The 144,179-nt window shown below is 45.2% G+C and overlaps 2 protein-coding genes across 3 annotated transcripts; one reads left to right on the forward strand and one right to left on the reverse strand.

Annotated features, from left to right (window-relative positions):
- Window positions 1–13,542: 13,542 nt before the first annotated feature.
- LOC311238588 (uncharacterized protein) lies at window positions 13,543–75,978 on the reverse strand. 2 transcript variants are annotated; one of them, XM_084326697.1, is made up of 18 exons: window positions 75,949–75,978; window positions 73,858–73,946; window positions 73,736–73,772; window positions 71,042–71,112; window positions 67,256–70,666; window positions 65,117–65,190; window positions 51,163–51,283; window positions 49,029–49,089; window positions 47,969–48,063; window positions 32,875–33,242; window positions 32,695–32,782; window positions 26,781–26,858; window positions 24,164–24,204; window positions 23,356–23,439; window positions 19,725–19,782; window positions 15,326–15,399; window positions 14,659–14,719; window positions 13,543–13,919 (listed from the first exon to the last, which is right to left on the reverse strand). In XM_084326697.1, the coding sequence occupies exons 1-18, from the start codon at window positions 75,963–75,965 to the stop codon at window positions 13,825–13,827; spliced, it is 4,923 nt and encodes a 1,640-aa protein (XP_084182823.1). In that variant the 5' UTR covers window positions 75,966–75,978; the 3' UTR covers window positions 13,543–13,824. The 2 variants fall into 2 exon arrangements, 1 of the variants encoding a protein (XP_084182823.1); XR_014620383.1 differs by lacking the exons at window positions 13,543–13,919; window positions 14,659–14,719; window positions 15,326–15,399 and having other exon boundaries at window positions 19,728–19,782; window positions 26,794–26,858.
- Window positions 75,979–81,022: 5,044 nt separating this feature from the next.
- Window positions 81,023–117,486, forward strand: LOC311238415 (beclin-1-like). The gene is made up of 12 exons (XM_084326472.1): window positions 81,023–81,046; window positions 81,396–81,534; window positions 85,631–85,695; window positions 86,689–86,747; window positions 89,110–89,200; window positions 92,223–92,359; window positions 92,537–92,731; window positions 94,511–94,657; window positions 95,050–95,199; window positions 98,043–98,103; window positions 112,497–112,639; window positions 114,366–117,486. Exons 2-12 carry the CDS (start codon window positions 81,408–81,410, stop codon window positions 114,532–114,534), a joined length of 1,344 nt encoding a protein of 447 aa, XP_084182598.1. The 5' UTR covers window positions 81,023–81,046; window positions 81,396–81,407; the 3' UTR covers window positions 114,535–117,486.
- Window positions 117,487–144,179: the final 26,693 nt, after the last annotated feature.

The following is a 144,179-nucleotide window of genomic DNA, read 5'->3' on the forward strand; positions in this document are numbered from 1 at the left end:
TTTTTCCTATTGCTAGTTTTTAGTGAGTTTTTCCTTACTGTAACTGAGGGGTACAATTCCCTGACTGTATTGATAAGTATGGTATCATTAAACCACTACCGCTTTATGTACTTTAATTACTGGCCATACAGTACATGATATATAAATATGATGAACACTTCCCACAATGAATCGGTTCCACACAAAGTGGTAATTAAGTATTTATTGCAGCAAAAGGTACATAATATACTTCTCTATTTTACTTTGGATGCGCTTATAAGGCAAAGGAATGTGCGTAGGCAAATCAATAATGAATGTCCATTCTCTGGTTACGCAGGAGGTAATTATACAACCTGAATCTTAGGGAATTATATCTATGGTACACTAGTAATATATAGCGGGAGATACTGGAAGGGTCCCCCCGGTTGTAAGCCAGCAGGGGTGGAGGATCTGTCGGTAGTAGAGAGTCTGGTCAACGATGACTAAGGAGACTCCAAATACAGGAGACGGTGCAATAGTCTCTTGATCCACAGACGAATACAGCTGTTCTCCGTAGACTGTAGCTCCACAGTGAAGAAAGCTAGCCGGCCTCAGGCTCTCTGAGGCGCAGACTCGACGTGGCTCCTCACAGGGTAAATCCCACACGTGTAGGCGTCGGCGATTCTCCGCTCCATAAATCACAGGACCAAAACAAATATAATCCAGCCGCAAAGGGCTATGCAGTCGTCGGGTAGATTAATCCAGTGTACATGTCCACACGGTTCTCGTCTAGGTCTCCTCGGGTGAAAGCGCCATGAAAGCAGCCCAGCCTGGATAAGCACTCTAGCTGATACTGTTATGGTTTGTAACCGACCCCAATCGCACAACACAAGACAGGTATGATGGTTTGCCAAGAAACAGATATTTATTTAGAACAGGGAAAAAGGGGGACTGTCCCTTTAAGGGAGAAAACACAAAACACTGGAATAACACAAGAGGGGAAGGTAAAGTGCCTTTAAGAGGCGGGCAGGAAAAGGGAACACTATGGGAAGGTAAGGGAACGCCTAAGGGAAGGTTAAGGGAACGCCTTGGGAACAGAGGAACTAGAGAACAGGAGAACTAGGGAAAGAGGACTAGGGACTAGGAGAACTAGGGATAGAGGACTAGGGACTAGGTGGAACTAGAAGGGGAGAACTTGGGACAGAGGGGACTGAGGCCCGCGGAGGCGGGCTGGGGAACAGGGAGGAACTGGGGACAGAGAACCGCGGAGGCGGGCTGGGGACAGGGAGGAACTGGGGACTGGTGGGAAAACATCTGGGCCGCTCTGCAGAACAGAGGAGAGGGTTAATATTCAAAGGGAACAAACAGAGCAGATGCAGAACAGTCCAAATAACAAAGTAACAAAGTAAATACTATCTTCGTGTGAACAAACACACAGTGGGAGATGAAATGTCCAAAATAATATCCACGAGAGAACAAAACAGAGTGGAAGATGAAATGTCCAAAACTAATAACTAAGTGAGAACTAAAGGAGGCAATACGCTGGATGAGTGACATCACAATCAAAACTCACCCAGGCGTATGCGTAATGGTACAGGAACAGCAGCGGGAACGGGGGCAAGAGGCATTACGCTGAGTGAGTGACATCACAATCAAAACTCACCCAGGCGTATGCGTAAAGGTACAGGGACAGCAGCGGGAACGGGGGCAAAAGGCATTACGCTGAGTGAGTGACATCACAATCAAAACTCACCCAGGCGTATGCGTAAAGGTACAGGGACAGCAGCGGGAACGGGGGCAAAAGGCATTACGCTGAGTGAGTGACATCACAATCAAAACTCACCCAGGCGTATGCGTAAAGGTACAGGGACAGCAGCGGGAACGGGGGCAAGGGCACTACGCTGAGTGAGTGACATCACAATCAAAACTCACCCAGGCGTATGCGTAAAGGTACAGGGACAGGGTGCTGGAACAGTGGCGGTGGCGAGGGTGTCGTCCACCGGGTAGCCGCTGTCGGAGCCGAGGAACAGAGTGCGCGCCACACCTTGGTGTGCGCGTCGGAACAGTGGCGGTGGCGAGGGTGTCGTCCACCGGGTAGCCGCTGTCGGAGCCGAGGAACAGAGTGCGCGCCACACCTTGGTGTGCGCGTCGGAACAGTGGCGGTGGCGAGGGTGTCGTCCACCGGGTAGCCGCTGTCGGAGCCGAGGAACAGAGTGCGCGCCACACCTTGGTGTGCGCGTCGGAACAGTGGCGGTGGCGAGGGTGTCGTCCACCGGGTAGCCGCTGTCGGAGCCGAGGAACAGAGTGCGCGCCACACCCTGGTGTGCGCGTCGGAACCGAGAGACGCCTCGGGGTGCGTCTGCGAGGAGGAGTGTGCCAAGCACGAGGATCCTTGGAAGATGCGCGTTGCGCGCTGGAGACTGGAGAGCGTGCCAAGCCCTTGAAGATGCGCGTTGCGCGCTGGTGACTGGAGAGCGTGCCAAGCCCTTGCAGATGCGCGTTGCGCGCTGGTGACTGGAGAGCGTGCCAAGCCCTTGAAGATGCGCGTTGCGCGCTGGTGACTGGAGAGCGTGCCAAGCCCTTGCAGATGCGCGTTGCGCGCTGGTGACTGGAGAGCGTGCCAAGCCCTTGCAGATGCGCGTTGCGCGCTGGTGACTGGAGAGCGTGCCAAGCCCTTGAAGATGCGCGTTGCGCGCTGGTGACTGGAGAGCGTGCCAAGCCCGAGGGTCCGGAAGATGCGCGTTGGTCTAGATGTGCGTCAGGACGAACAGCTGCGCTGGGGTCTGCAGTGGAACGCTGGGGTGCCTCCCGTGGAAGTTACAGGGAGCGCAGAACAGTCTCCTCCACAGGCTACGGCGACAGCAGACGAAGGCTTGAGCGCATCTGGCGCGCTGGTCTGGATGTGCGTCAGGACGAACAGCTGCGCTGGGGTCTGCAGTGGAACGCTGGGGTGCCTCCCGTGGAAGTTACAGGGAGCGCAGAACAGTCTCCTCCACAGGCTACGGCGACAGCAGACGAAGGCTTGAGCGCATCTGGCGCGCTGGTCTGGAGTGGAACACTGGAATACCTCCCGTAGAGGATTAGAGAGCGCAGTACAATGTCTCCCTCCAGGCAAACGGCGACAGGTGGCCAAAGCTTGCACCTCGTCTCACGCCGGAGATAAAACAGCATAGGCAGACAGAGGATCTCCCGAAAGAGTCTAGATGTTTAGAGAATATGACTCGGCAAGTATACAACACGACCCCACCGAAACGAGGGGAAGAGCCCTGGTATTTAAAGCCCACAGGGGAACTAATTAGCCTGCCACCACAGGTGCGAGAGGTAATTGATAATAGTCCAGGTGTGGCCACTGAGAGTAAACGAGAGTAAAGAACGAGAGGGTGGGGGCTAGAGAGAGTGAGTGAGAAGGGAATTTCTAACAGTAGGCTCTAAGGAAACAGAGAAAAGGTGGTGAGCAGCGGGCAAAACCTCACAGTACCCCCCCCTCAACGGGAGCCACCCGGCGACCCAAAACAAATACAGACAGAGTGGCAGGGGGCAAAACAAGAGGTACTGGCCAAGCCAGCAGGGGAAGCCACCACAAGAGTGGGGCTAGCAAAAGAAACAGGGTCGCCGAGGGGTAGCAGAGGGGCAACTGGGGGAACTGGTCTAGAGGAACTGGTCTAGAGGAACTGGGTCTAGAGAACTAGTCTAGAGGAACTGGTCTAGAGAACTGGTCTAGGGAACTGGTCTAGAGAACTGGGCTAGAGAACCGGGCTAGAGAACTGGTCTAGGGAACTGGTTTAGAGAACTGGTCTAGAGAACCGAGGGGCAAGCAGGGTAGCAAAGGGGTAACCATGGTAGCACCGGGAAAGGGCTAGCAGAGGGAAGGTTAGCTGCCAGGGCACTGATAGCTACAGGGCCTATGCTAGCTGTACCGCTACATCAACATAGAGGCTGCGCAAGCTGCCGGAGCCAGGCTAGCAGAGGGAAAGGGTAGCTGCCAGGGCACTGATAGCTACAGGGCCTATGCTAGCTGTACTGCTACATCAACATAGAGGCTGCGCTAGCTGCCGGAGCTAGGCTGGCAGACAGGGCTGGACCAGCATGAGAGCACAAGCTAGCTGGAAGGACAGTCCTAGCTGTGTGAGAAAAACTGACCTTGCTAGCTGAAAGGGCAGTCCTAGCAGTGGGACAAACTACACAAAAAAGTGGAGGCCATGCAGAGGGACCGGGTTAGCTGCTTGGGCCTGGCTAGCTACAGGGCCTATGCCAGCTGCAAGGCTGCATTAACACAGAGGCTGTGCTAACAGCCGGGGCCAAGCTAGCAGACCGGGGCCATGCAGAGGGAAACTGGGTTAGCCGCCAGGGCATGGCTAGCTACAGGGGGGTCAAACAGGGCAAAACGGGAAGCAAACAGGGGAGCTAACCGGGGAGACTAACAAGCTAAACAGGGGAGTAACAGGCTAACAAGGGAGCTAAACAGGACTAACAGGGAAGCTAAACTGGGCAAACAGGGAAGCTAACAGGGCTAACAGGGGAGCTAGAGGGAACAAGAAAAAAAAAAGGCAAACTCAACATACACCGTCTGTGCTGGCTGGGGTCGTCGATTTGGTGGGGTCGTACTGTTATGGTTTGTAACCGACCCCAATCGCACAACACAAGACAGGTATGATGGTTTGCCAAGAAACAGATATTTATTTAGAACAGGGAAAAAAGGGGACTGTCCCTTTAAGGGAGAAAACACAAAACACTGGAATAACACAAGAGGGGAAGGTAAAGTGCCTTTAAGAGGCGGGCAGGAAAAGGGAACACTATGGGAAGGTAAGGGAACGCCTAAGGGAAGGTTAAGGGAACGCCTTGGGAACAGAGGAACTAGAGAACAGGAGAACTAGGGAAAGAGGACTAGGGACTAGGAGAACTAGGGATAGAGGACTAGGGACTAGGTGGAACTAGAAGGGGAGAACTTGGGACAGAGGGGACTGAGGCCCGCGGAGGCGGGCTGGGGAACAGGGAGGAACTGGGGACAGAGAACCGCGGAGGCGGGCTGGGGACAGGGAGGAACTGGGGACTGGTGGGAAAACATCTGGGCCGCTCTGCAGAACAGAGGAGAGGGTTAATATTCAAAGGGAACAAACAGAGCAGATGCAGAACAGTCCAAATAACAAAGTAACAAAGTAAATACTATCTTCGTGTGAACAAACACACAGTGGGAGATGAAATGTCCAAAATAATATCCACGAGAGAACAAAACAGAGTGGAAGATGAAATGTCCAAAACTAATAACTAAGTGAGAACTAAAGGAGGCAATACGCTGGATGAGTGACATCACAATCAAAACTCACCCAGGCGTATGCGTAATGGTACAGGAACAGCAGCGGGAACGGGGGCAAGAGGCATTACGCTGAGTGAGTGACATCACAATCAAAACTCACCCAGGCGTATGCGTAAAGGTACAGGGACAGCAGCGGGAACGGGGGCAAAAGGCATTACGCTGAGTGAGTGACATCACAATCAAAACTCACCCAGGCGTATGCGTAAAGGTACAGGGACAGCAGCGGGAACGGGGGCAAAAGGCATTACGCTGAGTGAGTGACATCACAATCAAAACTCACCCAGGCGTATGCGTAAAGGTACAGGGACAGCAGCGGGAACGGGGGCAAGGGCACTACGCTGAGTGAGTGACATCACAATCAAAACTCACCCAGGCGTATGCGTAAAGGTACAGGGACAGGGTGCTGGAACAGTGGCGGTGGCGAGGGTGTCGTCCACCGGGTAGCCGCTGTCGGAGCCGAGGAACAGAGTGCGCGCCACACCTTGGTGTGCGCGTCGGAACAGTGGCGGTGGCGAGGGTGTCGTCCACCGGGTAGCCGCTGTCGGAGCCGAGGAACAGAGTGCGCGCCACACCTTGGTGTGCGCGTCGGAACAGTGGCGGTGGCGAGGGTGTCGTCCACCGGGTAGCCGCTGTCGGAGCCGAGGAACAGAGTGCGCGCCACACCTTGGTGTGCGCGTCGGAACAGTGGCGGTGGCGAGGGTGTCGTCCACCGGGTAGCCGCTGTCGGAGCCGAGGAACAGAGTGCGCGCCACACCCTGGTGTGCGCGTCGGAACCGAGAGACGCCTCGGGGTGCGTCTGCGAGGAGGAGTGTGCCAAGCACGAGGATCCTTGGAAGATGCGCGTTGCGCGCTGGAGACTGGAGAGCGTGCCAAGCCCTTGAAGATGCGCGTTGCGCGCTGGTGACTGGAGAGCGTGCCAAGCCCTTGCAGATGCGCGTTGCGCGCTGGTGACTGGAGAGCGTGCCAAGCCCTTGAAGATGCGCGTTGCGCGCTGGTGACTGGAGAGCGTGCCAAGCCCTTGCAGATGCGCGTTGCGCGCTGGTGACTGGAGAGCGTGCCAAGCCCTTGCAGATGCGCGTTGCGCGCTGGTGACTGGAGAGCGTGCCAAGCCCTTGAAGATGCGCGTTGCGCGCTGGTGACTGGAGAGCGTGCCAAGCCCGAGGGTCCGGAAGATGCGCGTTGGTCTAGATGTGCGTCAGGACGAACAGCTGCGCTGGGGTCTGCAGTGGAACGCTGGGGTGCCTCCCGTGGAAGTTACAGGGAGCGCAGAACAGTCTCCTCCACAGGCTACGGCGACAGCAGACGAAGGCTTGAGCGCATCTGGCGCGCTGGTCTGGATGTGCGTCAGGACGAACAGCTGCGCTGGGGTCTGCAGTGGAACGCTGGGGTGCCTCCCGTGGAAGTTACAGGGAGCGCAGAACAGTCTCCTCCACAGGCTACGGCGACAGCAGACGAAGGCTTGAGCGCATCTGGCGCGCTGGTCTGGAGTGGAACACTGGAATACCTCCCGTAGAGGATTAGAGAGCGCAGTACAATGTCTCCCTCCAGGCAAACGGCGACAGGTGGCCAAAGCTTGCACCTCATCTCACGCCGGAGATAAAACAGCATAGGCAGACAGAGGATCTCCCGAAAGAGTCTAGATGTTTAGAGAATATGACTCGGCAAGTATACAACACGACCCCACCGAAACGAGGGGAAGAGCCCTGGTATTTAAAGCCCACAGGGGAACTAATTAGCCTGCCACCACAGGTGCGAGAGGTAATTGATAATAGTCCAGGTGTGGCCACTGAGAGTAAACGAGAGTAAAGAACGAGAGGGTGGGGGCTAGAGAGAGTGAGTGAGAAGGGAATTTCTAACAGTAGGCTCTAAGGAAACAGAGAAAAGGTGGTGAGCAGCGGGCAAAACCTCACAGATACGAGGAAGCGTTGGTGATGCTGGTCACTGTAGAACTTTAGCCGCACGATACACTATACACAAATAGACTATTACTGACTTAATAGAAATATGTCGCACTCGACGGTATAGCGCCAAACTCTGACAATTCAGTTATTAATTCGCACGCGGTCTCAATGCTCTTATTTGGGGCCAAACAGGCCATACTTCACCGCACGGAGTATCGTGGGTGAGGCTTCAACTTATTGGGTAACTCTACTTCTGTATTCACCTGCGCCATATTTATATGCACGGCGAACAATCTAGTGCCAACCTCATTTCTGTCTCGTATCCCTGGGCAAGGCCGGGCATGTACAGACATGTCTTGACGGTGGCCTTGAACCTGACTCTGGAGGCATGGCCCTGGCGCCTGTGGACCGCTGTCCAATAGGAGAATGAAATATTATGGTCTGTACTAGGCTAAAGGGATATTCCGTGTATATGTACAAGGAATATACAAGGGATATCAAACGATATACAAATACTATGCAATATATATCAATCAATAAATATATATATTCGGTTTAATCTGATCCTTTGTAACACTTACCTTCACGTGGGGTATGTCTGGGAGTGTTGCATTTATTTTAAATTGTTTGGCCTTTATGGTGTCCTTGTTTTGTTCTTGACTTATTGTGATGTTTCTTCTTGACTTGTTTAAAGAAGACGTGTTCGGCCCATGGGGACATTAACTTGTGTTGCCAGGCCTTACAAATAAATTTGATTTGTATTTGCACCTTGCCCTAAAAGTTTTTCTACCTCATTGTCTGCATTTTTACTTCAATTGTACTTAGGTTGCATCTTAGTTTATATATTGTATTGTATATTGTTATTCCTCTTTAACTTACCTTTTTACTGTATGAAGCACATTCTCAGGGGCTCATACAGAAGCAAGCATTTCACTGTAATGTACATGTACCTTATAGAAATTGAATACATACACACAACAGTACAATACATACACAACACAGTACAATACATACACAACACTGTACAATACACACACACAGTACAATACACACAACACATTAGTCTACCTTATTGTGATGACTTGCACTGAATGGAGTCAGCCAGGGTTGTATAATCCTGACAGTAGCTGCTCATAGCTGGTCTCAAGCCTCCAGGTGACCATCAGTTATGCTGCAATGGTGTTTGGACTCAATGATCTTCATGGGGGAAAAGGCTGACTCACATGAATAAGTCGCACAGCTCATGCTGGACAGTTTGGGAAATTACTCTGCTAAATATCCAGTATCCAGACATGAGGACATGTTTTCTAACTGTTACCTCACTGCATGTTCTGACTTTACTGATGTAAACTCTACTGTAACTGATGATGGAGAAGTCGTCTGACAACTTCTGTAGGTGGCACCTGCTTGAGTTGTGGCTGAAGTCAGAGGTGTAGAGGGTGAACAGGAAGGGCGACAGCACGGTTCCTTGGGGGGCACCAGTGTTGCTCACCAGCATATCTGACTGACTGCCCTGCAGTCTGATGTACTGTGGTCTGTTGGTGAGGTAGTCAAGTGATCCAGGCCACCAGGCCATGCTCCACCCGCATCACCATGAGCTTCTCCGCTAGCCGCAGAGGCTGGATGGTGTTAAAGGTGCTGGAGAAATCGAAGAACATGATTTTCACTGTGCTGTGTGCCCTCTCCAGGTGTGTGTAGGCTCTGTTGAGCATGTAGATGATGGCCTCTCCAGCTGTGTGTAGGCTCTGTGGAGCATGTTGTAGATCAGGGGTCGGGAACCTATGGCTCGCGAGCCATATATGGCTCTTCTGGTGACAGCATATGGCTCCCAGAAATTTTTGAGTAAATTTTTTTTTTTTCCGTTTTTTTTTATACTTGTGATATTTCTTAATAATACTGTGTCATTTTAAAGTAAACAGAAATTAGTTTTGAAGATACAGCTAATAGTATCTGTAGCTGAAGATATAGCGAGCAGAGCTGGCGAGGGAACACAAGTGGACAAAAATTAAAAATCTTCAACCTGAAGACCAGCTGATTCTTAAAACTTGGAACGAGCTTCCTGTGACATACCACACAATGCAGCGTGAGTATTGCCGTATTGACCATGTTTGGCTCTACATATGCATATGGGCAGTCATTCTCGCATATGAGGAACATTAAGACCAACCTACGCTCACGTTTAACTGATGGAAGCCTCAACGCCTGCATGAAGCTCAACCTCAGCACGTATGAACCAGATTACAAGGCCATCAGCAAAACCATGCAGCACCAGAAGTCGCATTAAAAGTAAGACATATTTAATTTATTATACGTTAAAAATACTATATGGCTCTCAATGAAATATATTTAGAAATATTTTGCTTTTATGGCTCTCCCAGTCAAAAAGGTTCCTGACCCCTGTTGTAGATGATGACATCCTCCACTCCGATGTTTGCTGGTATGCAAACTGCAGGGGGTCCAGGGAGTCACTGACTTGGCGCTGCGCTACGCTAGTAGCTATTCAAATAAATAATGCAACTTGTGTTCTTCCCTATGACAGTGATTTGATTACGCTGCTATTAGACTATACATAGAAAGGAATTACATCTCCAAGCAAGTAGCGTGTTTAGCTCCTGTCTGTTTCCTCTACTACTGCTCTGGTCAAATGCTCCTGAAAATTGTCTAACATCCTCTACATACCGCTCGTCTACAGGTAGGAATTGTCATCGCGCTGGACGTTCGTTGCATACAATATCGGCACAACTCAGTCAAAGGAGGCAACAGGTTGTGAAAAGAAAACCGCGTTCCCTCTCAGCTCGTCCTCCTGTCCCACTCTCTTGATCAGCTCCTCGTCCTCCTCCTGTCCCATCCACTCTCCTGATCAGCTCCTCCTCCTCCTGTCCCTCTCTCCTGATCAGCTCCTCCTCCTCCTGTCCCACTCTCCTGATCAGCTCCTCGTCCTCCTCCTGTCCCACTCTCCTGATCAGCTCCTCGTCCTCCTCCTGTCCCTCTCTCCTGATCAGCTCCTTGTCCTCCTCCTGTCCCATCCACTCTCCTGATCAGCTCCTCCTCCTCCTGTCCCTCTCTCCTGATCAGCTCCTCCTCCTCCTGTCCCACTCTCCTGATCAGCTCCTTGTCCTCCTCCTGTCCCACTCTCCTGATCAGCTCCTCGTCCTCCTCCTGTCCCACTCTCCTGATCAGCTCCTCGTCCTCCTCCTGTCCCTCTCTCCTGATCAGCTCTACGTTGCGGTTTTATCAATGGCTTCCTAAACGCTCGCACAAATGAAGGGGGCGTTACCTAATCTCCCAGCTGACAAGGTATCAATTAGTTAATTGAGGGGAATTGATTGGAGAAAGAGAGGTAGACAGAAAAACACACAGCATGCAAGAAAAAATTACTCATTCATCTAGTTGCTCCATCAATCAACAGTTCACTATTTACACATCATCAGTCCTTAAGTTCATCAGTGACATGAGCTTATTGCTTTATAGGCTGACCTCAGGGGACCTGGAGCAAGCAGGCCGCCAAGACATGCAAATACTCCCCAGACAATGATTTACAAGAGCTCTCATTTAGAACTAGAGCAGTAATTTAGAACTAGAGCTCTCCTTTAGAGCTAGACCTCTTATACAAGAGCTCTCATTTAGAACTAGAGCGCTCATTTAGAACTAGAGCACTCATTTAGAACTAGAGCTCTTGTTAGAACTAGAGCTGTCATTTAGAACTAGAGCTCTCATTTAGAGCTAGACCTCTTATACAAGAGCTATCCTTTAGAACTAGTTCTGTTATAACTAGAGCTCTTATTTCAAGCTAGACCTCTTGTACAAGAGATCTCATTTAGAACTAGAGCTCTCATTTAGAACTAGAGCACTCATTTAGAACTAGAGCACTCATTTAGAACTAGAGCACTAATTTAGAACAAGAGCTCTCATTTAGAACTAGAGTTAATTTTATAATTAGTTTGTGTTCTTTAGTCGGGTTAAGGTTCATTTGATAATTAGTTTGTGTTCTTTAGTCGGGTTAAGGTTAATTTGGTAATTAGTTTGCTCCATAATTACGTATTATCAGGGTTCCCACGCTTGCCTTGAATTTTTTTTCCATACTACCACCTGATTTTCCAGGTACCATATTAAGTGATGATCTATAGGCTCCTGAAGTTTTCCGCCCCCCATCCGCGCCCCCCCTCCCCTCACACACACAACCCCCTAGGACACCTGACTACTTACTTGATTTAAAAGATGTACCAGTCAAGTCTACATTGTAAATGCTTAGAGATTATGTCTTATTGATAATATCAATGCATGAAATAATGCAACAAGCTGTAGATGAACAACAATTTATTGAACTGGAACACATGAGCACTGGGATTGATATATGTTCTCTCTTCCACTCCTCTCCTATCTCATCCTGTCCTCCTCTCCACACCTCCCCTCGTGTCCGCTCCTGTCTTCTTTTCCTACTCTTCTCAACTCCTCGTAATCATAATCGAAATAAATCGTTGTTGTGAGGTTGCATCGTTTCACCCCTACTACTCTTACTCTGTAAAAGCGTTTGTAAAAGCTTTTGTAAATCAAACTGGTTATCGTTATGAGAGCTAACCAGGGGCGGATTTAGGATTATAGGAGATCCGGGGCTTAGCCCAGATAGGTGCCCGCCTTTTAATTTTTTTTTCTATTTTTTTTTTTGTTTTTGCAGGCAAGGGGTGATTTTTTTTTAATTTAATTAACCTGTACGTGCAATTTCCTGCAATATAGAGCCTTCAATCTTGACCAATAAAGCTGCTCTTTTCACTATAAAACTCAGTTAACCATAACGTAGTTATGGTTAGATTTATATATTGGGGGGGATATATCATATTTTTCATATGATCAAAAAGTGGTGGAGCAAGAGCATACCTTTGCTCCCCCAAGTTCAATAGTGGGAGAGCAGAGATGCTCCGAATGCTCTTATGGCCAGGCGTCTATGATTCACTGATACAAAGTAAAATAGTGCAGTGCAATAAAATAGTTAGTAAAATAGAATAAAATAATGCAATAGTGCATTGCAATAAAATAGTTATCATCGTATTTTTTCGGGAGGCCGGTAAGGAGTGCATTACAGTAGTCGAGTTGGCTTGAAATAAAGGCATGGATCTGGTTTTCAGCGTCATTTTGATTTATAAATGCTATGTTTCTAAGGTGGAAGAATTAAGTTTTTGTCAACTTGTTGATTGTGATTTAAAGCTTAGGTCTGAGTCTACCATGACACCAAGACTTAACTCACTCAAATACAGTTAGCAGCTGGATAGACCACAGATGGAAATTAGCTTCTGCTAAATCTGGTGCAAACATATTTTCATGTAACAATGATGAATTGTCAAAAAAAAAAAAAAAAAAAAAAAAAAAATGTAATAGATCCGGGGCTTTTCAGAAAACATTCGGGGCTTGAGCCCAAGTAGCCACCCCCTAGCCCCGCCCCTGGAGCTAACGTTGGCTAGCTACTGTACCTGGTGCTGGCTAACTGGCTCGTTATGAGAGCTAACGTTGGCTAGCTACTGTACCTGGCGCTGGCTAACTGGCTCGTTATGAGAGCTAACGTTGGCTAGCTACTGTACCTGGAGCTGGCTAACTGCCTCGTTATGAGAGCTAACGTTGGTAGCTACTGTACCTGGCGCTGGCTAACTGGCTCGTTATGAGAGCTAACGTTGGCTAGCTACTGTACCTGGCGCTGGCTAACTGGCTCGTTATGAGAGCTAACGTTGGCTAGCTACTGTACCTGGCACTGGCTAACTGGCTCGTTATGAGACCTAACGTTGGCTAGCTAGTTAGCAAGATTGCACTGCTTACTAACTAACGTTGATAAACCCAGGTTTACCACACAGTTAAAACACAGCTACTTACATTTGAGGATAAACTTGCATAAGAAGTTTCACTCAAGTTTCACTGTAGATGCCAAGGCTCCATTGGCTCACCAAGCTGCCTGCATCAAATTCCAACATCCAATATACCATATAGGATGCCAAGAGCATGCTCTACAACATGGGAGCATCCATTTCTATCTACAGTAAAAGCTGTTCACGTGTAAAGGGTTTTTATAAACTCATGTTAATTCTGTGCTCAATAGTTAAATTTTATTACACATCATCCAATAAAAATGTCCAGGACAACTGTTTCTATTTCCATGTAATTGGTCACTTTTGCTCAGTTTCCATGCCTTTCCATACCTGGAAAATGAATCCCATGAATCCCATGTTTTCCATGTTTTCCAGGTCCGTGGGAACCCTGATTATGTATTCTTACTGGGTGAAATGAGTTGAATGGATTCAAGGTCTTCCACAAGAATAACTTTCATGTACATCACATGTTTTTTTTTTTAATTTATTTACAAGATAAAATGAAAAAAACGAGAGATGGAAATTAACTCAGTGATCACTTATAGGCCTATGCAAATTCATATTCAGATATTTTTGTGATTAGTCCAGCGTTCTGTCCCAGTGAAATACCATATCCGGTCTCACAGCCGTGGTTCAGCTCATACCCCTCTGAGAAAACCTGGATGACTGATGCCACAACGTTATCTTGAGTTCCGCTTCTTTGGTATTACTTGTAATATCCCATTTACTCATTATATGGGCGATCTGGGGGAGGCTGAAACAAGTGGAGTAATCATGACATCACAGCAGGTTGCCATGGTTACAGCGTGTAGTTGCCGAGGCATCGGAGGGTGTAGGTTGACACGGTGTCCAGCAGCCAACCACGGCTCACGACTGTAGCTAGTCTCTGGAGCGCTGTGGAGGATGAGTCTATGTTTATATTACTATGGTAACAACATCATGGAGGATGAATCCATGTTCATATTACTATGATAACAACATCATGCCATCATGGAGGATGAATCTATTCATATTACTATGGTAAAAACATCATGGAGGATGAATCTATGTTCATATTACTATGGTAACAACATCATGCCATCATGGAGGATGCATCTATTCATATTACTATGGTAACATCATGACATCATGGAGGATGAATCTATGTTTATATTACTATGGTAACAACATCATGACATCATGGAGGATGAATCTATGTTTATATTACTATGGTAACAACACCATGACATCATGGAGGATGAATGTTTATATTACTATGGTAACAACATCATGACATCATGGAGGATGAATGTTTATATTACTATGGTAACAACATCATGAAATCATGGAGGATGAATCTATGTTTATATTAGTACTATGGTAACAACAGCATGACATCATGAAGGATGAATCTATGTTTATATTACTATGGTAACAACATCATGACATCATGGAGGATGAATCTATGTTTATATTACTATGGTAAAGAGCAAAAGCGCCTCTTTCAATCAGTTCATCACGGACAATAAGACAAAAGCTCCTCTTTAAATCTTGGACTTACCAGAGATGTGCTCATAATTTTTCAGGAAATAACTCATTGAGCATGGGAAACAACGAACAGACAGACTAATGGATGATGTGGCCCTGGACTCACCTCTGTATCTGAACTGTGATGGTTCTGATCCAGGCTGCGTGATAACCAACTGCTGGGCCTTCTGCAGAGGAGAGGGATATTAGCAGAGAGAAGCCAGATCCTTCACTTAAAGGGGCACTTCACCAAATAATCTCACACACATCCAAAAACTCTTGTTTGACAAGTTATTGAGAGTAAATGAGTTTGAATATGGGGACCAGTGGCGCCAGAAACCTGCTAATAGTCTTTTATATTTTAATGTCAGAAATCTATTATAATCAGTATGTGTGGAAAGGCAAACGTGTGTTTTTCATGTTATTATTATAAATATTACAATAATTTTTTTTATAGATTTGAATGACTAATCTATAAAAACATTTTCGGGAGGTTTTAATGTCAATTCTCTGATCATTTTATGCCCGTCTATTCTGTGTCTTCATGACTGCTGTGAAGCACTTTGGGCTGCAATTCTTGTATGAAAGGTGCTCTACAAATAAAGTATTATTATTATTATTATTATTATTATTATTATTATTATTATTATTATTATTATTATTATTATTATTATTATTATCAGAGACAATGAATCCTTGTGTTAATCACAGACCCTGACTGGGGGAGGACTAGACGCCGCCGGTGAGGTCATCAGTGTTATTTAGAAGTGGAGAACGAGACACGAGGTTCTTACCTTGCTGCTGTCCAACAGAAGAGGATCCTTCACTACAGAGGCTCCACACAGCTGCACCATCCACTCCAACTGATCTGGAAGCAGTGCACGCACGCACACACGCACACACACACACACACACAGACACATACTTAGGCCAAATCTGGGGCTGCATTGACTTAGATTACTTCTCTAACCCGGAACATTGACTGAGGGCTGAGTAATTAATCAAGAGTCAGTTTCAGTTACGATGTCTTCTTCCCACGACCATGAAAACAAGAGAATCCAGATAAAAACCATTATTGTGCCGCACACCGCGTTGCTCAATTTGTCTCGTGTTGTAAATGCAGTGCACCCTTCCTGTGCCCCAGTCTGGAGCAGAAGCCCACATGCGAAAAAGGTTGATGCGGCTATTAACACATTGACTGCCACGCAATAGCCTCATCCTTAGCAGCTGACGCCATCACTGTAAACGGTGGGAGTCGCTCACCTTGTTTGCAGGGCTATAACTATTTAAATATTATAGCTATATATGCAATACTATGGCCCATTTGACATTGGGTATCTATCGTTCAAGATGTGGAAAAGGAATATTTTTTCCATCCATACATTGTCGTTTTATACCGTGGTGAATATAAGTATAGTTTTAGAGTGGTCTAGGATAATTCCTGGAACGCTAGTAATACCGGTAGGCTACGACGCATATTATACTTAATCCATTGGCATTTCATCCCTATACACGCTACAATAAAAAAATTAAAATGCATATGATCGGTATATTATGTATGCATGCAGGAAAGGGGGGGGGGGGGTAGTTTATGATTAATTGATCATCAATAACGGCATTCGTTAGTACAACAGCATACGTTGATCAGCGCGATGGCTCTGATGGCAATGGACAATCAAGCTGAAATTAACGTTAGATTGCTCTTATCTGTGGCCGATGAGACTCCAAAAAGAATATTCCAATTATTTGATTGCCATCTGCTAGATCGTATGTCCATTTGGCCCACGCCATAAGCCCCAAAAGAATAATGATTCTGGCGTCCCGAAGGCGATTCAATGCAATCGAGTGTGTATCTTGATCCACGTTACAAGATAACTCCGCCCGGAAAACATTCACTGACACACAAAGTCAAGCTTCCTTCAGAAAGTAAGTGCAACATCGGCTGCATACCACCAGGTGGCGGTATCGGACCGTTGCGATCTCAGACAGAGTGCCACACATTCCCACAGCACAGCAGGATGAATTATGAATGGAAATAGCGAATAAAAGAAATAATGATCATAATAACTACTGCAGCCCTACTGGAGCTCAGTGGAGCAGCTACTGGAGCACTACTGGAGCCCTACTGGAGCTCAGTGGAGCAGCTACTGGAGCACTACTGGAGCCCTACTGGAGCCCTACTGGAGCAGCTACTGGAGCCCTACTGGAGCAGCTACTGGAGCCCTACTGGAGCAGCTACTGGAGCAGCTACTGGAGCAGCTACTGGAGCAGCTACTGGAGCCCTACTGGAGCCCTACTGGAGCAGCTACTGGAGCAGCTACTGGAGCAGCTACTGGAGCCCTACTGGAGCCCTACTGGAGCAGCTACTGGAGCAGCTACTGGAGCAGCTACTGGAGCCCTACTGGAGCAGCTACTGGAGCCCTACTCAAGTTTCAAGTTTCTTTAATAGTTGTCATACAGAAGTACAGAATACTTTTATACAAAATGCTTCTTACTGTTGCGCTCCAGAGACAGTGCAAGACAAGATAAGTATGAAATAAAATAACATAGTAAAATTAGAAGTAAAAAAAATGAGGTCACAGTGTTCAGTTTAGACATATGTACAATGTTCGATGCAGAATAGACGTAGTTACCATACAATATACAATACTGTGCAGTGTACTAATATACAATACTATATAGTGCAAGGCAGAAATGGAGAAATGGGACGAGGTGCAATTTAGGTACAATTCACAGTAGGTGTACGAGTTGTAGTGCAAATCCTTTATCAATAAATATAAAGTGTAAGTGTGTTTGTGTGATCTAAAGTGTGGAGAGTGGGTGCTGCAGTGTGTTGTTTGTTTGAGTGAGTGTGTGTGCGTGTGGGTGTGTGTGCTGTGTGCATTTGATGGTTGTTGCATAGTGATTATTGTTCGTTTAGCAGCCTGATGGCCTGGGGATAGAAGCTTCTTCTGAGTCTTTCTGTGCTCGCCTTAAGACTCCGGTATCGCTTGCCTGACCGCAGCAGTTCAAAGAGGCAGTTGTTCGGGTGGCTCGAGTCCTTAATAATTCTCTTAGCCTTCCCCTTGCACCGCTTGTTGTAAATGTTCTGGAGGGTGGGAAGCCCCCCTCCAATTGTGCGTTCGGCTGAACGTGTCACTCTTTGTAGTCTGCTACGGTCTTGTGCAGTGCTATTCTATTACTGGAGCAGCTACTGGAGCAGCTACTGGAGCAGCTACTGGAGCCCTACTGGAGCCCTACTGGAGCAGCTACTGGAGCACTACTGGAGCAGCTACTGGAGCCCTACTGGAGCCCTACTGGAGCAGCTACTGGAGCCCTACTGGAGCAGCTACTGGAGCCCTACTCGAGCAGCTACTGGAGCCCTACTGGAGCAGCTACTGGAGCAGCTACTGGAGCAGCTACTGGAGCAGCCCTACTGGAGCAGCTACTGGAGCAGCTACTGGAGCCCTACTGGAGCCCTACTGGAGCAGCTACTGGAGCACTACTGGAGCAGCTACTGGAGCCCTACTGGAGCAGCTACTGGAGCAGCTACTGGAGCAGCTCTACTGGAGCCCTACTGGAGCAGCTACTGGAGCCCTACTGGAGCAGCTACTGGAGCAGCTACTGGAGCAGCTACTGGAGCCCTACTGGAGCAGCTACTGGAGCCCTACTCGAGCAGCTACTGGAGCCCTACTGGAGCAGCTACTGGAGCAGCTACTGGAGCCCTACTGGAGCAGCTACTGGAGCCCTACTGGAGCAGCTACTAGAGCCCTACTGGAGCAGCTACTGGAGCCCTACTCGAGCAGCTACTGGAGCCCTACTGGAGCAGCTACTGGAGCAGCTACTGGAGCCCTACTCGAGCAGCTACTGGAGCCCTACTGGAGCAGCTACTAGAGCCCTACTGGAGCACTACTGGAGCCCTACTGGAGCAGCTACTGGAGCCCTACTGGAGCAGCTACTGGAGCCCTACTGGAGCAGCTACTAGAGCCCTACTGGAGCAGCTACTGGAGCAGCTACTGGAGCAGCTACTGGAGCCCTACTGGAGCAGCTACTGGAGCAGCTACTGGAGCCCTACTGGAGCAGCTACTGGATCAGCTACTGGAGCCCTACTGGAGCACTACTGGAGCAGCTACTGGAGCAGCCCTACTGGAGCCCTACTGGAGCAGCTACTAGAGCCCTACTGGAGCAGCTACTGGGGAAGTCCTACTGGAGAAGCCCTACTGGAGAAGCTACTGGAGAAGCTCTACTGGAGAAGCTCTACTGGAGCTCTACTGGAGCCCTACTGGAGGAGCCCGACTGGAGAAGCCCTACTGGAGCTCTACTGGAGAAGCTCTACTGGAGCTCTACTGGAGCTCTACTGGAGAAGCTCTACTGGAGCTCTACTGGAGCCCTACTGGAGGAGCCTGACTGGAGAAGCTCTACTGGAGAAGCTCTACTGGAGCCCTACTGGAGAAGCTCTACTGGAGCCCTACTGGAGGAGCCCTACTGGAGGAGCCCTACTGGAGGAGCCCTACTCTGCATTAAAACAAAACAGGTAACCGTACTTCTTCTACCACTTGTTCTCTGAAAATAATTCCATGGCACCAGATTGACCCTCACAGAAAGCCTGGAGTGACCGAGCATCAGCGTGACTCAGCGGTGACTCAGGCTGCCCACGCTGCTCTGGAAACACTTAACATGACAGCTGTTCAGAAAGACACAAGGTACACTTCAAGCTCCTCCTGTCCTTCAGCACCGCCGTAAACCACTTAATCTGCTCCTCCTGTCCTTCAGCACCTCCATAAACCACTTCATATGCTCCTTTCATTCTCTTTCCCTCTTTTCTCTCCTCCACTCCAGGGTGGGGTGGAGTCTGGAAAGTGTTGTGTATGTTTATAGTTAAAGGAACATGCCGACATAATGGGAATGCACTCACCGTCTTCTCCAGTCAGACAAGAAAATAGATACCAATTTCCTCTCTGTGCATTCAGTAGAATGGAAGCAGATGTGTTTTTGGCCAACAGCTAGGCTGTTGTACTAAGCTATACTAGCTTACAGTCGGATAGCTTTGAATGACGAGTCAAAAATACTAGTATGGTCCTTTAAAGATAGGAGAGGTGATATATCACAATATCACTGTGATTTGGATGGACTTTGCAACTAAAAACACACAGGCTGTCCAATACAATTCAAAACCCTGTTCTTGTTAGTTGTGTCAAGGTCACTCTTGCTTACCTGTGGTCATGTCTGTGAACGGCCCGTGGAAGCAGACCGTATAGTCCTTCATGAGTAGCTAGGAGGGAAAACACAACACATGGATACTTAACTGAAGGATATAACGAAGATTCCCCCCAGTCCAGTGAAGACTAAGTTTGTTTACATCAGAGGAGGGCCGATCACGTGATTTTCCGAAGATCGGGATCGGCAAAAAAATTATTTATTCAACAAACATGACCATGTTCACGTCTTAAACTCATACTGAGGCCTTAGTTTTGGTTTTAAATTGCATATCATCATTCATTTATTTATTGTCACACAGAGCAGAAGAATTTTGCCAAAACAAAACAATAGTATCCAGCTGCAGAACGGCAGACCAGCCACAATCTCAGACCCAAATATATATATATATATTTTTTTTTACCCCAATTTCTCACATTACATTCACCCTGAATGTTGACATTATCCAGGTGAAAAGTTAACTTCATTCAAGCGAGGCATTGCAATCCTTGACATAAATCATTTGATGTATAATTAAATCAAAGGAAATGCGTTTGGGTCTGAGAGTGTGGCTTGTCTGCCGTTCTGCAGCTGGATACTATTGGTTTGTTTTGGCAAAATTCTTCTGCTCTGTGTGACAATAAATAAATGAATGATGATATGCAATTTAAAACCAAAACTAAGGCCTCAGTATGAGTTTAAGACGTGAACATGGTCATGTTTGTTGAATAAAAAAAGAAAAAAAAATTGATCGGATCGGGAAAGATCGGTATCGGTAGATACTCAAAATCACATGATCGGATTCGGATCGGGAGCAAAAAAACGTGATCGGGACATTAAAACAACACCAAAGCAGATATCTCTACAGCAGGTATCTCTACAGCAGGTATCTCTACAGCAGCTATCTCTACAGCAGGTATCTCTACAGCAGATATCTCTACAGCAGCTATCTCTACAGCAGCTATCTCTACAGCAGATATCTCTACAGCAGGTATCTCTACAGCAGGTATCTCTACAGCAGCTATCTCTACAGCAGCTATCTCTACAGCAGGTATCTCTAGAGCAGGTATCTCTAGAGCAGATATCTCTACAGCAGATATCTCTACAGCAGGTATCTCTACAGCAGCTATCTCTACAGCAGGTATCTCTACAGCAGATATCTCTACAGCAGGTATCTCTACAGCAGGTATCTCTACAGCAGATATCTCTACAGCAGGTATATCTACAGCAGACATCTCTAGAGTAGGTATCTCTAGAGCAGATATCTCTATAGCAGATATCTCTACAGCAGACATCTCTAGAGTAGGTATCTCTAGAGCAGATATCTCTACAGCAGATATCTCTACAGCAGACATCTCTACAGCAGACATCTCTACAGCAGATATCTCTACAGCAGGTATCTCTACAGCAGGTATCTCTAGAGCAGATATCTCTACAGCAGGTATCTCTACAGCATATATCTCTACAGCAGACATCTCTACAGCAGGTATCTCTACAGCAGACATCTCTACAGCAGGTATCTCTACAGCAGACATCTCTACAGCAGGTATCTCTACAGCAGACATCTCTACAACAGGTATCTCTACAGCAGACATCTCTACAGCAGATATCTCTACAGCAGACATCTCTAGAGCACGTATCTCTACAGCAGATATCTCTACAGGTTACACAATGGTGACAGAGGATTTGGAAATATTTGGTATTAAACCTGCAGCAGATCGACTGGAGAGGAGCTCAGAGGACCAGACCAGTGTCATCGGTGTTGTCATGAGTTTATTAGTCATGGGACATTTCAGATCACAGCAGCAACCCTAAAGAGTTGTTATAGTGAGTGTGTGTGTTCATGTCTTTTTGTGTCATTCTGTTACACACACACACATAGTCCTTAGTTCCACTGTAAGGACAATGTACTGATGACTCACATTACTCTCTTGTGTAGTTCCATTAAAAGGACAATAATACTGTAATAATAAACTTTATTTGTATAGCACCTTTCATACAAGAATTACAGCCCAAAGTATTTCACAGCAGTAATGTAGACAATGGACATAAAATAGTTATAGGCATAAAATGAGCAGATAATTGAAAAATGTAAGCAATGCATAAAGTGCAGACATGAAATAATCATAAAATGGACAATAATCTCCTCTGTAGTCCTGGCTCTTATTATGAGTCACATGACTCTCCTCTGTAGTTATAATATGAGTCACATGACTCTCCTCTGTAGTTATAGACCACTACACTTCCGCGTTACATTGAAATCGGGGAGGAGATTGCGGGGGGAGCATATGAATGAATGTGGACGAGAGCCGTGATGTAAGTGGTTGCCGATACGGCTGTGGGGGTGCTAGAGACATGATCGAATAGACGTTTATGCGCCTCAATCTCCTGAACACGGCGTGACCCATTCCTAATCGATCAGAACTAAATTGGCAGAGAAAAAGCCCATTTTAAAGCACCTATTCTGCATGGACATGCGCAGAGTGCCCATGGAGTCTGGACGACGCGAGATGACGCACAAATGAATGTGGACTGTTCCATCAGAGGGGCGAGCTTCGGTGGCCAGTGTCCTTTCAGCCGAACAGGATAATGAAAAAATTATCCCACTAAATGGCCAGACGCGTCTTATGGCGACATCTAGAATTACCTCATTGAGTCTCCAGGTAGACTAATGTTTATATTTAAGTGCAGCGGTCTGTAGCCACTCACACTGGCCACCGAAGCTCCACCATCTGATGGAACAGTCCACATTCATTCGTGCGTCATCTCGCGTCGTCTAGACTCCATGGGCACTGTGCGCATGTCCATGCGGAATAGGTGCTTTAAAATGGGCTTTTTCTCTGCCGATTTAGTTCTGATCGATTAGGAATGGGTCACGCCGTGTTCAGGAGATTGAGGCGCATAAACGTCTATTCGATCATGTCTCTAGCACCCCCACAGCCGTATCGGCAACCACTTACATCACGGCTCTCGTCCACATTCATTCATATGCTCCCCCGCTATCTCCTCCCCGATTTCAGAATCCCGGACGTGTTGCGGTGGTCTATACTATGAGTCACATGACTCTCCTCTGTAGTTATACTATGAGTCACATGACTCTCCTCTGTAGTTATACTATGAGTCACATGACTCTCCTCTGTAGTTATACTATGAGTCACATGACTCTCCTCTGTAGTTATAATATGACTCACATCACTCTCCTCTGTAGTTATACTATGACTCACATCACTCTCCTCTGTAGTTATACTATGACTCACATCACTCTCCTCTGTAGTTATACTATGACTCACATGACTCTCCTCTGTAGTTATACTATGACTCACATGACTCCTCTGTAGTTATACTATGACTCACATCACTCTCCTCTGTAGTTATACTATGACTCACATGACTCCTCTGTAGTTATACTATGACTCACATCACTCTCCTCTGTAGTTATACTATGACTCACATCACTCTCCTCTGTAGTTATACTATGACTCACATCACTCTCCTCTGTAGTTATACTATGACTCACATCACTCTCCTCTGTAGTTATACTATGAGTCACATGACTCTCCTCTGTAGTTATAATATGAGTCACATGACTCTCCTCTGTAGTTATAATATGAGTCACATGACTCTCCTCTGTAGTTATACTATGACTCACATCACTCTCCTCTGTAGTCCTGGCTCTCCAGGGCCCCTGATGACTGGGTCCATTCACCACATCTCCTCTCACCTCGAAGGGCGTCTGAGGGAACAGGTTCAAACATTATACTACATTTCACAGTCAAATAATCCCATTTAGACATCATTCTATGTTCCGTTACATAAACGACACACCAATAGCTGAAGGCCTCAGAGTTCAGGCAGCTCTCTCAGGTGGAAGAGACATGACATCACTAGTCTGACCTCACATGACATCACTAGTCTGCCATCACATGACATCACTAGTCTGACCTCACTAGTTCCATCACAAACCTCACATGACAACACTAGTATTGTTTCAATGAGCCAGAGTTCCATCACAAACCTTGCAGATGAAGGTCTGTATGCCACATCGGTTATATTATATGTTACAATAAATATAGGCTATAAAAAATCTGAATCTGAATATATACTATAAGTAACAGTAAAAGTAAACAGTATACACAAGGTGCAGTATACACAACTACCCCTTTAAGAAACAATGGTTTAGGGGGAGGGCCTAACCTGGATCACTCCGATATCATTCATAAAAAATTACTTCATGCTAAACAGTAAAGATGGCAAGAGATTAAAACACGGATGGTAAGATGCAGGGATCACTGATCCTGGATCAGAAATAATGTATGAGAAGCAGCACTGCAAATCAGATGGTGTGTGTGTGGGGTGGGGGGGGGGGTTGTGATGCAATTTTAATTGAGGAATGGACTAAAACCAACACAGATGTACAGTAACAGAAGCAGGAATACGTCAGACAGGGAAGGAAGTACCTCATCTAAGACGTTGTCTTGTTGGAAGCACTCACTGATCCCTGAGGAGAAACACAACAAACATACTGTCAGCTACGAGAACACAAGCCTGGCTGCTGTTCTGTTAGAAGAACCCTCCACACAAAACAAACATACTGTCAGCAACGAGAACACAGCAACGAGACTGCTGTTCTGTTATGTTAGAAGAACCTCCACCCAATTGATTTGATTACATTAGATTATACCATTTACATTTACATTTACATTTAGTCATTTAGCTGACGCTTTTATCCAAAGCGACTTACAAGTTCTGTGCGACAAGACAGCAAGAAGGGTATAACTCTATCAGCTGAGTAACAATGTTCATCAAAGTGTTGCGTGTTACAGTGTAGGTTAGTTTATTAGGACAAGTGCATGACATTAAGGTTAGTCGGGGTTAGATTTTTTTTTTTTTTTTTTTTATCATTTCAGATAATGGTTGAAGAAGTGAGTCTTTAGTCGACGGCGAAAGATTGGACGGGATTCGGCTGTCCTAACTGGGATGGGTAGTTAATTCCACCATTGTGGGGCAAGGACTGAGAATAGGCGGCTTCTCTTTGATGACCCTCCGGGAGCTTGGATAGGAGTAGATCTGAGGCGGCCAGAAGACGCAGAGCGTAGGGGTCTTGAGGGTGTGTAGTTAGAGACCATTGACCGGAGGTAGGCGGGAGCGGTTCCCTTTGCCGCACGGTATGCTAGGTCGAGGGCCTTGAAGCGGATACGTGCAGCAATGGGGAGCCAGTGCAGGTCCCTAAGAAGTGGGGTGACATGGGCTGACTTCGGTAGGTTTGAGATCAGGCGGGCCGCTGCATTTTGAATGAGTTGAAGAGGCTTGGTGGCAGTGGCCGGGAGGCCAGCTAGCAGTGCGTTGCAGTAGTCGAGGCGGGAGATGACTGTTGATTGGACGAGGAGTTGGGTGGCTTCTTTTGTCAGGAAGGGGCGTATCCTTCTGACGTTGCTCAGGAGGAATCTGCAGGTTCTGGTTGTCGCTGCGATGTGAGCAGAGAAGTTCAACTGGTCGTCGAGGACAACACCAAGGTTCTTGGCGGTCGGCGACGCGGTCACAGCTGCATTCTCGACTGTGATGGAGAGGTCGGTCAGGGGGGAGGATTTGGCCGGCAGGTGGAGCAATTCTGTTTTGCTTAGGTTCAGTTTGAGGTGGTTGGTCGTCATCCAGGCTGCAAGGTAACAGTAAAGTGCAATAATAATATACACTGCAACAGTGATTACATGGAATATATATAACAAGGCTACTGAGTAAATATGCTAATCTGATGTTTGTACAGCATTAATATGTAACAGTAACAGATAAGTGTTATTTTCTTACTTCGACTATACAGATTGTTATTTGTGTCTTTGACTATACAGATTGTTATCTGTGACTTTTACTATACAGGTTGTTATTTGTGTCTTTGACTATACAGATTGTTATCTGTGACTTTGACTATACAGATTGTTATCTGTGACTTTGACTATACAGATTGTTATCTGTGAAGTCAAATTGTTATCTGTGTCTTTGACTATACAGATTGTTATCTGTGACTTTGACTATACAGATTGTTATCTGTGACTTTGACTATACAGATTGTTATCTGTGACTTTGACTATACAGATTGTTATCTGTGACTTTGACTATACAGATTGTTATCTGTGACTTTGACTATACAGATTGTTATCTGTGACTTTGACTATACTGAAATCCGAGTTGCATGTGTGATGTCACTAATAGGTTGAACCTATCATGGTCCAACATGTGGTCATTTGACACCTTTATCTTCAGCTACACAGAAAGCTGAGTAGATATTGACATGTCTTGAAAGAATATAAGCTGCCGACTTAGAATTCCTGGTAAATGTCAGTGGGTGCTTGTTGTCATATTCATATTCCTTGCATCGCAATGAGGGTAAAGGTGTAGAGATGCTAAGATATTCTCAGTACTTTATTGAACCATATTTATACATTTTGTTATAGAACATTTTAAAGGGTTAAATACATCTGGAGGGGCTTTACATTGTGAGGAAGGACAGAATAGGCAGTGTTCCAGACTCTCCTGCGGTCAGATACCTTTGCTTTTGCCGTGAAAAGAGTAAGAGTTGCTAATGTTTTGTACGCTGTGTTTTGGCCTGGAGCCCTCAGCCAATTATGAGCTGAACTGGACGCGTGTATCACTTCGGGCATTCATGCTGGCTAACAAGCTGGGTGTCGTGGTATGGCGTTAGCACAACAATAGCTACCAAGCTAAGCTACGTTAGCTTCTAACGGTGTATACACAATATGTACAACGACACAATGATTTACATTATTACATATGGTAACGTGGTTGTGGCTTTTACAAATAGTGGTTAGCTTTAGAGATGGATGGCTATGATCACGGAGCAATAGTGCTGTTAGGTGAAACAGATAGAGCTTCATTCATCACTCGGCTAGTAGTAGCAAGGCTCTCTGGCTGCCGCTAGCTGTGTGTGACTCTCAGGCGTAAGCGGGGTAAGGGGGGCGTGCTAGCGTAGGGTCACGTGGGCTTAGTGGCCAATCAGGCGAACCCGGAAACCGAAATCCGTCTAAATCCGTTGCGGAAGTGATACACGCGAACTGGACTCACATTGGTAGCTCACCACCCACTTCCTGCCTGCAATACCCAGGAAGTACTTCAGGGTGCGCTGACACACCAGCTCTCCATCTGTGAGACGGGAAGGGGAGAGAAGAAGAACCAACACAAATAAACAAACCCATGAACAAACACAGTTTTCACCAGTTAGCACTGACATTCCCTGCCACTGGTTCTATCCATCAATGTAGGCTCACTGCCACCACTCTAAGCCTATGGAGATGTTCACCTTCTTTGCAGGGCTATAACTTTTTAAATTGTATTGCTAAATTGACATTACTATGGCCCATTCAACATCGATTATCTATCGTTCAGGATGTAGGAACGTTATACTTTTTCATTCATAGATTCCTACAAAAATACCTTCTAGAATATAAGTATGTTTTTATCGTTTTCTGCAGTAATTCATAGAACGTGAGTTATAGGCATAAACGCATACCGGTATATAGATTATCAATTGCCGTTTATTCCCGATACACGCTATATTAAAAATGCAACTGTATATGATCCTATACGTTATGAGTCATAATGCGCGGATGAAATGGGGGGGGGGGGGGGGGTCGTTTATAATTCAGTGATCGTCAGTAAATGCTTTATGTAGTATGGGTGATATATTGATCAGATCGGTTTGCAGTGAAATTAATAAACAATTGGGCCGAAAATAGCGTCAGCGTCCTCTTACCGTGCGTCAATGAGACTGGCTGTGAAAGATCCCAGGTATAGGACGTCGATCGCCTAGGTCCATTTCTGGTTTGTATGTCGCAATAAACGCCGAAATCATATCGATTATTAAGTTTATAAAGCTATCCATATGTACTATAGTGTCTGTCGGGAGCCTTGCGACAATATCTGACGGCCGGATGAATTTAATCGACGCACAGCAGCCATATCCTGTTTACCAGTGTAACTCGCCCGACCATCCACCAGGCAGCAGTATTGAGCCGTCGTTGTATTGAGCCGTAGGGTCCAGCTGCAGCGCGGGAGGTGTATATATGAATTATGAATGCCATGGCAAAAAAATGAAATATTGATCTCAATATCGCTGTATAGCGTGGTCTGGAGGTCAAAGCATGGCGGGCAATAACGTTTTAAAGCGTTTCCGGCGGTGGATGTGTTAATAATAAACACTGTTAGGACTGTCTGACTCTTAACTCTTTGACGGCCAAACATGTAATATTACTATATATAATATATTATATATACTTGAGCGCCAAAAACGTAACAATGCGTTTTTAGATCCTTTGATCTTTTTCCTTTGATCCCCATTCTAAGCGGTCATCCGGATCATTCTAGGTGTCCCTCGCTCATTTGCCTATGTTAGAATTGCAATGCCGATCGAATCTCACCAGGTGGCAGTATCGCCTACCTTTTGAACTCTGATAGTCCAGTTCAGACATCGTCTCTACTGATCTCTGTCAAGACTCACTCTGAGGGGGAGGAGCTCTTGCAGAGCAATCGCTAGGAGATCTGCTCGCCTCAAAACCTATAGTTTCCTGTAAACACGAGTAATTACATATACCGTAAACAAGTAATCGCGATCGCCGATGGGATCATTGGAATTATTCTTTTTGGAGTACCTTCTGGCTAAGGTAAGGTATATTCTACAGTATGTCTATTTTACCAAACCCCCCCATTTTCTTATTTTGGAGATCGATGTCATACTGTGACACTGAAATGAAAGAATAGTTCATCAACTAAGATATTTAGTCAACAAAAGGCTTACCTGTATGCCTGATATGTGGTGCGAAATTTGCGAACAACGAAAAATTTACTTTTTATTTTATAGATTTTCCACAAATAAGGGAAGGACTCTAATAGAGCTGCATAGTTCAGGGTTTTATTTCAAAGTAGGTCTACAGATGCCAGTGTTTTTTCTCATTTTCTGTGTTTTATTTCAAATTAGGTCTACACGTGGTAGTCTTTTTTCAAAGTGGACTACTTTTTATTTGATAAATGTTCCACAAATAAGGGAAGGACTCAAATATACCTGAATAGTTCAGGGTTTTATTTCAAAGTCGGTCTACAGACACCAGTGTTTTGTCTCCTCTTCTGTGTTTTATTAAAAAATAGGTCTACACAGCCAGTATTTTTTCTCCTCTTCATAAGAGTTTGAGGTTTTCCTTTGTTATAACAGGTAAAAACAGCAATAAAAAGTCAACATTTTTCTTTTTGTTGCTTTATAATCCCATTAATGCAACAAACTGTGCTATAAGTATAAAGTATAATAAATAGCAAATTACTTTGGGTATGCAATTGTCAGGCGTTTTAAGCTAAATGTGGGGTATGCTTGGGGATATATAAAACGTTATACACTGTTATCTTCATTTTAAGGGTAAATAGGTTGTGCGGCTCCCTGAGCATTTTATTTTGTGGGACGGGGGAAAAGTGGCTCTTTTGATAGTAAAGGTTGCTGACCTCTGCAATAGCTCCACAAAGATCGTGAAATATCGTGAAAATGGTCAAGAAAAGCTGGCGCTAGCCAGTGCAGATGGGGAAAGGGCGTGGCTCTCAATGAGTTAATAATAAACACTGTTAGGACTATCTGACTATTAATAATAAACACTGTTATAATTATCTGACTATTAACTCATTATGCGCCAATCATGAAAAAAGTTGGGTTATCTCACCAGCGGTTGAGCGCCAGAACCAGAGAAAAGTCGGGTTTTCATAGTTTTTTATTTGATTCGCTTTTAATATTCTATACAGTCTCACGGACCTCGGTGTATCATTGGGACTCATTCTGAGACCTCGAGATTACAATGCCGGCCGAATCCTGCTAGGTGGCAGTATCGCCTACCCTTTGAAACCTTATTTCACACTGTGTGTTACATTTTATATGGTCCGGGCGGAGAAATGGTACCTGGGCAAGTGAAAGGCTTTATTCAAGCCACGTGGAACACGTCCAGCACACTTGATGCATAGTTTGTCCCATGTCAGGGACCCGATGGACATCAATACTGGAAATCGCGATCAGATAATTGGAATATTCATTTTGGAATACCTCCTAGCAAAGGTATGGACTATATGACATCAATCCTACTTTGATCCTATAATGATTTCACATCGATCGCAACGATCATATGTCACATACTCCAAAACGTATGCCGTTGCTGACGATCAGAGCATCACAAAACGAACCCCCCCCCCCCCCCCCCCCCCTTTGATGCCTTCATGATGAAACATAATACCTATTATATACCTTTGATTTGGAAATAGTATCGTGTCCAGGCGAGCAACGCGAACGACTTTCGCAAAATGCACATAGTGCTCCATAACTCAGCTTCCAGGAATTAGCCCGGATCACTCTGAATCTATACAATATTCACCACGGGATACGCAAACGTATACATGAAAAAATTTACTATTTTTTACATGTTGGACGAGAGATAGTGACTGTCAAATGAGCCATAGTATTGTCTCCATAGCTATAATATAGATATAGCTCTGCAAACATCGTGACGCACCGTGAAAATGCCTATCTTTTAAAGCATGGCCCATTGACAGCAGGGATGGGGATACACGCTGGCGCTGAATGAGTTAATAATAAACACTGTTAGAACTGTAAAAGTAAACAGTATACACAAGGTGCAGTATACTATATAGTATAGAGCCTTTGCTTACAAAATAACTGACGACATGTTTGTATACATGCAGCAAGGACATCTTAGCAGTGGAACCTGTGGATGATTCATGAACATGCACTTGAGCTTTAAAGGAACACGCCAACTTTTTGGGAAATTAGCTTATTTGCATCTACCCTGGAGTTAGACAAGCAGATACATACCCCTTTCTTCTCTGTGCATGCATTAGGCTTAGGGAACAGCCGCACCGTTAGCCTAGCTTAGCATCATTCACTGGAAGTAGGTGTGCCAGTGTAGCCTAGTTTACTTCCAGTTTGGACAGAGATGCATGCGTAGGAGAGTGGCTCCTGTGCCTGTATGAGCTCCTAATGTCTGGACCATGCGTGTCAGTTGTTGATGTCTGATAAGGCGTTTCTGACTCTGAGACGTCAGGATGGTGAACTCTGTCCATCAGCCTTGGGTTTCTTTTCTACCTCACAGTCGTCATAACTTTTCACTCCAGTTCTAAAGTCTTTAGAGTAATCCAGACGACGTTACAGCTGCTCCTCTGGAACCTCGTTACAGAACGACTCGCACCGCTGGCTGCAGCGTTCAGGTGACTCTTACCGACTAACGACAACAGTGAGACATGTCCTCTGTATCCTCAGACCTTTAACAGCCCCCAAGAGGACCAAGGACACCCCCCCCCTCTCTCAAAGTCCCCCCCATTGTCCGGTTGCCAGGGAAACAGCTGCCATTAAAAGATAGGCTTCTGTTTAACAGCAGCGCTGAGTGCTAATGTGCTGCTTTGGAGGCTGGAGGCCTTGAAATGAAACTAGAATCCTTCAGACATAATTACCAACAGCAACAAGCGCATCCATGGAGGAATCTGTGTGGGTGACAGAGAACACATCTAACTAGAGACGTCTTTATTGGAACGGAACCCTGGACCCTGTCGTACACCGTCAGAATTTGTACTGAACTGTTTAACACATTTTCTGCCACGCAGTTTGCCCATCTTATACCACTCTCTGCCAGTGCTGTAACCCTATGGAGTCGCTCACCTTCTTTGCAGGGCTATAACTTTTTAAATATTATAGCTATATCGACATTACATCGACATCAGGACCCCCTCGAAAACGAGATAGCATATCTCAAGGGGTTTATCCTTCTAATAAAAAAAAAATATTCAAATTACTATGGCCCATTCAACATCGGGTATCTATTGTTCCGGATGTGGGAATGTTATATTTTTCCATTCACCGTACCGTCGTGAATATAAGTATGTTTTTAGAGTGTAGAGCAGTAATTCCTAGAACGCGAGTTATAGGCCCCGACGCATATTATACATAATCGATTGGCGTTTCGTTCCTATACACGCTATATTAAAAAATTCAAATGCATATGATCGCTATACATTATGCTCCATCATGCGTGAAGGAAAGGGGGGGGGTCGTTTATGATTCCTTGATTGTCATTAACGGCTTTCTTTAGTACGACATCATACGTTGATCAGATGGATTGCAATGAAATAAATGCACAATCGAGCTGGAATTAACGTTAGATTCCTCTTACCTGTGGCCGATGAGTCTGGAGAAAAAAAATTCCAATTATTTGATTTCGATCTGCTAGATCCATTTTCCGTTTGTACGACGCAATAAACGCCGAAAGCATATTGATTCTTGCGTCTCAAAAGCGATCTTTGTCTGGATCCACGTAACAAGATAGCTCTGCCGGAACATTTCCCCCGATGCACAGCGCGCCACATCCGGTTTAGAGTGGAGTGCAACTCGCCCAAAATCCACCAGGCGGCGGTATTGAGGTGTTGCAATATCAGACAGAGTCCAGCTGGCTCCCGGAGCCTTTCTGGATGAATTATGAATGCCAATAGCGAATAAAGGAAATAACAATCATAAAAACGAGTAAACTCGTTGGTGGCGTTATTAGTGGCGTTATTAGATACCATGTATATATGTGCATTCACAAAATCATCAAGGATCAAAACTGTGATCGTGTTTGTCGAGCATGTTTTACGTCCGGTAAAACACAAAACTGTGATCGTTACAGAAACGATGTTACGGTAAAATAGACATAGAATATATATTTTTTTTTTATCCACTTTTTCTCCCCATTTTCTTAAGGTTAATTTTAACATTCACCTAACGGTTATGGTTAAGACATAAAGTTAGGGTTAAGGTTAGGGTTCCATCCCCAGCAGGGGAACTTGAAAATTACATCTGAAAATGTAAACATTTTAAAAAGACTGGAATTTGTAATATATATACTTATTTGTCACACATACATTTTGGAAGACATCTCTGTACACACACACACACACAGACTCATACCTGTCTTCATGACAACATGGGTGGTGACTGCTGTCACCTGCGAAGCCACACAACCTCCGACCCTCTTGGCAAACCTCTTCACCGCCACCTGGCCATACAGACGAGACAGGGAATTAGTCAGCAGATCCATGAATGTGCTCAAGAAGAACCTGCACTTTTTCAATCACATTTACTCAGCACCTGTTGATTTGAGCTCAATCCTGAGGAGACCAGCACCAACCGAGCCCGGCTCCTGTCAGGCACAGGTGCTGAGATACTGTGGGGCTGAGCTCCTGTGGGGCTGAGTTCCTGTGGTGCTGAGGTACTGTGGGGCTGAGCTCCTGTGGGGCTGAGGTCCGGTGGTGCTGAGCTCCTGTGGGGCTGAGCTCCTGCGTCAGTGGCCTGTTGGGCTATAGTGGCATTGGCTTCCTGACCCTCGGACCTTGAACCACTCGCACCGCCTCGTACTCTGCCCGTCGGTATGACCTCCGACCCCAAACCAGTCATCATCTTAGGAGCTCCACGGCTGCTCTGAACGTTCTGCCCTGAGTGTCTGGAGCTCCGCCGTGCTGTGGAGAAAGAGGAAATACACCAATGGGACAAGACACAACATCTCTCTCTCTCCAAAGCAGCACCAGACAAACAGGATGGTTCAACGAGGTCAAACAGATCTGTCGTCGCCGACGACTTTGGAATGTTCTGAGCAGTAATAGCAGAAGTGAATGAACTGCCCTCCAGAGTGGCACTTTAGAAAACGCCACATGTTCTTTTTTTTTTAAACAATATTTCTAGTCAAATTTACTTTTTTTCCCCATTTCATTCCCCATTCCTATCCCCTAACCCCACCACATCCCACCCAAGGAGAGCGACAACAAACATACATATTATACACATAAATAATAAATTAAAATAATTAAACATAAATACAGATGTGACAGAAAAAAACTACACAAAAAGAAATTAAGTAAAATTAAAATAAATAATAAGAAAAAATAAATAATAAGAAAAGAAAACCCCACATGTTCTGAGGACAGCCGAGTTTGATTGGAAACGGCTGAGCTTGGGTAGAATAATAATATATAATGCAGGACTTAACTCAGAAGTCTTTATTCGGCATGCAGCGATAGGCGGCACACACACACAGGAACACACACGCACTGTTTTTAGGGTCACCGATGCGCTTGAGCTCTGCGCTTGACCCATCCCGTCGTCCTTCCCCCCAAGGGCAGCCGGGAGCAGACAGGGCGTCGGCGAGGTACCGCGCCCGGGGACCAATCCAAGTGCTCCTGCCCGTCTTCGTCAGGGACGCGACAGCGTCAGCGATCTGTTGTGTAGAAACGGCTGAGCTTGGGTAGAAACGGCTGAGCTTGGGTAGAAACGGCTGAGCTTGGGTAGAAACGGCTGACTTTTGGTACAAAGTGCCACGCGCAACGTGGAAAAATATGGGTGATTTTGCGCAAGCTCCCACGCCCGTATTCCCATCCTCGCAATAATATTCACGTGGTAGGTCTCGTCGTGGGACACAAGTTCCCAATGCATTGTCCGCAGCGATATTAATTGAGGGGCGGATTTGCGGTGATGGAATAATTAATCAGAATCAGAATCAGAAAGGTCTTTATTGCCAAGTAGTTTTCACATACAAGCAGTGTTGGGCAAGTTACTTTAAAAAAGGAACTAGTTACAGTTACTAGTTACTTCTTCCAAAAAGTAACAAAATTACGTACTCAGTTACAAATGATAAAAGTAACTAGTTACTTCAGAAAGTAACTATTGCGTTACTTTCAAGTAAATTCTTAACATAAACATACACAAATCTAAACTATTTTAATGTTGCTGTGGACAAAGTGAGCCTAGCCTCCAATCAAATGCCATGTATGTAGATATTATAATTACTATGTTTATATAGTGTGGATCATACAAATACAAACACAATAGATGTTTTGGAACTTTTGATATGTATTGCCCCTCAACAGGCCACAACTGGGCAACATTAAATTATGCTTGTTAAGCACTATACCAAAAATAAATAACAAATATATACTGATTGATCGATTGAACATTTTAATTAACAGATTGCAGAATGGGTACAGTACGTACAGTACAGCTCAATACACACAATTGTTAAGGGGATGCAGACCAGAGAAAGACTTTCGTCTTGTTTACATCAGGGTCCCCCATTTTCAATTCATAATGACATTTATGACATACACAACATAGATATAAGAATCTAATCTAATCATCTCTAAACTAATCTAATCATGACATTTAAGACATACATGACATACAGATACAGTATACACTCATTGTAGTGCGAATAAAACAAAAAAACAGATGTGTTGTGTGTGTCTCTCACTCTTTCTGTATCTCTCTAGTTCTCTCTCTCTCTCTGAGCACCTGAAGACTGTGCTATTAAACCAGGAAGTGCAGCACTATGTTGATAAGGCTGTAGTGCCCTGCGCTGCAACACAACAAACACAAGAGTGAACAAAAAACTCTCATGGATCAGTCTCTCGTTGACTGACTCGCTTGTGTTGTTCGTTGGATTCGTTTTGGATTATTTGGGCTCGCCAAACAAACTATCAAAACGTACATGGACTCGCGGTTAGGTGGCGTAGCGGAGATTGCGTTCGTCACCAACCCCGGAGCTGTGAGCTGCTGTTCGAATCCAGCTCACAGCTCCGGGGTTGTCACCAGCTTGGCTGGCCGTTCACACTAATACAATTGGCTGTATTAGAGGGTGGGAGAAGCTGGCGGGGTGGGTCCGGGTCGTTGTAAACAGCGACTCCTACAGTTCGGTCGGGGCGCCTGCTAAGCGCGGATAGGACCTGAGTGGGATAGTGTGATCCTTCCACACGCTACGCCCTCTCAGGGAGGATCCGCGCTGCCAGGTGAAAAGAAGCGGTTGATTGGCTGGACGTGTGTCGGAGGAAGCACGTGATAGCCTCCACTCTCCCAGATTATCTGACTGTGGGGGGTAAGTGCGCAGCAACCAGGAAGGGGATTGGGAATTGGGATACGACTAACATTGGGATGGGAGAAAATCGGAGGAAAATGGAGGGGAAAAAAGATTAAAAAAAAAAATAAAAATAAAAATGTACTCTCGTTGACTTACTATGCATGCTTTCGAACCCCAGCCCAACTCTACCTCTGGTTGGCTTACCATGACACTTTACTCAACCTCAGCCAATCGTCAGCATGTATGCGCTTGTCTCGTGCACCGCCCACTAACCAAGGAAGAACAGTATTGCCTCTCGGCGCAGAGATCTAGTTGGTCTGATGAAAAAAACTGCTTCAATCATAGTAACGCAGCGCATTTTTTGGCAGTAACGGTAATGGCGTTATTAAGATTGGAAGAGTAATCCATTACTCGTTACTGAAAAAAGTAACGCCGTTGGTAACGCCGTTATTTATAACGCCGTTATTCCCATCACTGCATACAAGGAATTTGCTTTGGTCGTACAGACATTAACAGACAGATAATACAATAAAGAGGATGAACTAAGTTAGTTAAGCACAATAGAATATAATAACTATGAAATAAAATATAGGCCAGGGCTGGACAACTGTAAATAAAGAGGTTGAATAAAATTAAATGGGATATAAAATTAATTAAATATAGTACAATAGAATATAGTACAATTATAAGTAAAAAATTCAATAGGAATAGGACATGACAGACGGATGCAATGACGAAAGATACTGACAATAACAAAGGATGCAATGTGTCATTAAAATACAAACTAGGCAAGCTCTATACATTACGAAGTAAACGAAATACAAGTGGTGAAAAAAACTGTTATGTCTATGCCTCATTTCGGGTTTATTTCCCCCCCTTCCTGAAATCTGCCAACAGCGCTGGGAGGTGCAGACTGCTCCGAGCCAACTGCGCTGGAGCAAATCAGGAGCAAACTGCACATCTATGGGCGTGTTTGCGCTGGCTAGTATCTAGGGCTGACCCCTATTAGTCGATTAGTCGACTAATCGGTCGAAAGGAGCCGTAGTCGACTAGCCAACCTCTTAGTCGAATAAAAAAAATTATAATATATCTATATATATATCTATATTTTTTTATCATTCTTTCCAAAATAAAAGAGGCGTGGCTAACACCCAATGGCACGCATACCAGAGGCTAACTGCCTACGAAAACAGGCACAGAGGCACTGAAAGAGGATTTCACCCATCTAATAAACACACTAGACTAGACAAATATCAAGATGTATCCATCAGTGGACCAATTGCATGCTTTTGCAGAGGACAAGAAGCCTTCAGTCGACTCCTTCAGACATTAAGCACCCCCCACAGCCCAAATGGAATGATACAAAAAAAAATATATATATACCGGTATTATACTTTTTTTTTATCCTTAGTCGGGGACATCCCTACTAGTATCTCATCCGCACAATGTCCTTAGTGAATGGCTTGCAAAGACGGAGCAGATACCGTGCACTAAACGCGCACAGTTAAGGGTGCTATTACCACCGCGCAATCCATTCGTTGTGAATTCGCCCCATAGACTATCTTTCCCTGCAGGTTTCTGAGAGGATGGTCAAAACCTCACTGAGAGACAGTCTTTCCCTGCAGGTTTCTGAGAGTTTTAAACTGTGTACTGTAGGTATCAAACAGGAAGAAAGACTGTCAGGTTTTAAATAGGGACGGGCATTTTAAAGAAAAATCCAGATCGATTGATCGCATGCTATACTCAATTGATTGTGTATTACTCTAAAAGGAAAAAAACAAACAAAAGAAAATATTATTTTTGTTCATTCACGTATATATGTGTCACCTGGCAGCGCTTGTGACCACACCTCGGCCCGCCCCCTTCTCGGCTAGACGTTCTAAAGTTTTCTTCTTTTTTTGTGTGTTTTTTTCTTTTCTTCACATTATTATAAATTGAATGTATAAGTACTTGTTTACTATAAAAACGAACAGTTAGAATATCTAAAATAGTGTCAATCCTGTGTTTAAATTTAGGTTGTTCACGGACTTTATTTCAATGAAACGGGGGCGTAATTACTGTATTTGCATGTGAATCAAACCTAGACTGCAGCCCGCAGAGATTTACATTGGGGGAGTGTTTGAAGCGACGCACTGGCTGTTTACACTTTCAATGGGATTATCATCTGGTTGCACTCTGGATCAGAAAGAGATGAATGCATTGGATCTAATGAACGAGTACAGGAACTTTGTTAAACCAGTTGATTCAGTCTCTGCTCACCGGTGAAAACACCGCGCTATTCAACGGAATTAACTATGAGATCGGTCGAGATGCGTCTGCATGGGTAAGTTTAAGAATGTTTGTTTATGTTTACAGTAGCATGTTTACAATTCCGCATCTTTGATAAAACTACACCAAGTTTTTCTGCCGACCACAAGTCCAACCATGTCACGTTTATTGTGTTATTACGACGAGCTCATGCTACATTAACGTTAGCGTTAGCTAGCTAGCAAGTTAAAGTTGCTAACGTTATATTGATAGCTATTGTTTCAGATAGCAAGGTGGAGAGCTACATAACATGCACAGAGTATGTGTAACTAGGAGGGATATGAGGACTGTGTGTATGTGTAACTAGGAGGGATATGAGGTCTGCATCCCCTTAACAATTGTGTGTATTGAGCTGTACTGTACTGTACCCATTCTGCAATCTGTTAATAACATTTTCAACCAACCCCCTCAAGACCCAACACACACACCAGCTAGACACTGATGTGCTGACAGCTAGTTTAAGATGCTCATCACCTCTCTTAGACACTGATGTAGCAGTACTGTCTACCTGTATGTCATGTATGTCAATGTTATGATGAATTGAAAATGGGGGACCCTGATGTAAACAAGACGAAAGTCTTTCTCTGGTCTGCATCCCCTTAACAATTGTGTGTATTGAGCTGTACTGTACCCATTCTGCAATCTGTTAATAACATTTTCAACCAACCCCCTCAAGACCCAACACACACACCAGCTAGACACTGATGTGCTGACAGCTAGTTTAAGATGCTCATCACCTCTCTTAGACACTGATGTAGCAGTACTGTCTACCTGTATGTCATGTATGTCAATGTTATGATGAATTGAAAATGGGGGACCCTGATGTAAACAAGACGAAAGTCTTTCTCTGGTCTGCATCCCCTTAACAATTGTGTGTATTGAGCTGTACTGTACTGTACCCATTCTGCAATCTGTTAATAACATTTTCAACCAACCCCCTCAAGACCCAACACACACACCAGCTAGACACTGATGTGCTGACAGCTAGTTTAAGATGCTCATCACCTCTCTTAGACACTGATGTAACAGTACTGTCTACCTGTATGTCATGTATGTCAATGTTATGATGAATTGAAAATGGGGGACCCTGATGTAAACAAGACGAAAGTCTTTCTCTGGTCTGCATCCCCTTAACAATTGTGTGTATTGAGCTGTACTGTACTGTACCCATTCTGCAATCTGTTAATAACATTTTCAATCAACCCCCTCAAGACCCAACACACACACAGAGATACAGTGCTGAGATTATAAACTTGTTGTTATTACACACACACACACACACACACACACCCTTTTTTTCAGGCTCCCTCCAAAAGCTTCAGGCTCCCTCCAAAAGCTTTAAATAGCTTCTTGGGAGACCTGGCACATGCACACAATTTGCGACATTGATATCACATGAGGATACTCACATGTAAATGTATCGTGTGTGTGTGTGAATAAATTCATTCATTCATTCATTCATTCATCCATACACTCTGTAGAAATTGACTTTTATTTTATCTTCTTAAAATTGTTTATTTTTTATTGTGATGTTACCTACTAAGATAAGATGATCCTTTATTAATCCCCTTGGGGAAATTCTGGTGTCAAAGCAGCATGGGGGGAGGGGGGTACATAGCTTCACAGTCCTATACACTTCAGATAGGGGGTCCTGGGGAGACAGGGGTCCTGAGGAGAGAGAACTATCATGGCAGCACTTAATTATGTTAATGCTATGCAGGAGATGGGCGTTGCTGGAGGGGGATTTGTTGACGCCCCAGCTCACTTTGTCTGAAGTGTGAAAAGTGGCCTTCCTTTGAGAGGGCTTTCACCCCCTTAAGTATTCTAGAATACAACCAGGTTTACAAGTTATAATTGAGCACATCGTGTTAAAAAAAATCTCAGATTTCAACATATGACACATCATTTGAAAGCTTAGATTCTGTACTTTAGCAATCTGGAATAATCTGAAAAATGAAAATGTAGAGATCTGGCACAAAGCGCTGTGAGGTGACACATATGTGTAACACTTTGAATGCCCATCACAAGATATCTCGGGTTATCAGCCCGCCCCCTGAATGCCCATCACAAGAATTCTCGTTTTATTTTTTTTATTAGCGATCCGAATTCATATTTCATCAACCGAGTCTACCGTTGGTAAACCTGCCCCGCCAGGCGCTCAGATGTGAAAAAAGCGCCCCCTATCGTCTCCCAGATGGTAATGCACCCTTTTGGATTGGACTCAATGAAAATGGATGAGAAAAAAAAACTCCGGAATCCACATTTTACTTCTCACGCATGTAACCGGAGCCGATCAGATTCATTCTGGACCCTCAGCACAGCGTGTAATATGTGTTTTACAGTATACACGTTGGATCAATAAAAGGATCGATTTTTGGAATGGTGATCAGGAATTGGAATAATCCATTTGGATACCATCTGATCTCAGGTAAGGAATCTATTTTACCAGTCTTAGGATAATCAGACCTGTTTTCACGGAGATATAAGCTTTTCCCCTATATGTGATATGGCTGTTTGACTGTAAGAGCGATCAGGAACTAAGAGAATCGATTTTCAGCTCGCGGCACCAGCTTGCATACGTACACATATACTATCGATAATCTAGCGTTTATTTGAAAACGATTAATAAATAGGCCGAAAAATGTCAACGTTCTAGAATATTACAGTACAGGGCGATTATCATGGAATCTTTAAAAAAAGAATTTAAACGAGGGCTTTTCAAAATGCTATAAACGGAAATGAACCGATAAAAAAACAATCCGCTTCAACAATGTTGACAGGAAATTAGTCATTGATAAGCGACGGGCAGATTAAACACATAATTTAAAACATAGATTAGGCGATATTAATGCTAACATTGAAGTGGATGCTGGGCACTGAAAGTGTTAAGGAGACCAAGAAACAGTTATAATCTTACACATACATACAAAAAATATATATATATATATATATTCATAAAAATGTCTAATTTCGATTCTTTTTTTTCTTTCTAGCACGCCCATCCCTAGTTTTAAACTGTGTCTATATCAAACAGGAAGAAAGACTGTCAGGTTTTAAACTACTGTGGTGACACTTATCACGCACAATTGGTGCAGACATTCACTGGACTTGAGGAGCAGAGGAATGCTCCTTTAAGCCTGGGGATTCTGGGAACGGTGTGGGTATTTGGTGACGTATATTAGGTCACCTGTCAGCTGTCAGCTGGCTGCTGTCACTTTGAAGTAGTAACGTTAAACGCCTCTGCACTCTGTTTGATGTATGTAATTTATGTTGGGAAGTAAAGGAAAGACTCGACTACCGTCTCCCGTTTCATCCTTTCTTGCGATCCCACATTGGTGACCTGAAGTACGTGAATATTACATCATGACGGACGGAGAAGTGAACATTGTCTACGCCGCTGCAATTAAGTTACCCGACTTCTGGCATCACAGCCCTCGACCCTGGTTTCAACACATTGAAGCTCAGTTCGAGTTGAGAGGAATAACACAGGATGTTACGAAATATTATCATGTGGTAGCAGCATTGGATGCCCAGACGACGGCCTGCGCTATGGGGCTGCTGGAAGCCCCGCCAGCTGCCGGCAAATATGACGCTATCAAGGCATTCCTTTTGCAATTATTTGAACTGTCGGAAATTGAAAAGGCGGATCGTCTATTGTCACTTAACGGCCTCGGCGACGGCAAGCCGTCCGAACTGATGGACAGGATGCTGTCCGTTTTGGGCTCGGCAGATCCCTCTTTTTTGTTTAAGCATGTTTTCATGCGTCAGCTCCCAGCGCCTGTGCGCACCGCCCTGGCCAGCTCTCCCGTCTCCTTCACCAAGGACTACCGCGCGCTGGCTGCCGAAGCGGACAGGATTTATCTCGCCAACCGGCAGCAGTTTGTGCATGCGCTGCTTCCAGCCTACCACCCACCTACCCACCTAGTGGACGCTGCGGACGCCGCTGCAGCAGTGACTGCCCGTCGCCAGGGTAACAGTGGATGGTGTTATTTCCATAACCGGTTTGGCGCCAGGGCCAAACAGTGTCGCCCACCGTGCAATTACAGTGACCAGGGAAACGCCAGGGCCAATGCTCATTAACAGCCATGAGCGTTGGCGGAGGCAGCAGGCTGCTATTTATTAAGGACACCTTATTTGGCCGGCGACTACTAGTCGACTCGGGCGCGCAACGCAGCATCCTGCCTGCTACAGCTGTGGACACTATGGCTGGGGGCCACGGTCCCCCCATGGACGCTGCTAATGGCACGCCTATACGTACCTACGGAACCCGGTATGTAGAGGTGTGTTTTGGCGGGCGCCGTTTCGGGTGGGAGTTTGTCATGGCCGCTGTGTCAGTTCCTCTCCTCGGCGCGGACTTCCTGTGTGCGTTCAGGCTGCTAGTGGACATTACAAACTGTCGCCTGATCGATGCTGTCTCCTTCGCTACCTACCCGTGCACGCTGGGATGGCCAGGGACACTAGGTCTGTCCAACATGCTTGCTGCTGGGGATATATATCAGCGCCTCCTAGCGGAGTTCCCTATCCTCACCACGCCTACATTTTCCTCAGCAGTCGCTAAGCATGGCGTGGAGCACTATATAGCCACTGTCGGTCCCCCGGTCTATGCACGTGCTCGGCGCCTTGACCCAGCTAAGCTCTCCATTGCCAGGGAGGAATTTGCAACCATGGAACGCCTTGGAATTGTGCGCCGTTCTGACAGTCCGTGGGCCTCCCCCCTGCATATGGTCACTAAGGCTGATGGTGGGTGGCGTCCCTGTGGAGATTTCCGACGCCTAAACAACGCCACGACCCCGGACCGGTACCCCGTCCCGCATATACAGGACTTCTCCGCCCACCTGGCGGGGACCACCATCTTTTCCAAGGTGGACTTGGTGCGGGGATACCACCAGGTACCAGTTCACCCACGGGACGTTCCCAAGACGGCGGTCATCACTCCTTTTGGCCTGTTCGAGTTTCTGCGGATGCCCTTTGGCCTCAAGGGGGCGGCACAGACTTTCCAGCGACTGATGGACTCGGTGCTGCGGGATATGGCATTCATGTTCGTATACTTGGACGACATTCTCGTAGCCAGCACGTCTGCAGAGGAGCACCTGACACATCTCAGGCAGTTGTTTGAGCGGCTCAGTGCACATGGGCTCATTGTTAACCCCGCCAAGTGCCAGTTCGGCCGGTCGTCTATTGATTTCCTCGGGCACAGGGTCTCAGCAGAGGGAGCCGTTCCGCTACCTGCCAGGGTGGACGCCGTTGCCAGCTTTCCACGCCCCCGCACCGTGAAGTCCCTGCAGGAGTTCCTAGGCATGGTGAACTTCTACAACAGGTTCATTCCCCGTGCTGCTCACCTCATGCGCCCCTTGTATGAGGCCCTGCGTGGTAAGGACCCCAAGGCCGAGGTGGACTGGTCCCTGTGTACCGACGACGCTTTTTTGGGCGCTAAAACTGCACTGGCCAATGCCGCATTACTGGCACACCCATTTCCTACCGCCCCTATCGCCCTCACAACTGACGCCTCAGACTACGCAGTGGGGGCAGTGTACGAACAGTGGGTGGGGGGGGGCTGGCAACCGCTTGCTTTCTTCAGTCGCCAGCTGCGGGACAATGAAAGAAAGTACAGCACCTTTGACCGGGAGCTCCTAGGCCTCTTCCTGGCCATCAGGCACTTCAGATTCCTGCTGGAGGGCCGACGGTTTACTGCCTTTGTGGATCACAAGCCACTCACCTTCGCCATGGCCAAGGCCACCGAGCCGTGGTCAGGGCGCCAGCAGCGCCAACTCTCCGCCATCTCCGAGTTTACCACGGACTTACGGCATGTCGCAGGTAAAGACAACTACGTCGCTGACTGCCTCTCCCGGACGGTGGTGGGGGCCGTCCACTTGGGACTGGACTACGCTGCCATGGCTGCCGACCAGGCCACTGACAAGGACATGCAGGCCTACCGAACAGCCGACACTGGGCTAAGGTTAGAGGATGTGCAGGTTGGTATTGCCAACACCACGCTCCTCTGCGACGTCTCCACCGGTCAGCCCCGTCCGATGGTTCCCGCTGGCTGGCGGCGGCAGGTATTCGAAGCCATCCATGGCCTGTCGCACCCTGGGGTGAAGGCGTCAACTAAGCTGGTCAGTGCTAAATTCGTCTGGCATGGCCTCAGGAAGGACATCGCAGCCTGGGCCGGCTCCTGCGTGGCGTGCCAGCGTGCAAAGATACACCGTCACACCAAAGCCCCCTTGGCACCGTTTCTCGTGCCGGAGAGGCGCTTTGACCATGTCAATGTGGACCTGGTGGGTCCCCTGCCCCCCTCCCACGGGTTCACTCACCTCCTCACCATGGTGGACAGAACCACTAGGTGGCCGGAGGTGGTCCCGCTGACATCGACCACATCCGCCGAGGTGGCCCGGGCGTTCATTGGGTCCTGGGTAGCCCGTTTTGGCACACCATCTGATCTCACATCCGACCGGGGCCCACAGTTTACGTCCGGGCTCTGGACTGCAGTCGCCGAGGGCCTGGGAGTGAAGCTCCACCGCACCACAGCCTACAACCCACAGGGCAACGGCTTGTGTGAACGGTTTCACCGCTCTATGAAGGCTGCTCTGCGGGCCAGCCTTACGGACTGCAACTGGGTCGACCGGCTTCCCTGGGTCATGCTTGGCCTGCGCTCCGCCCCCAAAGAAGACCTGCAGGCCTCGGCTGCTGAGCTGGTGTACGGACAGCCGCTGCGAGTCCCTGGGGAGTTCCTCCCGGATGCCGAGGCTCCCTGGTCGGTCACCTCATCTCGGACTGTGCTCAGGGATGGCGCCGGTGCTTTCACCCCAGTCCCAACTTCCCAGCACTGCCTCCCGCAGTCCTACATGCCTAGGGATCTGCAGTCAGCCAGGTATGTTTTCATTCGCCATGACAGCCACCGTACTCCTCTGCAGCCCCCTTACGATGGCCCTTTTCGCGTCCTGGAGGCGGGGCCTAAGAACTTCATGGTGGACATTGGAGGACGGTCAGAGCGGGTATCGGTCGACCGGCTCAAGCCTGCCCATTTGGACCTAGACAGGCCAGTTGAACTGGCCCGGCCCCCGCGGCGTGGACGACCCCCTGCCCGGCCCCTGCCAACTGCTTTTCCCTCTAGTCATCTCATATCTCCTGAATCCCCCCCACACGCCCCAATCCCCACCTCTACCCCTGCACGGGTGATACGGACTAGTTTTGGGCGCCTGATCCGCCCCCCGCCTCGTTGACTGTGGATGATCTTTTGGGGGGTTATTGTGAATTCTGGGGGGGCCTGTGTGGTGACACTTATCACGCACAATTGGTGCAGACATTCACTGGACTTGAGGAGCAGAGGAATGCTCCTTTAAGCCTGGGGATTCTGGGAACGGTGTGGGTATTTGGTGACGTATATTAGGTCACCTGTCAGCTGTCAGCTGGCTGCTGTCACTTTGAAGTAGTAACGTTAAACGCCTCTGCACTCTGTTTGATGTATGTAATTTATGTTGGGAAGTAAAGGAAAGACTCGACTACCGTCTCCCGTTTCATCCTTTCTTGCGATCCCACACTACCGTAATTTTCGGACTATAAGCCGTGGCTTTTCCCCCCCATTTTTCGACCCTGCGGCTTATATAACGGTGCGGCTAATCTAGCGATTTTTACAGCTAACTGGGCACACTCCCTCAGCTCTGTGACCGTCAGATCAGACTCCTAAATCTGCTGCAGCAGTGCACGCCTTGCCCCTGCTCCTCCGCCTCACATAACCACGTCAACAAACCATTACGGCAAGAGGAGTGCATGAGCAGCTCAGAGCTCCTCTTTCAACATAACTGAAGCATTAAACAAAATGACCCAGTCAACGAACTATTCACTTTAGTTTATTAATACATGAGGCGTTGTCTAATGTTATCTAGCTACTGATAGCTCCTGATATCATCAGTTTGGCATTGGATTTCGCAGGTGCTGGCTAGCGCTGGCTAACTGGCTATCGTTATGAGAGCTAACGTTGGTACCTATATGTACCTGGCGCTGGCTAACTGGCTATCGTTATGAGAGCTAACGTTGGTACCTATATGTACCTGGCGCTGGCTAACTGGCTATCGTTATGAGAGCTAACGTTGGTACCTACTGTACCCGGCGCTGGCTAACTGGCTATCGTTATGAGAGCTAACGTTGGTACCTATATGTACCTGGCGCTGGCTAACTGGCTATCGTTATGAGAGCTAACGTTGGTACCTATATGTACCTGGCGCTGGCTAACTGGCTATCGTTATGAGAGCTAACGTTGGTACCTATATGTACCTGGCGCTGGCTAACTGGCTATTGTTATGAGAGCTAACGTTGGTACCTACTGTACCCGGCGCTGGCTAACTGGCTATCGTTCCTGTTTAAACAAAAATGTTAATAAATGGGAGCTTCCTCAAACAGCCATCTCTTTCCCGACAATCCCCTCTGTGCACGAACCCTTACATATGGTAATTAAACATTAAAACACCTGCAGCTTATAGTCCAGTGCGGCTTATATATGTAAACATCATTCAATTTAGCTGCTGCGGCTTATAGTGCGAAAATTACGGTATGTAGGTAGGTATCAAACAGGAAGAAAGACTGTCAGGTTTTAAACTGTGTAGGTATCAAACAGGAAGAAAGACTGTCAGGTTTTAAACTGTGTAGGTATCAAACAGGAAGAAAGACTGTCAGGTTTTAAACTGTTGGTATAGAACAGGAAGAAAGACTGTCAGGATTTAAACTGTGTGGGTATAGAACAGGAAGAAAGACTGTCAGGTTTTAAACTGTGGGTATAGAAAAGGAAGACAGACTATCAGGTTTTAAACTGTGTGGGTATTGAACAGGAAGAAAGACTGTCAGGTTTCTCTCACTGCCACCACAGAACCAGGACTAAGAACACCCCCCCCACACTGACACACACACAGAATCACACTGCCACTTCACAAACTCACTGCCACTTTACTGCCATTATTTTAGTTTACATTATATTAGTTTACTGCCATATCTATCATCTCACTGCCACTTTACTGCCATTATTGTATTATACTGCCATTATTTGTTATACTTACTATGTACCACTGCAGCTAAAAAAGATTTGCACTAAGTTATCTTTTACCTCCTATATTTATTTCAATCATTTTTTTAGCCACTGTTTATACTGTAGTCCTGCAGTATAGTGTATGTACATCATGTCTCCTTTATTACTTATGTTTATAGTGTCCTATATATGTTACTTTATGTTTATATTAGATATTTTTTTATATACACCGTGGGAAGGGGGAAACGCAATTTAATTTCTCTGTATGTCTTGACATTATGAGAAGTGACAATAAAGCTGACTTTGACTTTGAACTGTGTGGGTATCAAGCAGGAAGAAAGACTGTCAGGTTTTAAACTGTGTGGGTATCAAACAGGAAGAAAAAATTATCTGTTCAGTGTGGATGAACATGACAGAAGTGCTATAATTATTTTCATAGGAGGATTATTGAATAAAATAATTATGTTTTCAACTTTCCCTGAGGACAACCTTTCTGATGAGAACACAAACTACATCCTATCCTTGTGGGTATCAAACAGGGACGAATATTTGTTAAATTTAATTGCTCGTTTGGTTCTCATCAATCAATATTTGATATTTGTATTGTTGTTACCTGAATTGCTTTTACCCTTTTTCTTATTCTCTGCACTACTTTTATTCTGTCTATTTTATGCTAATTGTACATCTATTTTACTGCTGTGAAGCACTTTGGGCTGCAATTATTATATGAAAGGTTCTATACAAATAAAGTGTTATTATTATTATTATTATTATTATTATTATTATTATTATTATTATTATTATTATTATTATTATTATTATTATTGTTATTATTATTAATAATATTACTGCCAGGTCCAGAGGACAGAGCGCCCCGTACTGGACAACAACACTACTTTCTGAGCCCGGAGCCCTACCCACGTAGCCAAGGGTCATAAAATGAGTAGATTAAATAAATGGTTTTGATAATATGAACAACGGGTTGTTTAGATCCGTCAGGATGCCGGTGGTCTTACCCGTGTGCTGGGGAGGGGTGGGCCCGAGGCCCTCAGCGGCTCCTGAACCAGAGGGCGAAGGGCTGGGGGTTCTCCCCCTGCCTAGAGCAGCTTCCCTGGGGAGAGAGAGAAGAATCAGCCTGCATGGAGCGACTGGGGGGGGTGAATAAAAAGACACGTTGAACTGATTTATAAAACATAGCGTCCGACAAGCGACAAGTGTTTCACGTGACGTGACTGACTTTGTAGTTTCTCGCGCTGCCTCGTCTCTCCTGTGTTCATCTCTGGAACTCTCTACAGCCCTGATGATTACCAGTATTGGCAGCATGCCTACATTCAAATTACCTGCATCATACCAGCTGAGTGAAGGAAAACTTTCTAAACCCATTCTTTACAATTTCCACCAAATGTGCTTCGTAAAGGCTTTTTTTATTTTTAAGGAGTACAAAACGAAATCAAAGTCTCATATAACAACCCCCCCCCCCTTCCCTCTCGTTCTCTCCACCCCAGAGAGAACAGCACTTAGATCCCTGCAAGGAGAGCGAGGTTGCATGGGGAATGGGTAAATGGGGGGGGGGGGGGGGGGGGGGGGGGGGGGGGGGGGGGGTGACAGTCAAGCGGGAGAGATGAATTGCTGTGGCAACACAAGTCTCCCTCTAAGTGTCTTAAGTGCTCTAAATGACAAATAAGACGCAGCCACTAATGACTTTTATTCTACAATAAGCAGATTCCGGCTTCATTAGGGAGATTATCCGCCTGTCCTCTCGAGATGCATCACCCCCGTGAGGAGCGAGGCTTCTTACCCAAACGCACAGATGCTAAGCCAACTTCCTCCTTGCCGCCACGAGATGAGAAAAGAAGGGAGAGGCAATTACATGCCACTTCACTGGAGTTATTGTTCGGTTCCAAAAGGCTGCGTTCACTGAAATATATAGCTCCATTTAAAATGTATTAACAATGTATACAGGCCCCCTGGAAGAGAGCGAGTGTCATGTGTGACGCGAGGCGTCCGTCACTTCGCCGGGTCTCAGCGCAGGCCGTGGCGCTACGACCCCTGACCTCACCGGCACACTCTGCTTACCTGGCACAACGCGAGGCGTCCGTGGCCTGTCCGCACGGCAGTGTCGCGTGGAGGTCGAGGCCTGAACGGACGAAAGCAAAAACATCTCGTGTTAGGTCATGTCGTCCTCTACGTCAGGGGTTCCCAACGTTTTCAGGCCGCGACCCCCGAAATAACAGTGTCAGAGAGCCGCGACCCCCACTATTATAGGAGGTAAAAAAAAATTATATATATATTTATTAAGGCTGTCAAATATATCGCGTTAATATCGCGTTAACTCCCGATTCTATTAATGCCACTAATTTTTTTAACTCAAGATTAACTAAAACATTTTTTTTTTTTTTTTTTTTTTTACTAGACTTCACTCAGGTGTATTATTGATGCTCTCATTGATACTATGTTTGTTTCTGAAGTGTGTGTGTGTGTGTGTGTGTGTGTGTGTGTGTGTGTGTGTGTGTGTGTGTGTGTGTGTGTGTGTGTGTGTGTGTGTGTGTGTGTGTGTGTGTGTGTGTGTGTGTGTGTGTGTGTGTGTGAGATATAGAGAGAGAGGGGGGTGAGAGAGATGAGGAAGGGGCAAAAGAGAAAAAGAGCTGGGAGAGTGTGTGTGTGAGGGAGAGAGGGGGGTGTGTGATTAATCAGCCCTTGTGTGTGTGAATGTAACAAGTTCCTAACGTTTTCTTTCCCCTATTATTTCATGCACACTTTATTCATTGTTTTAAATTATTCTTTTCTTTTAAGTTATTTTGTGCATCACTCTGTTTTGAATTTGATGCAAATTTGCAATGCATGAGGGTCATCCTTTTGTGTTAAATGGCTGCACAAAGCAAGCATTTGTTGACTCGCATGTTGATAAGAGTATTAAAACTTGGAACTTGAAAAAGATCTGTTTAAGGTATACATTTTTTTTAATGCGATTAATTTGCGATTAATCGCGAGTTAACTATGGACAATCATGCGATTAATCGAGTTAAATATTTTAATCGTTTGACAGCACTAATATTTATACTTTGTTTTATTTTTTACTTTTGTTGGATTTTTTCCGATCTACACTTCCTGTCACATACTATGGTGGTTAAAAGTTCAGCGTTCTGAATGAATCATATCAATAATTGTTATGATTCGCGATAATAAGCCACAAAAGGTAACGTTTTTGACAAATATTGAAACGCAGTTAGTTTCTCCTCCCTATTGTTAGCATGTAGGAACAATTCGATCTGAAATTAGTTTCAAAACGATTGCACTGTGGGGAAAATAAAAAAGTACACTAGATTACAGTAGATATCATTATCTGTTCTTATGCACGCCTGGTGATAATAAATCCAAATTGAACTCGGGCATTTGAAAGATAATATATGTATATATATATATAAATGTGCGAATTGGCTATAATAAGGTAATGTATAAGCATCTATTCTTCTTATCACCTATCATCTTCCCTTTATTAATTTCCTTAGATTTTTGTACACATGATCTCAAGAGGGTACTGAACAACATCAGTGGCAGTTTTTTTAAGTTCGGTCATTATTATCATGGTGTTATTCACTGTCAAAGATGCAAAGAAAAATCATAATTCATATTCTCCTTTGTTTCATCACAATTTAAGCAAGCCTAGTAATAGACACAATATTTCTGACACTGTGAATACATTCCCTGAGGTCCATAGATGTACCTAGATACCAAGAATATGCAAATAGCCCTTGTAGAAGTGGAGCAATATTCCATTTACCTAGGTATATATTTTATGCAGATTTTCACATCGTGTGGAACAGGTTAAGTATAGTATAGTGATGCACCGATGTGAAAATTGTGGCGTGGCAGATACCGATAACCAATATTAATATTGCTGTTCTGGCCGATACCGATATTTACCGATGTCGATATCTCTGTATAGAAAACACTTTTTTATGATAATCAAATAATGAGCTATTTTCCAAAACGCATTTTTTTTTTTTTTTTTTTTACTTTTGTAACTTATTTTCAGAAATTACTGATATTTTGAAACTATATAAGACCAAAAAAATTATAAAAAATTATTATTATTATTATTTCTAATATCGGCCCTATCTTGATATTGGAACGATACCGATGTGTAAAACAATTACCATATATCGTGCATCACTAGTATAGTATATTGGAATGGAACAGCTGTATGTACCAGAGGATCTTCCTGAGGGAACCCAGGCCGTGGGGGAACCTTCCTTCTCTTGCAGCGCCTCAGAGACCAGAGCCATCATCTTCTCCAGCCGTACCAGCTCGGCCTGCATCGCAATCTTTTGCTGAAAGGTCAGATTAAAGAGAGGCTCAGAAACAAGGATGTACCCGGAAGAGAGCTCACATCACCCCTGTACTTGCCTCCCTCCACTGGCTCCCGGTGCGCTTCAGAATAGACTTCAAGGTCCTCCTGTATTAGTCTACAAAGCCCTTAATGGTAAGGCCCCTGCTTACCTAGCAGACCTCCTCACCCCCTATACCAGTGCTTCTCAAACTTTTTCTGTCAGGCCCCCCTTTGGCGGACCAAAATATCTTGGGCCCCCCCCCCCCCCCCCCCCCCCCCTTGCCCCAACAAAATAGTCATGAAATGGGCCATGTTTAAATTTATTGAAATAACACCAATATCGTGACCTTTCAAATTGACAACACCTTCCCTCGCGAGAGCCACCTTGCCTCGCTGTGAAACAGCACTGCAGAATGGTCAGCTCCCATCTCCTCACACAGCGCAGAGAACAGGCGCGCTTTCAGGGCTCGGGTTTTGATGAAATTGACCACGTTTATAACTTATGTCAAAACCTCATTCAGCTCAGGGCTAAGCTGTCTTGACGCTGGCGCCTCTCTGTGAATTTACAGTGCATCCATTGCGCGTTTGGCGAGACCCCCTTGATGAGCGCCTGTAGCCCCCTCCTTTTCCCTGCCATGGCCTGCGCACCGTCAGAGCAAAAGCCCACACAGTTCTCCCATTTCAGTCCATGTTCTGTCAGGTAACTGTCAATAATTTTGAAGAGCTCATCAGCTGTCGCTCTGTTTTTGACATATTTGCAAAACAGCAGATATTCACTCAGTGACTGAGAATTTACAAAGCGAACATAGGAAATAAGCAAACAGTCTTTATTGCTGTCAGTCTTTGACAAGGCAACACGCATGTCATCCTCAAGGCTCAACTTGGCCCTATATTTTGTTTTCAGAGCTGTCATGGATGAAAAGCCAGCTTCACACAGATATGTGGTGCTGAATGGTATCAACACCTTAACTGCTGCATCATGAGATACTTGGTACTCAGCACCACACTCTGAAACTAGCTCTCCAGGTGGTATCAGATGAGATTTCAATGAGTTCTTCCAAGAGTTTGGATGGAGATGTGTCAGGAAGCTGTCTCAATGTTGTCTGTAAAGGTTTTTTTTTATCAAGAGTAACTTGGTGGGTCCAGCCTCCTCATGTTACTCTCCGGCGAGGCATCTGAAGAGATCCAAGTCTTCCCCGACCCTCAGAACAGCGTGGATTATGTATTTCCAGCACCCAATGCTGAATCAATAAACGCGATCGATATTTGGAATGGCGATCAGGAATTGGAATAATCTTTTTGGATAACATCTGATCTGAGGTAAGGAATCTATTTTACCAGTCTTAGGGTAATCAGAGCTTTTTTCACAGATATATCAATGTGTGCCCTGCCCTATGTGTGTGTGTGTGTGTGTGTGCTCGCTGATCAGGAAATAAGATAATCGATTTTTCAGCCCGCTTCCGTAGCGTGCATAAGTACACATATACTATCGATAATCTAGCGTTTATTTGAAAACTATTCATAAATAGGCAGAAAAATGACAACGTTTTTGTGTGTGCCAGAATATTCCAGTAAAGGGCGATCACGGAATCTATATATTTTCCTGAAAAACGAGGGCTTTTCAAAATGCTATAAAACGGAAATGAACCGATTAAAAAAAAATCCGTCTCGACAATGTTGACTGCAAACAAGTAATTGATAAACAACGGGCAGATTAGACACATAGCCATAATTTAAGACAGAGATTATGCGTTCACAACGCTATCATTGAAGTGGGGTGGCGGCATTCAAACATGTTTTGACCATGTTATGGCCGGTAATCAAAGTGTTAACCACCCGTAGGTCTAATTTCAAGTCTAGGGGGGGGGGGCGTGCTTTTGCGGTCGCAGCCCCTGACCTCTGGAACAGCATCCCCATGTCCATTAAATCTGCCCCCTCCATCGAGTCTTTTAAATCGAAACTCAAAACCCACTTATACCGCCTGGCCTTCCCCGACTCACTTTGACTCTTGCCTTGCTTGTTGACGTGTTGTTCTGTATTCCTCGTCTATCCATTGGTTGTTTTTTTCTGTTTATTCTATACTTTTCTTTGTTCTTAGCTATGTGAAGCACTTTGGTTGACAAGTGTCATGTCTAAATGTGCTATATAAATAAATTTGATTGATTGATTGATGATGTTCCACTGGGAACACTAAGATATTACATCACCATGTCTTCCTTGGTACCTGGGTTTTAAAGGTCCCCTCCCCCTCAAAGACACGTTTATTTTATAGTTAACTCCACTTGGAGGCATGAAGAGAGCGGGGAGAGAAAATGAATGAATGTGGATGAGAGCCTTGACTTAAGTGGTTGTAGCTACGGCTGTGGGGGTGCTGGAGACATCGAATACTTTTATATGTCTATTGTCTCCTGAACACAGAGACCAATCCCAAGTCGATGGAACTTTCTCGGCCGAGCTATAGTCACTTTTTCAGCACCTGCGCAGATTGCCCACGGAGTCCCCATCGGATTGTCCAGAGATCTTGGTTTATTAATCTATGCATGCAGAGTTTGGGGAGTAGGCGCGAAAAAGTGACTATAGCTCGGCCGAGAAAGTGCAGATCGACTTGGGATTGGATCATGTCTCCAGCACCCCCACAGCCGTAGCTACAACCACTTAATGTCAAGGCTGTCATCCACATTCACTAATTTTCTCCCCCCCGCTCTCTCTCCCATGAGCTCAATGTAACACGGAAGTGCAGTGGTCTATCTATACGACAATGTGGGCTGTTGATCTAAACTGACTTTATTCCTCTCAATTTGATTGAATAGAGTGGAATTACAGGGAAATAAATGCAGTAATTTGTACACTGGCTCCACAAGACAGGGGGCCTCAGGGTGAAACGTCTGCTGGGGCTGAGAGGAGCATCTGTCATCTGACATGAGAAACAATAACTTCCTGTCAAGCTCTCTGCTCACCACTTATTCACCCCACATGTGATGAGGGAGGAGGAACATGTGATGATGGAGGAGGGGAAACATGTTGAAGGATTTCACTGGTTTTCATTATGGTTATATAACAGAAGTACGTAGGTAAAACACCTTTTAATTAAGGCAAAGTGGGGTTTAGCCTATTGGCTACATCAGTATTAGACCGATGACACACTGAGATATTTCTCTGTAGAAGCAGGGCCTGTGAGATATATTGGAATCATAACATAGATAAGGAGCCAGCCACAGAGCTCAGGGTCGGCATTCCGAACAGAGTGCTAGTAATGATGTATATGGGTGTTACGACCCTGGCTCAAAGGCACGCAACCTATGTGCAAACCAACACCAAAACCCCGTGCTCTAACTCAAAATGCTACTATATCAAGGAACTATTAGTGTAAACCAAAGGACAAGGACTGGAAGAACGTGACAGCTCTTCCTCTAAGCACAGACCCTGCATGTGTGTTACCAGGGCTGGTTTTAAAGCTCCCAGCAGGTAACCAATCAGCACTAATTAGCTAATTGGCAGCCCTCAACCTGCATGCACAGTGACACAGGAGTGATCAGGCTCCTGGTACATAACAATGGGTCAGAAGCAGTTGCTAGGGTGACGAGATAGCCAAAACAACGCAAAAGCTAGACAGAATTAGATTCAAGAGAAACATCGCGAGAGAGAGACTTTAAGCAGTTAGTTCTTCCGGTAGGGAGGCAGACGAGTTTGGATAGCGAGACAGACCACATCAAGCAGCTGAGCCAGCCTCTTCGGAGGCTGGGGGGCAGGGAAGACCACGAGGTAGAGAGAAAGCTAGTATGCTAACAGACAGGCCGCAGAACCACCGAGCAGGTATCGAGAGAAAATAGAATCTATTAATATAGTTTCTTATCTCTCTAAAGACTTTCAATTAGTTTCATTCAGTACGAAAACCTTGGTTTATGCAAAATAAACATCCTCCTTTCTGAGATGAGACGATGACTCCAGTTACATTTGTCTGAATGCATTAATCTCTAAACAGGCACCGACCCGCCGGCGGGACCTCTTAAGGACGATTTGCCCAACGGCGCGACGCGCCACTTTGCCGACCTCTAGCGGCTTGGGTGTGAATATTTCTAATACAATATATAGAATTAAAGCCCTATTTGTTGCCTGTCGATTGCCCAATCCATTCAGCAGTTCTCGAGTTACATGCCGATATGCGAGGCGTGCGCCAAAGTACACGGCAGACTTATTTTTTTTAGGGTTGTAGCCAATGAGAGTGGCTTTCCAATGATACCCCAAGTGGGGATCTGCGAATCAGGTGAAAAGTCACGAGCGAAAACAGGAAGAGAAAAAAAACTCTGAATGCATTGGAGTCAATGAGAAAACTGAAACCTGCAGAGCTTTTTTTTTCTCCCAGTTTACCAAAATCGCTCCTAATCACTCATTTCTGAACGGATTTTTATTAAATGACATGTACTACATAACACTTCAGGCTATGGACCCAGGGTGTTTTCCAGGATTTTTTGGAAATACTATATTTGGATATTGCAACTACTACAGAAAAACGTGAGTAACAAGTTTCTACAACTCAAGTTCAGACCTATGTTACTCAATTTCATTAGCACTAAAAGTGATCTTTCTTTATTGTATCAGAAACGTCTGAATGTTATCTTTCAAAAGAGACCAGGCTTATGCATGTGCTATAAGTATAAAGTATAGTATTTGTTTGCAAAAAAAGTATGCAGTCCTCAAACTAAAATGGCCACTTTTTGGGGCACCGGTTAAGAGGTTAAGGGGGTGAAACAGTGTTACAGCCTGTGCGTGGGAGGACAGAATTCCACCGAATGATTGCCTCACAAACAATAAACAAACACAACGCAGAGACTTCACGGAAGGTGATAACAATCAACGAGAAGGCTGTAAACACTGATGATGATGGAGGGGAAACATGATGATGGAGGAGAAACATGATGATGGAGGGGAAACCTGTGATGATGGAGGAGGGGAAACATGTGATGATTGAGGAGAAACATGTGATGGAGGAGAAACATGTGATGATGGAGAAGAAACATGTGATGAAGGAGAAACATGTGATGATGTAGGAGAAACGTGTGATGAAGGAGAAACATGTGATGATGTAGGAGAAACATGTGATGGAGGAGAAACATGTGATGAAGGAGAAACATGTGATGATGTAGGAGAAACGTGTGATGAAGGAGAAACATGTGATGATGTAGGAGAAACATGTGATGGAGGAGAAACATGTGATGATGGAGAAGAAACATGTGATGGAGGAGAAACATGTGATGATGGAGAAACATGTGATGATGGAGAAGAAACATGTGATGGAGGAGAAACATGTGATGATGGACAAGAAACATGTGATGGAGGAGAAACATGTGATGATGGAGAAGAAACATGTGATGGAGGAGAAACATGTGATGATGAAGAAGAAACATGTGATGATGTAGGAGAAACGTGTGATGGAGGAGAAACATGTGATGATGGAGGAGAAACATGTGATGATGGAGAAGAAACATGTGATGATGGAAAAGAAACATGTGATGATGTAGGACTAGGAGAAACGTGTGATGGAGGAGAAACATGTGATGATGTAGGAGAAACATGTGATGGAGGAGAAACATGTGACGATGTAGGAGAAACATGTGATGGAGGAGAAACATGTGATGATGGAGAAACATGTGATGATGGAGAAGAAACATGTGATGGAGGAGAAACATGTGATGATGGACAAGAAACATGTGATGGAGGAGAAACATGTGATGATGGAGAAGAAACATGTGATGGAGGAGAAACATGTGATGATGAAGAAGAAACATGTGATGATGTAGGAGACACGTGTGATGGAGGAGAAACATGTGATGATGGAGGAGAAACATGTGATGATGGAGAAGAAACATGTGATGATGGAAAAGAAACATGTGATGATGTAGGACTAGGAGAAACGTGTGATGGAGGAGAAACATGTGATGATGTAGGAGAAACATGTGATGGAGGAGAAACATGTGATGATGGAGAAGAAACATGTGATGGAGGAGAAACATGTGATGATGTAGGAGAAACGTGTGATGGAGGAGAAACATGTGATGATGGAGAAGAAACATGTGATGATGTAGGAGAAACGTGTGATGATGTAGGAGAAACGTGTGATGGAGAAACATGTGATGATGGAGAAGAAACATGTGATGATGTAGGAGAAACGTGTGATGATGGAGGGGAAATATGTGATGATGGAGAAGAAACATGTGATGATGTAGAAGAAACATGTGATGATGGAGGGGAAAGATGTGATGATGGAGGATAAACATGTGATGATGGAGGATAAACATGTGATGATGGAGAAACATGTGATGATGGAGGAGAAACATGTGATGATGGAGTGAGTCTGCACGTTAACGTATGTTTTTATTTTTACTTAATAGCAAACGTGAGATAATCCAACAAGCGAGCTAGCCGGCTGCGTAGCTATCATGTAACATCTCCAGTCTCTCTTTCTTCATCTTTCTTTTCTGTTCTCCCAGCTGTTAACAGACTGTTATGCTACCTGGCTAGCTAGCGAGCTGTACCCAACATGCCGTTCAGAGGTGTAACAATTAATAGAGTCTCCTCTCAATACACTACACAGTGTAGGTGCCAAGGGGAAATATATAATTTGAGACAAAACAATATTTGTGTAAACTATTTAGATTTTTAATAATTTAACGACTATTTGAAAATAGATGCCAATCCCTAGTTAAAAGTCACACTGTGGCCTCGTATCTCCATTAGAAAGATCTAGCATGTGTTAAAAGTCACACTGTGGCCTCGTATCTCCATTAGAAAGATCTAGCATGTGTTAAAAGTCACACTGTGGCCTCGTATCTCCATTAGAAAGATCATCAAGTAATTTTGCTCTTGTTTCTATTTCTTGGTATCAGATGTTATTAACAGGGACTTTCTCGGACAGCCTGCATGTTGCCTGGATATCCAACACCATGACTGGTCCCTGGAGGGAAACCCATGCATATTTTAGACAGATGGCAAACGTTGAGGACATATGGCTGAGAGACAGAGAAGCTCATGACCGAGCGCTCAACCGGAGCCAGAAGAGCACCAGAGTGACTGCTGTTGACAACACTGTCTCCGTGTGTGTGTGTGTGTGTGTGTATAGTAGTGATGCACTGATACCATGTTTTCACTGCAGAACGGTACTGATTCTGACTCCTTAAAAAGGAGCTATAGAGTAATCATTAAAACAAGAAAACAACCACAGAGCTTTTAGAAAAGTGCAGAATAAAAGTATTGTTTCCCATATGATTTTTTTCAGGGGGGGTGGTAAGCCCCCCCGAAACTACTAGTGTCATCGCGGGGCGCGTGTGTCACGGATACGTGGTGTCAACAGTGTCGTCATATCGACGTGCGCAGTAAGGCGGTTGTTAGTATCGGTGCATTTCTCTACACCGAGCTGAAATGAAACGATTTCACATAAATTAGGTAAATAAATATTAACAATATTTCAAGGGCCTCCTGGTAGCAGAAGTCCCCAACTGGGGGACCATTGATGGAAACCCTCATACAGGCTGCAAGATGCTCCCCCTGCAGCCTGTTACGAAGGTCTGTGTTCACCTGCAAGTAGCAGATGAAGATGAGACACATAATGCATTCATTTTAACATGAATGAGCATGTCAGAAGGTATTGGATTTATATTAATTTTTTACTGCTAGTTAATGTATTGGCAGGGGGTTTATTTAACATTTGACTATAAAAATTGTAATAGAAACATGTATCGATAGCTAGTACACATACTTCCAAATATTTCTGATTGAAATTAAAACATACATGACATACCTTTCATCAACTCCATCAACGTTGCGTGGCAGCTCTATGGTTGTCAGATCATGCGTGTCTGTCTAACTTGTCCTTTCAGTAGGACTGGCAGAGAGACTCAATGAACACACGTGTCTGGCTACCCCTAGTAGCTGGCTTCTTATGTTGCAGACATATCCTACAGAACATTCCTTAAAATAGAAATAATTTATTTGCTTGTTAGCCATGTTGATCACAGCGAAACCACAGATCCGATGCATAATGGGAATGGCGTTAGCTAAACTAAACTTGTTTTAAGGTAAATTGGCTTAGAGCCGAAGAGTCCGTTTATCAGAGTGGAGCAGATTTTCAGAGTGAATTTATTAACTCACCTTAACTAGGGCCCTATGAAATCCATTTAATCTATTCCTGTTTTCGGATATGAATTTTCCTGTTTTCGAATTTCTCGGTTTAAAATGTTCCTGTTTTCGGATTTCATATTTTTTCCTTTGGATTTAACCAAAAAAAACAATACAAAATTATGTATTTTTTTTTATCCACTTTTTCTCCTTATTTTTCTCCCATCCCAATTTCGCTGTTTCCAATTCTCCCCTCTCCTGTCTTGAACGTTGCTCGCATATGCCCCCCACAGGCCGGTCGTAGGGAGGATAGAAGCCTTGCATCACGTGTCCCCTCCGGTACACGAGGCAGCCCGTCACATCTTTTCACCTGCCAGCGCGGACTCTCATTGGCGAGGTGTAACGTGTGGGAGGCTCACACTACCCCCGCTATTTCCTGTCTCTGCTGTGCAGGCGTCCCCAACCAACCTGTAGGAGTCGCTGTCCACAACGTCCAGATTACCACCCATCGACTTCCACCCGCTGACTCTGCCAATTGAGCCAGTATGACGGCCGGCCCAAGCCGGGGGCAACGCCGACAGCCGGATTTGAATCTGGTGTCTCTTGCGTTGGTGACGAGCGCAATGTCCGCTGCGCCACCCAGCCGCACAAAATTATGTTTTTAACTAACTTTAATAAGAGTACATCTGCAAACAGTGCCAGTGCAGTTCAATGTTCAGTGCCAGTTCAGTTATGAGGTTTCTTTTTTTCAATTCAGTTCAGTTCAATGCAGTTAAACTGCCAGTGCAGTGCAATAACTAAATAATTAAATAGTTAAATAATAAAAATTTTCTTTTTTAAAATAAATCAGAAAAAAAACGTATGCCACTTATGCCATTCTCCCTTTCTGTGTGTGTGTGCGCACGAGCGCCCATTAAGCAGACTTAATGATTTTAGAATATCATTATCAACTATCGTTTTTATAGTGCAACGTTTGGCTACTTGAGAGAGAAAGAGAGACTTGTTACGTGCGATGCAAGTCAGTGACTTGCGGAGCGAGCAGTGCACTCCGTTGTCTCGGAATGGATTTGGTAGCTTTTCTCTGCGTCTCCGTAGACCGTGCCGCGTCACCGTTTTAAAGTCGTATTGAAGATTGATTTATATGAAAACCGATTTATGTATAATTTAGCTAGCTCGCTAATGTTACAGGCCGCCCCTTCAAGGCAATGGTATGGGAAACACTGGGTATAGCTTCCCCCCCCCCCCCCCAAAGAAATATTGATTAATGAATGTATAGTTTAAAATGTTGGCAGGTCGAAAAAGCTTTGTTCTATAGTCGTGTTGTTAGTTCTGACAGATGTACCTTAACACTTTGAGTGCCAACGACGAGAAATCTCGTTAGTTCATGCCATGCGTTGAGTGCCAACCGACGAGAAATCTCGTTTTTAATCGCTATTTTTTTATTATCGATTTCCATTCATTTTTCATCAATCTAGCCTCATGTTACCAGTGGGGATCTGTCTGAGCTCGAACAGGGAAAATACCGCCCCCTATTGTCTCTCCGGATGGTATTGCACCCCATTGGATTGGACTGAATGAAATGGATGGGGAAAAAATTGTCCGGATTCCACATTTTACTTGTCAGGCATGTAATCCGAGCCAAGCCCACTCATTGCCGAGCCGCAGAACAGCGTGGAATATGTGTTTCGACCACCCAGCGTTTGATCAATAAACGCAATCGCTATTTGGAATGGCGATCAGGAATTGGAATAATCTTTTTGGAGAACATCTGATCTGAGGTAAGGAATCTATTTGACCAGTCTTGGGATAATCAGAGCTGTTTTCACCTATATATCAACGTGTCCCATATGTGTGTGTGTGGCTGTGAGTGTGTGTGCTGATCAGGAAATAAGATAATCCAATTTTCCGGCCGCTTCTATAGCGTGCATAAGTACACATATACTATCGATAATCTAGCGTTTATTTGAAAACGATTCATAAATAGGCCGAAAAATGACAACGTGTAATTTTTTTTCTGAAAGTTTAAAAAGAAACGAGCGCTTTTCAAAATGGTATAAAACGGAAATGAACCGATTAAAAAACAATCCGTTTCGACAATGTTGACTGCAAACAAGTCATTGATAAGCGACGGGCGTATTAGACACATAGCCATAATTTAAGATATAGTTTATGCGTTCGCAAATATGATCGCCCTCCATTGACTACAGCGTTGGCACTCAAGCGCCTATTTCTGGCACCCCCTGCTGGCACGGAAAGTGTTTATAATGACAACATTACCCTGGTGCTCAGTGTCATCTATACCATCATAAACTCAGAACATTCTCCTGGCTGCTCTCAGTATCATCTATACCATCTTTACTCATTCATAGACCGTCTACCTCCTGAGCCACTGTTTAACCCTAACCTTCTGATTACCAGATGACCGCTCTACCTCCTGACACTGTCTACAGTCTAACCCTAACCTTCTGATTACCAGATGACCGCTCTACCTCCTGACACTGTCTACAGTCTAACCCTAACCTTCTGATTACCAGATGACCGCTCTACCTCCTGACACTGTCTACAGTCTAACCCTAACCTTCTGATTACCAGATGACCGCTCTACCTCCTGACACTGTCTACAGTCTAACCCTAACCTTCTGATTACCAGACGACCGCTCTACCTCCTGAGACTGTCTAACCCTAACCTTCTGATTACCAGGCGACCTCTCTACCTCCCGAGACACTGTCTAACCCTAACCTTCTGATTACTAGACGACCGCTCTAACTGACTGTTGCCCCCATATTTAGACTTTACACCTGATGACATCAGAGCTTTAGAACTCTTAGAGAGAGTAGTTCATGTTCACCAACGGGTTTGGAAAAAAAACTACTATTATTATGCACTAATGCCTATATTACTACCTACTATGCCTATACTACTACAGTACTTACTATGCTAATATGTCTATACTACTATGCCTATATTTCTACCTATTATGCTAATATTTCTATACTACTATGCCTATATTACTACCTACTATGCTATTATATCTATACTACTATGCCTATACTACTACAGTACCTACTATGCCAATATGTCTATACTACTATACCTATATTACTACCTACTATGCTAATATGTCTATACTACTATGCCCTCAAGACTGTAGCACTGAAGTTCAACACTGTTACACGAACAATCTTATTGACCCTTAGCTGCCAGAGTTGTACCCATCCTGCTGACTTGTTGAACACAACTTGTAAGTGGCTTTGGATAAAAACGTTCAGCTAAATTACTAAATGTAAATGTCCTAAGACTAGAATTTCTGAATTCTAAAAATGGGCCTTTAAGGCTGGACTCCCAGGTGACATGGAGCAGAGCTGGTAGAAGTGAGACCAGTTCAGTTCAGTTCAGAGTTTTTATTTGCCACATGGAATCATACAATCAGAGTTTCTTCATTACACAATCATAAATATCATTCCATGGACAAAAGGAGCAGGAAGAAGAATAAATCTTATAGTTACCTGCCCCTTAACCAGGGCAGGGTGGATGAGGCAGGAGACAGCGCAGGTAGTCTGTCATCCAGGAACTGACACCCTGACAGAGGGGAAGATGCAGTGGCTGCCACCTAGTGGCCATGACATGACAATGAGGACTGTAATCATGTTTACCTGCGTAGTGAGGACTATAGTCATGTTTACCTGCGTTGTGAGGACTGTAGTCATGTTTACCTGCTTAGTGAGGACTGTAGTCATGTTTACCTGCTTAGTGAGGACTGTAGTCATGTTTACCTGCTTAGTGAGGACTATAGTCATGTTTACCTGCGTAGTGAGGACTGTAGTCATGTTTACCTGCTTAGTGAAGACTAGTCATGTTTACCTGCTTAGTGAGGACTGTAGTCATGTTTACCTGCTTAGTGAGGACTGTAGTCATGTTTACCTGCTTAGTGAAGACTGTAGTCATGTTTACCTGCTTAGAGAAGACTGTAGTCATGTTTACCTGCTTAGTGAGGACTGTAGTCATGTTTACCTGCTTAGTGAAGACTGTAGTCATGTTTACCTGCTTAGTGAGGACTGTAGTCATGTTTACCTGCTTAGTGAGGACTGTAGTCATGTTTACCTGCTTAGTGAGGACTGTAGTCATGTTTACCTGCTTAGTGAGGACTGTAGTCATGTTTACCTGCTTAGAGAGGACTGTAGTCATGTTTACCTGTGTAGTGAGGACTGTAGTCATGTGTACCTGCTTAGAGAGGACTGTAGTCATGTTTACCTGCTTAGTGAGGACTGTAGTCATGTTTACCTGCTTAGTGAAGACTGTAGTCATGTTTACCTGCTTAGTGAGGACTGTAGTCATGTTTACCTGCTTGGTGAGGACTGTAGTCATGTTTACCTGCTTAGAGAGGACTGTAGTCATGTTTACCTGCTTAGTGAGGACTGTAGTCATGTTTACCTGCTTAGTGAGGACTGTAGTCATGTTTACCTGCTTAGTGAAGACTGTAGTCATGTTTACCTGCTTAGTGAGGACTGTAGTCATGTTTACCTGCTTAGTGAAGACTGTAGTCATGTTTACCTGCTTAGTGAAGACTGTAGTCATGTTTACCTGCTTAGTGAAGACTGTAGTCATGTTTACCTGCTTAGTGAGGACTGTAGTCATGTTTACCTGCTTAGTGAGGACTGTAGTCATGTTTACCTGCTTAGTGAGGACTGTAGTCATGTTTACCTGCTTAGTGAGGACTGTAGTCATGTTTACCTGCTTAGTGAGGACTGTAGTCATGTTTACCTGCTTAGTGAGGACTGTAGTCATGTGTACCTGCTTAGAGAAGACTGTAGTCATGTTTACCTGCTTAGTGAAGACTGTAGTCATGTTTACCTGCTTAGTGAAGACTGTAGTCATGTTTACCTGCTTAGTGAGGACTGTAGTCATGTTTACCTGCTTAGTGAGGACTGTAGTCATGTTTACCTGCTTAGTGAGGACTGTAGTCATGTTTACCTGCTTAGTGAGGACTGTAGTCATGTTTACCTGCTTAGAGAGGACTGTAGTCATGTTTACCTGCTTAGTGAGGACTGTAGTCATGTTTACCTGCTTAGAGAAGACTGTAGTCATGTTTACCTGCTTAGAGAGGACTGTAGTCATGTTTACCTGCTTAGTGAAGACTGTAGTCATGTTTACCTGCTTAGTGAAGACTGTAGTCATGTTTACCTGCTTAGTGAAGACTGTAGTCATGTTTACCTGCTTAGTGAAGACTGTAGTCATGTTTACCTGCGTAGTGAGGACTGTAGTCATGTTTACCTGCTTAGTGAGGACTGTAGTCATGTTTACCTGCTTAGTGAGGACTGTAGTCATGTTTACCTGCTTAGTGAGGACTGTAGTCATGTTTACCTGCTTAGTGAGGACTGTAGTCATGTTTACCTGCTTAGTGAGGACTGTAGTCATGTTTACCTGCTTAGTGAAGACTGTAGTCATGTTTACCTGCTTAGTGAGGACTGTAGTCATGTTTACCTGCTTAGAGAAGACTGTAGTCATGTTTACCTGTGTAGTGAGGACTGTAGTCATGTTTACCTGCTTAGTGAGGACTGTAGTCATGTTTACCTGCTTAGTGAGGACTGTAGTCATGTTTACCTGCTTAGTGAAGACTGTAGTCATGTTTACCTGCTTAGTGAGGACTGTAGTCATGTTTACCTGCTTAGTGAAGACTGTAGTCATGTTTACCTGTGTAGTGAGGACTGTAGTCATGTTTACCTGCGTAGCGAGGACTTCACTTGAGAACTGCGATGATTCCATGGAACGACCAATGTCACATACTGGGACGTCGCCTGGAATGAAGAAGTTGTTAAAAGTGATTTATAAACTTGTTGTGGAATCAGTAGAAATTAAGCTGTAGAAAGGTTGAAGCCATGTTTCATGAGTTTTAACATCAACATACTTTGTCAAATTACTATTTTCACACATCCCTCCTAGTTACACACTGTCCTCATATCCCTCCCAGTTACACACTGTCCTCATATCCCTCCTAGCTACACACTGTCCTCATATCCCTCCTAGTTACACGCTGTCCTCGTATCCCTCCAAGTTACACACTGTCCTCATATCCCTCCTAGTTACACGCTGTCCTCATATCCCTCCTAGTTACACGCTGTCCTCATATCCCTCCTAGTTAATAATAATAATAAATCAAATTTATATAGCGCCTTTCATAGAACCCAAGGTCGCTTTACAATCAGGACAAAAAATAGGGCAAGGAAAGTAGGGGGGGAGGGGGAAGAGGGGATGAGGGAAAGTAGGGGATAATGGACCTAATTTAATCTAAAACTAACTGATGGGGAAAGCCTTGGTGAAGAGGTGTGTTTTTAGAGCGGATTTGAAGGTGTCCAGGGTTGGGGCGTTGCGGATTTCGGGGGGGAGAGAGTTCCAGAGGGTAGGGGACGCCACGCTGAAGGCTCTGTCCCCAAAAGTCCGTAACCTGGTGCGAGGGATGGAGAGGAGACCTAGATCAGAGGATCGTAGGTTCCGGGATGGAGTGTACTGGTGGAGGAGATCAGACAGGTACCGGGGGGCGAGGGCATGGAGGGATTTGTAGGTGAGGAGCAGGAGTTTGAAGGTGATGCGGAACCTGACTGGAAGCCAGTGGAGATGGATGAGGGTGGGGGTGATGTGCTGCCAGGGCTTGGTGTGAGTGAGAACCCTGGCAGCTGAGTTCTGGACATACTGGAGCCTGTCCAGGGCTTTGCTGGGTACCCCGAACAGGACTCCATTACAATAGTCCAACCGGGAGGTGACAAATGAGTGGATCAGGGTCTCCGCCACAGAGTCTGAGAGTGAGGGTCGGAGACGGGAGATGTTCCTGAGGTGGTAGAAGGCAGACTTGGTGACAGATTTGATGTGGGAGTGAAATGAAAGTGTGGAGTCAAGGGTGACGCCCAGGTTACGGACTTCGAGAGACGGGGAGATGGAACAGCCGTCAACGTGGAGGAGGAGATCTCCAACCTTCCCGAGCAGTGCCTTGGGGGCCACAACCATGAGCTCTGTCTTTTTGCTGTTGAGTTTAAGTAATTTGGTTGCCATCCAGGTTTTTATAGCGTGGAGGCAGTTGACTACAGACTGTGGGGGGAGCTGGGAGGATGGTGAGGTGCTGATGTAGAGCTGAGTATCATCAGCATAACAGTGGAAGTCGAGTCCGTGGTGACGTATAATCTGACCGAGGGGGAGCATGTAAATGGTGAATAGTAGGGGACCCAGCACAGAGCCCTGGGGGACACCGTGGTTGACTGGGGCCGGGGGGGGAGGATGAGCCGCTGACGCTGACAAACTGAGATCAGTTACACACTGTCCTCATATCCCTCCTAGTTACACACTGTCCTCATATCCCTCCTAGTTACACACTGTCCTCATATCCCTCCTAGTTACACGCTGTCCTCATATTTTTTTTTTAAACTCATAAAATATATTGGGTCGCACCTAAATCGGCAGGGTCGGTCGGCAACCGGAAACAAACCATTATTGTTTTTAGGCCCTAGTTACACTCCTAGTTACACACTGTCCTCATATCCATCCTAGTTACACTCCTAGTTACACTGTCCTCATATCCCTCCTAGTTACACTCCTAGTTACACTGTCCTCATATCCCTCCCAATTACACACCGTCCTCATATCCCTCCTAGTTACACACTGTCCTCATATCCCTCCTAGTTACACACTGTCCTCATTATTATTATTATTATTATTATTATTATTATTATTATTATTATTATTATTATTATTATTATTATTATTATTATTATTATTATTATTATTATTATTTTCCCCAGCGCCTCAATAACATTTCAAACTGCAAAACACATACAAGCCCAAAAGAAAACGTTTAAATGAAAATGGACTCACATTCTTCTGGTGTGCCAAACAGGTCCACAGAGGCCTGGCTCCTGTTAAAGTCAGGTAGACTCCCCTCCGGCTCTGGGCTGTGACATGCAGGTGGACTCCCCTCCGGCTCTGGGCTGCGGCATGCAGGTGGACTCCCCTCCGGCTCTGGGCTGCGACATGCAGGTGGACTGCCCTCTGGCTCTGGGCTGTGACATGCAGGTAGACTGCCCTCTGGCTCTGGGCTGCGACATGCAGGTGGACTGCCCTCTGGCTCTGGGCTGCGACATGCAGGTGGACTGCCCTCTGGCTCTGGGCTGTGACATGCAGGTGGACTGCCCTCTGGCTCTGGGCTGCGACATGCAGGTGGACTGCCCTCTGGCTCTGGGCTGCGACATGCAGGTGGACTGCCCTCTGGCTCTGGGCTGTGACATGCAGGTGGACTGCCCTCTGGCTCTGGGCTGTGACATGCAGGTAGACTGCCCTCTAGCTCCTCATCATCAGCAGCGTTGGAGGCAGCCTCGTCCTGAACGTGGTCTCCAAGCAAACACGAAGACTCCCGTTCCACTGACGACAAACAAGCAGAAGTTCTGAAGACCTGAGCTAAAGTCGGCAGCTCCTCCCCGCTACTGCCATCCGACTCGGGAGAAGACTCTAGCCGCTGTGCCCCTCTCCTCTTTCTGGCCTCGCGCTTGACGGGGGAGCAGGCACTGAGCTCCCCACTTCCTTTGCCGCTCTCTGTCGCTCTGTGGACCGCCGGCACGAATGGTACGAGGTCATCGGGGGTCATGGAGGTCACAGAGGTCACGGAGGCCTCTGAAGCGGCTCCGCATGTGTTCTCCGAGCAGGCGGGTTTGGAGACGGCCGTGGATTGAAGAGCAACACTCGGGTCCGACTGCCTCGTTCTCGTCACGCTGTACCCCGGTCGCCTCTCAGTGACTTGAGATGAAGCCGCAGCGGGCGGACTCGACAGATCCTCCTCAGACACACCAAAGGCTGGGAAGAGCAGTCCAGAGTCTGTGGCCGGAGGGACGAGGGTAAGACGGGGACTTTCTCCACCCAAAGCACCGCCTTGACTCCTCACAGTGGAACCGGGTGTGGAGCAGTCAATACTTGATTTCTGTAGCCCCTTTGGAGGCAGACGCGTGGACCTTCTAAGCCTGGGTGAGGCGGAGGGGAGTATCAAATCACTACAAGCGGAGTTTTCAAATTCCTTCAACACTTCCTGTTGGACAACGGAGCATTCCTTTCCGTTTGAGAATTCCTGATCTTTCTCAGATCCGATTACGGAACCGATGAGAACGTTCTCTTGGATTTCACCGCCACATAGATTCCCTTTGCCTGAACGGAGGCGGCTTCTCTTGCCGGTTGGACTGCCGAGGTGGAAAGATTTCCTTTTGGTGCCTCTGATGAAGCTCTTCATCAGCTTCTCCGTGTCTAGCTCACTGTCCTCCATGTCCTCGTGTTCCTCCAACGCAGTTCCTGTTGTCTCCTGTGGAGCATTCGATCTCATGGTGTTTGATGGATTCACAACTGGAACAGCTGGACTGAAACCTTCAAGGACTGGGTTTGGTACAGTTGCCTCAGGGGGACTTCTAGAACTTGGGACCACAGCCACAGAGCAGGCAACGTCAGCTTCACAAGGACTTCTTGTGTTTGGGACAACAGCAAAGACATCTTTGACAGACATCAGTGTCTGAGACAACCTACTGTCACCAGACACCATCTTTTCAATTCCTCCCATAGCCTCACAATGAGCACGACTTTCTGACATCTGCAGCAGACCGTTCGGCATCATGTTTGGTGAACCTACGACTGGGTGGGCCATACAGACACCTTCAAGCTCTGGGTCCTGGAGCACAGAGGGACTTGTGGGACTTCGCAGGATAGAAGCCACAGAATAAGTAACAATAGCTTCACAAGGACTCTCACTCAACATTTTCTCAATCCCTCCCACATCCTCATCATAAACGCACCCATTTATTTTAGAGCCCTTCCCCGTCTTCTCATTCTGTGAACATGTCCCATAATCCAAAGTTTTAATCACTTCCTCCTCCTCTGAGGCGGCTATATTGGCCTTTGAGGGCTTTGGAATGGGTGTTTTTTTGCGACTCCCCCGGACCTCCTCTTTGAAGAGATTAAGTCTTATACTTCTCCTGGTGCTCCTCCTGACTGGGGTGCCTGGCTCCAGAGTACTAGGGTAGCTCTCGATTTGAACCTCCGTCTGTCCAATCTGAGATACCCGGACTGGGCTGCCTTCAGCCTCTCCGACACCAACCAGGATAAGAGGTTGAGTTACTCTGCTCGACTTTCTCTTCTCCACCTTGGCGTCTTCAGATTTGTTCTTGCTAGTTCCTTTTTCCTCAGTACCTTCCGGCTTCTTCTCTTGTTCTCGTTCTTCAGCCTCTAAGTCCTGCCAGAGGGAGTTCCTCTCCTTCTTTCTCCCACATCGATGTAACACAATGTCAAATGCAGGACTTTCTTCTACGTCTTTGCCCTCATCTTCATCATCCCCTGGCAACTTATCCAAGTCTCCCCCGCATTTGTGCGTGCTATTATAATCAGAGTCTGCGTTCATGTCAATGAACATCTGGTTTGTTTCATTTAAAATGTCAGTAGTGGTATAATCTTCTTGTTCTGTCATTTGTGGCCGGTCTCGCGAGGCACCGTCATCTTTTTCCTGAGTGTGGCATCTCTTTACAAAGTCAGCAGGAGTGAGTGTATGGCTCCTTCTCTTCTTAGGAATCTTCCCGGTCATCTTGGTCTCTTCAGGCAGCGCTGGTGGTTCAGTGGTTAGGTCTACAATCACTCCGTTCATGGGTGAAAAGCTCCTAGTCCCTCTCCGCTGTCGTCTATAGACCACCCCAAATACCTGCTCCTCAAGGCCTTTAGCACACTCCTCTCTCTTGGGACTCTCCCCGTTGTCGTCTTGGTCGACTTTTGCCATTGAAGTGGAGACACAGCTTCCTGCGACAGAAGCAGTGTCATCCGAGTCACAAGCGTCAGCGTTATATTCCGTCTCAGGATTCTCTTCTGTCGGTGGAATGTTCAGGAGCCACTCTGAGACTTTCTCCAGACTTTTCTTCCGTCTCCGATCAAGAATCTTGTCAGACTCAAAGTTCTTTTTTTTGTTCTTCCTTGAAGATCTTCTTAAAAGCGGTTGTTCTTGCTCCTCTCCTGGGCTTATTATCTCAACTGTGGTGCTTCTCCTTTTGCTCCTACTATTGGGCGGCAATGTTGCCTTTTCCACAACCTTCGATACGTCCGTTTCCACTCCTGGTTCTGAACCCTCGGCAGGAGCAGAGCTTTTCATACAGACTTCCTTCTCTGTGGTCTGTGGGATGTCGCCAGGGCCTGGATCCAGATGCTCCTCCTCCTCTGGGGTAAAAGGACTTGGATTATCCAGACCCATGAGCCTTGCCCAGCCATCCATGGCTGAAAAGAAAGCAACGGTGGAAATGACTATTTTCAATGTAGAATGCAACATACAATCAGATAGAATAGTAAATATGTAGGCTGTGTACATAATCTATTATCTCATCTTGTTCATCAAATAGAATAGTAAATATGTAGGCTGTGTAGATAATCTATTATCTCATCTTGTTCATCAGATAGAATAGTAAATATGTAGGCTGTGTACACCATCTATTATCTCATCTTGTTCATCAAATATAATAGTAAATATGTAGGCTGTGTACACCAATGTAGGCAAATTTGTAGCTCTATACAATTTTCATATTTTATAATAAACAAAATCATCACCAGTAACAGGGTCTTAGATAATCATCATACAATAACTGAAGACTTCACCTGCTGCTGTAGAGGACTGAGACCTGGAAGACGTGTTGCCAGACGAAACATTTGTCTCAGGTTCTGGGACGCTGACAGGGGAAGACAATGGACGGTAGATGAATAAATGAACGCTGGCGTCAATTTAAATGATCAAACCGTAAAATTATGGTGTTGATCAGTAGAGTAATTTTTTTTTATCCACTTTTTCTCCTCCTGTTTTTCTGTGTTTTTCTCCCATCCCAATTTAGGCATGCCAATTCCCCCCTCCCCTTCCTGGTCGTTGCTCGCATGTGCCCCCCACTGGTCGGTCTAGGGAGGGTTGATAGATACTATCACATGTCCCCTCCGATACATGTGGAGTCAGCCAACCACTTCTTTTCACCTGCCAGCGTGGACTCTCATTGGTGAGGTGTAACGTGTGGGAGGCTCACACTATCCTCACCATCTCCTCTCCTCGCTGTGCAGGCGCCCTGACCGACCTGTAGGAGTCGCTGTTTACAACGACCAGATTACCACCCACCGGCTTCCCTCCCGCCGACTCTGCCAATTGAGCCAGTATGACGGCCGGCCAAGCCGGAGGCAACGCTGACAGCCGGATTCGATACCAGTGTCTCTTGCGTTGGTGACGAGCGCTTAGTCTGCTGCGCCACCCAGCCGCCCTCAGTAGAGTAATTTTTCAACACAATCCATGCTGTTCCTCATACTAGCTCCAGATAGTTAGCTACAATCCATGCTGTTCCTCATACTAGCTCCAGATAGTTAGCTACAATCCATACTGTTCCTCATACTAGCTCGAGATAGTTAGCTAAAAAAAAGTATCCACTTTTTCTCCTCTTTTTCCATTTTTCTCTCATCCCAATTCCATTGTGCCAATTCTCCCCTCCCCTGTCTTGAACGTTGCTCGCATATGCCCCCCACTGGCCGGTTGTAGGGAGGATAGAAGCCTTGCATCACGTGTCCCCTCCGATACACGAGGAGACAGCCTGTCACATCTTTTCACCTGCCAGCGTGGACTCTCATTGGCGAGGTGTAACGTGTGGGAGGCTCACACTACCCCCGCCATTTCCTGTCTCTGCTGTGCAGGCATCCCCAACCGACCTGTAGGAGTCGCTGTCCACAACGTCCAGATTACCACCCATTGACTTCCACCCGCTAACTCTGCCAATTGAGTTAGTATGACGGCTGGCCCAAGCCAGAGGCAACGCCGACAGCCGGAGTCGAACCCGGTGTCTCTTGTGTTGGTGACGAGCGCAATGTCTGCTGCGCCACCCAGCCGCCAGTTAGCTACAATTGATGCTGTTCCTCATACTAGCTTCAGATAGTTAGCTACAATCCATGCTGTTTCTCATACTAGCTCTGGATAGTTAGCTACAATCCATGCTGTTCCTCATACTGGCTCCAGATAGTTAGCTACAATCCATGCTGTTCCTCATACTAGCTCCAGATAGTTAGCTACAATCCATGCTGTTTCTCATACTAGCTCCAGATAGTTAGCTACAATCCATGGTGTTCCTCATACTAGCTCCAGATAGTTAGCTACAATCCATGGTGTTCCTCATACTAGCTCCAGATAGTTAGCTACAATCCATGCTGTTCTTCATACTAGCTCCAGATAGTTAGCCACAAACCAATGCAAAGTCAATGCGACCAAGCTCCTGTCTGTACAAGCTGACTGAGGACAACTGAAATCTACTTTGTGTGCACTGTGGAGCAGGCCCAGAGAGACCCAGAGAGACCCAGACAGACCCACGGGAACATATTTTTCAGTTGAGGGTGCTGTACTTGACTTGAAGGGGGGGGTGCCAACGTGCAATAAATATCATGAGAGCACCACTTACGGCTCTGATGCACTTAAACTAGGGCTGCAACTAACGATTATTTTGGTAGTCGACTAATCTGTCGATTATTTTTTCGATTAGTCGACTAATCTAACGATTATTTCTGTCACACCCTCCATCTCTGCTTCCTGTGGGCGCGGCTCCTTTTCCGGGCTCTTAGCAGACTTCTTAGCTTAACATAACAGACCGACAGTAAGTTTGGGGGAACTAATGGGATAACTGGGGTTGTAACAAAAGTGCAACTAGGGCTAAAAACACAATGAAATTAAATAATAATAATAATAAATAATATATCCTTCTTAGCAGACTTCTTAGCTTAACATCCCAGGGAACTAATGGGATAACTGGGGATGTTGTTTGCTCTTGACAAGAGTCTCAAAGTCTGGGGTGATGGTAGACAAAGCAACTCTGAGGTCATGCTCAATGTCCAATCGGTTCCTCTGCTTTGTCTTCAGCTGGACCAGAGCTGAGAAGCCACTTTCACAAAGATAGGTAGTGCAAAAAAATAAATTATAAAAAAATAAAAATATTTGTTTTCCCCGACGCATCGCCGCAAAAATTCTGCGTTGACGAATTTTTATGATCGACGTCATCGATTATGTCGACTAATCGTTACAGCCCTAACTTAAACTGACAAGAAGTTAAAAGCCAAAGTTAACTACCACAACCATCACAGCTGTATATAGAGATTCAGTTAATTATGAACAGCATGGATTGTGCTGAGAAAGAACTCTACTGATCAACAACATCACCAGTAACTAGCAGATAGGGACAGGGTTCCAAGAAACATCAACCATCCTTTTAAATTGAGCCAATTAACCATCCCTTTAATTGAGCCTATTAACCATCGCTTTAATTTAACCTATTAACTTACGTTGGTCGTCTTCGTTGCTGGGACACTCCTGTAAAATCTGTATGGATAGAAATCATATTATGGTTATGTGATATTAGGTGAGCGGTTCTACAGAGTAGCGATGCAGCAGGCAGCAGACTCACAGCTGGTGCAGGTGTCGTGGCTGTAGCCCTCTACCAGGCACCTCAGGCCCTCGATGAGCTTCTGGAAGCCAGGACTCTCCTGCAGGCTCCTGAGGGGGGCGGACAACCACACACTCCTTTCAGCTTCATCCATTTAGATTTTCTCGATGGCTCTCTCTTGTGCACAAAGCTCTGCTTAAGCTGGCTCCCTCGTACCTAAGCGTGCTTCTGTGCACTAAGCAATACAAGTATGCCCTTCGTTCCCAAGATGCTCTGAAACTGGATGTTCCCTATATGAGAACTGAATTGGGAAAAATGGCTTTTAAATATGCTGCTCCTTCATTCTGGAACAAGCTACAGGAGGACCTAAATTTGTCAGGACTGGTCACCCTCTGAGAATTTAAAGCCATCTTAAAAACCTACGAATTCAGATTGTGCTCGTCACCAATGCAAGAGGCTGCGGTCTCGACTCCCGGAGAGTCAGCATTGCCTTGGCTCGGGCTGATCGCTATACTAACTCGTTTGGCTGAGTTAGGGGGAGGGGAGCCGTGGGTGGGTCCTGGGCGTTGTGGACAGCGACCCCTACAGTTCGGTCGGGGCGCCTGCTCAGCGAAGGTAGGATCTGGTGAGAGGTAGTGCGGCCTCCCACACGTTACACTCTCCCAGTGAGAATCTGCGCGGCCAGGCTGGTTGCCGGCTGGCTGCACATGCGTCGGAGGAAAGCATGTGACAATCTCCGGCCTCTCGGACCAACAGTAGGGGAAAGTGCGCAACAACCAGGAAGGGGGTTGGGAATTGGCATAATGACTAACAGTGGGATGGGAGAAAAATCGGAAAAATGAGGGGGGGGAAGATATACATTAAAAAAATAAAAATAAAAAATCAGTTCCCTCGGACAGTGCAACTGTGTTTGATAACTTGCCTGAAATTGGATCTGGCTGAGAATGTTTTATCTGTATTTTATTGTGATGTTCTTTTTTATGTTGAAACTTTCTGCTGCCTTGCTTGGCCAGATCGCTCTTGAAAGAGATTTTAATCTCAATGATGCTTATCTGGTTAAATAAAGGATTTGATTGATTGATTGATTGATCCAGTAATCATCCCAAACAAGATACTGTCTGTGACTTCATAAACCACTGGGCCTACATGTTAGAGCTGGATGATTAATCCAGTTTCAATTTCAGTCACGATGTTGTCTTCCCACCATCATGATTATTGTGCCGCATGCCGTGTTGCTCTCATTTTGTCTTGTGTTGTAAATGCAGCGCACCCTTCCTTGACCACCCCCCTCTCCCCTCCCCCCCAAGCCCAAACAGTAGTTTCAGTTGGTGTTGAAAGGGAGGAGGTAAGAGCTACGCTTCTCCTGTTATTTTGAAACATCTTTGGTAACTTGTAGAAGACAGAAAGGCAGCCTTTGGTGGAGAAGAAAGTTCAAATGAATTCAGTCATATGATGTTCTCAAATCAATGAGTAATCGTGTTTAATAATCTTGATTTCAATATCAATAAAAAAATGTATTATTATGATTTTTGCTATAACCCATTTAGACCTAAAACGCCTGCTAAGAATGCATTGTATAGCCTGCATATACACACAAATGTGTTTCCCGGTTTCAATGGGATAATCGAGCAGCCCTACTACACGACAGTGTTGTAGTACTCGAGTCCGAGTCCGAGTCCTGGACTGATTTTTCTTGGGACTTGAGCACTGATGACTCGGAAGGTGCAGACTCTGACTTGTTAATTGATATATATATATATATTATTATTTTTTTAATAGGTCCTAATAATTTGGCATAAGATATTGATGGCTATTGCATTTGTTTGGCTATTGTCTCACAAAGTAAATAAACTCCCTTTGAAATGGTGACCGCTGTGTCATTTATGTTTAATGTAGACCTTTTTTTATTTGTATGTCAGCTCCTTGACTGCCAGAGTGGAGTGGACTCAACCTTGATGACTTGGACTCGGACTAGGGTAATGGGGACTCCACTCGGGCTCTTCTTTGGTGACTCGGACTTGGACTCGAACACTGGGGACTCGAGACTTAGTGACTCGACTACAGCACTGCAACACGTTCAGTATCTTCCTCAGATTACATTCAGATTACTACCTTTTAGTGATCTTCATCTTGCAAACTGGACAGTTGGTTTCCTTCTTTAGTTTTTTGCTCTCCAGAAACGTTGCCATACAAAGCCTTGTGAAAAGAAATATATAAGTAAACATATTAAACATAAATAAAGAAATTAAACATAAAACACGCCATTTGGTGGATGCTTTCATCCAAGGTGCCTTACAACACCACGATGACTAGTACGTCAGGTGACCAATGCGAATCAAGCCTCCAAACCCTGGTATTGTTATGGTGCGTTCAGTCGGTCCTCGTAAGAGTCAACTCCTAAATGTATCATGTGACCAAAGCGTATATAGGAAGTGACAGAGTTAGGGGTGAGTTAGTGAGGTCAGAAAGTCAGAACCAATCAGATCAAAGGCAGAAGATTCTGCATATTTCTGATGAATCCCAGCTTGTCAACATCATATTTCTGATGAATCCCAGCTTGTCAACATCATATTTCTGATGAATTCCAGCTTGTCAACATCATATTTCTGATGATGTCTCATGATACTCCATGTTCACAATAAAGTATGTTTGCAGCACAGAAGGGTCACGTCTCAACTCGTATACTCCATCACCGCTGGTCTCTAGTCACCGAGCTACACAGGATACGTCTCAGCTCATATACTCCGGTATCACCGATGGTCTCTAGTCACCGAGCTACACAGGATACACACAACCATCACCAACGTTCCATCGTTCATGTGGAGAAATGTACGAGGCTACTTACTTGCAAAAATGATGGTCACACTTTGTAGACACAGGTGTGGTCATCAGTTCCATACTAAACACGAGACAAAAGGAGAGAATAATAAAGTCATGATCTTGTTAATTGACAACACGAACACACTGTTTAAAAAAGGATCCTGTCTAAACAATGTTGTTTTAGGAAACCTCTCAGTCTAAAACGGTAAATGAACTGCATTTATATAACAGCTTTTTTTTTTATTTATTTTTTTTTTCTGATTTTCTCCCCGTCCCAATTAGTCGTTGGGCCAATCCCCCCCCCCCCTCCCTGGCTGGCTGCTGTATGCATGTTCTCCTACGAGTCGGTACAAGGGCGTCCCGAGTCGATCGCACGCTTCCTCCGAGACGTGCGCCGACAGCCAGTGACGTCTTTTCACTTGGCAGCGAGGGCTCTCATTGGTGGAGTGTAACGCGTGGGAGGGCACGCTATCTCCACCAAGTCCTGCCCCTCTTAGCAAGCGCCGAGACCTGACCTGTAGGTGTCGCTGTGCACAACGCCAGATTCCCACCCGCCAGCTTCCCCACCCCCTAATACTGCCAATTGTATTAGTGTGAGCGGCCAGCCAAGCTGTTGGCTACGCCGAGAGCTGGGCTCGAACCCAGCGTCTCCTGCGTTGGTGACGAACGCAATCTCCGCTACGCCACCTGACCTAACCCTATATAACAGCTTTTTATCCAAAGCGTTTTACAACGTATGCCTCACATTCACACACCGACGGCGGAGGCGAACATGCAAGGTGCCAACCTCCTGAGCCACTGTCGCCCCGTATATAGTCCATTTACCAAATGCAGTCCATTCCATAAGCTCCGGTTTCAGCTGTCCACACGAATACACTATGTATTTTTAAAGAGCCCATATTATGAATATTTCCCAGTTTAATATTTGTATTTCATATTTACAAGAAGGCCGGATGGCTGAAAGCGTTTTGTGCGTTATACAACTTGTGCATATAAAAACAAAAACAACGATTTTCCCCGAGTGCGGTCCCTATTCCATTTTTTGCATATTTACAAACATTAGCATGTTTTTATGGTCTAACAACACCTGGTTACAGCTGTACAGACTGTGTCACTTAGCAGTCAGGCTCAGTCACTCCGCAGTCAACTCAGTCACTCAGCAGCCAGGCTCAGTCAGCCTCAAACAGGTGGCTCTTGTCTCTTTAAATGAAAATTAGCTGCTTTGTTTCCTGTGTGGCTGCACTTCCTGGTTCAAGGAAATCAGATCAAACTGTAAAACTACGCATTGCAGATCAGATCCAGCAAGTGTATATTTTATTTCTTGTCTAAAGAAACTTATTTGAGTAAAAAAAAGAGAAAGGAAAGCGTTTACGAGCGAAGTGCCATCCTGACAAACAGATTTCTTTGGTAACCGCTCTACCTCCTGAGCCACTGTCGCCCCTACACTTCATTCTAAATACACAATTGTTCCTCGTTAGTCTTGTTTTTTCTACCGGTATACCGCCCACCCCTAGAACACACCAAATGTAAAAAGTATAACATGGCCTCTTTAAAGGTTTCTGAAAATCTTCACCCTGGCAGGAGTTTTCTAAAAGCTCAGATTTCAGTTTGCGTTGTGGACGAAAGGCTAAACCAGACAGAAAAGCTACTGTTTCAGAAGGCCTGGATGACTCACTCACCAGATAGGACACTGTAGCGTCTCCCAGAGGACAGAGATGCCCCGTCTGACATCATGTGTCTTTGGTGATGTCATCGTCTTGTCTTAAGCTACACATGAAACAAACATTACCAATAAATATACAGTTTCATTCTCTTGCTTTTAATAAGTTAATGTAATGTTACCAGGTTATAGTCTATGGGGAAAAGAAAAGAGATCAATATTATAAGAAAAATAATATGGCAAACATTTGGTTATAGAAAATTAAGATTCAAATGTATTGTCATCATACAAGTACAGTACAACGGAAATAAGTTTGGCATACAATCAGAGTGGAAATGTAACAGTAAAGTGCAATAGTAATATACAATGTACAGGTGATAAAACTGGGTATAAAATATATAAATTAGTAGGCCTACTACTACCGAGTAATAGTGCTAATCAGATGTATGTACAGAGTTGTAGTATTAATATGTAAAGTGATACAGGTATAAAGACACTAGGTACTAGTAAGCCATACTTGCCAGCAGTGTACTAGTAAGAGTAGGTAAGGGATATGTACATTGATTGATTGAAAACTTTAATTAACAGATTGCAGTATGGGTAGGGGAGAGTGGGGTGAGTAGTGCCAAGGGGCATGTAGTTCCAACCCTGTTATCTAGAAAACCATAGAAGAAGTTGGTCATGTGACAACATATTTTTGAAGAGGCATCCATTTCACTCAACCTGCAGAGAAGGGAGATACCTGGCTTGAGAGGTAAGCACATTTAAGTTCAAAAAACTGTTTTTTGCCCTCCAAAGTAAAATTTGTATGATCAAGGTTTTTTGATTGCTGTGTTTGAACAATTATAGACAACTTTGAAAACAGTTCACACATGTTTTAGTGCTTTAGTAAGCTACACCATGAGTCTATTGATTGATTGATTGATTGAAAAGTTTATTAACAGATTGCAGAATGGGTACAGTACAGTACAGCTCAATACATACAATTGTTAAGGGGATGCAGACCAGAGAAAGACTTTCGTCTTGTTTACACCAGGGTCCCCCATTTTCAATTCATCAGTTGAAAATTGATGAGTTGCTAGCTCATCAAAAGTTAGGGGGCGCACTGAAATTATGGCAAGGGTTATTAGCCCCCTAACTTTTGATTGCAAAGTCTGACATTGACCCCCTTTTCAGGAGTTGAGCTAGAGCCCACCAAGGTCATGCATATCAAGTTTGGTCAATGTCAGACCTTGCAATACACTGTAAGGCACTGTAAGGCTACTGTCCTGCCTCACTTCCAGTGATGAAGCTAAGCTATGCTAACGGAGCGTCTATTCCCAAAGCTAAAATGCACGCACAGAGACAAAAAAGGTATGTATCTTCTTGTCTAACTCCAGGGAAGATGTTAAATAAGCTAATTTCCCAAAATGTTGGAGTTCCCCTTTAAGTTGCCCCAACTTATTTTATTAACTATATATATTACTTTATTGTATTTTATTGTTATTGTACATTGCATTCTTGCATTTGATCACTAAAACGATGTGATATTCTTAATTTTAGACCAAAATCCATCATGCCACACAGATATACAAATGGAAGACAGACAGGGTTTCAACTCCTCTTGAGAAGTTGGAAAGAGCAGTGAAAGAGGTGCAACAGGGGAAGACTATACGTCAGGTTGGAAAGGAGATGAAGATCTGCAGGATGCTTTTACCGCTTTTGAGATTAAAATGATCTGTTTTACATCAATGGCACAATTTACCCCAGTGTATTCTCTCTAATGTCACAACTTACCCCACACCGGGGGCAAGTTGTGCCACAAAACCACTAAAGCTATATTTCTGAAAGTTTATTTAAGATCCAAAGTGATTGTCCCCAGGGATGCACAACATCCTAAACTATATGTACATATTTTAGTTGGGGGCATTACTGTAATCCCCTTGCTTTAAAGGCACTTTAAGTAAAAAGTGGAACTACTCACCCCACTCTCCCCTACAGTACAGTACGGCTCAATACACACAATTGTTAAGGGGATGCAGAACAGAGAAAGACTTTCGTCTTGTTTACATCAGGGTCCCCCATTTTCAATTCACAGTGACATTTATGACATACACAACATACAGTCGACAGATACACAACATACAGATATAAAAATCTAATCTAATCATCTAATCTAATCATGACATACAGTATTGTTACATTTGTGACAAGATATGCAAATATACAGTACTAAACAGATCCGAACAGTAAATATATATACATACGAGGGGGATGGAACTGTACATACAGATATATATATAGTATCTACAGATGTGTAAAAATGATTAACATTAAAATGTGAAAACATGCTGCTAACATTAGCTAGTTATAAAATAACGTTTTGAAGTGACGCTAACTGGCTGCTAACCTACCGTTGACTAGTTGTGGGTTAAGTAGCGTTATGGTCGTTATACAACACTCAGATTACAAACAACGGGGCGATCGACATGATCTCAAATAATATAAATATACCATTAGCCGCATAAAACACATCTACCCATAATGGTATATATGATAGATAAATTACAATAACAAGATATGTCCTAGTACACAGCTCGCTCGCGAAGGGGAAGCTTTTAGTTTTCCCGCATAGAATTGCTTTAACACGTGACGTGAACGTCATCTTCTGATTGGTTTCTACGCCTGGACTCTCGCCTGTCGTCACTTCATACATAAACAACAATAAGGAAGTGGACCGGAAGTCCCGAGGTAGTAAATGCTGAAGTCACGTCAAACAGAACAGCGATGTTTTACATGTTATGTACTAGTCATGTGTGTTGTTATGTTTGTACACATATCACTTTTCATGTAAACATTCGTCGAGCTACCTTGTAAATGAGCCAACTAACGTTACGGCTAGTACCGTTAACTAACGCGCCTGCTAACGGTTAGCTAGCCTGGTAGCCAATTAGCAAGACCTGTATTGTTGATGAGACCGAATCATCTTTAGCGGTTCATCCAGGGGTCGTGTCGGATCTTCTGGCTGCTCGCTGAGACGCAGACAACCTGTAGCTATTGAGCATATCGTGCGTTTGTTTGTGTCTTTTCTCGTCTGTAGTACTAGTTGACTATGGAGGGCTCCAAGTCTTCCAGCACCACCATGCAGGTGAGCTTCGTCTGCCAGCGGTGCAGTCAGCCTCTCAAGCTGGACACGTCCTTCAACGTGCTCGACCGGGTCACGATCCACGAACTCATCGGTAGGTTCTCCAACTAAAATACCTCAGTGTCACTTGATGAATTGAAAATGGGGACCCTGATGTAAACAAGACGAAAGTCTTTCTCCGGTCTGCAACCCCTTAACAATTGTATGTATTGAGCTGTACTGTTGTACCCATTCTGCAATCTGTTAAAACGTTTTTAATCAATCAATGTTACATTTAGTCATTTAGCCGAACACTTTTATCCAAAGCGACTTACAAGTTCTGTACGACAAGTCAGTCAACAACTCTTTCAGCTGAGTAACAATGTTCATCAAAGTGTTAAAACTTGGTTGCTGCAGTGTTAAGTGCATAGTAGTAGACATATTAGTATAGTAAGTAGTAATATAGGCAAGGAAGATTCATTAGTTGAAGAGTGCATCATAGTAGAAGACAGTAATATGGTTAGTTTTTTTCCATTTCAGATATTGATTGAAGAAGTGTGTTTTAGTCAAAATGCGAAAGATTGGTCGTGTTTCGGCTGTCCTCACAGTCAAGTTATATGGTTGATTGATTGAAATTTGTATTAACAGATTGCAGAATGGGTACAATACAGTACGGCTCAATACACACAATTGTTAAGGGGATGCAGACCAGAGAAAGACTTTCGTCTTGTTTACATCAGGGTCCCCCATTTTCAATTCATAACATTTATGACATACATGACCTACAGTACTGCTACATCCAGTCATTTATGACGTACAAGGTATACAAATATACAGTACTGTTTATTTACAGACAGAGTTTGTAAGATAATATATACATTTGAGGGGGGGGGGGCTGTACATTGGGGGGGTTAGGAGGGGGGTTTGGACATTTACCGGGGCCAGTTTAGAATTGCGGCCTCCCTTGGGTGCTTTTTTTAGGCCCCGTTTAGACGGAAACGCTAGCAGGTGAATCCGCAAAAATATTTTTACGGATGTGCCTTTCGTTTATACTGAAACAGCGTTTTTACGGGGTGAAACCGCAAAAAAGTGAGACTACCTTCCAGGGTGGAATTCCTAGAAACGCAAAAGCTTTGCGCTAGGGCTGGGCGATATGGAAAAAAATCATATCGCGATAACGATATGATAATTTTATTTTATTTCTCGATCTCGATAATTATCGAATTGTTATAAGTATAATTTTTTTTTTTTTTTTTTTTTTTAACAACAGATGTATGTTTATTTTGCAGCAATTCTTTGTCATTGCCGCCATCTTTAGTGTTACATCCCCTCACACTCCAGTTCTCAGGCTGCAGCTGGTTTAAAAGCTAAAGTAAACCGGCTTCTCTGCTGGCTGTGGCTCCAGAGGAGTTGAACAGTTCTGGCTCTGCTAGTTTATTTTTGATCTTTTGGCGCTTTTTTGGTGGACAAACCACCGCACATGTGCACTGTGACTCGTGACTGGAGTCTAGTTCTGCTAGCACACATAGCCTACTGTGGTTTCAAAATGTATTTTAAATTAGAAAGCAAACAAAATAAATGGACAAGAGAAAAATAAATCTGAATTTGGTCAGTATTGTCATTTGGACAAGCAAAGCCATTACTTTAAGTTGCAGGCAAGAAAGACAAGTCTGTCCACTGTCTCTGGTTTTAAAACTGCCCTGTTGCAGAAAAAAAAAAAAAAAAAAAACGATTTTTCGATTTTTTTTTAATTTCGATATTCGATATCGATTATTAAAATATATCGCGATATTTATCGTTATCGTTATATCGCCCAGCCCTACTTTGCGCTCTCGTCTAAACTGTTAAACCGTATAAATCTGTTAAAACGATGACGAAAGGGTTGTCACGGCTCTGGTCGCGCGTACTGCTTACGTAGCAGGTATGCGCCAGTAGCCGAGACGTAAACAAAGCAAGTATGTCTGACTATATCAACGGAGATCACCTGAAGGCTACATTGGCAGTACTTTTAACCCTTTCACTGCCACACGACAGAAGGTTAACCCTTTACTATCACACAACCGGCTGTCGTGTGGCAGTGAAAGGGTTAAATACACAAGAATCTGTCCCGCGGCGTGAGTGGACCCACTGTCTGTGAGTGACTCTGATTTGGTCCAATCACATTCCCCATCCACAGTCTGCGAATCAGAGGCAGAGTAGGGCGGGTCTTCACAGCACGTCATGTGACATATGCGCCAATCGTGTGACCTCCGTCGTTACAGCCTCGTCTGCACAGAGAATTCCACCCCAAAACGCTAGTCTAAACGCAAAATTAAAAGTGAAACCGCAAGATGACTTTTGCGGTTTCTGTTCACAAAACGCTCGTCTAAACGTAGCCTTAGAGCGGTTTTGAAGGTGGGTAGGGATTCACATTATTTTACGGCTGTGGGTATGGCATTCCACATTGTTGTGGCATAATTGCAAAACGTGTTTAGTCCCTTGTTTGAGCCGAATCTGGGTTGGACATGATTTGTGGAACTCCCTCTGGTGTTGTGGTCGTGGTATTCACTGGCATTTTGGGAAGTATCTTGACAGGTACATGGGTACCTTAGTGGTGTAGTAGGTTTTTGGTCTCAGTGCTGTCTAAACATGGCTTGAAACATCAACAGAGGACGCTGGACAACTCTACTCCAATTATTCCAGATTTAATGACTGTTCATTGTTTCCACACATCATCATTGAAATCAAGTAGGTTGAAAGTAGGTTGAAAACCTTTATAGAAAGACACACAAAATTAGCCACTCCACAAATAACAATTGCATGCTAAATAAAATATATTTCCTTCAAGTTTAGTCTTTTTCATTAAACATGCTTTGTTTTTTCCTTCCAAATATATTTGAATTTAAACAGACCAAATAAATTTAGTTTGAATTTCATTTAACCCAATTAATTTACCAACCATTGTTATTTGATCATACTGGAACAACTTCACCCCAAATAAACAAAATAACTTGCCAATTGGCATCACCTAATTATTTTGTTAAACTGTACATCAAACATTTGAGAATTGGAATAACTCACAAAATCAAAAACAAACCAGCCCTTTACAGGTATAAATTATAGTCATTTAAATTGACAATTAACAAAAATGACAAGATATACATACCAATGGCGTGGAAACTAGTCCTTCCACTGCAAAGAATATTTTCCCTCTGCCTATTCCACCCCAAGATGGCATTCACATCTGAATTCCATTTGCTGCCAATTACCCCCTGCAGCAATCAACCATCACAGCAGCTCAGGGCGCCTGTTATTTTTCTACAACGGAGTTCGGCGATTTGCGAATCTGATTGGCCAGTGTCATTTCTGGTTAGGCTTAGGCGCTCGTTCGAAGTCGGTTAAGGTTAGAGTTTGTCTTAGAGCATGGCGATAGAACGCCTGCCCTGATTCCGACGGTTAAGCTTAGGCACTCTTTCGAAGTTGGTTAAGGTTAGGGTTAGGGTTAGGAGATAGAACGCCAGGTGCTTTGCAGGCTGTTCGACGCGGAAATGGGCAAAGACACAGCTTGTCACGCTATTTGGGGCACATGACCAGAAACGTCAGTGGCCAATCAGATTCGCAAATCGCCGAACTCCGTTGTAGAAAATATAGACGCGCTCAGGGCTGACTGCCATCTTGTGAAATCCTACAACTTTACAAAAAATAACAATTCTCAAATTGAAATTATAAACCAAAACATAAATATAGACATTGTCTTAACACTAACTGTGGTGGGAAGTTCATTCCACCGTTGTGGAGCAAGGACAGAGAATAGGTGGCTTCTCATTGTTGTCGACTGTGGTGTGTGTCCAAGACGAAACAAAATGACATAAAAGATTACAATTGTAAACTATGGATGAGTCGGCCGCAGTCAACCAGCACCTGCTGGTCAGACCCTTTAAATGGTAAATGGACTGCTCTTTTATCCAAAGAGCTTTAGAAATTATGCCTCACATTCACGCAAAGGTGCCAACCTGCTCATCGGGAGCAGTTGGGGGGGGTTAAGTGTCTTGCTTGGAAAGTAATCGGACCCACTGTCGTCCCCTTTAGCTCAGCTGGTTAGTGCGGCCGCCTGTGGATCCTATGATCCACTCCCAGGTTCAAATCCACTCGGTTGCACTATGAACAGAATTTGGTCAAATACATCAACGTAAGAGAAATGACAGACAATAATCCTCTCTCTCCTCCATCAGCTCCATTGGTCACGGTGACCCCCAGCAAACAGGCTGACGGCCATGAAGGGGAGCCGGCACCAGAGGTAGGTCTCTCCCACGCGCCTTCAGTCCGGTAGGTCTCTCCCACGCTCCTTCAGTCCCTGCTCCTGCCTCCAGCTGCTAGACTAGAGTTCTACCAGCTTTTAATGTAGCTCTTCTGGGAGGGACTGAGGTGATTAATGATCCTCAATCATTTCCCAAAGAGAATGGAATGGGAGAAAGTGTTCTGCTTAGTAAATATTGATTAAAGAACCTGTGTAAAAGATGACCAAACCCACTCTCTTCCACAAACACAAAGTGCCTTTTCCCCTCCAGATCGGTATTAGGGATGGGATGCGAGTATATCTAGTACTCACCGTTTCAACTGAACTCAGTGGTTTTTGACGGTGCTCGATTACCACCAAATACATCCACCAAAAGTGCCTGTTTGTGCCTGGCAAGAAAACTCGCTCTGAAATCCCACATGGCGTAGGTTTGTTGCTGGAAGCTGTGCAGCATGGATAGTACACGTGTTACCGTGAAAAGTGTGTTAGCTTAGCGTTATCTAAACGCAGTTTATGCCTTTCCAAATTGTGCCAACAACATTTCGCCCATTTTGCGTAGCGCTCATAGACTATTGATAAGGACATGCCGTTCCATGAGCGGAGAGACCTGCTGCAGACAGAGTCGAGGTAATGTAATTATTACAAATGCTAACTGACTGTTTTGACTGACTATGCATTAAGTATCTGGTATATTGCTGCGCATTATGTCCGCAGAGCGAAACTTAATAAAATTGGTTGTGTGTGTTTCCGCGCAATATCTGGTTATCGCTGCTGCCATGCTCTTTAAGATGCGTTCTAAAAATAGATCTCCACAATTGCTCGAGCACTAAAGTAATTAATTCGAGTACTCGTGAGTCGTTGCGACACACATACACTCGGATCACAGTATATAATAAGATGCTGCCTGACACAGCAGGAAACGATGTCCTCAACATCAGATGAATGTTTTCGTGTCGTACCTGAGCCTGTCAATTACTTTTATTTACCTCTCAGGAGAACTTTGTGGAATCCAAGCAAGATGGAGTGGCCAGGAAATACATTCCTCCTGCAAGGTGAGTTTCAGACCCTATAACACAAACTACAGCACTGAAACTAATGATCTAACCCTAACCCACTGAGACTAATGATCTAACTCTAACCCACTGAGACTAATAATCTAACCCTAACCCACTGAGACTAATGATCTAACCCTAACCCACTGAGACTAATGATCTACACCAGCGGTTCTCGAACTACAGGTCGCGACCCAAAGGGGGGGGGGGGGGGGGGGGGCGGGGGGTAAAAAAAAGTTTTCCACCTGGCAGCTGTGTGTATTTGCCATGTCTCAACCCTTCATCAATGGAGGCCGACACAAATGTATTCTAATACACATCTCACTACATCCTGCGCATGTACAGTATAAGCACGGAGCCCATGGCCGGTCTATTGTGTGTAACCTGGACTCTCAATGGATAGGTTTGTTGTCGGAACCGGTGCCGGTTGGCCGCAATGAAATTGGCTCTGTGCATAACCAGCTGCTATACCACACTGAAGTAAGGTGGCTATCTCGCTCGAGGCAGAGTATTAAATCGCCTTTTTGAACTCTGAGAAGAAGCGCAGATTTTCCTTGCAGACAAAAACAACCCATTGCCAGAGAAATGTGCTGATAATGAATGGCTGGCATATCTAGCCGACATCTTTGACCGCCTCAATGCATTGAATCTGGGACTACAAGGTCGGGACACAGACCTGTTTGGACTCGCAGCTAAAATGGAGAGCTGGATTAAGAAACTCCATTAGTGGTACTCCAGGATAATCAGCAGAGACTTTGGGGTATTTACTCAGCTTGATGGCTTTTTGTAGGAACAGAATGGTGCAACAAAAAAAATTGAAGCCACTAGAAGGGCTCATTGAACAATTTCGGAGAGAGAGCGCAGACAATTTGGACAACTGGATCAAAGATCCGTTCATTACGCATGGCGCAGCAGGCCTCCCACTGTTTGAGCAGGAGGCTCTCAATGATTTGTGTGACACGCTACTGAAAGTCAAGTTCACTGGACAGGCACTCGCAAAGTTCTGGATATCAGTCCGGAACGAGTACCCAGTGCTGTGTAATGCTGCGCTGAGAAAGCTTGTCCCCTTCGCATCAACATACCTCTGTGAGGCCGGATTTTCGGCGCTGACATAAATAAATACAGATCTCGCCTCAGAGTAGAAGCGGATCTCCGCCAAAGCACATTTTCTTTGTTCTTTGTTGATAATATTAATTAATTTCATTGATAACATAGTGCTTTAATGTCATTTTCTAATAAATATGCATGATCAAATTCAACATGTGCTTTTATTTTGATATTCCTTATTTGCATGTTGAAATGGCACATTACACAAAATAATTCCTAAATAAAATGGGGGGTATAAAACCCCTGATTTGTTTTTACTTAATCGCGAGATAATCCAACAAGCGTGCTAGCTGGCTGCTGTCATTGTTAACGGCTAACGCTAGTGGACCAGGCTAGCTGGCTGCTGTCATTGTTAACGGCTAACGCTAGTGGACCAGGCTAGCTGCCTGCTGTCATTGTTAATGGCTAACGCTAGTGGACCAGGCTAGCTGGCTGCTGTCATTGTTAACGGCTAACGTTAGTGGACCAGGCTAGCTGGCTGCTGTCATTGCTAACTGCTAACGCTAGTGGACCAGGCTAGCTGGCTGCTGTCATTGCTAACTGCTAACGCTAGTGGACCAGGCTAGCTGGCTGCTGTCATTGCTAACGGCTAACGCTAGTGGACCAGGCTAGCTGGCTGCTGTCATTGTTAACGGCTAACGCTAGTGGACCAGGCTAGCTGGCTGCTGTCATTGTTAACGGCTAACGCTAGTGGACCAGGCTAGCTGGCTGCTGTCATTGTTAACGGCTAACGCTAGTGGACCAGGCTAGCTGGCTGCTGTCATTGTTAACGGCTAACGCTAGTGGACCAGACTATTGTATTTCCTGGAATAAAGGCATTCATTCTGAAAGTTACATCACTGATGCTTCAAATGTGTGAACTTAGTAAAACAACATGGCAAACGTACAAAACGTTGCTACCATGTAACCTGTCCAGTCTTTCTTCATCTTTATTTTCTGTTCTCCCAGCTGTTAACAGACTGTTATGCTGCCTGGCTAGCTAGCTACCTGTACCCAGCATGCCGTTCAGTTGTGTAGCAGTTAATACACTACATTGTATAGGTGCTGGTAAAAACAAGGGAAATATATATTTTTTAGACAAAACGATTAAAACGATTAAATCTTTTTATAATTGAATGACTATTCGAAAATGTATGCCAATCCCTACTCTGGATACAAAATAAGTGGATAAAAAAAAGTGTGAACAGGGCCAGAAGCTTTAGAATGTCTTCATACCGCGGACACACAGGTGCTAAGTCAGGCTTCTGTCTCATAGGATGATGTCCACAGAGAGCGCCAACAGCTTCACTCTGATTGGAGAAGCTTCTGATGGTAGCACCATGGAGAACCTGAGTCGAAGGCTGAAGGTGAGAATCTTGTCCCATCTTCTTCTCTTCTCCTCTCTTTTCTTCTCCTTCTCATTTTCTTCTCTTCTCATCTCCTGTCTCCTCTTCTCTTGTCCTCTCCTTCTCCTGTCCTCATCTCCTCTTCTCCTGTCCTCTCCTCTCTTCCACTGTCCTCTCCTCTCTTCCCGTTTCTTCTCCTGTCATCTCCTCTCTTCCACTGTCCTCTTCTCCTGTCCTCTCCTCCCGTTTCCTCTTCTCCTGTCATCTCTCTTCCACTGTCCTCTTCTCCTGTCCTCTCCACTCTTCCCCTGTCCCCTCTTCTCCTCTCCTCTTCTCCTGTCATCTCCTCTCTTCCACTGTCCTCTCTTCTCCTGTCCTCTCCTCTCTTCCCCTGTCCCCTCTTATCCTGTATTCTCCTCTCTTCCCCTGTCCTCTCTTCTGCTGTGTCAGGGATTAAAGCGCTCCGTCTTGAGATTTCCGTCAATTTGATTCGGAGTCGTGACGGATTTTCCGTCAATTGGCTACCTGGTATAATATGCTTTGTAGATGGGAACAAAATAAGCACCCGCCAAGTGCCAATGGCATGTAGATTTACTCTTTGGCTGGTAAATTATGGAGGCTACTCGGCACCCTGGCGTGTACAAAAATTGGGAGCCAACTTTCTGAATTAGCATAAAATAAATAGCTTCTGTGTCAGCAGTTGAAGGTTGAAGGTTTTTATTTAGACAAAAAACATATACAGATTATTACTCTATTATACATTTTTGTCAAGGATAGGAACGAAAAAGGCGCAGTGACTTATTTACATCGTTGTCCTTGGATGTCTAGGATGCTAGAAACAGACACATACAACTCATTACAGGAAATTAATCACAATTATTACATTTGCATAGTAATAATGGCACAACCCTAAATTTATACAAACCAAGCACATTTGTTGTTACAATGTTCCTCTAGCCGAGAGTCCGTGTGTTTCAGGAAGCACCCTCAGGGGAGGGGATTTGGGGGTTGGGAGGGAGGGCGGAGAGTGGGGGGTGGGGGGGTAAAGCTATGTGACGTGTGTAGGGATGGGTACCGAATTCGGTACTTTTGAGGTACCGAACCGAAACACGTCGGTACTACAGAGTATCGAATCAAGTGAGAAACCGATTTTTTTTTTTTTTAAATTAAAAGTAAATTATTATTATTATTATTATTTTTTCCCTTTTTCTTTTCATGTCAACGTTCACACGCACAATATATGCTTACCTAGGATTTGATTTGATTCAACAACAAAGCAATCGGAGCAATGACAAGCCGAAAACTGTCGAAATTGTAGTTATTTGAAGTTTGGATTTTTTTTTACGACTGAGGTAGGTAAATTAAATTTCTTGAGACTAAAGTACCGGAAAAAAGGTACCGTTGGGTACCGGTATCGATTCACAGGTACCGGTACCGATATCGGTTCAAATGTGAAAGGTACCCATCCCTAGACGTGTGTCCGTTCGTAGCATGAGAGGAGTGCACCTCTTACTTCAAATTGTATGCAATAATGAACGGTCTTTCCCAGCGGAACACAAGTTACAACGTTACACAGCCAGGTCGAGCTATGCACGCTTAGCTTGCTAACTTTAGATAGCAGTGTTTATAAGGAGTCGTCTGCCAACAAATATGTTGTTTCAACCAATGTATTCACAAAATTGATTACCATCCAAACGTTATTGAAGACTCCTGTGACCAGCAGTAAGTAGGTACTACATACGTCTCAACTTTTATTAACTATTTTTGACCGGAGCAATATGCGCTAATGTTCTACGTTATATGCGTAAATGTCGCTTGTTCACCAACAATCTCAACATTTGCATCCTAGACATTTTCAACAAGTCAAAGGAAGACAAATATTAGCTAGCTTAACTAACTAGATTTTTTTTTTAAATGAAAACGAAAAAGATTGGTTCCCCGTGTGAATGTACGTACACACAATTGTCTATACACGCAGAAGCATACTGGTAGTGCAACGATGATCAGAATGCATGTTGCCAACGCAATTTGACGTGACGTCCTGGGTTGCTATTGGATAGAACAGAATGGTAGCCAACACTTATGATTTGTGATTGATTGGTTAATTATGAAATGTTAATCTTATTGTTTTTAATAGTGTTTTTGAGAGAGTATTCGAATACGCGTTCGGAAACACCAAGGAGTATTCAAAGCCTGTAAAATGGTATTTGGGACAGCCCTACACTATATATGTTTTAATAAATTATCTGTATTTTAAACTATTAATGCTGACTCATTCCTTCAGTCCACTCAAAATGATGCTAATATTCCTTATGTTGTTTATTATATTAATTGAAAATTGCATATGAGAGTATTATATAGTAATAATAACACATGGCGATATACTAAAAAGCTATTTATCATTTTTGGCTGGTAAAGAATCTGCCTGGCTGGTAAGCCAAAAAGAAAATTGTGTTCCCTGCTTGTTCAGTTGTCACAATGTACTGTAAATAAAAACGTGCACTGAAAGGTTACAGTATGTAGATTTATTTGTATGACAAAGTCAGAGTCAACCCTTGCAAAGTATCAGTTTTATTTAATTAATTGAAAACGGCATTGATATTACGTAAAAACAAACTGGCAATAGAAAAGATGTTCAGAATAATCGAGTTCCCTTAAAACGTTAACGCTATTAAAAAAAGATATACAGTGGAGGTTAAAATAAGAATATGACTTGGTCTGAAAAAAAGTTCAGTCAGGAGATTTTTTTTTGCTTTAATCCCTGTGTCTTCTCTTCCCCTGTCCCCTCTTATCCTCTACTCTCTTATAATAATGCATTTATTTTATATAGTGCCTTACATTAGGAATCTCAAAGTGCTTTACATACATGGCATTATAGCAAGCATACAGACAAACACAGTACAGGGACAAACGCAGTACATGGACTTTCACAATGACGACATAGTGGGGATAATACAGGGAGAGGGAGACAGCTTAGAGACGAGACAGAGAGAACATTTCTAAATAAATAATAATACTAAAATATCCTGTCCTCTCCTCTCAGGTGACCAGTGACCTGTTTGACATCATGTCAGGCCAGGCTGAGGTGGACCATCCTCTGTGTGAGGAGTGTACTGACACCCTGCTGGATCATCTCGACACACAGCTCAACATCACAGAGAACGAGTGTCAGAACTACAAGTGAGAAACGCATTCAAACACAGGTTAAATATTGTCTGGATAAGATATTCCTTTATTGATCCTTTGGGGAAATTCAGGCATCATAACGGCATGGAGGAGGGGGGGGAGGTATGGGCAGGGTAATAGTAGAAAGACATAATTATAGGCAATAAAATAGTGTGTGGTGTTCTCCTCCAGGCAGTGCTTGGAGCTGCTGTCTCAGCTGCAGGTGGAGGAGGAGGAGAGCCTCCTGCTGGAGCTGCAGCAGCTGAGGGAGGAGGAGGAGGCGCTGGTGCAGGAGCTGGAGACGGTGGAGGAGCAGCGGGCCACTGTGGCCCAGGACCTGGCCCAGGGGAGGAGTCACTCCCTGCAGCTAGACACAGAGGAGCTACAGTCAGTACATACAGAGAGGAGTCACTCCCTGCAGCTAGACACAGAGGAGCTACAGTCAGTACAGAGAGGAGTCACTCTCTGCAGCTAGACACAGAGGAGCTACAGTCAGTACAGAGAGGAGTCACTCCCTGCAGCTAGACACAGAGGAGCTACAGTCAGTACAGAGAGGAGTCACTCCCTGCAGCTAGACACAGAGGAGCTACAGTCAGTACAGAGAGGAGTCACTCCCTGCAGCTAGACACAGGAGCTACAGTCAGTACAGAGAGGAGTCACTCCCTGCAGCTAGACACAGAGGAGCTACAGTCAGTACAGAGAGGAGTCACTCCCTGCAGCTAGACACAGAGGAGCTACAGTCAGTACAGAGAGGAGTCACTCCCTGCAGCTAGACACAGAGGAGCTACAGTCAGTACAGAGAGGAGTCACTCCCTGCAGCTAGACACAGAGGAGCTACAGTCAGTACAGAGAGGAGTCACTCCCTGCAGCTAGACACAGAGGAGCTACAGTCAGTACAGAGAGGAGTCACTCCCTGCAGCTAGACACAGAGGAGCTACAGTCAGTACAGAGAGGAGTCACTCCCTGCAGCTAGACACAGAGGAGCTACAGTCAGTACAGAGGATGGATGAAGGGAGGTAGAGATGGATGGATGAAGGAAGGTAGAGATGGATGAAGAGGTAGAGATGGATGTAGAGATGGATGGATGAAGGGAGGTAGAGATGGATGGATGAAGGAAGGTAGAGATGGATGAAGAGGTAGAGATGGATGTAGAGATGGATGGATGAAGAGAGGTAGAGATGGATGAAGGGAGGTAGAGATGGATGAAGAGGTAGAGATGGATGAAGAGGTAGAGATGGATGAAGGGAGGTAGAGATGGATGAAGGGAGGTAGAGATGGATGAAGAGAGGTAGAGATGGATGAAGAGAGGTAGAGATGGATGAAGGGAGGTAGAGATGGATGAAGAGAGGTAGAGATGGATGAAGGGAGGTAGAGATGGATGAAGAGGTAGAGATGGATGAAGAGGTAAGAGATGGATGGATGGATGAAGGTAGAGAGGCTGGTATTAATTAAGGGGTTAAGGGACATACTGTATTGTGTAAACTACTGTACTAATGTACTACTGTACTGAGTACTAATGTACTTTGGTCATTTGTGTTGATTGTTCCAGTCATTGACGGAAGACGTGTTCAAGATTCAAGAGATTTATTTGTCACATACCAGTACATACATACACAAGACATGTAGTGAAATGAAGGTGGTGCAAAAATACAAATAATAAAATAGTATAGATAATAAAATAGACATGATAAAAAGTTATACGAATAAAATACAATGCTAAGGATTTAAAGTAATGAGTACTATATACAATAATATACAAATATACATTTGTGTTTTTAAAGTGACCTTTTTTGTAGTGTGTTTGTGTGAGAGAGTGCAAGTGAGGATGTGTGGTGTGTGTGTGCTTGTGTGTGGAGAGATCAGTGTTCTGATGGCCTGGGGCAAGAAGCTGAGTCGGAGTCTCTCTGTTCTTGCTGCATGTATGCGAAGTGCACTACTCTCTAGTCTAGAGCCTTCCTGTCCTGGGCAGTGCAGTTGTCAAACCAGGCAGTGATGTTCTCAGTCAGTTTCCATTGACCTTTTATTCAGAAAGATATAAAGTATCATCTCTGGGACAAGAGAGTTTCCCCAAGACTTGTTTCAATTCAACTGTCATAAGTTGATCAAATGGTGTTAATTTGTTATCATACAATGGCTTATATAATAGTGTGTATTTGTGTGCGTCAGGTATCAGAAGGAGTACAGTGAGTTTAAGAGGCAGCAGCTGGAGCTCGACGATGAGATGAAGAGCGTCGACAACCAGATGCGTTATTGTCAGAGTCAGCTGGACCGTCTGAAGAAGACCAACGTCTTCAACGCCACCTTTCACATCTGGTAACGCACTCGCAGACACTCACTCACTCACTCACTCACACACACAGTGCTGTTTACCTACAGGGAAACGCACCGACATCACTACCAGTCCAATATGTCAGCCCTATAGACCTTTAATTAACTAACCCTACATGACTACCAGTCCAATATGTCAGCCCTATAGACCTTTAATTAACTAACCCTACATGACTACCAGTCCAATATGTCAGCCCTATAGACCTTTAACTAACCCTACATGACTACCAGTCCAATATGTCAGCCCTATAGACCTTTAACTAACCCTACATGACTACCAGTCCAATATGTCGGACCTGTTTGAGTCACGATGACCTCTTATACATGCTGCAGAAAAGGGGGGGTTGATTTCCACTTGTTTGTGTGTCTGCCTCCAGGCACAGCGGTCAGTTTGGAACCATCAACAACTTCCGTCTGGGGCGACTGCCCAGCGTCCCTGTGGAGTGGAATGAGATCAACGCAGCCTGGGGACAAACGGTGCTGCTGCTGCACGCGCTGGCTAACAAGATGGGCCTGCGCTTCCAGAGGTACACACACACACACACATGCTAACACGATGGGCCTGCGCTTCCAGAGGTACACACACGCATGCTAACACGATGGGCCTGCGCTTCCAGAGGTACACACACACACACACACACATGCTAACACGATGGGCCTGCGCTTCCAGAGGTACACACACACACATACATGCTAACACGATGGGCCTGCGCTTCCAGAGGTACACACACACACACACATGCTAACACGATGGGCCTGCGCTTCCAGAGGTACACACACACACACAGGCTAGCAAGATGGGCCTGCGCTTCCAGAGGTACACACACACACAGGCTAACAAGATGGGCCTGCGCTTCCAGAGGTACACACACACACAGGCTAGCAAGATGGGCCTGCGCTTCCAGAGGTACACACACAGGCTAGCAAGATGGGCCTGCGCATCCAGAGGTACACACACACACAGGCTAACAAGATGGGCCTGCGCTTCCAGAGGTACACACACACACACAGGCTAACAAGATGGGCCTGCGCTTCCAGAAGTACACACTCACACACAGGCTAACAAGATGGGCCTGCGCTTCCAGAGGTACACACACACTCTCTCTCTCACACACACACACACACACACACACACACACACACACACACACAGGCTAACAAGATGGGCCTGCGCTTCCAGAGGTACACACACACACGCACACACACAGGCTAACAAGATGGGCCTGCGCTTCCAGAGGTACACACTCTCACATATCGTACATGGTCTCACTACAATTAAATGGCTACTATGGGGACTAACATCATCACATATTATGCAATTCCAAGATTAGGGACCCCAGTATGCAGGAATGGTCAAGTACACCATGTTTAGAATAGTGTTTGTACTGCATGGGATTAACAGAGACTTGACTACCATAGAACCCATTTTCATTCAGATATCTTGAGGTCAGAGGTCAAGGGCCCCCTTTTGAAGATGTCTTATTTAGCCCCCTGTCTGACAGGCTAGCATGACGAGGTTGCTACTTTGGATGCCTTAGGTTGTCTAGTTTCATATGGTACCAGTTAGGGGTGTAACGGTACGTGTATTCGTCCCGCAAATTTACGGTACGGCCGTCATGGTGTGGTACATCCAGCCATACGCTGAATACGTCTCAGATGACAAGCGGACAGAATTAACAACAGCGCGCACTGACACTCTGCATTCGGCTCTCCCCTCCTCCTCTCCTGTTTACTACAGCCTATTTGTCCCTAAAACAAAACCATGATGAATTAACTAAATGTTTAACACAGCAGGGTCATTACAATTTTGCAGTTTTCTTTAGTTTTCTTGTTCGCCCAATAATGTTAACCAAAAGACACACGCGCACGCGCGAACACACGTCAACCTTTTCTGGCGGACCGCGGAGTCTCACAGCTGATCGGAGAACAAATAAAAGCACAACATACTGTTAAGTTCACTTCTACTGCAGCCATTACGGTAATCTGTATAAAGTTGAATGGGCGCTGTTGTTGCGCGTCACTGGTTTCGGACTGGAGGAAGGCTGTGGCCACTACGCTATGGAGCGTGAAATAAACATGAATGAAAGATAACGGTTGTCTTATTTGCAGTTTAACACATACCACCAGATCATCTGAGCTCCTCTCCAGTTGCTGCTGCCTGCTACTGTTTAAATCCAAAATATTGATAATCCTCTGCTATTGTTGTGTAACATGTCATCTGTTCTCTAGTATTCTTCAGTCTCGGCTTCACGTGAAGTTAAATCCTCTATAAGTGAAACTGAAACTAAGTTGTTGTTAAAGGTGCAGTAGGAGGCGAACCACATAACGCGCTGAGTCGCGGCACGGCCAACCCGGGTTCGATTCCCGAACCCGTCGTTATTTGTCGAATGTCTTCCCCCCACTCTGTCTCCCGTTTCACCTCTCTCTCTCTCTCTCTCTCTCTCTCTCTCTCTCTCTCTCTCTCTCTCTCTCTACTGGACTGCCCAGTAGAATAAAGCGATAAACAAAAAATAAAAGAAGTGCACTAGGCAATTAATTTACTCTGTGGATGCCTGAACACAGAATGACACCAGTATCACTGACTACTACTATTAGAGCGGCACGGTGGTGTAGTGGTTAACACTGTCGCCTCACAGCAAGAAGGTCCAGGGTTCGATTCCCGCTTGGGGACCAGGTTTCCATGATGCCAGTTACCCAGGTGGGGTATCTCCCAGGCCTTTCTGTGTGGAGTTTGCATGTTCTCCCCGTGCTCGCAAGGGTTTCCCCCCCGATAAGATAAACCCAATGGAAAAACATGCACAACAACAAGATCGCTAACGCTGTGGCGTCCTTGACGAAGACGGACAGGAGCACTTGGATTGGTCCCCTGGCGCGGCTCACGTTGACGCCTGTCTGCTCCCGGCTGCCCTTGGGGGGGAAGGGCGACGGGATGGGTTAATCGCAGATACGAATTGCATGCATGCATCGCATGTGTGCCAATTGATGACCTCGGAGCAGGTCCTAAATTATTATTATTAATTATACTACGGCAAGCCTATAGAGTATTATTATATTTAATAATAATAATAAACATATAATAATAATTATAAATATTTTTTTCCTGTTGTACCGAAATCGTACCAAACCGTGACTGCAATACCGAGGTACGTACCGAACCGTGGCTTCTGTGTACCGTTACACCCCTAGTACCAGTATCTTCACTGAGACTGAGCAATGGCCACTGCTGCATCCGTTTGCTGTTTGAATCCACTGTGAAAACCCTGGATCAATTTTGTTTTAGACTGTGAAAAACAACTAGAAAATGAGAAGTAAATGTAAATCCTGTGTACAGACTGAATTAATCACTAAACCATTGTTACTTCCTCCACAGATATCGTCTTGTCCCATATGGAAACTACTCTTACCTGGAGTTCTTGACGGACAAGTCCAAGGTAACTACCACAAGAGAACCCCCCCTCCCCATTTTTTCTTTGGTTAAGTCCATATTAACACATTGTCTGCCATTCATTGTACCCATCCTTATGCCCAGTCTGCCAGTGCTGTAACCCTATGGAGATGTTTACCTTCTTTGCAGGGCTATAACTTTTTAAATATTATAGCTATATCGACATTACTATGGCCCATTCAACATTGGGTATGTATCGTTCCGGATGTGGGAACGTTATATTTTTTCATTCATACATTGTCGTGTTGGTACCGTCGAGAATATAAGTATGTTTTTAAGGTTTTCTGCAGTAATTCCTAAAACGCGAGTTATAGGCCCTGATGCATATGATAGATTATCGATTGGCGTTTCTTTCCTATACACGCTATATTAAAAAATTTAAATGATCGGTATGCATTATGCTTCATCATGCGTGAAGGAAAGGGGGGCGGGGGTCGTTTATAATTCCTTGATAGTCAGTAACGGCTTTATTTAGTATGAGTTGATATGTTGATCAGATGGATTGCCGTGAAATGAATAAACAATCGGGTTGAAAATAACATTATATTCCTCTTACCGTTCGACGATGAGACTGGAGGAAAAATATTCCAATTATTTGACGTCGATCTGCTAGATCCATTTCCCGTTTGTATGACGCAATAAACGCCGAAATCATATTGATTATTGTGTTTCGAAAGCGATCCCATGCACTCGAGTGTGTATCTAGATCCACGTTACAATATATTACTGCCGGAGGAATTTCCTCGATGCACCGAGCGCCACTTCCGGTTTGGCTTGGAGTGTAACTCGCCCAACATCCACCAGGCGGCGGTATTGAGGCGTTGCAATATCAGACAGGGTCCAGCTGCAGTCTCGGAGGGAGGCTGGATGAATTATGAATGCCATGGCGAAAAAATGAAATATTGATCCCAAAAATGTGTTTATTCGTTGTTGGCGCACAACGCATGGCGGGCAATAACGAATTATCACGTTTTTGCCGCACAATGTGTTAACAGTGTGTTGTCTTTGGTTCAGTCCATATTAACACTTTGAGTGCCAGCACACTTTTAGTCCTTCCCAGCCCTTCCCAGAGACGGTCGCATTTCTCTCCTCTCCCCAGGCTCCTCAAGGCCGTTCCTACCGCCGCCTCTACTGCTCCATGAAGCCCGACGCTGCTATGCTCTGTGCTTCGTGCCGGTTGCCAGACTATACTCGAATCAACTCGAAATGGATCTAATCAGTGGATTGCATATTTTTGTCAAGAAGCACAATAAGGCTAACCCTCTCTGCCTCTTGGGACATCATAATCGGGCTACCAACTTGAAGACGTGGTCATTTTTGGATTATCAAAGCTTTTGGACTGCAATAAGAAGATTTTGGATCTGTTTACCGCGCACAGGACCTACCAAAATGAACTGATTAAGACACTTGGACACTTGGACTAATGCATTCAGTCATTTGGACGGAGTTGTTAAAACTCACTCCACTCAAATCAATAGTTATATTTCACTCTACTCAAATCAAATTTAAAGTGACGTGGCTGGGAGAAATGTTGCCAGTCAGTTCAGCCAAAACACGACTAGTATGTGTGCTGGAGGGGGGGAGCCTAAGACTGTCTCATCACCAAAATCCTATCCCCCAGCTGACGGCATTGTAGTTGGTGTCATAAATCCCCGCCCCTCCCGTTGCTGCAACTGTGGTTTCTGGACAATCTCTCCTCCCTCCCTCCCGCCTGGCGCAACGACACCCCGGTGTTGCTGCAGCCGACGGTCGCATATGGTGTCTCAGGCATTCTGTAGTCGACATGGGTCAACAAATGTACATGCCTGTTTGAATTTATGTTGTGCTGTAAAAATGTAATGATTGTGATTAGGGATGTCCCGATCACGTTTTTTTGCTCCCGATCCCGATCATGTGATTTTGAGTATCTACCGATACCGATCTTTCCCGATCCGATAAAAAAATAAGTATAATTTTTTTTTTTTTTTTTTTTTTTTTTATTCAACAAACATGACCATGTTCACGTCTTAAACTCATACTGAGGCCTTAGTTTTGGTTTTAAATTGCATATCATCATTCATTTATTTATTGTCACACAGAGCAGAAGAATTTTGCCAAAACAAACCAATAGTATCCAGCTGCAGAACGGCAGACCAGCCACACTCTCAGACCCAAATGCATTTCCTTTGATTTAATTATACATCAAATGATTTATGTCAAGGATTGCAATGCCTCGCTTGAATGAAGTAAACTTTTCACCTGGATAACGTCAACATTCAGGGTGAATGTAATGTGAGAAATTGGGATTAAAAATAAAAAATTTATTTTTAATTTTGCCGATCCCGATCTTCGGAAAATCACGCGATCGGCCCCGATCATGTGATCGGATCGGGACATCCCTAATTGTGATATGATGTTGTTAATGAGACGATGAGCTGTATGTGTATGTCACTGGAATTTCCCCAAGGGGATCAATAAAGTACCTATCTATCTAGCACACGATTTAGCGCTTAAGTGCCACCACTCTAATCAATGAGAGGACGAGCACATTTGCGAATGCATAAACTATATCTTAAATTATGGCTATGTGTCTAATACGCCCGTCGCTTATCAATGACTTGCTTGCAGTCAACATGTACCAAACGAATTGTTTTTTCATCTGTACATTTCCGTTTTATACCATTTTGAAAAACGCTCATTTTTGGAAATTTGCAGAAAAAAGAGATTCCGCAGGAATCGCCCTTTAGTGGAATACACAAAAAACGTTGTAATTTTTCGGCCTATTTATGAATCGTTTTCAAAATAAACACTAGATTATCGATAGTATATGTGTACTACTTATGCACGCTGAAGCGGGCTGAAACATTTATTATCTATTTGTATATCCTGATCAGCACACACACACATACACATATAGGGGACACGTTGATATATATGTGAAAACAACTCTGATTACCCCAAGACTGGTAAAATAGATTCCTTACCTCAGATCAGATGTTCTCAAAAGATCATTCCAATTCCTGATCGCCATTCCAAATATCGATCGCGTTTATTGATCCAACGCTGGGTGCTCGAAACACATATTCCACGCTGTTCTGAGGGACCAAAATGACTGCAATCGGCTCGGGTTACATGAAGTAAAATGTGGATTCCGGATTTTCTTTTCCCCATGCATTTTCATTCAGTCCAATCCAATGGGTGCATTACCATCCGGGAGACGATAGGGGCGGTATTTTCCCTGTTCGAGCTCAAAGCCAGTCCCAGGGCATAAAAGAAAATATTGTTAAGTCAGTTAAGGCCATGGGTAGGTAGAGAATTTATTTTATTTTATTTTTTATTTTATTCTTTCCCACGGCGACTATTGATAGGGAATTTCTTTATTTAATAAAAATGTTCACAACAACATGGATGCATGTACTCTGCCAGCATGTTTAATATCCATAATACTAAAGGTTTGACTAAGATTTTTATGAAACTTTATATTTTTAAACTCATTAAATAAATTGGGTCGCACCTAAATCGGCAGGGTCGGTCGGCAACCGGAAACAAACCCATTTTTTCTTTTAGGCCCAATGGTAACGTGAGGCTAGATTGATGAAAAATGAATGGAAATCGCTAATAAAAGTCTCCCGTTCGTATGCAGCCCCTGTAGGAGCTCAGATGTGAAAAACCGCCCCCTATCGTCTCCCAGATGGTAATGCACCCTTTTGGAATGGAGTCAATGAAAATGGATGAGAAAAGAAAAATCCGGAATCCACATTTTACTTCTCAGGCATGTAACCCGAGCCGATCGGATTCATTGTGGAGCCTCAGAACAGCGTGGAATACATATGTACAGTATGTAGCGTTGGATCAATAAAAGCGATCGGTTTTTGGAATGGCGATCAGGAATTGGAATGATCTTTTTGGAGAACATCTGATCTGAGGTAAGGAATCTATTTTACAAGTCTGGGGATAATCAGAGTTGTATTTGCTGAGATCTCAGCGTTCGCCCTATGTGTGTGTGTGGGCGATCGCTTTGAGAAAATCAGAGAATCGATTTAGACACATAGCCATAATTTAAAACATAGATTAGGCGTTATTAACGCTAACATTGAAGTGGATGGTGGGCATTCAAGCGGTAAATCAAGATTAAGCTTGGGCTCTGAAAGTGTTAACAGTGTCTCTGGTTCAGTCCATATTAACACATTGGGTGCCAACGACGAGAAATCTCATTGTTGGCCGCCATGCGTTGAGTGCCAATGACGAGAAATCTCGTTATTTAATCGTTATTTCTTTTATTAGCGATATTCCATTCATTTTTCATCCATCCAGCCTCACGTTATCATTGGGACTGGCTCTGAGCTCGAAAAGGGTAAATACCGCCCCCTATCGTCGTCTCCCGGATGGTATTGCACCCATTGGAATGGAGTCGATGGGAATGCATCAGGGAAAAAAACTCCGGGCTCCACATTTAACTTCTGAGGCATGTAACCTGAGACTATTGCATCTACTGAGGGAACTGGAAGAAGCGTTATGTGTTTCGAGGTATAATGTTGGATCAATAAACGCGATCGATATTTGGAATGGCGATCAGGAATTGGATTAATCTTTTTGCAGAACATCTGATCTGAGGTAAGGACTTTATTTGACCAGTATTGGGTTAATCAGAGTTTTTTCTCCTGTGTGTGTACAGTGTGTGCGTAACGTTAGTGCCAGGCACGGCATAGGTAATCGATTTTTCAGCCCGCTTCTCTAGCGTGCATAAGTACACATATACTATCGATAATCTAGCGTTTATCTGAAAACGATTCATAAATAGGCCGAAAAATGACAACGTGTTTTGTGTATTCCAGTAAAGAGCTATTTTCGCGGATTTTTCTGGAATCACTAGAAATCTTCAAAACTATACTCTTATTCAAAACGGTATCAAACGGAAATGTACTGATGAAAAAACAATCCGTTTCGTACATGTTGACTGCAAGCAAGTCATTGATAAGCGACGGGTGTATTAGACACATACCGTAAATCCTCAAATATAGGACGGGTCTTGTATTTACCTCAGCTGCAAAGAGCACCATGCCTTTATTAGAGAGAGGCTTATATAAGAGGCAGGCCTTAATTTTACAAACTGGCCAATTGTGATTGATTTTATTTAGACATAAACATATACAGATCACATGAGTATTTGCTTTGTCAGGGTGAAACTGTGGTGGATTAACGTAATTCACACACTGAAGTTGGCACGGTCTATAGATTGCGGGGTCCGGGGGCGATTTAGCGTGTGGTACCTTCTCGACTACCTCAGTAGAATCGAGTTGCATTGATACAGTAACATGCAATAGCTTTAGCTAACGCTATCATAGCCATCATGATCTGTAATGCCAACTGGACAACGCCAGCCCCACCTGCCAACGCCATATAGATAGCGAACGTTAACGTTTGCAAACGAAGCCAATGTCATCCAGCCGACACCACAGATCTAGATATGACAACGTTAGCTAACGCTAAAGCTAACACCAACGAGAGGGAAAGGTTAATGTAGTCAGTGTAGCGGGAGGCAGCACTTAATTTGCATTAGCAAGAGTTTATCTCATTCTATATCACGGCACGAAAAATAAAAACTTTTTTTTGCGACCTTGTATTGGAAGCCGGCCTGTATTTGGGGGCTTTCTCACTGCCATTCGGGGTCGAATCAGCTCCGCTCCGTCCTCGCTCTGTCCTTGGGTTGCGAACTTCCCCCTCCTTCTCCCCTCTCTAGTTTGCGTACATAGTGCAGTCTTGGTGCGCTCCGGGTTTTGTTTACGGTTTGCGTTTTGAGCGTGTAAGCTCCCGTAGGCGATGATGTCACGCTCTAACGTCAACACAGGAAGAGTTTAACACACTGTGGTGGAAACTGGATGCTGATATAAAGAAACAAATAACCAATAAATATGAAGTTATATTTGAACCTCTGTTATCAAGCCTTGTCAATATAACCCACCTCCTTTTCTCACGAATGGAACTGGTGTCGTGGAGTCCGCTTTGAGCGTTTTCCAGGGTTAACGCTAAGCTAACACCTATTTATTACTAGTTAGCAGCTAACATTAGCCCATCGCTCGCGTCAATTATATTGCATGTCATTGATCTACCGGTCGATCACGGCCAACTGGTTGGGCACCACTGGTCTATAGAAATAAATGCATTCGAACAAGAAACCAATGTATAATAGACATAGCAATGGCAAAAGAATTGCCAGGCCTAATGCGAGCCAGGAAGTCTCGTGCTTGTAACATGGCTTCATGTTTTCTTCCACTGAGCCGTGAGGCTCAACATGCTTGTTTGGTTGAGGTCTGAACTCTCCAAATTGCCCATAAATATCGTTTTTGTGGGTATTGTCCAGTTGTTGCTGTATGTTTTTTATCTGCCAAATTCAAGCAAGCATGCACCACGCCCCCCGCTTCCACTGGCGCGTACCCCAAACCACCTATTCCAGCGGTCCAGGTTTGGAGCAAATCAGCGTCCCCGGTGACGGGGGGAGCGTTCTCAGTAGGACGATCACACCTTGTGTTGATGCGATCGTGCTGTGATTCGACCCCGAATGGTTAGTGAGAAAGCCCCCTTTGTCGCCATGTATCAAACCCCCGGCTTATATAAGAGGCCCGTCCTTTATTCGAGTACCCTCCACTATTAGAGGATTTACGGTAGCCATAATTTAAGATATAGTTCATGCGTTCGCAAATGTGCTCTCATTGACTAAAGCGCTGGCACTCAAGCAATAAATAAACCAATGTGTTAACACCAGACCCGAGAAAAGTCTGGTTTTCATCGTTATTTCTTTTATTTGATATTTCCATTCATAATCCATCCATCCAGTCTGATGTTATCATTGGGAATGGGTCTGAGATTGCAAACGTCCAATACCGCCGCCTAACGCATTGCAGTCAGTATTGCACCTCCTTGGAAACCCTCTGGCTTGGGCTGTGTCGATCTAAGAAGTCCGGTCTGAGTTTTCCTTCTCGGGCATGAGTAACGTTTATAACACATGGATTGGGGAGACTCGAGCACCGCCGGTTCATGTGTTTTGGTGGATTATCTTGGCAACACGACTGACATCAATACTTGGAATGGCGATCAGATAATTGGAATATTCTTTTTGCAGTACATCCTAGACAAGGTAAGGGCTATATGCTATCAATCTTGCGTTGATCCGATAATTCCTTCGCTGCGATCGGAGCGTGTGTCTGTAATGTACTGTGTATTATTTAAATTGTTTTTATCATTTTTTTTTAAGGTTCAACAACATTATATACATACATACATACAAACATACATACAATACATGACTACATATAACCACACAATACCTAAAATAAAGTAGACAAAAAGAGAAAAAATAATAAAAGAAAATTGCATCGTTCTTATACAGGTTGTCACTTGCCATACAGAAATTGCCTATCTAATAGATCACTGTCTTATGCCTAAGCATCCTCAGCCGGGAATTCTAGATTAAAATAGTCTAAAAATGGCTGCCAAACTTGGAAATATTTCTGGGTAGAGCCCCTGGTGGAGTATTTAAGTCTCAAGTTTTAGGTGTGCCATCACATCTTCGACCCAGTGTCGATGTGATGGAGGAATGGCTGACTTCCAATTAAGCAAGATAAGGTGTCTAGCCAACAAAGAGGAGAAGGCCACAGCATCTGATTGAGCGACAGATGCCCTAATTTCGCCAGGGAGCACTCCAAAGACTGCAACCAAATGGTTAGGGCTGATCTCCCTGTCACAGATGAAGGAGAAGGTTTCAAAAACAGAAGGCCAGAATCGGGATCTACATCGACATCCGGGTAGATCTCGGCAAGTCTGCTCTTAGAGAGGTGTAGTCTATGGCAGTGGTTCCCAAAGTCGGGGTCGCGACCCAAAGGTGGGCCGCGAGCAGCCACGGATGGGCCGCGAGATGATTTAAAAAAATAAATAAAAAAAAATAAAAATTATTTTTTTATTTTTTATTTTTTTATTTTAATTTTTGTCAGGCCACTGAACTTAGAAGCAGGCCAGGACAGTGTTTCTAGTTGTATTCTAAAATTCTATTCTATTGTATTCTAAAATGTGACTATATGGTTTTATATTAACTTAATAAATAAACAAAAACGAAAAATCTACTTATTTCAACGAACAATGAATAACTAACTTGAACTAACTTAATAGGATTGAAGTGATATTTGGCTTAAAAAATCGGTCGCCTGAGAAAAAAAAAAAAAAAAAAGCCAGACGATGTGCATTGGGCCGCGGCTCTCTGACGCCTTATTTTCTGGGCCCCGGCCTGAAAAGTTTGGGAACCCCTGGTCTATGGAATACCTTGAATTGTAGTAATCCATGTCTGATGCAGACGGATGATGAATGTATTCTTTTAATTGCCAATTGCCAAGAATCGTCAGGGATTTCAAGTCTCATATCCTTACCCCATGACTCCCTGATACGGTCCAGTGATGGGGATGCCATCTCTTGGATATCACTGTGTATAGTGAACTCACTATCCTCTTTTTGTTTTGGGTCTCCCTCCAGCCACTTATCAAGCCACCTATCCGGTTGAAGTACAGGAAAAGAAGCAAAATATTTCTTTACAAAACCCCGCACCTGTAAATATCTGAAAAAATTTGAGCGGGGAATATCATACCCGCCTACCAACTGTTCAAAGGACATAAACAGCCCTTCTTTAAACAGGTCCTTCACCTTCTTTAGCCCCTTTTCAGCCCATGTTTTGAATGCTGCATCCATGAGTGAGGGCGTAAAAAGTGCATTAGATGCAATTGGGAGACAGGGTGAGGCTTGTTTATATTTGAATTGAGTCCTAAACTATGCCCATATACGGAGTGAGCCAATCACCTTGGGGTTATTTGTGAGGCGCTTTTTACTGAGTGGCAGTGGAGCACACACTAATGAGGATAGTGATACCGGGTGAGCGGAGTGTTGTTCCATGTCAACCCACACCATTCCACCTCCCCCATGTGATGCAGCCATCCAATATGTCAATTTATGGATGTTTGCCGCCCAATAGAATTGCAAAAAATTTGGGAGTGCTAATCCTCCATCCTCTTTCGGTCTTTCCAAGAATGCCCTTCTAATACGCGGGGTGGTCTTATTCCAGATAAAGGTTGAGATAAATTTGTCTAATTCTTTGAAAAAGGATTTGGGGATAAAAACGAGCACTGTTTGAAACAAAAATAGGAACCTGGGCATAATTGTCATCTTGATTGAGTTAATCCTGCCAGCTAGTGATAGGGGAAGTGTTGACCAGCGAGCAAGATCTTGTTTAGCCTTATCCAGGGCTGGTTTAAGGTTTAGCTTAAATAAGTCACTATACTTGCGTGTCACAGTCACTCCCAGGTATGTGAAAGAATCCGAAATTATCTTCAGTGGGTATGCCCCAAACGACATCCTTCGAGCTAAATCGTTAACTGGAAACAACAAGCTCTTAGAGAGGTTCATTTTGTATCCTGAGAACGTGCCAAAATTTTAGATAATGTCCAGTGCCTTCGGGATGGAAACATGGGGATCTGACAGGTATAGGATCAGGTCATCTGCATAAAGTGATAGTGTATGTGTTTGGCCGCCCCTATCAATACCTGCGAGGCCCGCATCGCTCCTCAGAGCGACCGCCAATGGTTCAATGGCGAGATCGAACAATAATTGACTCAATCCGCAACCCTGTCTAGTGCCCCTCCCTTTCTGAAAGTATTTGGAAATAGTCTTATTGGGGCGACTAGGTGGTGTAGTGGGCAAGGCGCTCGCCACCAATGCAGGAGACGCTGTGTTAGAGCCCAGCTCTCCGCATTGCTATCAGCTTGGCTGGTCGTTCATACTAACACAATTGACAGTGTTAGGGGTGGGAAAGCTGATGGGTGGGGATCGGACGTTGTGGACAGCGACTCCTACAGGTTGGTTGGTGCGCCTGCGCAGCAGAATCAGGAAGCGACGGGGGCGGCGTGTCCCTCCCACGCAGACCCCCGCCGCTGAGAGATCGTGCTGTGCAGGTGAAAAGATGTGACGGCTGCTTCCTCGAGTACCGGAGGGGACACGTGATGTAAGGCTTCGTCCACATTGCAGCCGGCTTGTGGGAGGCATGGCCTAACAGCGTTCGAGACAGGGGAGGGCAGAATTGGACGATACGAAAATTGGGATGGGAGAAAAATAGAAAATGGGAGAAAAAAGTTGATAAAAAAAAAAGTCGGCGGTCAGGTGGCGTAGCGGAGATTGCGTTCGTCACCAACGCTGGAGACGCTGGGTTCGCGTGTTTAAATCCAGCTCCCGGCGTTGTCACCAGCTTGGCTGGCTGTTCACACTAATACAATTGGCAGTATTAGGGGGTGGGGAAAGCTGGCGGGTGGGTCCTGGGCGTTGTGGACAGCGACCCCTACAGTTCGGTCGGGGCGCCTGCTCAGCGAGGGTAGGATCTGGAGAGAGGTAGTGCGGCCTCCCACACGTTACACTCTCCCAGTGAGAATCTGCGCGGCCAGGCTGGCTGCCGGCTGGCTGCACATGCGTCGGAGGAAAGCATGTGACAGTCTCCGGCCTCTCGGACCAACAGTAGGGGAAAGTGTGCAACAACCAGGAAGGGGGTTGGGAATTGGCATAACAACTAACAGTGGGATGGGAGAAAAATCGGAAAAAAGGAGGAAAAAGAAAGATAATCAAAAAATAAAATAAAAAATAGTCTTATTGGTTTGGACCGAGGCCTGTGGTGAAACATACAAGACCCTAATCCAAGCGCGGAAAGTGGGCCCGAACCCAAACCTCTAAAGTTGTGAAAAGATATTCATATTTGATGCGATCAAACGCTTTCTGAGCATCGAGAGATAACAGAACCTCTGCCGTGGGCGGGGCTTCAGGAGAGTATATGATATTGAACAGCCTACGTATGTTGCCAAAAAGCTTGACACTCCAGAATAAAGTGTTTGATCCGGGTGTACCACTGTATGAATAACTGACTCCAGTCTACTGGCTAAAACTTTGGTTAAAATCTTATAATCGCAGCACAGCAAACTGATTGGCATATACGATTCACACTTCAGAGGGTCTTTTCCTTTTTTAAGAAGGACTGAAATTGTGGCCTGAGTCATTGTGGGTGGGAGTGACTCCCGTTCCAATGCCTCTGCATATACATCTTTTAAAATAGGAATTAGTTTGAGAGAGAATGTTTTAAAAAACTCTATTGGGAAGCCGTCCGGCCCTGGGGCTTTGCCACCCTTCATCTTCCTGATAGCTCTATCAATTTCAGCCACAGAGATATTGCGGTCAAGATCCGACCTATCCTGGTCACTTAAGGTCTGCAAATCAAGATCATTAAGAAACTGCACCATCTGTATATCCTCCCTCTTCTCAGAGGTGTAATGGTTCTCACAGAACTCCTTAACACTTTGGGTGCCGGGAAACGCTTAAACACGTCATTCCCGGCCATGCTCAAGTTGCCGAAGACGCTTTACAGCGTCTTTAATATCAATATTTCAAAAATCTGGGATCGGATTCATATGTCCCCTCCGCTGGCCTGAGATCCACCAGGAGGACCCACTGAGCTCTCTGGCGGTTCAGGAGCGCCATCTGGTGGCCGATCGGCGCAATCGCTTAACAGGAAGTGCCGTAGAGGTTGTGCTGGACGGCCGTATTACTTCCGGGCACTCGGTACATGTCCCGGGACTCTGGCTCGTCACACTACATAGCGATCGATTGCCAATAACTCGATAAACAACATGATTTGGACGTATATACCATTATACAAGCTGGAGATGGACCGGGTAAATCTACATCCCATAATGATAAAAATGTCTACTCTACGATGATCGCCCAACGGCGCGCAGAGACTGGGGTGAGTTTTAGCGTGTAAAGTTACCGTCTTTGATACTAACTGCTATTATCAACATTTGACCCACATTAGATGATTGGTATAACGCTGCCCACGGAATTATAAACGCCCCCTAGCCCATCCGGTCAACATCAGATGACGTGTAGTAACTTCTAGAAGTACGTCTAGTTGGAATTTTTTATATCGTGCTGATTGCCATAAAACTGTATTGCATCATCAATATAATGTATTTGGGGCTATAGATCACGTTCTAGAGAAAGCTGCAGAAAGAGATGAAAACATACTTATACATTAGACCATACTTTACTATGAATATGTGAATGAAAAAGTTTAACGTTGCTACACAATGAACAATACATATAGGACTTTGAATGGGCCCTAATAATGGCAATGTAGCAATAGAATTTAAAAAGTTATAGCCCTGCAAAGAAGGGGACTTTCTCTATAGACAAATAGAGCCGGCAACCTACGGTTGATAATGAATTTAACCCATGGCAGCCAAAGTGTTAAATTGGTTATTAATGATTTTTTGATCGGTAGCTATTCCATCTGAAGTGTCAATCTCTGCAATAAGTCCGGCCTCTGCAGACTGTCTTAGCTGGTGACATAGCAATTTGCTGGCTCGTTCCCCATGTTCATAAAACTCCTGGCGAGATTTAAGATGAAGCTCCTCCACTGCCACAGTGGACAGGCTGTCAAATTCTGTCTGCAGAGTAATTCTCTCCTTGTAGAGGTCAGTGGATGGTGAGGCTGAGTGTTTATGGTCAATCTCTTTTAATAGGGAAGTCAGTTCATTGAGGCGTGTCAGACCAGCATTAAAAGCTATTATCTGGCCCCGCAAGTATGCTTTCATCGCTTCCCAGAAGTTACAGTGGCTTATGTCCGGATGTTTGTTAGTTTCTATGAAAAAATCTATTTGGAAGTTAATAAAATCAACTAACTTTTCATTCAACAATAAGCATGAGTTCAGTCATATTAACACTTTCTTCGCCAGGCTTATGTACATCATTATACCCCTTCTCTGCCAGCTCTATTTGTCTATGGAGAAGTTCCCCTTCTTTGCAGGGCTATAACTTTTAAAATTGTATTGCTAAATTGACATTACTATGGCCCATTCAACGTCAATTATCTATCGTTCAGCACGTAGGAACGTTATACTTTTTCATTCACATATTCATACTAAAATACGGTCTAAAGTATAAATATGTTTTTATCGTTTTCTGCAGCTTTCTCCAGAACGTGATTTATAGCCCTAAATGCATTATATTGATGATCAAATACAGTTTGATAGCGATCTGCGCGAGATAAAAAAAATTCAAATGGACGTGCTTCTAGAAGTTACTACTTATCATCTGATGTTGACCGGATGGGGGGGGGGGGGGGTCGTTTATAATTCCGTGGCCAACGTTAGATGATTCATCTAGTGTGGGTGATATGATCATTAGAGCAGTTAGTATCGAACACTAAAAAAAAAACGCTGAATCTTACCCCAGTCTCCTCGGGCCGTTGGGCGATGAGCGTGGAGCAAAAATATTCCTATTATGGGATATAGAAATATGCGATCCATCTCCAGGTTGTATAATAGTATATACGTCCAAATCATGTTGTTTATCGAGTTATTGGTAACGGATTGCTATCCATTGTGTCTAGCTCGAGTCTCGGGACTATTAGCGAGTGATCGGACCGAATTGGACTGAGCACCAGCTTCCGTTTCCGGTTTGGGCGATCCGCCGATCGGCCACCAGATGGCGCTCTTGAACCGTTGGAGAGTTGAGAGGGGATCAACAGTAGATCTCAAGTCTCCGGGGGAGAAATATGATTGCGATCACAGATTTTTTAAATATTGATTTCAATGACGTGTTACGGCGTCATTGGCAGAATTAGCATGGCGGGGAATGACGAGTTTAGGCGTCTCTGGCAGAGAAAGTGTTAAGTGTTGTTGGTTCAGTCCATATTAACAGTGTTGTGTCTTTGGTTCAGTCCATATTAACAGTGTTGTGTCTCTGGTTCAGTCCATATTAACAGTGTTGTGTCTCTGGTTCAGTCCATATTAACAGTGTTGTGTCTCTGGTTCAGTCCATATTAACAGTGTTGTGTCTCTGGTTCAGTCCATATTAACAGTGTTGTGTCTCTGGTTCAGTCCATATTAACAGTGTTGTGTCTCTGGTTCAGTCCATATTAACAGTGTTGTGTCTCTGGTTCAGTCCATATTAACAGTGTTGTGTCTCTGGTTCAGTCCATATTAACAGTGTTGTGTCTCTGGTTCAGTCCATATTAACAGTGTTGTGTCTCTGGTTCAGTCCATATTAACAGTGTTGTGTCTCTGGTTCAGTCCATATTAACAGTGTTGTGTCTCTGGTTCAGTCCATATTAACAGTGTTGTCTCTGGTTCAGTCCATACTAACAGTGTTGTGTCTCTGGTTCAGTCCATATTAACAGTGTTGTGTCTCTGGTTCAGTCCATATTAACAGTGTTGGGTCTCTGGTTCAGTCCATATTAACAGTGTTGTGTCTCTGGTTCAGTCCATATTAACATTGTTGTGTCTCTGGTTCAGTCCATACTAACAGTGTGTGGTTCTTCTGCAGGAGCTTCCTCTCTACTGCTCGGGGGGTCTGCGTTTCTTCTGGGACAATAAGTTTGACCACGCCATGATGGCCTTCCTGGACTGTGTGCAGCAGTTCAAAGAGGAGGTGGAGAAAGGAGACACAGGCTTCCTTCTGCCGTACAGGTCAGGAGTCAAGAGATAAACTCATCTAAACCTCTGTTTCAGTCCTGTTCTCATTCTAGCAGCCTCTGTACCTCTGTTTCAGTCCTGTTCTCATTCTAGCAGCCTATGTACCTCTGTTTCAGTCCTGTTCTCATTCTAGCAGCCTCTATACCTCTGTTTCAGTCATGTTCTCATTCTAGCAGCCTCTATACCTCTGTTTTAGTCCTGTTCTCATTCTAGCAGCCTCTGTACCTCTGTTTAACTCTGTTCTCATTCTAGCAGCCTCTATACATTTACATTTAGTCATTTAGCTGACGCTTTTATCCAAAGCGACTTACAAGTTCTGTACGACAAGCCATCAGGAAGGGCACAACTCTATCAGCTGAGCAACAATGTTCATCAAAGTGTTGAGTGCTACAGTGTAGGTTAGTTTATTAGGACAAGTGCATGACAGTACGGTTAGTTAGGGTTAGTTTTTTTTTTTTTTTTTTTTTATATTTTATACCTCTGTTTTAGTCCTGTTCTCATTCTATCATCCTCTGTACCTCTGTGTCAGTCTGTTCTCATTCTAGCAGCCTCTGTACCTCTGTTTCAGGCCTGTTCTCAACAGGCTGTTTCTGTGCCTGTAATGAGCGAGCCGCTTGTGCACCATCTAGTACTGTCGAATTCAGATCTAACTTTCAGACTAGACGTTGCAGATCAAATATGACTTGAGTTCCAGCAATAGCAGAGCAATCTTACAGTTAAAAAGGTTGTCAAACATATTTCAGGTTCAACTTTAGGTTGAAGATTTACAAGGACAATCTTGTACACAAGCATTTCATCAAGATCTCTTCACACACATATACAACGTCTTACTAACTACAGCGATTACAGCGGTTGTCATTTGTGAGTTCAACTCATGAACATTAAGATGAGCAGTGGAATGTTTTTCCACTCGCTCTTACAATGTGCACACACACTAGGCAATCTAAATAATAAATAAAACCAACAATAGAGAACAAGACGGTATATGAAATATATAGCCTACATGAAAGGAATGGGATGTGCTGAGAGCAGAATGTAGATCAATTTCCATTCTATTCCACTATAGCTCATTAGCAATAGCTATATATCCGTGCGATTGAGTTTAGTTCTTGTTTATTCACTGTCATTTGCAGTGTTTGTGTAGTGCTTTTATTTATTTTCAGACAGGATTTTCCGAGGATGTCTGTAGAATCGACGAGATTCTCTTAAGTGGAGTTACGAAGAAATGTGTTTAACTTTCTCGTAAGTCCAATGTACATATCGCTGCTGGCGGGACAAAACCTCATAACTCCAAAAACCCAACTTTTCAGCAGATGAAAAAAACGAACACAGATTTGAGGGTGAATAGAGTTAGGAGGTTTAGACAGATGATCGGTTTAATGCTTTCCCATTGTTTAAACTTTGTAAAACCCACACACACATATGGAGGATGATCTACGGAGTTGATTTATATAAATAAAAAAAAATGGAGTTATGAGGTTTTGTCCCGCCAGCAGCGATATTTAACATGTTCTCAGTGTTGGGACAACCCCTCATTCTGTAGAAACAATGCAACACACAGGAAAGGGACATTTTCACAAGGTCCCCTTTAAAACAAGGTTGAAACCCTAAGAACCACTGGTCATTATGTTTGTTTTGTTCAGTAAGACTCCTTCCTTCACGTCTTGTTGTTCTGTAGTTCTGTCTGAACCCCTCCTTCTTGTCTCCCCCTGTGGTCCAGGATGGATGTGGAGAAGGGGAAGATCGAGGACACCGGAGGGAATAGAGGCTCGTATTCCATCAAGACTCAGTTCAACTCAGAGGAGCAGTGGACCAAGGCCCTCAAGTTCATGTTGACCAACCTCAAGTGGGGTCTGGCCTGGGTGTCCTCGCAGTTCTACAACCGATAGTGGAGTTTGGCCTAGGTGTCCTCGCAGTTCTACAACCGATAGTGGAGTTTGGCCTGGGCGTCCTCGCAGTTCTACAACCGATAGTGGAGTTTGGCCTGGCCGTCCTCGCAGTTCTACAACCGATAGTGGGGTCTGGCCTGGGCGTCCTCGCAGTTCTACAACCGATAGTGGAGTTTGGCCTGGGCGTCCTCGCAGTTCTACAACCGATGGTGGAGTTTGGCCTGGGCGTCCTTGCAGTTCTAAAATCGATAGTGGAGTTTGGCCTGGGCGTCCTCGCAGTTCTACAACCGATAGTGGGGTCTGGCCTGGGTGTCCTCGCAGTTCTACAACCGATAGTGGGGTCTGGCCTGGGCGTCCTCGCACTTCTACAACCGATAGCTACACTGCTGTTATTGCTGTAGGAAAATATGTATTTTGACACAAATACTGGGTTCGGATTCCAAATTGGATACCAGTTGTACAGTGATCTTTTTTCCCATTACAATTGGGTTACACGTTTCACTACTCATTAAATTAAATGATTAGCCGTTTAATCTTTATATGTGCTGTTAAGCTTTTCTAAATCAAGATTGTGCTTAGTTGATTAACCATAAACCTGAAGAAAACTTGAGTCTTCTCTTTAAGAATCCAATATTTTTTAGTTTTCTCAATGAGTTTCAATGTCTTTAAATTGAAAAGTGAAGAACTGGAATATATTGGTTAGGTATTGTTTTAATACCAAACCCTGCACAGAAGAACTCTTTTATTCATGTGAACTATGGATGGCCTTTCCTTTAATGCTGTGCCCTTTGCCTCAATAGTAATCCTCTGAAATAATCCTCCTTTACATCCCTGATCTATGAAAGGACTGGAAAGGTCTGATGTTTTTACTTGGATCCATGACATCCTCTCAGATCTGAGGGGCCAGGAAGACTTGGGACTCTGACTGCTGCATCTCAACAAGGATGCTTTCGCAAGCTTTATTATTTTACATTTGGTAAATTGTGATGTGTAGTTTTCACTTCTTGAGTCGAGACTGAGGGAAGTCTGATAACAGCTAAACCCACTCCTGAGGTTCCCCCCCCCCCCCCCAAAAAAATATATAGGTGATGGTGTGAAATTGTTTGCTGCGAACAAGACCTTTGGACATCTCTTTCTGGAGGAAGTGGGTTGGAATTGCAGGAACCACAAAGACACTAGAAACCAAGGCATTTGTCTCCAATCACGTCCCTTTGCTCTACAGCAGGAGCTCAAACATACTTGACGTGGAGGGTTAAAGGTCTAACTGCCACCGTACAGGTGTATTGATAGTCTAATAATGTTACCACTAAATAGTGTCTTAGGATCAGTGTCATAGACTCTGGGATATAATCCAGCTGTCAGCGGTACCTTCGGCTTGGTCGTTGTAAACTGCGACTCCTACTGGTCGATCGGGGCGCCTGTTCATCGGGGAGGGGATCTGGGAGAGATAGCGTGAACCTCTGCATGCGTTAAGTTCCCCCAGTGAAACTCCTCGATGTCGGGTGAAAAGAAGCGGCTGGCGACTCCACATGTATCGGAGGAGGCATGTGATGGTCTATCTACACCCTCCCCAGACCGACAGTGGGGCAATGCGCACAACGACCAGGAAGGGAATTGGCATAACGACTAAATTTGGATGGGAGAAAAAATACAGAAAGCCAAAAGAAATAAGTGTCATAGATGCCCTTAGATCAAGGGATGTGTTTTAATTCAGAATCGCTGCTGAAAACAATTACATTTAATCAGAGTAAACTAAATTAAATATCTTCATTTCCAGGCCAAAGTGAATGTAGTGGAGGCTACTTGCAGACCCCATCAGAAAAGTCTCTAGTTTAATCTAATGTGTGTTCAACACCCATACTGTGTGAACCTGGCTTACTAACATGTTCTTAACATGTTTACTGTGATGAGCTGTTCTCTGAATTGGGCGCTTTCAACTGATCAACTATACTGCGTTGTGTAGATATATTATACACAGTAGGAATCCCAAGACTGCATACCCATATATACACAGTAGGAATCCCAAGGCTGTGCATACCCATATATACACAGTAGGAATCCCAAGACTGCATACCCATATATACTGACTTGCTGGTCCTCTGCCCACAGTGATGAACATGGTAGATTTCCTACAACCTTGTACTCTGGGCATAATGGTGTCCCTACATCCGGTCTACATAATGGTGTCTGTACATTTGGTCTACTTAAACGGTATCCAATGGTGTTTTCTTGTAAACGGCTCACTTCTGTTTATATTTACATTTTCACCCAAATACAGGTTTTCTCTTCTGTCTAAAAGCTGAATACATTTCCTACCTCATAACTCTGCCGTTTTCCACTCGCAATTTATCTCTCTGGTTTCAACGAAGCTGCAATGAGTCCGGCCCTCCTTTGATCAACAAGACAGTTGTTAGATCTAGAGGAAGATTGTACAGAGCGGTCAATCTGAAGCTGGAAGAACACACCGTACACAACCTTCAGGCCCGTCAAACTCCTCTGGATACCAAAAAAAAATTGTCTATGTTCGAAGTAGTCAGACTTCCCCCAGGATGATTGTGATTGGTTGAAAGAAATACAAACAAGTGTTTGAGTTTCAGCCAGACCTATCCAGTGCTGGCACAGCGCTAACAGAGTGTGGAGAGCGGTCTGGCTACGCACAGTGCTAACATGGTGTGAAGAGAGGTCTGGCTACATGAGGCTAACTGTGGAGAGGGATCTGGAGTATCTAGTGTCTCATTCATCCTCCAATCTTGTAAATGCACTGGGGTGTTCATTTACCATGTTATGTATTATAGTGTAAAGTCATTAGAATGTTGCCGAGAAGCTAGCGTTGGTTTGAGTATTGCAGTGTATTTCAACGTTACCTTAAAGGCAGTTCTAATGTTGCTGGTAATATGCTTTGTGTTTTGACAGCAGTTGTAACACTGCATGAGCAATAAATGATAATTTATACCTTCATCCACGGCTTTGCAGATTGATTTTCTTTAAAAAGGGCACTTCACCAAAAACAATGCTTATTTATTTTGCACATAATCTCTCATATCCCTAAACTTTTGCACACTTTCATTTAGTTTGACATTATTGAGAGTTTGAATTTGCCCTGTCATCAGAGGACATTGGACCTCATTCACCAACGGACTTAAGACAAGATCAGACCCATTTTTGTCCTAGCACCACTTAAGACATTTTCGGGGCTGATTTTGGGATTCACCAATGGTCCCTTCTCCTGGATTCGGTCATAACTAAGAGCAGGATTTAGGAGCGCTGAAGAGCAGTTGTAAGTCAACAGACTGGCGTGCGCCATGTTCTTAACTAAGGCTTTATTTGGGAGGAATCATGGCGAACTCTAGGCATCCTTGGAATTAATTAATCATAATAATAAATCATGAAGTTTTCCATTTACTCAGGCATCTTAATGTCTGAAAATAAATTACAACACTGCAAATGACAGTGGATGAATGAATAAGAAATAAAGCTAATAGACTATTATTCCATATTTATACCGTCTTGTTGCATGCTCCTGGCCACCTGTTCAGCACACACACTGTATAGCCTACGTGTGTAATGAATGAACAGTAGGCTTATATTATTCTAATTACTTGTTATTTCATTAGGAGATAGTAGATACTGTATGCTCTGCCCTAGTAGTAAGTACAGTTGAGTACACTCTGCCCGGCATGTCTGCAATCGTTTGAGGTTTCAGTCAAGCGTACCACAGCTTACCAATTTCCTACATTTCTCATGCCAGTTTACTGAATTGAATGCAGGTCGATGTCAACCAACACGCTGAGCAGCCTTTTTTGCGACACCGATGGGCGACGTCTCTGGAGTCTGGTCTGTAACTTACTGTACTGTAGTAGAACTGTGATGTAGTAGAAATTACTACTATAGGGGTATCTGTGATCTAATAAAACAAGTCATTAGAATAATATAAGCCTACTGTTCAACGGTGTGGCTCCTCCTCACTACCTCCTGTGTCCTGGCTCATCACTGCACCTGTGACTCTAAATAGACACCCAGTGTATCTAAAGCCCGCCACCAGGTGTCCAATAATAATACTACAAATAATAAATAATAGGCCACCATCCTAATGTCTCCTACACGCCAGCCCCTAATTGTCTCAAGTGTAATGACACAATTAATAAAATAAAAAAAGCACTTTGAAGATTAGATTCCTCTGACATGCACAATACTTGGGTAAGTTTCCATTTTTGATTGATTGATCGATGTCTTTATTGATGCAATAAAAGAAGGATTGCACAATACAATACAAATTGATCAAAAGGATAAAAACACAAAGCCCTAGAGCTTGTTTCCATTGTGGTCCTTTAAAATTAGACAAAGTAACACAGGAAAATTTTTGTGTTCAGGTTGCCTGGCAACGGTCGAAGTTCGAGAGCACAGTTGTGTAAGTATTTGTTGGTGGAGCTAACAAACTAATCAATCCGTTATGCTATGGTATTAATATTAACATATTTAATATCAGCAGGGCTGCGAATGTCATACCTCTCGTGTGATATTGGTTAATTAAAATGGCCTACTTGGAGGAAGTATACAACTGATTTGGGTCTGGCTTCTCCTTGACTTTTTTTTTTTTTTTTAAATGAACAATCCTTGAATTCTAATCCTAAAAGAGGGAAAAAACAGGAGTGGCAGGGGACTCGTCAGCGAGCTCCATCATCTGTCATCACCTTTTTTCATCTAGTAGGCCGTGAGCCAGTAGGGTTGGTCGGTACCATCTTGGGGGACTAACTTTCATAGTGATTTTTGGGAAGGTATACACCCCTACTGCTAGAAAAGATGTGATAGCAATGCAGCAGTTGCCTCCAAATGTGTGCTATCACCCATTGTATAACACTACCAAGCATATTTTTCAGGCCTCCTGTCCGAAATGACATGCCCCAAATAAATCATGATAGCTCCTGAACCATAAGGCCTATATGCATGTTTCTGGTCTCCTTTGATAGGTAACAAGCTAGGATATGTGAATCCAGTGTAAGTAAACCCACATATATTACCATTCCAAAGTAAATGGAGATACAATGAAGGAAGACATAATATGTTTACCCTCCCAGGTACATAATCTTAATTTAAAAGGCAATATGACTATTATAACCAATATCCCATGGATAATATGTGTTCTCCTACTCCTTGACTACAACTGTAACTGTAAATGTGATGACAATACATTAAAAATACAACATTTATGATACAGTTTAAAAAGGTATACTCAGATGATGTAAATGTGTGGCCATGGTTACCGTTTACATGTTGACTGTTTACTGGTAATTTTACTCAAACACTATTTATTTTAACAGCCATGTTACAAAAACATAAATCTCCCCAAAACATTGAAATAGTAATAAAAATGTGAGGATGGGATTTGGCGGAGCCCAATAGCAGAACACAGGAGGAGAGAGAATGGAGCATTTTAGGGTGTTTTTATTATAGTTTCCCCAAGCAGACAGTTTGACAATTTGGAATGTGCGACAGACAGGTACAGGAATGTTCTTCAAGTCAAGTCAAGAGTTTTATTTGTCACGGCATACAAGTATACAACAGTAGCGGCTGCTGGTTCTCTCTCCACTAGGGGCGCTATACCAAAACATTTTGCAAACATGTACAGTACCACGCAACCGACTCATGGCAAGACGTGAGCGATTCGACTCACGCTCACGGCAATGAATCGGCTCTTATGAACGAGTCGCTCAGCTGTTACTACAACAACACACAACCAGTCAAATAAAGTATAGTCTAATTCACAACTTGAAACACAATATATAAATAGAAAAGTTAGAAACAAAACTCGCCAAACACACGCAGATCTCTCCCTCTCTCTCCTTCTCTCTCACACAGCGCGACGTGGAATCGATTCGTTACACAATCAGACCTAGTATATACGTATTATATACCAAGAATAACTTCAGTATGAGTACAGGGCTGTACACATATTTTGCATATTGTTAAACGAGCCAAGGCTAGCTATTAAACTATCGATATGAATCGAAAATCTGGGACCCTGATGTAAACAAGACAAACGTCTTTCTCTGGTCTGCATCCCCTTAACAATTGTGTGTATTGAGCCGTACTGTATTGTACCCATTCTGCAATCTCTTAATAAAGTTTTCATTCATTCATTCATTCAAACAAACATAGACGATATTGAACAAGCCATAATCCACGTATTTTCAATCCAAAAGAAAGAGAGAGAGAGAGCATTTTAGTAACGTTACATTTTCAACAAGATTGCTGCTATTTAAACACTTCATGGAAACGGGGTAACGTTAACCTTATGTCAACTGTAGTATTGTATGACCTCGACATAACGTTTAAACGTTAACGTTACTCCGTTTCCATGCAGTAATTATAAAAGTGGCCAGCTAAGCTAACGGAGCTAACAGTAGCTAACGTTAGCTGAAAGCTGTAACGTTACAACGAATCAGCTGTTGATATTATGCGGCATCAGTAGACAACGTATCATGTATTAAACTAGAGTTAAGATCGATAATCTACCTTGTTGTTGGCTTGTTGATAAAGTATATCCACTCCATGGCATTGTCCATCCAGCCTGTGTTGATGTCCATCCATTGTCCATGCATGTCCCTCCACACTGCATCCATAATATAGCTTGTTAATAGCCAACAAGTACTGCGAGTGCCTTTGTCCATGTCCGCCTCGAACAGCCTGCAAACTACCTGGTGTTCTATCGCCATGCTCTAAGACAAACTCAACTTTGAAAGAGTGCCTAAGCCTAACCGTTGAAAGAACTTGCCATCACGCTCCAAGACAAATATCTGCATCACACAACACCAGCATAAACTCATGTTGCAAACTGCGGTTACGGAAAGTACCGCGTCGGCCAATCAGAGAGCTTTTAGACGCTCGGCTGCTTGCTAGGTCGTTTCAAACCAGCGCCCGAGTTCCATCATAATACATCATATTCAACGCAAAGCACGTGGCTGCGACGGATACAGCAATGAACCAGTGCACGGCGGGCACGCGCACTCCAGGCGCAATTGCGCCTAGCCCAGAGAGAAATACGGCAAGGAGAAATGCCTGCGGCTACGTAATGAAAAGGTCTATATCAGACAGAATCGTCACTTCCTGTTCAGGAAAACTATTATTAATCTTTGTAAAATTAAGTTATATTGTGCATTGGAAACACAAACATACTTAAAATGAGTAAATATTATTCATTTTAAACATGTTTATATTATTTATAGGGCTATAAAACAAAAAACAAAAAAGTTTTTTTTTCTTCTTCTCTCATTTAACAGGTGGGTCGGCGCCCTAGCACCCGCGGTGGCGAGCCGCCACTGGTATACAATGAAATGCGGGTGGTCTTGCCCGCAACGATGTGCAATAACATATAATAGAATCCAATAGAACAACATTGTGCAATAAACAAGTAACATTGTGCAATAAACAAGTAACATATTAGGGCATATCAGTATATGTACATAAGTTATTTACAGAGCATGGAGGACATGCTAGGTCCTTTGGTAGTGTCTTTCTGTACATGCTAATTTATACAATCTTCGGTTATACTATACTATTTTTAAAGTGACCTTTCCTTAGTGGCCATAAGTGTGGGCGTGTGCAGCATGAGTGTGTGCTTGCTCATGTTATTATTGGGCTTCCCTTTAAGCAGTACCCTTCCTTGACCACCTGTATAGACCCTTCAAATGCTATTCTGTAAATGGGGTGTAAGGGTTAAATAATTATGCCGTCACAATATTTACCCAGAGAATAAAATAGCAAATGGAACTCAAAGAAAGAGACACACACAATGATCCCAATTAAATCTACGTTTAGTGAAGCCTGGGCAGATTATACATTACAACGTTAATGCTTACTCATGTGGCACCGGGTGCTCTTGTTATCAATGTAGGGGAAGCTCTTCCCACCATAGGCACCGAGTGCTCAATACATTAAACCACCCCGCTTGTACTGGGGGAACCCAGGCATAGAACGTAGACACATTGGGAGTCTCAGAATCAAACAGTCAAATAAACCAATAACAAAAATAACCAATAAATGTGGGCCCACGTTATCAAAGAAAACCTAACCTAAGCCGGCTTAAATTGTTTGGGGTACCCCTTAGACACTGGTGATTAGCGTTCACTTCAATGGACGTTGCTGTTGATACACACGTGGTACAGTTAGTACTTAGCCAAGATGGCGGACCCACTCTTGTCACCACTAGTCCGGATGACAAGATGGCGTCGGCGATCCGCGAGCAACGCCAGCAGGTTGGGCGAACAGCAGGTAGTGGTTAGCGGGCAGAGCTTGCTGTATGGCGTCCTCTGCTGGTGGGAAGAGGCGTCCTCTGTACCGTCTGGGAAACGTCCACCGCTGCTGTTGCTGGCTTGCTTCCGTCGCGCAAGCTAATACTTTGGCTACCTTAAACACAGCTAAGCTGTGTTTATATTTAAATAAAATATATATTATATAATCATACTTGTAGTTGTATTATCTGCGAGACATCGCCACCACGCAATAAGTCAAAATGCTCGCTATCTGCAAACAGCTCCACTGTCTGTGTGTACTCTAGTAGCCTCCAGCTCCAAAAAGGATTCTCCTGTGCTGCAGCGGGACCCTATACTAATACTCTACATTCAGCATGCAAGGATTCTCCGGCGCTGCAGCTGGACCCTATTGGTATAATGTTAGGGTTCTTTGGTCAAATCACATTCATAAAGCCCTCAGCTACAATACGCATTGAATCAATGTTATAAGACATTGATATCAGGAGCTATCTGTAGCTACTGCTAGCCCGCTAGGTAACGTTAAGACAATTTAGTTTACTGGGACATATAGATCTAACGTGAGCTAGCTAACGTGAGCTAGCTAACGAGGGAACGGAGGTATTATGCACTCGAGTCGACTATTGCTGGAGCATTTGTTGATATCAGTAGCTAGCCAGCTAGATACCGTTAGACAATGCCTCGTCATGTATTAAACTAAAAGTGAATAGTTGACTGGGTCATTGTTTAAACAGTAACGGTAGCTCATGGAGGTCCGGTCTAGACTAGAGCAGACTGCCTCTGTGTTGATACGAGCAGAAGCCAATAGTATCCCGCTGCAGGGCTGGGCAGATATGACTCGTTGCCACGGTTTCTTTCAAAATAAGAGTATCCTACGAACCGAATGTTGCTAACTGCCGGAGCCATCGATATTATGACTGGAGCTGCGCTTGGAGCGGAAATGAGACCCGCACAAATTTTCAAAATAAGAGTATCGTTATGAACTACACGTCTACACGCCACACGGCGGGCAGACCCCCCAGTGGCAAGCGCCAAAGGTAAAAACTGAGCGCCCCTGGTGGGCGGCAGGCTTTCATTTCACCCCCTGCATGCTACTATACCGCACACAGTAACTACTATAACCCGATAACGTTAGACGTTAGTCTCGTTAGCTTAGACGTTAGTCCTTGGGTTCGGGCACTCCTTTGTTGACTTCTGCAACGGGGCTATTCCAAAGCACACACCCGTTGTAGCTGCGACCGTTCACAGCCAAGTCCAACGCCGAAGAGAGCTTCCTGTTCCCCTCACCTCCAGGTGATTCCCTCTTCCTCGTTGCTTGCTTCTCTCCACTGCTCCACCTGCCACCACTGCACTCCGCCCCCTGCTGGCAACCTCCACCGGTCCCACGCAAAGACCGCTCCAGAAAGGGAAACAAAGGCTCAATGTTATTGCTAGTAATCCATACTGCATCTGGAGAGGAGTAGCACCTCACCTCGTCGTTAGACTGGGCGAGCTATCCAAAGGAACACTGTTAGTCTATCCAAAGGAACACTGTCAGTCTATCCAAAGGAACACTGTAAATCACACGTTATACACACACAGGGAAAGTAACAGTTAGTTAGCACTACTGAATACTTTGTAGAATATTCAGGCTGCTACACTTGTTTCTAGATGCAGTTCCTTCCTGATTATCTCTGATTGATTCAGGATTTCAAACACTGTGGTCAACTGTGTGGCTGGTGAATTGATGGTTGGCAGATACCAAACTATATCTTGTGTGATTGGTTCTTGGTCCCTGGTGCTGAACTCAGCTCTTGGCAGTTGTGGTCCATAGACATTGGCCTGTACAACTATGCCATTGACTCTATGTGATGTGCCCTTTCCAGTGAGTTTCCTCAAGTCTATCCATATTGTCCCATGCAAGATTGGTGAAGACATGAGGCTTGATGGATGCTGGAAGTACAACTCTCTGGTTTGAGGCTGTTGCTAGCTTTTGGAGACACAGAGCAGTGTCATTATCTTCAAGTTGGGAGTAAGAGACCCCATGCCCAAGCTTTTTTCTTTTTTGAATTATCTTTTTTCCCCTGCCAATTCCCAATCCCCTTCCTGGTTGTTGCACACTCTACCCCCTACCGTCGGTCTGGGAGGGCGGAGACTATCACATGCTTCCTCCGACACATGTAGCCAGCCCACCGCTTCTTTTCACCTGGCAGCGCGGACTCTCACTGGGGGAGTGTAACGTGTGGAAGGTCACACTACCTCTCCCAGATCCTTCCCTTGCTGTGCAGGCGCCCCCACCGAACTGTAGGAGTCGCTGTTTACAACGACCAGGACCCACCCATGCCGGCTTCCCACCCGCTAACACTGCCAATTGTGTTAGTATGGACGGTCGGCCAAGCCGGAGGCACCACAGCCGGATTCGATCCCACTGGCTCTGTGGTGGTAGACAGACGCTTAGTCTGCTGCGCCCTCCCCATGCCCAAGCTTGTTCAGTGTTTGGATGAGCTCAGTGTTACCTGTCAATGTTTTACTGCATAAGGAAGTAGAAGGTGGTTTGTGTTGACCACATGTCACAGGCTACAGCATATATTATGTCCTGACTAAATGACTGAACCAGAGCATTGACTCTCTGTGTTTGAGTTTTGGTGTCAGGATTTCCAGTGACATTTACATTTACATTTAGTCATTTTGCTGACGCTTTTATCCAAAGCGACTTACAAGTTCTGTACGACAAGTCATCAGGAAGGGTACAACTCTATCAGCTGAGTAACAATGTTCATCAAAGTGTTGCGTGCTACAGTGTAGGTTAGTTTATTAGGACAAGTGCATGACAGTAAGGTTAGTTGGGGTTAGATATTTAAAAAAAAAATCAAAATTATTTTTACACACACACAAAAACAAGACACAGACTAAATAAAATACCTAACCAGAAACACGAACTGAGGGCGAAACAAAAGAGCATCCAAAACGTGAACACTAACATACACTTACTGATATAAACAAAAACAAACAAAAAATGTTGATCTACTTTTTCTCCCCCTTTTTCTGTAATTTTCTCCCATTCCAATTTAGTCATTAGACCTATCTCAAACCCTGCCCTCTTTTCTTGATCCTCCAATCACAACTTTGTTTGTCCAAGGTAAGCGACAGTTGTGATTGGAGGATCAAGAAAAGAGGGCAGGGTTTGAGATAGGTCCATTCCCTTGCCTCCCTTGCTGGCCGTTGCACGCATTTGCCCCCCACTTGCAGGTCTAGGGAGGGTTGATACTGTAGATACTATCACATGTCCCCTGCGATACATGTGGAGCCAGCCGCTTCTTTTCACCTGACAGCGACGACTCTCACTGGGGGAGCGTAACGCGTGGGAGGCTCACACTACTTCCCCCAGTTCCCTTCCTCACTGAGTAGGCGCCCCGACCGACCTGCAGGAGTCACCGTTTACAACGACCAGGATACACACCCCACCGGCTTCCCACCCGCTAACACTGCCAATCGTGTTAGTATGGACGACCGACCAAGCCGGAGGTACCGCCGACAGTTGGATTCGATACCAGTGTCTCTGTGGTGGTAGGCAGGCGCTTAGTCTGCTGCGCTACCCAGCCGCGCACAAAAACGTACCCAGCTCTGCCTCTTCTACCTCTCCCTCTTCTACCTCTACGTCTACCTCTTCTACCTCTGCCTCTTCTACCTCTGCCTCTTCTACTTCTGCCTCTTCTACCTCTCCCTCTTCTACCTCTACCTCTGCCTCTTCTACCTCTGCCTCTTCTATCTCTCCCTCTTCTACCTCTGCCTCTTCTACCTCTCCCTCTTCTACCTCTCACTCTTCTACCTCTGCCTCTTCTACCTCTCCCTCTTCTACCTCTGCCTCTTCTACCTCTCCCTCTTCTACCTCTGCCTCTTCTACCTCTCCCTCTGCCTCTTCTACCTCTCCCTCTTCTACTACTACCTCTCCCTCTTCTACCTCTCCCTCTTCTACTTCTACCCCTCCCTCTCCCTCTTCTACCTCTCCCTCTTCTACCTCTGCCTCTTCTACCTCTCACTCTTCTACCTCTCACTCTTCTACCTCTCCCTCTTCTGCCTCTTCTACCTCTCCCTCTTCTACCTCTGCCTCTTCTACCTCTGCCTCTTCTACCTCTCCCTCTTCTACCTCTCCCTCTGCCTCTTCTACCTCTCCCTCTTCTACCTCTCCCTCTCCCTCTTCTACCTCTCCCTCTTCTACCTCTGCCTCTTCTACCTCTCACTCTTCTACCTCTCACTCTTCTACCTCTCACTCTTCTACCTCTCACTCTTCTACCTCTCACTCTTCTACCTCTGCCTCTTCTACCTCTCCCTCTTCTACCTCTGCCTCTTCTACCTCTCCCTCTTCTACCTGTGCCTCTTCTACCTCTCCCTCTGCCTCTTCTACCTTTCCCTCTTCTACTACTACCTCTCCCTCTTCTACTTCTACCTCTCCCTCTTCTACTACTACCTCTCCCTCTTCTACCTCTTCTACTACTACCTCTCCCTCTTCTACCTCTCCCTCTTCTACTTCTACCTCTCCCTCTTCTACCTCTGCCTCTTCTACCTCTCCCTCTGCCTCTTCTACCTCTCCCTCTTCTACCTCTCCCTCTTCTACTTCTACCTCTCCCTCTTCTACTACTACCTCTCCCTCTTCTACTACTACCTCTCCATCTTCTACCTCTCACTCTTCTACCTCTCCCTCTTCTACCTCTCCCTCTTCTACCTCTCACTCTTCTACCTCTCCCTCTTCTACCTCTGCCTTTTCTACCTCTCACTCTTCTACCTCTCCCTCTTCTACCTCTCCCTCTTCTACTTCTACCTCTCCCTCTTCTACTACTACCTCTCCCTCTTCTACCTCTCCCTCTTCTACCTCTGCCTCTTCTACCTCTCACTCTTCTACCTCTCACTCTTCTACTTCTGCCTCTTCTACCTCTCCCTCTTCTACCTCTACTTCTGCCTCTTCTACCTCTCCCTCTTCTACCTCTGCCTCTTCTACCTCTCCCTCTTCTACCTCTGCCTCTTCTACCTCTCCCTCTTCTACCTCTGCCCCTTCTACCTCTCCCTCTTCTACTTCTACCTCTCCCTCTTCTACTACTACCTCTCCCTCTTCTACCTCTGCCTCTTCTACCTCTCCCTCTTCTACCTCTCCCTCTTCTACCTCTCCCTCTTCTACCTCTCACTCTTCTACCTCTGCCTCTTCTACCTCTCCCTCTTCTACCTCTGCCTCTTCTACCTCTCCCTCTTCTACTTCTACCTCTCCCTCTTCTACTACTACCTCTGCCTCTTCTACCTCTCCCTCTTCTACCTCTCCCTCTTCTACTTGTACCTCTCCCTCTTCTACTACTACCTCTCCCTCTTCTACCTCTCCCTCTTCTACTACTACCTCTCCCTCTTCTACCTCTCCCTCTTCTACTTCTACCTCTCCCTCTTCTACTACTACCTCTCCCTCTTCTACCTCTCCCTCTTCTACTTCTACCTCTCCCTCTTCTACCTCTCCCTCTTCTACTTCTACCCCTCCCTCTCCCTCTTCTACCTCTCCCTCTTCTACCTCTGCCTCTTCTACCTCTCACTCTTCTACCTCTCACTCTTCTACCTCTCCCTCTTCTGCCTCTTCTACCTCTCCCTCTGCCTCTTCTACCTCTCCCTCTTCTACCTCTGCCTCTTCTACCTCTGCCTCTTCTACCTCTCACTCTTCTACCTCTCCCTCTTCTACCTCTCCCTCTCCCTCTTCTACCTCTCCCTCTTCTACCTCTGCCTCTTCTACCTCTCACTCTTCTACCTCTCACTCTTCTACCTCTGCCTCTTCTACCTCTCACTCTTCTACCTCTCACTCTTCTACCTCTCCCTCTTCTACCTCTCCCTCTTCTACCTCTGCCTCTTCTACCTCTCCCTCTTCTACCTCTCCCTCTTCTACCTGTGCCTCTTCTACCTCTCCCTCTGCCTCTTCTACCTTTCCCTCTTCTACTACTACCTCTCCCTCTTCTACTTCTACCTCTCCCTCTTCTACTACTACCTCTCCCTCTTCTACCTCTCCCTCTTCTACTTCTACCTCTCCCTCTTCTACCTCTGCCTCTTCTACCTCTGCCTCTTCTACCTCTCCCTCTGCCTCTTCTACCTCTCCCTCTTCTACCTCTCCCTCTTCTACTTCTACCTCTCCCTCTTCTACTACTACCTCTCCCTCTTCTACTACTACCTCTCCATCTTCTACCTCTCACTCTTCTACCTCTCCCTCTTCTACCTCTCCCTCTTCTACCTCTCACTCTTCTACCTCTCCCTCTTCTACCTCTGCCTTTTCTACCTCTCACTCTTCTACCTCTCCCTCTTCTACCTCTCCCTCTTCTACTTCTACCTCTCCCTCTTCTACTACTACCTCTCCCTCTTCTACCTCTCCCTCTTCTACCTCTGCCTCCTCTACCTCTCCCTCTTCTACCTCTGCCTCTTCTACCTCTCACTCTTCTACCTCTCACTCTTCTACTTCTGCCTCTTCTACCTCTCCCTCTTCTACCTCTACTTCTGCCTCTTCTACCTCTCCCTCTTCTACCTCTGCCTCTTCTACCTCTCCCTCTTCTACCTCTGCCTCTTCTACCTCTCCCTCTTCTACCTCTGCCCCTTCTACCTCTCCCTCTTCTACTTCTACCTCTCCCTCTTCTACTACTACCTCTCCCTCTTCTACCTCTGCCTCTTCTACCTCTCCCTCTTCTACCTCTCCCTCTTCTACCTCTCCCTCTTCTACCTCTCCCTCTTCTACCTCTGCCTCTTCTACCTCTCCCTCTTCTACCTCTGCCTCTTCTACCTCTCCCTCTTCTACTTCTACCTCTCCCTCTTCTACTACTACCTCTGCCTCTTCTACCTCTCCCTCTTCTACCTCTCCCTCTTCTACTTGTACCTCTCCCTCTTCTACTACTACCTCTCCCTCTTCTACCTCTCCCTCTTCTACTACTACCTCTCCCTCTTCTACCTCTCCCTCTTCTACTTCTACCTCTCCCTCTTCTACTACTACCTCTCCCTCTTCTACCTCTCCCTCTTCTACTTCTACCTCTCCCTCTTCTACTACTACCTCTCCCTCTTCTACCTCTCCCTCTTCTACCTCTCCCTCTTCTACTTCTACCTCTCCCTCTTCTACTTCTACCTCTCCCTCTTCTACTACTACCTCTCCCTCTTCTACCTCTCCCTCTTCTACTACTACCTCTCCCTCTTCTACCTCTCCCTCTTCTACTACTACCTCTCCCTCTTCTACCTCTCACTCTTCTACCTCTACTTCTCCCTCTTCTACCTCTCCCTCTTCTACCTCTGCCTCTTCTACCTCTCCCTCTTCTACCTCTCACTCTTCTACCTCTACTTCTCCCTCTTCTACCTCTCCCTCTTCTACTTCTACCTCACCCTCTTCTACCTCACCCTCTTCTACCTCACCCTCTTCTACCTCTCCCTCTTCTACCTCTGCCTCTTCTACCTCTGCCTCTTCTACCTCTCCCTCTTCTACCTCTCCCTCTTCTACCTCTCCCTCTTCTACCTCTCACTCTTCTACCTCTCACTCTTCTACCTCTCAATCTTCTACTTCTCCCTCTTCTACCTCTCACTCTTCTACTTCTCCCTCTTCTACCTCTACTTCTCCCTCTTCTACCTCTCACTCTTCTACTTCTCCCTCTTCTACCTCTACTTCTCCCTATTCTACCTCTCACTCTTCTACTTCTCCCTCTTCTACCTCTACCTCTCCCTCTTCTACCTCTCCCTCTTCTACCTCTGCCTCTTCTACCTCTCCCTCTTCTACCTCTCCCTCTTCTACCTCTGCCTCTTCTACCTCTCCCTCTTCTACCTCTCCCTCTTCTACCTCTCCCTCTTCTACCTCTGCCTCTTCTACCTCTCCCTCTGCCTCTTCTACCTCTCCCTCTTCTACTACTACCTCTCCCTCTTCTACCTCTCCCTCTTCTACCTCTCCCTCTTCTACCTCTCCCTCTTCTACTACTACCTCTCCCTCTTCTACCTCTCCCTCTTCTACTTCTACCTCTCCCTCTTCTACCTCTGCCTCTTCTACCTCTCCCTCTTCTACTTCTACCTCTCCCTCTTCTACCTCTCCCTCTTCTACCTCTGCCTCTTCTACCTCTCCCTCTTCTACTACTACCTCTGCCTCTTCTACCTCTGCCTCTTCTACCTCTCCCTCTGCCTCTTCTACCTCTCCCTCTTCTACTACTACCTCTCCCTCTTCTACCTCTCCCTCTTCTACTTCTACCTCTCCCTCTTCTACCTCTCCCTCTTCTACTTCTACCTCTCCCTCTTCTACCTCTCCCTCTTCTACTACTACCTCTCCCTCTTCTACCTCTCCCTCTTCTACTTCTACCTCTCCCTCTTCTACCTCTGCCTCTTCTACCTCTCCCTCTTCTACTTCTACCTCTCCCTCTTCTACCTCTCCCTCTTCTACCTCTGCCTCTTCTACCTCTCCCTCTTCTACTACTACCTCTGCCTCTTCTACCTCTCCCTCTTCTACTTCTACCTCTCCCTCTTCTACTTCTACCGCTCACTCTTCTACCTCTACTTCTCCCTCTTCTACATCTGCCTCTTCTACCTCTCCCTCTTCTACCTCTCCCTCTTCTACTACTACCGCTCCCTCTTCTACCTCTCCCTCTTCTACTTCTACCTCTCCCTCTTCTACTACTACCTCTCCCTCTTCTACCCCTCACTCTTCTACCTCTACTTATGCCTCTTCTACCTCTGCCTCTTCTACCTCTCCCTCTTCTACTTCTACCTCTCCCTCTTCTACTTCTACCGCTCACTCTTCTACCTCTACTTCTCCCTCTTCTACATCTGCCTCTTCTACCTCTCCCTCTTCTACCTCTCCCTCTTCTACTACTACCGCTCCCTCTTCTACCTCTCCCTCTTCTACTTGTACCTCTCCCTCTTCTACTACTACCTCTCCCTCTTCTACCCCTCACTCTTCTACCTCTACTTATGCCTCTTCTACCTCTGCCTCTTCTACCGAAACTCTGCCTCTTCTACCACCAATTCGCCGCGTTATGTAAAGTGCCAACAACAACAACAACGACATCGACATGAGTAACAACAACAACATCAAATGAAGTCCGTCGCCGAGCGGCGTTGCCCCGCTCGCCACCTCGCCGCACTTCTCTCCCTCATGTCCCTTGTAGCAGTGGCAGCGGAACCTCTCTGCCAGCAGCTGGAGCTCGTGCTGCGAGTGCCAGCCGTGGACCACGAAGTCGCTGTCCCCTGCTGGCTGGATGCGGTAGCTGTCGGCACTCAGGTGCAGGTAATGCTGGGAGTGGGCATTCCGGCGGACGCAGCACCCGTTGCTCTGGCACAGGAAGTCGCTGCAGACCTCGGCGGCACGGGTGACGTTGGTGATGTACTGGCCCAGTCGTTGGCTCAGGAAGGACTTCACACTGGTGCATTTGGACTGTGGACAGGCGATGGGGGAAAGGGGAAACAAGTTAAATTGGCATAAAAAGAGTGGGGTTGTGTGAGAACAGGCCGTTTGAGTGAGTAAGTGAATGAGAGGGTTTGATGAATAGGATTATGGAAATATTTTTTTGTGGGGGCCGACTGCCATGGGCCTTTAAACTTAACACTTTCACCGGTCTCGACTCCCCGAGTCAGCATTGCCTGCGGCTTGGGCCAGTCGTCATACTATCTCAATTGACAGAGGTAGCGGGTGGAAAGTCGATGGGTGGGGATTGGACGTTGTGGACAGCAGGTCGGTTGGGTGACGCCTGTACAGCAGAGACAGGAAGTATCGGGGGCAGCGTGAGCCCCCCACGCGTTACTCCTCACCACTGAGAGTCTGCGCTGTCTGGTGAAAAGATGCGACAGGCTGCCTCCTCGTGTACCGGAGGGGACACGTGATGCAAGGCTTCTAGCCTCACTACAGCCGACCAGTGGGAGCAGGCACGTGCACACATAGAGCCCAAGGGGTGCTTGAGCACCTGCCTTTTTGAGCCTCATAAAAAAGTGCCCTTTTTGAAAAGAAAATTAATAAAATTAAATTTCGTTACGCATATAGACTGCCCTTCCAACTGAAAAATGTCAGGATGGAATCAAAATATTAGGTAAAGAGAGAGAGATGCCCCATATTCCATTGCAGTTTGCACGGCCTCCTCAGCGTGCCTCTCCGCGGACCTATATATTTTATGCATAGCGTGGGTGGTGATGATGATGATGATGATAGAAAGTTGAATGCTGGTATTATACTCACTGAGGGACACGAAGAAGTCAAGTCCGATGTGATTTGGGAATCTAAAATACAAATCGGGATTGGAATAAAAAAGCACTTATTCCCTCTCCCCTGAACATTTATGGAGATGTATGGGCCTTTTAAGTCAGTGATAAAAGTGTCTTTCAAGGATAAGTGAGCACCTGCACTGATTATTATAGTTCAATATTCAATATTTGATCACCAAAACCCCCCAAAAAGCATAAAAAGGGGGCCCCCCCCGCCCGAAAAGGGCCCTTAAAAATCAGGCTTGTGCGCTACGCGCGCTCGGTTAAAACACACAGGTATAGTGCCCTTTTCAGCCTTTGAGCACCTGCCCCTCTAAAGTCCTGTGCACGTCCCTGAGTGGGTGTGTATCTGTTAGTTGTTTGATGTGATGGAAATTAGTCAGAAGGATTACGACAAACATCTGTATCTCCGGTATGCACCCTCCCAAGTGATGTTGTTTGGAGGGCGTGGAGGAGATGTATTATAATGAGTTGCGAGCCCCGCTTTGTTTTATGTATTACTGTTTTTACAGTTTGGCTCAGCAGCACCAACAAACGGAGGATGTGCGTTATTTATTTTTTCGGAGATGTATTATAGGACACGAGTGTCAGCTTCCTCATGGTTGCATTGATCCATTGGTGGACTGTTTCCAACATGGTGAACTTGATCACCTGCAGTGATGTAGACATCCTTGTCATCTGGGAACTGTCCATCTGTTAACAACTTATTTGACTGGAATGAGAAAATGTCTCGTTACACCTGGCGCAACTAACTCCTCGTCAACAGAAATATCTCTACTTGACGTGTATTGTGTCTAGCACAATAAAAGCTTTCCCATAGAGCTCTGCATAATGTTTGAAGTGCGGCATTCTCAGCTTATTTGCTGTCTTCTTCTGTGTTTTCTTCTCATGGAACAACAGTAAGTTATTTCGCTTGATCGGTGCTGTCAGAAGTCTGTCATTTGATTCAAGCACTCTTCCTGAAATTGTTGTACTGCTCTTGTCCCGTAGACTCGAGTTGATGGACAGATAGGGCAGCAGCCGCAGACTCACACACCTTATTGTCTAATGTAACCAGGTCTTTACTGCCCTCCTCAAAGGGATTCCCATTGCTCAGCAACACCTCCATCAGGTCTTTGGCATGGCGTTGACATTGGTGCTGAGATGCAGATCCTTTCTTGTGATGAGGACTTTCTTCACAATCATCGTTTGTTCTTCACAATCAACTGTTGTTTACAGTTCTCATATCTAACTCTAGTTCTCCACATATTTATTGTCTCATTTGTGTGAAATATCATATAATATATGCTCCAATCATGTTTATTTTATTTTTATTCAATTACTCATTCATGAAAACCTAGGTACAGGCACCAACATCACCATTCTAGGTTCAATAGAATAAAAGTTATAAAGCGAAATTCGAAATAAATACAGAAATTTTGATTGTGGCCATTTTGGATACATTTTTATTAAATTCAACTGGTTTCTTGACACTCAAGCCAAAATTGTTCTATAGATCCTTATCTTCAAATTAGAAGTGAAAACGAAACTTTCGCATATACATTTTAAATGACTGAGTGTCCAGGCACCCCACTATCAGAAAAGTGTGTGGTTTTCTGGTCAGCAGGAGATGTGCATCTCTGGCAGCTTATGGTCAGTGGCATTGTTCGTCAAATAGTGTTGAACTTGAGTGTTACACCCTGAGTGCATAGTATAATAGACATATTAGCATGGTAGGTAGTAGTATACGGATATTAACATAGTACATAGTAGTAAGGTACTAGTAAAAGACAGTTATTTATATATATATTATATTGTAGAAATCATCGGAATAGAGAAACGCACAATTTCTATCAGTTGACAACACAACAGCTGTGTGTCATTTATTTCGCAGTAGCACAAGTGACAGCTGTCAGAACTATGCCGGGCTAGCTTCTGACAGCTCGTAGTAATCAAACATTTACCAATGAAACCCCACACAGGGCGTCTCCTCTCAGCCCAACCCCAAAACCAACCTCCTTAAAGTGACAGTGCCCCATCAACACATCAAAACAATACCATGGGGAATTATGTCTCTATAGAAACCACTACAATAATAATATTATATTTATTAAGAAGGTTATTTATTTGCATCTCAGATATTGATTGAAGAGGTGTGTTTCTATATGGGTGACATGTCCCCATACACAGGGCATACGAGGGCATTCGCATGCAGTCACCAGCTCTCCACCCAATCCAATGCCTATATGGGAGATTTCCCACGACCTGTTAAGACGGCACTCTCTTACGTTAAGACAGCACTCTCTTACGCCACCATCGCAAAAACACCAAAAGAGCATCAAATCACTGACCTCTAGGACCATCATTCAGGTCATAGTACCAGTTAGATTAGATTACATTGACATGTATTGTTTGTCATCATACAGCATAAGTACATTACAATGAAAATAAGGGTGGCATCCAACCCCAGTGCAAATGTAATATTAATATAGTGATTAAGCTGGGTATAAGATATATACATTTGTCCTACTGAGTATAATGCTAATCACATGTATGTACAGAGTTGCAATATATTTAAATGTTTCAAACATTTTCTTATGTACCCCAATTACTATTGCATGCACATATTTGTGTTTTATTACACGTATATGTACATACATACCAACTATTCGCCCGTTTTATTCTCCACCCATCCATAGCAACACTATTATCAGCGACATCCAAGAAGGGGGATCCCCCCTTGAACGGCCCTTCTAAGGTTTCTCTCCTCCACATCGCCTGTGGTGCTTTTTTGTGCTAGGTTTTTCCTTACCTTCGCTGGGGTATGTCTGGGAGTGTTGCATTTATTTATTTTACATTTATTTTGGATTTCATGGTGGGTTTTTTGTTCTTGATTTATTGGGATGTTTCTTCTTGAATAGTTTAAAGAAGACTTGTCCGGCCCATGGGGACATTAACGTTAGGTTATGACTATAACCAAGTTCTGTTAGTATAGCGACGCTCGGCATCGCTCTCTGCACTATCTCGCATACGTGCACGCGCACTGAATAAAGACCACAATGTACCTTTAATCCCAATATTCGTCTGACCACACCCCTATCAGCTTACCCATATAAGCAGGGGTGGGGCCACCCACTCGCCTCCTTCCCAAGCTTTCGCCACAAGGCGAGGTCAAAGGCTGCAGCGGCGTCGGATGCCGAGCGTCGCTATACTAACAGAACTTGGTTATAGTCATAACCGAACGTTCTGTATCGTATCGCTCTCGCTCGGCATCGCTCTCTGCACAAGGGAGGCCGAGCGAGAGCCAACGGCCGACAAATACACCCCGCTGACAGCCCCCCACAAACCATCAGAACAGGGAGGGCCGAGCCCCCCCGACCCACCCTAATGGCGGGCACCCCCCCTATTAGGGGCTTCACGGGAGGGCGACGGACCCGACCGTGCGAAGAGGCACTCAAGCAACTCAACGCACAGGGTGAGCAGACCGTGGCTTGACCCCACGACTACACACACGCACAACCCGCATGCCACCCGGGAACGAACGGAGGAACAACCTCGTTACTGCCCCCAGAATCACGGGGTCAAGGGCAAACCCAACCCCGTGGCAAGGCCGTAGCAGCGGAGCGCGAAGGAAGACCCAGACCCACCAAAAGGACTGGACTCCCTAGAATGGGGGCCCGGAGAAGTCCATGATGCCAGCATCAAGACCCCACCAGGTGGGCACGTAGTGCCCCGCCCCCCACATCGCCAGCGTATTCGGACAAAGGCCCCTCAGTTACTGCACCTGGTATTCCCAGGCGGAATCCCATCCAAGTACTAACCAGGCCAGAACCTGCTTAGCTTCCGAGATCGGACGAGATCGGGCGTGTTCAGGTTGGTATGGCCGTAAGCCGAGCGGGCCCTGTCCCCACCCTGCAGAACAGGCAGTCAGCATGGCCGTAAGCACACAAAAAAGGTTAACCAACGGAAGCAGGCAGCGCACCGGGGAAAAACCAGGCAACAGGCTGTTAACCCTAGCCTGGAGACTGCGGACGAGACAGGCGCCAGAGGGGACAGCTGAACACAGCCGCCCCGGCGGAAGGAGCGTAAGCTGGCGGTGTTGCATGACCAAGCCTCCATTTAAAAAAAACCCACCCAGAGGGGTCGAGGCAGAGAAGGCTGACACGATTGGCAGACGTCATGAACGTGCAGGGGCACCCTCAAACGGTGAACCCGGGAGTTGACACTGCTCCAACACACCAGGGAATCAACCACCTCGGTGTTACCCAATGCGGTGGTTGTTCCTACAACCCCTCAAGAAAAAACTCCAAAACACACCTGCGGGTATACACCGGCTATACCGCAGTACAAGTGTTTCAGTTTTCAAAAAAGGGTTAACCCAGGCCTACGGGTCGACGAAACATTACTTTGGACCGGGCCTGGCGGTACGGGAAGCACAGGGTCACCAGAGGAGGTCAAAAACCACCCCCACAGGCCCCTCTCCGCCATGCGTGAGAGAGGAGCGAAAAAGAATGGAGAACCAGCCCCTAAGCACACCGTACTTGGGATTCCCAGGCGGTCTCCCAACCAAGTACTAACCAGGACCAACCTGTGTAGCGGCCGAGATCCGACGAGATCGAGCGTGTACAGAATGGCATGGCTGTAAGCCATTACGACAGTGCTGAGTAAAAACATACCCAACCAGGGTCTCCATAGCGCTTAACCCTGTGACACCCAGACCGACCTGGCATTTTTCCCCCTGAAAAAAGCCCAAGTCCCTCAGGGTACCAGAACAGCAGATCCGCATCCCCGGCGGACAACGGGTTCAACTGATCTGGACCAGCGTGACCAGAACCAGTCCCGTGCCCTAACCACGCCGACATGCCTACTCCAGGAGAAGGGCAGATATGCGTGTTGATCTTAACATGAAAAGAAGGCGCCACCCAGACGTTCGGACGAACCGCGCCTGGTGGCCCACCCCAAGGGCGTGAGACCCCACCACATATGTTCAGATCCATCCCGTCATCATCCCCCAGACATGAACGAGAATCCGTCGACAACCCACCCAGGTCATGGGATGTGGTCGTCGGAAGAGGAAAAACCCCCATCTCAGTTGCTTTATAAAAACGCTGTTTCAACCACAAGCAACCAAGGCGTGCCAGTCAATCGCCTGTTTACAGCGAGCTAGCACTATACGTGCGTCGGGACACACCCCCATCAATGAACAGGCTATTTAGACCTGTCATTGAATCCCCAAGGCGCCCAGGGGAACGACAAGAGGGGTGTGACACTCCCTAACTCCAACACTTCTGGAATAGAAAGAAGGAAGCATCAACAGTATGTATCCCAGTCTACACAGCCGGGGTAAAAAATGTTCACATTTTTACATCCCACCACCCTCCCATAGGAAAGAGACGGGGATCCCCAGAGAGACTTCCCACGCGAGCTGTACAGATTGAAAAGAATATATTGCACCTTGAGCCATGTAAAAAACTGGTTTTAGGGCCTCCGGGGAAGAGGCACTGAACCCATACACACTCAATAAACGAATTGAATCGAATATACATACAATAGAAAAGGACCCTTCTAGAGGGTCCACTCACTTTGACAATCTGAGGAGGAAGGCTCTGTACTCTGATGGAGGCTTCCTCACATGGAAGAAGGAGTCCGAACTCACAGAAGGCCTGAATAGGCGCTTGGTGAGGAGGAGCCCTGACCACCCCCCCTGAAAACAGATCCATCACATGGACCTGAACAGCACACGGAAGTCCTACCAACAGAGACGCGCACGGTGACGTACTCTATGGCGGGGGAATTCCTGCGGTGCACACGCCCAATATACCAGGCCGTGGGACCAGGAACTCCCTCCCCCCCCCCCCCCCCCCCCCCCGTAACGTGCCGAACCGCCACGTGACGGGAACCTTGAAGGACAGGGGGTGTACCCCTGACCGACAGAACAATGGGGAGAGGAAAGGTTACCAGTTCACCCCTTTACGACCCCACACCCATGATACGATGTAACGACAAAAAGAGAATATGACACAGTCATAGTCAGCTCTATGAAGCGTTTCACAGCTCCACACAGCGCATGAGCTAACCTGCTATCTGATTTTTACTAAGGAAAAACACAGAATAGAGAGGGCTCTAAGAACCCCGGTCCAACATACACATGTGCTTCTGTGGCCAGTACAACCCAGTTGTAGGTCACATGACACACACAACCCATCATCACCTACAAAAAATGGCAAAAACACTCAACAGAGGAACGCCGTTTTTTTCACAATGAGAGAATACATCATTCTTGATTAGTATCGACCACAGGCCTTGCTAAGCACACATGACAGCAACCAAACCAATTTCCCTTCAGGAAATAAGTTTCTCCAGCAGATTTAGCACAACCTCAGCAATCAAGCTAAGAGTTACATCGTATCCCTACCACACAAAAGACACAATCAATGCACAACATGTCTGATAGGAGGATGAAAAAGTCCCCAGGGAACCGGGGGGGAAACACAATCCTCCTATTTTACCCTCAATACGGCCAGTTAAAACAGGAAAACCTGTTAATGTGTGAACACACTGTTCATTGTCATTACAGTCTGAGAAAGAACATTCTTTTACTCACTTGTCACCAAGCATAGCTTCATAGGTTAGTTACCTTAGTTGTGAGTACACGGTACATATAAACACCATGATGTTTCTCACACAACAACCAGATCATTACATCCCGATTTGCACGGAGAAGCTAACTGCCAGTGACAAAAAACAGCTCACACATAACCCGCAACGTATCCTAAATGCATTGCAACAACACACGTTTTGGGAAAAAACACCGTTATTCACAATACATTTAGCAAAGTAAAACCAGAAGACGTGTTATGAGGTCTGGTCAACCCCGTTCCTACCCGGAACGCAGATCAGCGAAGTGCAGTCACAGACACCGTAGGAACACAGCCGCTCCTGTGTTGTCCGAACTGGGTAGCGTCACCGCCCCAACCCGTACTACAGTCCCCCGTTGATGCAACCTTGCCGTCCAGGCTCAGGGCAGGGTCGACGAAACATCCCCTGTCAAGGATGACGTCGCGGTCAAGAGTGTAAAACATGTTAAAATCAAAGCACATTCAACAGAATAGCATCAAGCTAACGGCCGCTCCAACCGTTCGGGTGCTACTGCTTCTGCTTGCGAGACGCCGAGCTAACGACGCACGCGATCAGAAGCGAGCTCACGGCGGCGCGCGAGAAGCTAAGCTACCCCGCGCCAGCCATGGCCTATAGCAGCAAGCTAACGTTACCTAGCGACCACGACATGCTAGCCCCGCAGCTAACAGCTGACTGGCTAATAGTAGGCCCTAAGCAGGCCATGCAGCGATCCAGCAGGCTAACGCAGCAGTTAACAGCTGACTGGCTAACCGTAAGCTATGAACATGTAAACAATGACATAACACTCACCCAGACAGGCCGCCGTTCTGAACCTCTCCTCACTTTTTAAGAGAAGAGAGAAAACAAGATGTCAACACCGCTTCACAACGGTGACTTTACCACACCCGACGGAATCAGCACAGTACCAACTGGCCTGTGTAGCTGACTTTGAACATGAATCTGCCGCTATCGCACATTACATGCACATATCCCCTCGTGAAGGAATACTCTCATTTGGATATGAAAGATGGGGCCTTAACACGGTGACAGAGAGAATCCACTCGTCCAGAACACACAGGGATCACCAGTGTCAATGGTCGCGGCCCACTAGTTAAAACTATAATGGTCTTCAGACCAAGGCCTTCTGTCGCCTAGGTGGCTGAACAAAGGACCCTAGCCTGGGGCCGGTTTCCATAAACTTTGTCAAGTAGCCCCCATAGCACTAACAGACAAGTGGAGCCCGCCAGCAAACACTACTCACCCAACCTGGAACGCACCGCTTCTCACAACAGCGGCATGTCCGACAGTTCAGCTGTGGCCTGACAGGTTTCACCCCAACAAACACAGCAAGGAACTGCAGTTGAGAAGCATGCAGCGGCGTGCTCCCAATACGAAAACCGGTGGAGGGTTTTTAGAATGATCATCATCTTCTAGACACTCCAGTACGAAGACAATATCGCCGTATTTTCTCGAAAAATAGTGAGAGAGAAAATAAAGATATGATGTCAACGTATCCTTGTTTCCCAAAGCTGCTCCTAAAACCTTTCTTCCATCATGGTGTCAAGTGTGGGGATCTACCGAGGCACTTCTTCCTTGTGGTGAAAGCGAGAAGGAGGCGAGTGGGTGGCCCCACCCCTGCTTATATGGGTAAGCTGATAGGGGTGTGGTCAGACGAATATTGGGATTAAAGGTACATTGTGGTCTTTATTCAGTGCGCGTGCACGTATGCGAGATAGTGCAGAGAGCGATGCCGAGCGAGAGCGATACGATACAGAACTTGTGATTTCAGGCTTTACAATTCAATTTGATTTGATTTAATATGCATTTATATGTCCAGTGATACAGGTATAAAGACACTATGGTCAGGCACTCTACTACTGGCCCCTGAGCAGCTAACACTGGAGCGGTTAAAGCTGAGGTGCCGTGCTCAAGGGCACAGCTAGCAGGCACGTGCACACATAGAGCCCAACAGGTGCACAAGCACCTGCCCTTTTGCGCCTCATAAAAAAGTGCCCTTCTTATGCCAATTATTTTTACCATATTTTCTTTTTTACCTCCATATAGAGAGAGTGATCTGCAATCTGCTTGGGTTGGGGGTGCAATTCCTAACAGGCTCAACCATATGGATAAAAGTTCCCATATTATGTGCTTTACACAAACTAAAAACAGATATTACATTACATTACACAAACTAAAAACAGATATTACATTACATTACACAAACTAAAAACAGATATTACATTACATTACACAAAAACTAAAAACAGATATTGTCTGAATTACTAGAAGAAAGAAATGCACCACCTTTGGCTGATAGTAATTTATTAATTTCTTAGGATTTCTTTTGGTCTAATAAATGTTTAAGGTTCTTAGATGGATCCCCTGCTGCCTCCTCTTCCTCATCTTCCTCTTCCTCCTCCTCCTCCTCCTAATCCTCCTCCTCTTCCTCCTCCTAATCCTCCTCTTCCTCCTCTTCCTCCTGCTCCTCCTCCTCCTGTTCTTCCTCTTCCTCCTCCTCCTAATCCTCCTCTTCCTCCTCCTCCTCCTGCTCCCCCTGCTCCTCCTCCTCTTCCTCCTCTTCCTCCTCCTGCTCCTCCTGCTCCTCCTCCTCTTCCTCCTCCTGCTCCTCCTCCTAATCCTCCTCTTCCTCCTATTCCTCCTCCTCCTCTTCCTCCTCCTGCTCTTCCTCCTGCTCCTCCTCCTCCTCATCCTCCTGCTTCTCCTCCTCCTCTTCCTCCTCCTGCTCCTCCTCTTCATCCTCCTCCCCCTCCTCCTGCTCCTCCTCCTCCTCCTGCTCCTCCTGCTCCTCTTCCTCATCTTCCTCCTCTTCCTCCTGCTCTTCCACCTCCTCCTCCTCCTGCTCCTCCTCCTCCTCCTCCTGCTCCTCCTGCTCCTCCTCCTCCTCTGTACCTGGGGCTAAATAAATCCACCATAGCCCGTCTACAACTCCCCCAAAACGCTGCCGCTAGACTGCTCACAGGTACCCGGAAGAGAGCTCACATCACCCCTGTACTTGCCTCCCTCCCGGTGCGCTTTAGAATAGACTTCAAGGTCCTTTTATTGGTTTACAAAGCCCTAAATTGTAAGGCCCCTGCTTACCTAGCAGACCTCCTCACCCCCTATACCAACGCCAGGGCCCTCAGATCGGCTGATAAGGGTCTCCTAACCACCCGTAGGTCTAACTTCAAGTCTAGGGGGTGTTGTGGTTTTGTGGTCGCAGCCCCTGACCTCTGGAACAGCATCCCCATGTCCATTAAATCTGCCCCCTCCATCGAGTCTTTTAAATCAAAACTCAAAACCCACCTATATCGCCTGGCCTTCCCTGACTCACTTTGACTCTTGCCGTACTTGTTGACGTGTTGTTCTGTTTTTCCTTTGTCTATCCGTTGATTTTTTTATATTTTTTTCTGTTTATTTTATACTTTTCTTTGTTCTTAGCTTAGCTATGTGAAGCACTTTGGTTGACAAGCGTCATGTTTAAACGTGCTATATGAATAAATTTGATTGATTGATTGATCCTCCTCCTGCTCCTCCTCCTCCTCCTCCTAATCCTCCTCATCCTCCTCCTCATCCTCCTCCTCTTGCTCCTCCTGCTCCTCCTCCTCCTCCTCCACGGGGAGCAGCGTACTGGCTCATGTTAGGCAGGCCATGCATTATGCAGCAGCTTAGGTAACAGCGCTGGGTCTTCATGTCCTCGGCTACAGTCCACCTGTCGCTGCTCTGGTCGTAGCGCTCCACCTTTTTGGAGAGGGTGGTGAAGCCATTCCAGCTTCCGACCACGAAGAGCAGGTCGTCCAGCACCGCGATGCCAAAGTGGGTGCGGGGGGTGAGCATGTCGGGCAGGGCACTCCAGGTGTCAGTCAAGGGGCTGTAGGCCTCTGCGCTACTCAGGGCGTTTACACTGTCAAACCCTCCCACCTGAGGATAGGACACATGAGAGGAATGTTTTAGTGTGTGGCTCAGGCAGGCAGACACTGTATTAATCCACTTAGGGAAATGAGGGCATCACAGAAGCATTGAAAGTCAAATGATACATATCTATAAAGATATTGAGTATAAAGCATTTGTCTCCGTGTGCACCTACCACATAGACGTGTCCTCCGTATGCAGCGACTCCCAGTGCCCAACGCCTGCTGCTCATGGGGGCGATCAGAGTCCACTGGTCAGTGTCTGGGCTGTAGCACTCAGCTGTGAGCAGACACTCCCAATCCGTTCTGTTCAAGCCACCACAGATGTAAACCTGTAATAAGAAATAATATTCTAATTTAGTTTATATATTCCATTTGATTGCATTCTACTTTAATTGTCTGTTAATGTTGATGCACAAAAGGACCCAGACACATCTTTTGTATGTGCAAGCTTACTTGGCAATAAAGACATTCATGATTTCTGATCTAACGTTCCTTGTGTTCATCTACCACCTTGTGTTCCTCAGTTCCACCCACCTTGCCCTGGAGGGCTGCTGCCCCGGCGCGGCTCCTGTGCTCCAGCATGGGTGAGATCACTGTCCACTGGTCGGTTTCAGGCTCGTAGCGCTCGGCGGTGTTCAGTACCATGCGTCCGTCGAACCCTCCC

This window comes from Notolepis coatsorum, assembly GCF_963971535.1.
Source record: "Notolepis coatsorum genome assembly, chromosome: 12".
In the NCBI taxonomy this organism is placed as follows: Eukaryota; Metazoa; Chordata; class Actinopteri; order Aulopiformes; family Paralepididae; genus Notolepis; species Notolepis coatsorum.

Coding starts and splice junctions, on each gene's coding strand:
- LOC311238588 (XM_084326697.1), bottom strand. Junction 70,667..71,041: donor TCAGTCCTCTACAGCAGCAG/GTGAAGTCTTCA, acceptor CTTTCTTTTCAG/CCATGGATGGCTGGGCAAGG. Junction 26,859..32,694: donor CCATGTTGTCATGAAGACAG/GTATGAGTCTGT, acceptor CCCGTCTCACAG/ATGGAGAGCTGGTGTGTCAG.
- LOC311238415 (XM_084326472.1), top strand. CDS start 81,408: ATGGAGGGCTCCAAGTCTTCCAGCACCACCATGCAGGTGAGCTTCGTC. Junction 92,360..92,536: donor AACGAGTGTCAGAACTACAA/GTGAGAAACGCA, acceptor GTTCTCCTCCAG/GCAGTGCTTGGAGCTGCTGT. Junction 112,640..114,365: donor GGCTTCCTTCTGCCGTACAG/GTCAGGAGTCAA, acceptor CCTGTGGTCCAG/GATGGATGTGGAGAAGGGGA.